We start from the raw sequence: 138720 nt of genomic DNA, 5'->3' as shown, positions 1-138720 counted from the left end.
TAAGTATCACTCAAACTTTGTTACTCGAAGTGGAACTGTAAAGTGATTGTTGAAATTTGAAATCTTGCCAAGGCCTTAAATGACATCAACAAGGATGAGCACTGGGACTGTCAAAGAAATTCTTACTAGCACAGTACTGAAGCTGATTACTTAGTGACACCTCAGTGACCTTGACGGTGTTAACATACCCACAGACATCAAATACTCTGTGTGGGACTCCCAGCAAGTGATACAGAATTTCCTTATTTTCAATGTAGTCATCTTTTGCTTTGATGACAGCTTTGCACACTCTTGTCATTCTCTCAACCTCATGATATAGTCAACTGGAATGGTTTTCCAACTGTCTCGTTAAAGGAAAACACTTGTTCCCAAAGGTGTTGAGTACTAGTTGGCTGCTTTTCTTTGACTCTCCGGTCCAAATCATCCCAAACCATCTCAGTTGGATTCAGATCGGGTGATTGTGGAGGCCAGATCATTTGATGTAGCTTTCCATCACTCTCCTTTTTGGACACATAGCTCTTACAAAACCTAGAGGTGTGTTTGGGGTCACTGTCCTGTTGGAGAAGTAATGATGGTCTCACTGAGTGCAAACCAGATGGGATGGCATGTTGCTGCAAATTCTTGTAGTAGCCAGGCTGGGTAAGGATTCCCTCCACTTCGACTAAGTCACTAACACTCAAAGTGATAAGTAAAATGATTTTACTCCATCATAAATCCACAATAACATATGAATTACCACCTAATGTGATATTATATCTTTATATCTACTTCACACCTTTGGTGAACAATACAAATTTTGAACTTATATTAGCTGTGAACGTCCTGCAGGCTTCGTTTAACTGAGCCCATACCACACGCTTTTGTAGGGGGAAAAAACATATAGCTATTGTTTTAACTATAACCAATACTAAGATGAAACCTTCTTTCTGCTTCTTCCTGCACCTCAACACACCTGTGTGAGTACAAATGTGCTTGACCTCTATTTCATACACCAATTGTTGTCTTTCCCATTCATTTGCAATGATAGGTCATTTTTCAACTTATATACATCCATGGTGTATACAAGCTGAAAAAATCTAAAACACACAAATATTTAGAAAAAAATTTCAAATTTAGTTTATCTGTTCAAATGCCATGTTTAAATAAAGAACCTCACATGGAACAAACAAACATGGAACCTCACGACAAACGGTGATTACGTCTTCTATGAGGACTGTGGCGAAGCTAAATGCAGCTACTTTGAACTATATAAAATGCAATACAAGTAATTCATTTTTAATATGTTTAGTTGACTAGATGATTTTATTTGTTCTGTCATCATGTCAGTGATGTCAGTATTAATGTAAAATGTTGACACTAAGTGTCAGTAGTCAGTAGCATCAAATGCACATAACTACAGTAATAACATACAGTCTACATAGATTTTATGAAGATTTAATAAAAAACACTGTAGTCATGGCAACGTAACTGTCTTTGATCTCAGTCAGTGTGTTGATGGGTTGCATTCTAAAACAGGAAGTGATGTCACATCAAGATCATACAACTCAGCATGGTGGCTTGACAGCACCACACAGAAAGGACCCAGCCCCTGCTGGCTCCTTTCTGTGGGTGCTGGGCAGCTCATTAAGATCATACAACTCAGCATGGTGGCTTGACAGCACCACATAGCACCACACAGCACCACATATCACCACACAGCACCACACAGCACCACACAGACAGGACCCAGCCCCTGTTGGGTCCTGTCTGTGGGTGCTGCTCTGGCCTGCCTGGGTCTGACCCTGTCTACAGGGGCAGACCCAGGCAGGTATCGGTGTTTTCATGTCCTCCCCATGTCTGTGTGGGTTTACTCCGGGTGCTCCGGTTTCCTCCCACATTCCAACCACATTTAGGTTAGTTCATTTGGCTACCCTAATTTGTTAATCAACAGTATAATGAAGTAATGGATCAATAAATAGTGTAAATAAACTGTAAATATCTTGTATTTTGTTCTCATTTGCTGTTTAACAACTCCTAAAATCAGGGAAAAAAACATTAAATAGTTATTGTTTTAACTATAATAAATACTAAAATGAAACCTTATGTACTATTTATTACAGAATATTAATTCAATTTTCTAAACTGTGGCACAGGATAATAACTTCTGTGTTTCCAGTCAAAACTGACCGGTATGATATGACAAAAGCCCAAATGTACACAGGGAAAAACCTAACTGTATTACAAAAGTGACATTTTCTTATGTGGCTCTGAAAAGACAGTGCCAGAGTATCATGAAGTCACGTGCTGCTCTTTAAACCATACTCTGATGGTTTGTTGGCCTATACTGGTTGAATGTCCGCTGTCCCCTAAAACCAACACTCGGCAACAGTGATATCAAGGCTTGGTTTGTAAATGAGTGGAAGGCGCTGATGGGTGCCAGCTTGTTGTGTTTCACTGTGAGCTGCTATTGTGTTATGGTGTGGGACTCACACCTTCATTTCACTTGGAAACTGACCTGTTCTCTCAGGTGGGGATGACAAAGAGGAAAATTTTACATTTTGAACCAAATTACACCACAACCTAGCGGGGCTTCTTCCTCTGGGTTGTACTCTGCATCGGCCTCAACCTCTTACACTTCCTCCTCTAAAGCCCTCCTCACTGTGAACCTGGCTTCCCTCCTCCTTGTCACTGTCATAGTCAAATATGAAGTATTAAAAAAAGCTTCACGTGCACTAGATGTCTTGAGCTAGATCTCACTCTGAGCAGGGCCTCAAAAGAAGTTTCATATACCAGAGATGCGAGAAACTTGTACGATCGAAACAGTGTTACAGCTTCGATTTTCAACAGGTGCGGTTCCTGTTGAGTAAGAATTATATTGGTAATAGGGTCCCATGGTGGCTGTCATGGAAGCCAAAAAGGCTCATAGGTTGTGTGTGTGTGTGTTTGTGTGTCTGCTCAAAGACACCTGTGTGTTGAGGTGCAGGAAAAGAGAGTACAAATGTGCTTGACCTCAATTTCATACACCAATTGTTGTCTTTCCCATTCATTTCCAATGATGGGTCATTTTTCAACTTATATACATCCATGGTGTATACAAGTTGAAAAAATCTAAAACACATAAATTTTTCTATGAGGACTGTGGCGAAGCTAAATGCAGCTACTTTGAACTATATAAAATGCAATACAAGTAATTCATTTTTAATATGTTTAGTTGACTAGATGATTTTATTTGTTCTGTCATCATGTCAGTGATGTCAGTATTAATGTAAAATGTTGACACTGTCAGTAGTCAGTAGCATCAAATGCACATAACTACAGTAATAACATACAGTCTACATAGATTTTATGAAGATTTAATAAAAAACACTGTAGTCATGGCAACGTAATTGTCTTTGATCTCAGTCAGTGTGTTGATGGGTTGCATTCTAAAACAGGAAGTGATGTCACATTCTGCATCAAAGTAAACTCTGATACTTTGGACGAGCAAGGGTTTTTCTTTCGATTCGTTTTAAGAGAACGGAAAATTAGTTTTGTCAAAGAACAGTTTGTTTTCTAGAGAACTGTGACAGAGACAAAATGGACCTCCGCCAGAAACAAGAACATACCGGTACTAAGTATGACACCATGAATGTGAACATTCAGGCCATCAACCAACAGCTGGACGGCCTGCATCTTCAAATTCAAGAGCTCAGTAAACTGCTTCAGAGCTCTGAAAGTTTGGAGAAAGAGCACAATGAAATGAAAGCAGCAGAGCGTGCTGCAGTAGAAAAAGGACGTCATCTCCAACAAGAACTTAAGGACCTGCAGGAAAAAGTCCAAAATGAAATGTCGCTGAAAGAAAGGATTGCTGCGGTGAAGGAGGAGAAAGAGGCAATTTGCCAGCAGAACAACGCCATGCAGAAGGAAATCCTGCAACTCACGGAGAGGTATGAATATGTCAAAGCTCTGGATGAATCCTACAACGCTGCAAAAGCAGAGAACGAAGCGATAAGCCAGCAGAATGACTTCCTGCAACAGCAGATTCAACAGATCTACAAAGTGGTCCAGAGTGATAAAGCTTTGCATAGAATGAACGGCGGAATGAAAGCCTCAAAAGACGCCCTGCGCCGAAAAAACATTGCCCTGCAGAAGGAGCTCAAAAGCCTCAACAAAGAGTACAACAGTGCAACGATCTCAGTTGAGCAGTGTAGAATAAAGATGTTCGGCATGAAGGATTTGAAGAGAGAGAACGACAGTTTGCAAGAAGAAATCAAGGATATCACCAGGGAGCTGCAGATTAGAAGAAATAACCAGGAGATTTTTAAAGAACTGGAAGTGGAGGAGAAAGCCATGCTGGCACAAAAGAAAGTCCTGGTTAAATCGCACAGTGAGTTGTTCAAAAAGCTTGTAAATGTGGAAGACATGCGCCAAAAGTATAACGACCTTAATCAGCAGACAGTAGCCTTGAAGATACAAAATGACAGCTTGACTCAAAAAATTCAGAGCATTCGCGAGCATCTCAATAATCGGAGTGCACTGAAGACAAATTCTAAGACACTGAAGGAAATGAAAAAGGATCTCATCAGCCATAACAATGTGCTGCGTAGAAGGCTTCAGGAGGTGGAGAAGGAGCTTTCAAAGGAGCAAGCTTTAGTGGTGAAGAACGATGGGTTAAAAGCAGAGATGGAAGACCTGAGCGCCCACTGTAGTGCTCTGCAAGAACAAGTTGACACTGTCTGTAGCAGACTCCAAGGTGAAAGAAGTCTGGTCGTGGCACATGATTCACTGAGAGAGGAGAAAAACGCCTTGAGCCGGCGGAACGACACTCTCCGTAAACAGCTCCAGAAAATTCACAAAGAGCAAGCTTTGGAGCAGAAGTGAACAGCGATGAGGACAAAGAAAGACGAACACAGCAGACAGCACAACATCCTCGAAGAACAAGTCCAAGAGCTGAGCTGCTGCTGAGGAGCTCTGGAGCTTTTTAGAGTGAACTGAAGCTCTACATCTGGCAGTTCATCAAGATCATACAACTCAGCATGGTGGCTTGACAGCACCACACAGAAAGGACCCAGCCCCTGCTGGCTCCTTTCTGTGGGTGCTGCCTTGGCCTGCCTGGGTCTGACCCAGGCAGGTACTGAACCTCTACATCTGGCAGCTCATTAAGATCGTTTAAGGGCAGCATGGTGGCTTGACAGCACCACATAGCACCACATAGCACCACACAGCACCACATAGCACCACACAGCACCACACAGCACCACATAGCACCACACAGCACCACACAGCACCACACAGCACCACACAGCACCACACAGCACCACACAGCACCACACAGACAGGACCCAGCCCCTGCTGGCTCCTTTCTGTGGGTGCTGCTCTGGCCTTCCTGGGTCTGACCCTGTCTACAGGGGCAGACCCAGGCAGGTATCGGTGTTTTCATGTCCTCCCCATGTCTGTGTGGGTTTACTCCGGGTGCTCCGGTTTCCTCCCACATTCCAACCACATTTAGGTTAGTTCATTTGGCTACCCTAATTTCTTAATCAACAGTATAATGAAGTAATGGATCAATAAATAGTGTAAATAAACTGTAAATATCTTGTATTTTGTTCTCATTTGCTGTTTAACAGCTCCTAAAATCGTAGCGTTGTTTCATCAGCTTGATACTATTTTGCAATGACACTGCAGAAGACTGCAAGCGGTGGACGACCAGATCATCAGAAAAGACAAATCAATATCCAGACCCAGAAAAACATAGGCTATTTAATGTAGTAATACTAAAGATATTTGTAAAATACTGCATATGCGAGAGGGGGTGAACTGGAAGAAGTTGTGCCCTGGGTGAAATAGATCTGTGGTGATTTCCTTCAAACCACACTGTAGAAGAGGCTCAGTGGCAGCAGGAAAGAGTTCATTCAGCAGCTCCTGTGCTTGGTTAAACTTCCTCAACTGTCATAGGGAGTACATCTTCCTCTGGGCTTTTTTCAACATGAAGGGTTGACCAGAGTCAGTGTGACCAGGCCACAGTATGATTGGAAGATCATGACACTGAGCAGTAGTCCTGAGATTTAGCTTTAACTCAAGTCATAAATACACTTTTTCACTTGTTCTTCCCCATATTTGAAGTCCAAGAGAAAAAAACATCACTCGCCAACTCTGCAAGGGTGGAAGAGCCTGATTACACCAGTTATAAAACTGATATGTCATTTTCTTCTTTTAGTACTGGGGAAGACTCCATTAAGCAGGAGGCAGTGTTTTTATCTTGTAAGGGGCAAACAGCTAACTCTGTTTGTCTTTAGGAAACACATTCGGAAATGTGAGATGTTGGATTTTGGTGCGATAACATTCTCTTTAGTCATTGTACAAGTCGGTTGGCAGGGGTCGCTACTGGCTTTAACAGATGTCCAGGTAAAATAATAACTTAGAGAGCTGATCATGAAGGTCACTGGTTAGATTTGGTCATTGATATTGAAAATCTGACTTTTATTATGGTAAATGTTTTTTGGAAACAATGATTCTAAGAAAACCTATTGCACCAAACAGTAATCAAAGGGGAACTGATAATTAATTAGCCCACTGATTTTATTCTAATTGGTGGGGACTTTAACGTCTGTCCTGATGAATGGATGGACAGATGGACCCCAATAGCTTCACAACATTATAACAATAACCCATTGATATTGTTTCAACCTATCGGAAATGCAAAACTGACTCATGGTTAGGATTAGATATTAGTACATGCTAAAGAAACAAAAAAAATTTCTAATGGATCTTTGAGTGATCACTGATTAATTGATTTAAAGTTGACTGAAACAGAAAAGGCTAATAAAACAAAACTACTACTGGAAATACAGTGTCTGCTACACAATGACAACCATTGTAATCAAGTGAAAATATGTGTTTTAACTATTAAAAAAAATACAAAATGAAAAATGGCACCCTAAATGACCAAAGGCAAACATGTAAAATCAATTTGGTAAAAGAGTTGTTGACATTTTGCCAAAAGGCAGACTGGAGCACAGAAGATAAAGAAAAGATCAATAATTTACAGTCTCAGAATTAGAATTATATCTTAATAAAGCTCATGGTGTTTAGTTTTTCCCCAGAAAGATGGGGAAAAAACACCTCTCACTTCAGCAAGCAGCAAGTTTCTTTTTACCTTATTCAAAGTCTAATTCATTTTATTTGAAAAATTGGAGAATTCCAATTCATTGATGAAAACGGTAAAAAGAAAAACAGTGATAAATTTGATGATTTAATTAAAAAATGAACAAGTCACAAAATCTTTTTTTAAGAATATCATTACAATATCAAAATACTGTATACAGTGGAAAGAAAAAGTATTTTAGTGAAGGTGATACAACTATGAAACCAACAAGCGTGCCAAGGAGATATTCTCTGGAATGGATTGTGTGAAATGATACTGCCACCTCATCGTTACTACACATCATACTTATTTTAAGTAAAGAGCTACTTACAGTATCATGATATGTTTGCATGTGTCAGGCCGGTGTTTTCAATTGCAAAAGAAGGATAATTATCAACCACTCACAGTACATTAAAGTTTACGTGGTGGCAATCTGACAAAACAACAGAAGTGAGTACCCTGCAGCCTGTTACCCCCTTTTTTAAGTGTGGTTTCTTTTTGTGTATTTTTGGAAGTATATACAGTATCCAATGCCCTGTGGTGTTGCAAATAAAGTATCATGTATTTCATTATGTAAAGTCAAGAACTTCAGGGCCAAACAGCTTTACGCCAAGAGCAGAATATCAAAAGAGCCAGTATTTCAGGAAACTGAGCACACGTGTGCACGTGGGCCACAATCAAAACGTGCACACATCTGGCATGAATATTAGCAGGCTGTGTTAGCAAGTTTAAAGTAAAATTCCGGTTACACACTTTTTTTGGAAGCAAAGGTCCAGAAGATTATACAGTAATGTCTAACTATTTACTGTGATATATATTATCAAGTAGCCTGCATGTAATCAATATTTGACTGTCAAATCAAATTAATTCAGTACAATTCAAAAACCTTTTGACTCATTTATTGTTATGTAACATCGAACTGAGCATGTGGCTCCAGATCCTGGTCGACTGGTCATACTGGGCCCTGAGACTAGCAACTTTCTGTGATCACACTTCAGATTTGAGTGGGTATGTGTGTTCAAAACCTTTGTGTTTTGTCTCATAATGCTGTTTGACATTGGTACTTTTCATAAGAGTCACAGTTTCTGATCGTATCAGACAAACTGGTTTAGTTCAGTGGGTAATATGAACAGAAAGGAGTCTATTCATTCTGGATTAAAAACTCGATTTTCACTTTCAACTTTCTCCTCTCTGTCGTCTGTATCTCTCCTCTCTGTCTGTATCTCTCCTCTCTGTCGTCTGTATCTCTCCTCTCTGTCGTCTATGTCTCTCTCCTCTCTGTCTGTATCTCTCCTCTCTGTCGTCTGTATCTCTCTCCTCTCTGTTGTCTGTATCTCTCCTCTCTGTCGTCTGTATCTCTCCTCTCTGTCGTCTGTATCTCTCCTCTCTGTCTGTATCTCTCCTCTCTGTATCTCCCCTCTCTGTCTGTATCTCCCCTCTCTGTCTGTATCTCTCCTCTCTGTCGTCTGTATCTCTCCTCTCTGTCGTCTGTATCTCTCTCCTCTCTGTCTGTATCTCTCCTCTCTGTCTGTATCTCTCCTCTCTGTCGTCTGTATCTCTCCTCTCTGTCGTCTGTGTCTCTCTCCTCTCTGTCTGTATCTCTCTCCTCTCTGTCGTCTGTCTCTCTCCTCTCTGTCGTCTGTATCTCTCCTCTCTGTCGTCTGTGTCTCTCTCCTCTCTGTCTGTATCTCTCTCCTCTCTGTCTGTATCTCCCCTCTCTGTCTGTATCTCCCCTCTCTGTCTGTATCTCTCCTCTCTGTCGTCTGTATCTCTCCTCTCTGTCGTCTGTGTCTCTCTCCTCTCTGTCTGTATCTCTCTCCTCTCTGTCGTCTGTCTCTCTCCTCTCTGTCTGTATCTCTCTCCTCTCTGTCATCTGTCTCTCTCCTCTCTGTCTGTATCTCTCCCTCTCTGTCGTCTGTCTCTCTCCTCTCTGTTGTCTGTATCTCTCCTCTCTGTTGTCTGTCTCTCTCCTCTCTGTCGTCTGTCTCTCTCCTCTCTGTTGTCTGTATCTCTCCTCTCTGTTGTCTGTCTCTCTCCTCTCTGTCGTCTGTCTCTCTCCTCTCTGTCGTCTGTCTCTCTCCTCTCTGTCTGTATCTCTCCCTCTCTGTCGTCTGTCTCTCTCCTCTCTGTCTGTATCTCTCCCTCTCTGTCGTCTGTGTCTCTCCTCTCTGTCTGTATCTCTCCCTCTCTGTCGTCTGTCTCTCTCCTCTCTGTTGTCTGTATCTCTCCTCTCTGTTGTCTGTCTCTCTCCTCTCTGTCGTCTGTCTCTCTCCTCTCTGTCGTCTGTATCTCTCCTCTCTGTCGTCTGTCTCTCTCCTCTCTGTCGTCTGTCTCTCTCCTCTCTGTTGTCTGTATCTCTCCTCTCTGTCGTCTGTATCTCTCCTCTCTGTCGTCTGTCTCTCTCCCTCTCTGTCGTCTGTATCTCTCCTCTCTGTCGTCTGTATCTCTCCTCTCTGTCGTCTGTATCTCTCCTCTCTGTCGTCTGTATCTCTCCTCTCTGTCGTCTGTATCTCTCCTCTCTGTCCCTCTCCTCTCTGTCGTCTGTATCTCTCCTCTCTGTCGTCTGTATCTCTCCTCTCTGTCGTCTGTATCTCTCCTCTCTGTCGTCTGTCTCTCTCCTCTCTTGTCGTCTGTATCTCTCCTCTCTGTCGTCTGTCTCCTCTCCTCTCTGTCGTCTGTATCTCTCCTCTCTTGTTGTCCTGTCTTCTCCTCTCTAGTCGTCTCTCCTCTGTCGTCTGTCTATTCTTCCTCTCTGTTGTCTGTCTCTCTATTCTGTCGTTGTCTCTCTCCTCTCTGTCGTCTGTCTCTCTCTCTCTGTCGTATGTCTCTTCCTCATCTGTCGTCGTCTGTCTCCTCTCTCTCGTCTGTATCTCTCCCTCTCTGTCGTCTGTGCTCTCTCCTCTCCTGTCTGTTATCTCTCCCTCTTCATGTCGTCTGTGTCTCTCCTCTCTGTCTGTATCTCTCCCTCTCTGTCGTCTGTCTCTCTCCTCTCTGTTCTGTATCTCTCCTCTCTGTTGGTCTCTCTCCTCTCTGTCGTCTGTCTCTCTCCTCTCTGTCGTCTGTATCTCTCCTCTCTGTCGTCTGTCTCTCTCCTCTCTGTCTGTCTCTCTCCTCTCTGTTGTCTGTATCTCTCCTCTCTGTCGTCTGTATCTCTCCTCTCTGTCGTCTGTCTCTCTCCCTCTCTGTCGTCTGTATCTCTCCTCTCTGTCGTCTGTATCTCTCCTCTCTGTCGTCTGTATCTCTCCTCTCTGTCATCTGTATCTCTCCTCTCTGTCGTCTGTATCTCTCCTCTCTGTCCCTCTCCTCTCTGTCGTCTGTATCTCTCCTCTCTGTCGTCTGTATCTCTCCTCTCTGTCGTCTGTATCTCTCCTCTCTGTCGTCTGTCTCTCTCTCTCTCTGTCGTCTGTATCTCTCCTCTCTGTCGTCTGTATCTCTCCTCTCTGTCGTCTGTATCTCTCCTCTCTGTCGTCTGTATCTCTCCTCTCTGTCGTCTGTACCTCTCCTCTCTGTCGTCTGTATCTCTCCTCTCTGTCGTCTGTATCTCTCTCCTCTCTGTCGTCTGTATCTCTCTCCTCTCTGTCGTCTGTATCTCTCCTCTCTGTCGTCTGTATCTCTCCTCTCTGTCGTCTGTATCTCTCCTCTCTGTCGTCTGTATCTCTCCTCTCTGTCGTCTGTCTCTCTCTCCTCTCTGTCATCTGTCTCTCTCTCCTCTCTGTCGTCTGTATCTCTCCTCTCTGTCGTCTGTATCTCTACTCTCTGTCGTCTGTGTCTCTCTCCTCTCTGTCGTCTGTATCTCTCCTCTCTGTCGTCTGTCTCTCTCTCCTCTCTGTCGTCTGTATCTCTCCTCTCTGTCGTCTGTATCTCTCCTCTCTGTCGTCTGTATCTCTCCTCTCTGTCGTCTGTATCTCTCTCCTCTCTGTCGTCTGTCTCTCTCTCCTCTCTGTCGTCTGTATCTCTACTCTCTGTCGTCTGTGTCTCTCTCCTCTCTGTCGTCTGTATCTCTCCTCTCTGTCGTCTGTCTCTCTCTCCTCTCTGTCGTCTGTATCTCTCCTCTCTGTCGTCTGTATCTCTCCTCTCTGTCGTCTGTATCTCTCCTCTCTGTCGTCTGTATCTCTACTCTCTGTCGTCTGTATCTCTCTCCTCTCTGTCGTCTGTATCTCTACTCTCTGTCGTCTGTATCTCTCTCCTCTCTGTCGTCTGTATCTCTCCTCTCTGTCGTCTGTATCTCTCTCCTCTCTGTCGTCTGTCTCTCTCTCCTCTCTGTCGTCTGTATCTCTCTCCTCTCTGTCATCTGTATCTCTCCTCTCTGTCGTCTGTCTCTCTCCTCTCTGTCGTCTGTCTCTCTCTCCTCTCTGTCGTCTGTCTCTCTCCTCTCTGTCGTCTGTATCTCTCCTCTCTGTCGTCTGTATCTCTCCTCTCTGTCGTCTGTCTCTCTCTCCTCTCTGTCGTCTGTATCTCTCTCCTCTCTGTCGCCTGTATCTCTCCTCTCTGTCGTCTGTCTCTCTCCTCTCTGTCGTCTGTCTCTCTCTCCTCTCTGTCGTCTGTATCTCTCCTCTCTGTCGTCTGTCTCTCTCTCCTCTCTGTCGTCTGTCTCTCTCTCTCCTCTCTGTCGTCTGTATCTCTCTTCTCTGTCGTCTGTATCTCTCCTCTCTGTCGTCTGTATCTCTCCTCTCTGTCGTCTGTCTCTCTCTCCTCTCTGTCGTCTGTATCTCTCCTCTCTGTCGTCTGTATCTCTCCTCTCTGTCGTCTGTATCTCTCCTCTCTGTCGTCTGTCTCTCTCTCCTCTCTGTCGTCTGTCTCTCTCTCCTCTCTGTCGTCTGTATCTCTCCTCTCTGTCGTCTGTATCTCTCTCCTCTCTGTCGTCTGTATCTCTCTCCTCTCTGTCGTCTGTATCTCTCCTCTCTGTCGTCTGTATCTCTCCTCTCTGTCGTCTGTATCTCTCTCCTCTCTGTCGTCTGTATCTCTCCTCTCTGTCTCTTTATTTATTAATTCTTTCCAACCTCGAACTTTCTCTCATCTACTGTTGAGTCGCTAATTTTCCCGCCTGTGATCCACAGAATCGATTGGCTAAGTGAAGTCACGTGGGACGGCTTAACTCGCATTCAATTGGCCAAAGCCTTCTCGCGTCCTGTAAATAACTACCGTAAAGATCATAATAGCCGTACCGTTTAAATTTAACGTGTCCCGCTAGATTTGGAATCGAAACTTTCGGTCTGGTCCGTAGCTCCGGGTCCGTATGGGACAGCTTCTGGGTCCGGATCCGGACCGCGGTCCGCCTGTTAGTGACCGCTACTCTAAAAGCTCCTTTTAACGCGACATGGCTCACATAGGCGTATTTTGCTAAATTTGTTCAAAGCCCCAATGTAAAAAGATTGAACTACCTGAACTGAATATGATCTACTTTAGCCCATAATTTATTTAATTTTGTTTATTTTGATCTTTTTATACTTTTTGTTTTTTTTTTTACTGTACATTTTATTTAGATTGTATTGTTTTATGTTTATGCCGTTCATTTTATTCATTTTAGTAGCCACATTAACACTTTGTGTTTGACATGGGGTGCAGTTCAACAATTTAACAGCAGGTGGAAGATACGTGTCGTGCCTGCTGCGAAATCAGAACGCGAAGAAGAAGCTTTTTATAAATAAACTTTATTGAACAAATGTCTACAACAAGGTCACGCGAAGAAGAATTTGGGCGGGGGCCCGTTGACGGTCGGTGACGTCATACGTTGTTTACGTCAGGCGGCTGTTGCTGTTCAACAACCCTTCATTTAGTGTGTTTGTTTTTATTAATAATACAGTTAGCAAAGGGCAAGTAATGAACGTATGTCGGAATTAAAGTTGAATAAAATTGTCTTACACAGTTAAGGTAAATAATTGCTTTATGCTAATATTTAACGTAATGTGCTAGTAGCAGCTACCTGGCAGTATGCTAACAGTGCTAACAGTGCTAACAGGCATAAAAGCTCTAACATGAGCAGATAATGTTGAAACGAAATGTAGCTGCGCGAAGAAAACGACACGTAAACACCTCTGTGTCTTTTTACAGTCTGTTTCGTCTGACAGTGGCGGCTGCACTTTGGCTTTGCTGCCATTGCTATCGAGCGGAAAATAATGTCACTATTTGAATGTGTGGATTGTTTCTAAAGCAGCAATTATCTCAACAACACAATCATTGTCCGTGAAACACGGAGACATAGAAATCAAAGCTGAGATCAGATTTTTTTATGTCACGTTGTGTATCATTGTCTTGTTTTTTTTTTTTACTTGACTTTCTGATAATTCTCCTGCTGTGCGTAACTTGAGTTACATATTGTAAGTCTATATTTACATTTCTAATGCATGAAATGCATTGGCCATAAGTATTGTTGCAGTGATCATGACCTGTGCTGTCCTGTCCTCCAAAGCCATAACAAACACTGCAGTTTCATCATGCTGTTACTAATTATCTGGTTGTTGTTTTTTTTTTTTTTTCAGCAAACAGAAATGCCATAGAAGAAAGAGAAGTTGCAGAGTCTCCTCCAACCCGGAGGAGAGATCGCCTCAGAGATGGCAACTGAGCTCCATGAAACCATATTCATGGCCAAGCAGGAGCGCCACAAAAATCTGTTTCTTAACTACAGAAACCTGAATATTTTTCCTGTAGAGCTGCTGAAAGATGAAGGCCTGCAGTTTCTGGAGAGACTGTACATGAAGAGGAACTCACTCACTACACTGGTATTTACACAGAACACAATAAGTGTTCTGTTAATTATTGTCTCAATTTAACACAAACAGAGTGTTAACAGAACATGATTTAAGACCTTTACTCATATGTTTGATGGTATGTTTCTAAAAATACAGTGTTAGACAATTTCACAAGTTTGTTTCCTGTATGATTCATTCATTCTGCTTTTTCTCTTTCTGTCAGCCTGACAATCTTGCTCAGAAGCTCCCAAATCTAATTGAACTGTAAGTATACAGCTAAACCATGTTTCGGCTCTAATGATCATGATTCTTCTTCTGGCTGACGCTATGTTCACTCTCTCTGGAAATTTGGAAAAAGTTCTGTTATTTACACTGTGTGATGCTAGATTATAGTGAGTGGCGAGTCTGTAAGTGTGCGCGAACAGACCCTTTTACAAACTATCCATCTTTAAGCTTTATTCTTCAAATAAATCAAGCAACCAGTAAGTAATCCATGTACAGCAAATTGACACTGACTGCCCAGCTGTTTTTAAACAATAAACCAATAAGATATGCAATCGTTATTCAGATTGTGACGTTTTCTTTCCTTTAAGGTATTTGCACTCAAACAACATAGTTATTATTCCTGAAGGTAAGGCCTCCGGTTTTTAGAAATCTCATGAATATAAGATGAATGTGGAATGAGCTAGGAGATAATAACGGCAACTGTTGTTTAAATCCTTAGCTATTGGAAACTTGGCCAGGCTACAGTCCTTGGACCTGAGCAATAATGCTCTCCAGCTTCTCTGCCCAGAGATTGGACGACTGAGGTCCCTACGCCATCTGAGACTGTCCAATAACCAGCTGAAATGCCTTCCATCAGGTAAAAGTCAGCAGCCGTTAGTCTTGTTAGTATTCATGGTCTTCTTCAAGTGCAACTTCAAGTTTATTTTGTCACTTTGTTTATTAAAGCATTTGAAATTATTTGGTCCTGACACCATACAGTGGTTTTGGAAAGTACCCAGTCTTGTTTTGCACGTTTTATGGTGCTGTATATTTAATGAACAATTGATAAAATTGCTATAATTTTCTTTTACATTAATTTACACTGATAGAACCCATAATGACAAAGTGAAAACATTATAATTTAGAAAACCGTTTCTAAAAGTTTGAGTGTTCCCAGGAGCACATTGAGATCAATGTGCTCCTGGGAACACTCGAATTCAATTGCAAAACTGAAAAGTCTGGAACCCACTGGCACTCCTAACTTAACTGGGCAAGAAGGCACTTGGTCACAGAGGTGAGGAAATTCTCTCTCCCTGGTCTGATGAGACATCACTGGAGTGGTATTTGGATAAGTTCCTGACTGTCTTTGAGTGTCCCTACCCCAGCGCAGAGAAAGACATGGAGAGACATGAAGATGGCAGTTCAGGGACTTCCCATCAAGTCTATTAGAGCTTGAGAGGATCTTCCTAAAAAATTGGGACAAACCCAGGATGACCACAAGCTGTGATCACAGCCAATTGGGGTTACACAGTTAGATTAATGGTTTGAAAACATTTGTAAAGAGAGATTCAAGCGTTTGAATTTCTAATGAGGATGTTTTTACTTGGTGTAGATTGATGGGCAAATAATGGGCTTAATGTAACAGAAAGGGAGATCCTTTGTTGTAGTTATATTTCTTGCCAGCAGAGGGCAGAGACAGAGTTCAACTGAAGGAAAAGCCTATGAAAACAGTATGTTTCTATCCAGGCACCTGGCATATTCTGTGACTATAACTAAAGCTGATGATTTTATTTAATTTGATATTATTTTTTAACCTTAACAAATTCACCTATTCGCAAATAATGAAAATCCTTTTTCTGCTGTTTTTTATGAGAAAATAGCTAAATGAAAGTATGAAACAATTGCTTGTCGACCCCCAAAGGCTCAACTGTCACTTCCTCTTCTATGGACACTTCTGCTGTGTCCATAATTGTCACAGTCCCAGACAGAGATTTGTGTGCTCCCCTAGAATTTTGAGGTGCTCAACAACATTAATAATAATAATAATAGTATTTTTTTCTGACATTTGTAGTTGATGTGTGTTTTTTTTTTTAATACTACAAATCTGATGCGGAATGACTCATGTTTAACTTGTGCCTTCAGAGATTGGTGATCTGCAGGAACTGGAGACTCTGGATGTGTCCATGAACCAGCTGATGTCTCTACCAGATCGGCTGCATCGATGTCTGTCCCTTCAGAATCTGACAGCGGACCACAACCTCCTTAGCCATGTTCCCCGGCAGCTCTGTTGGCTCCACCGTCTCAACCAGCTCTCCATGGCCTCTAACCGGCTGACCTTTCTGCCACTTGGTCAGTGTGTGTCCCCTTATCTCTGCGTTACCATAGTGATGTAGATATTGTGAGCAAGGCTGTGAGAGTACCTCTGTGTGTGTGTGTGTCTGTGTGTGTGTGTTTCAGATCTGGGCAGATCACGGGAGCTGCAGTTTGTGTTTGTGGACAACAATGTGGACCTAAAAGGCCTCCCCTCCTATTTGTACAACAAGGTCATCGGTTGCAGCGGGTAACACAGCTAATTCCAATTAGATCAGTTTAACAGAGTTTGATTTAGAATGAATACATGAAAATATTATCCTTAAAAACCAAAAACTGAAATCTCTCATTGATGCTTTAAGCCAGTGTCTCATATCAGTCTCATGTTACGTGCTCTTACGATCAGGATTTTCAGGGCTCAGTGCTGCTGCTGTTCTTCTGCCAAGTTCTTCTATTTCTGCAGGGATTCGGTAGCTCTGTTCAACTGACTGTTTAGTAAACACTACATTTATAAAAGGGGCTTAAATACTATAGAGATTTCAGTTTTTGAGTTTTAATAAATTAGCAAAACATCTAAAAACATGTTTTGTCTTTGTCTTTATGTTTACTTTACTTTACTTAAGTATATTTACTTTACTTACTTTACTTACTTTACTTTACTTTACTTTACTTTACTTTACTTTACTTTACTTAAGTAAAGTAAAGTTAAATTAAATATATAACACAGCTGCATCTGTGCTGTTTCTGTACAGATGTGGCATGTCGTCCCAAGTTCTTGAGGGTTATATGGTTGAGGGGCTGGGCGAGGCACTGAGTGAAGCTCTGGTCGGGCTTCCTGCTGAAGTCAGGATCATTGGCTCAGAGACAGATAACGTGGCTCCCCTGGAGGAGCTCGCCATGAGAACCTTGCACCGCATTCACCACCACTGCCCGTCAGGTGAGGATTAGCAGTAATGGGTACAGTATGTGCTGAATGGGTGGCTGACAAACTGTTATTACAACTACTTGTTGTGTTTTTAGACCTCAACTTGCTGCCTCCCATCACCCTCCCAAAGAGCCTGCTGGACCTGCTTCAGTTCCCCCTGGGACACTGTCACCGCTGCAGTCAAGCCATGTTCACCATCATCTACCCCAAACTCTTCCCCCTCCGCGAAACCGCGTTGGCAGGAGTACACCGCAGGTTAGAGCAAAAACATATTTTTTCATTAAAGTTAACTACAAATGTAATTTTATTTGTTTTAATAAATTTTCAACTCCAGCACCAATGCTCATCATGTTCCTCACATCTGTCCTCTTCAGGACAACTGTGAGCTTTGTGGCCTATTGTTGCTCCAGTCACTGCCTCCGGAGCTTTGACCTCCAGGGCTAACGGCATTTGCTTCTGACCCTGTGCACATTTGAAGCAGATGTTGTTCGTCAGGTTTCCAAAAGGTGACGGATAACGACTGCGCTTGACTGACCGCAAGAAGCATCCCAGAGGAGCTCGCTGTGTGTATGTTTGGTGGGTCAGATGATGGACACATGGCTCATGTACAGCAACATTACAACACACTTAGGGCAGACCAAAACCTACATGGTGGTATTTTATTCATCTCCTTGTGGTGGGCTTCAAATTAAGAACTAGAACGATTTGTGTCATAAAAACTAACAGTATTACATCTTAGCAACTGCAAACCGCCTACCCATAAGCAAACAGACACTTTTTACTGTTTAATACTTGTGAAATTAGTAACTTTTTCACACAGATGTTTTTCATTTTAGCCATCGATTGTGGAGTCATCTTCTACATATTAGCGTCTTTGTATCTCTCTGCTATGGCCTCATATCTGTTTCAATGGCAGCAGCAGCATAGACCCTTGTTTTTAAAATCTGGGAACCAGTCAGTAAAACAAGATGAGGATGTGCCTCATTTGTCTAATGCCTATGGTAGATACTGTTTTTATTTTCATTTTGACTGGTTTTGGAGCAAAGTTTCATTATATGAACATTTTGAAAGTAATGCCGCATGTTATTACAAACATTGAGAGTTTGTTAAAGTTACATGATCCACAAATGCCGGATTCTTGAATTTGTACAGGTTTAACATCTACAGACTCTCAGTCAGTACGAATACAAAGGTTTCCTTCATCAGAAACTTCACTTCAGAGGCACTGCGTCATTCTCTTCTGATGCTTGTGTGTTTATGCTCATTACTATGTTGTACAGCTGTAATTTATGATTCGTTTTGATTGAGTCGCATTTGGCAGTAAAGGTTGGTGGATGTTTAACTTAACCTACTGACTTTTTCTTAACAGGGTGAGAGTGAATGTGACAGCTTCACCACTCAGCTGCATAAAAGAACACATAACACTGTCACAGGCATACATCTCAGTGTCACCACTAAATACAACACACCGACCACAACAGCGTAACACTTTCAACTTACTTAATCTCACTGGTTTTACTGCAAACAGTGTATCTGTGCTTGGAGTAAACACAAGTAGCTTTTTAGCTGATGCTGCTGTACACTGTCACTGTTGTGACTCAAACAGTCAGTAGGTCAGGACGGTCAAGCTCGTTGGCTTCTCTGCATGTTGCCAACATCCTGGCAACAGGAATGTGCTCTGCCAAATAGACCCCGAGCCAAGTTTGCTAGGAGAGCTTAACTCCTGAGTCAGTCTTCCTCTGTCATATCAGCTCTGTGTAACCTTGAATGCCTTTACTGTCTCTTACAGGGTGAAAGATACAAGGCAGAGCAATGGCGCTATTAGTCAGAGTGATCTGATGAAGAACATCAGATCAACAGATGCAAAGTCAAATTTCTGGCATGGAGACACACACAGGTTTCCAGCGCATCAGGGGAATTCATATGAATTATGTATGTGTGTCATCCTCGTTGATTTGTGCTTGTGCTGAATGCCAACGAATGAATGCCAGTCTAAGTACGGTGTGAGGTGTTGTAACAGAGGCATGTGGAGAGTGGAGGAAGCAGAGCAGCTCCATTATCAGGATCGATGGAGTGTTCAGTCCTTTCTGGGTGGTGCTTCAGCTCCCCACCCTCCCTCTGGGACTATCAAACATCTGCTGACTGCATGTATGAAAAAACACATACATCTTATGTAGTTATATAAAAACACAGGCACGGGGCGTGTGCACACAAAACAAGATGGAAGTGCACATGAGCACACCGCAACCGAAATGGAAGTTGTCAACACGTGCGTTTCTAATAATGTATCATCTTATGGACGATCATGCCTGTTGATAAAGTAGTTGAACTAAATGCATAATGCTGTGCTACACTGGATGTTGAGGCTCTGGGTGGCATTTAGACACATCCTGCAACACCAGAAGTAATTTCCTGTGGTGAGTCAGGCAGGGTCGAGTGTGAAAATGGGTTTAGGAGAAGATTAAAAGACTACAGAGGGACCGACTTGAGTGTTGTTCAGCCTATTGTAGATAACGCGGACTGTGAAATGTCACGTCACAAATACATAAACTGAGTTTTGGTGTTTGGGTTTTATTTTGTCTGTCTCAGTGTCATAGCCTGAAGCTCTGTTATCTGAAAAATTCTGGTGTGAGGTACATTTATGCCACTTTGGTGTCTGATAATACATGCAGTGTGGTATTCACCAAGAAAACTGGAGAGCTCTACATTCACATCTCTGTCTTCGGTGAGCACAGTGTGTTACATGACGCTTAAAACAATGAAGATTTATTCAGAGAGGATCTATCCTTCATGAGTTCCTCTTGATCACAGTTTCTCACTTACTGTATATCTGCTGCAACAGAAAGCACAATGTTGATTTCAAATATGAAATCAACAAGAGACCAAAGGAGATACTCTATGGAATGGATTGTGTGAAATGATACTGCCACCTCATCTTTACTACAACATCATACTTATTTTAACTAAAGAGCTACTTACAGTATCATGATATGTTTGCATGTGTCAGGCCGGTGTTTTAAATTGCAAAACAAGGATAATTATCAACCACTCACAGTACATTAAAGTTTACATGGTGACAATCTGACAGAAGTGAGTACCCTGCAGCCTGTTACCCCCTTTTTTAAGTGTGGTTTATTTCTGTGTATTTTTGGAAGTATTCAGTATCCAATGCCCTGTGGTGTTAAAGTAAAGTGCAAATAAAGTATCATGTATTTCATTATTTAAAGTCAAGAACTTCAGGGCCAAACAGCTTTGCACAAAGAGGATAACGTCATTTTTATTTAATTTGTTTCAGTCCGTGAAGGATCTGTTTCATTTGCAATGTTGATGTGTGTGTGTGTGTGTGTGTGTGTGTGTGTGTGTGTGTGTGTGTCTGTGTGTCTGTGTCGGATTAATATTACATAGTATTCTAAAATCAAATTATTCTAAATACAAACAATAGGCTAATCTCCAATTTGACACAGCTCTGACTCCAACATGTGTGTCACAGGAGAACTGTACATCCACTAGTAATGTTAGAGGTAAAAAGACAAGAAAGCACACCTGCTACAAATAAATAAAAGTGTCTGTGTGTCGACTGCAACTCTTGATGCTGCTGCAGTGTCTACAGCTTCATCTAGTACAACACTACAACCACCCAGACCTACAACCTAGAGCTCTATGAGCCAGTTTGTACAAAAAGCTATGACCTCAGAAAGACACAACACAGTTGATGTGACAATGCAGCTAACATAACCAAAGCAATTCAAATCCTGAAATGGACCCACGACCCATGTCTTGCACACACAATCAACCTGTTTGTATCCTCTGAGCCAAGGTCCTATGTGCAGTTCTGGAGCTGCTTGAGCAGGTCACAGTGCAAATCAGTGCAGACAGGTAGTGTGTACAAATGTTATCACACTATTATTATCCAGTTATTGTAGCATTTTACTAGTTGTTGTTGCATTGATGGTATGAAAAGCAGATTAGACACGAAGAGAAATAATAATATATATACTGCTAAATGAAACGTAGCATACAACATTGCTCTCTTAGAAACCACCGAGCTCGACCCCGGGTTCATCCTTTAAGGACAGAACAGAGCAGTGGATGAAGCTCTTCAGAGAATAACTGCAGCAGCAGCAGGATGCATCCAGCCAGCTCCGCTGCCAAGGGGCCACGAGAGAGAAGAGGCAGCAGAGGATGAACAAGAGGAGCCACATGCATCTGCTGTTTGGAGGTTCTTTGAGGAACGAGCAACTGAGGACACTATGAAAAGGAATCTCTCAGCAGATACTGGACGTGAGATCTTGACTTTGAGGAGCCCCTTTTGCAGAAAAGTGCAGACCCATTGAGCTGGTGGGAGACCAAGGCTTCAGTCTATCCATGTCTTATACACATCATGGCTCGTAGACTGTGCATTGAATAGCAACATCAGGCCCATCAGAGAATCTCCTCCAAAACAGGGCAGATAATGACAGAGAGAAGAAACAGGATCAACCCCTCAAAACTGAGGCACTTGGTCTTTCTGAGTAGCAATCTTCACTAATGATGATCAACAACTGTTACCTGGATGCTGCTTTTTTTTCTCTTTTTGTTTCACACACTTTATATCTTGTTGTGTGATTGTCTAAAGCTTGTAAAAAGTTAAAACTTCATAAGTAATATACATAAAAATCAGAGAAAGGACCTTTTTGAGATTGGTCTTTGTTTTTATACTTTATCATTTGTTTTTTGTGGCACTCAGACCAATGTTGAGTAATAATAAAGCACCTAAATAATAAACATGTGATATATTGTATGTTTTTTACATTAGTCATTTCATTTTTCAGAGTGTTGTAGGTGATAAAGCCGAAAGAGCCGGAATGGCGACCGCTGGCTCTGAGCAGTTCACAGCTGCCTTACCTTCATCCGCTCCCTGACGTCAGAGGGCGCGGCCATTTTGTGAGCGCGTTCAAATGAACGGCAATAAAACAGGAAGTGAGTTTGCTTAACTATCAAAGTAAAAGCAGCCACAAGTTAAACTACAATGTTGTTTTTAGTCATTATAATGTACAGTATTAAAACAGACCTACCTTTATCATTAATATTACAGTTAATACTACATTACATCATTAACTACATTATTATCCACAGTTAATAAGTCACAAGCATTCCTGTGATGATGTATTGATCTATTATTCGTTCACAGACGGGCAAATTTCTATATATTCTCTAAAATGTACTGAATTGTAAAAATCAGTAGAGGTTTTTCCCCTATGCCACACTTCTTCTGTTTTGATTTTCATGGTTTCATGCTGTGGAGGCGCTGTTGTAACAGTAGTTTGTCTATTGCAGAGCCTGACATGACTTAAAGCTTACAGAGGACTAGCAGGTGCATTTCTACGCGACAAATGGGTTGTATTTTGTAAACCACGAACAGGAAGTGTGCAGCCTGTAAACCCGTCCGGCTTGACGCGTGTCTTGTAGGAGGGCGCTGTGTTTCCACCGGGGACAGTCCCGCTGATCGGAGCCATAGCGCGGACATTTCAGCGTCCATCCACACGCAGCGACGTAAACACGAGAGAGAGAGAGCGCTCAAGAAACTTTACCTGGTAGGTTTGACTCTTTTTATCCGTTTATCTTTTGTCAGTTTCAGCTCTCAGACGGACCCCACTGTTAAAACAGACGAGTAACATCACTTCAAGTTTGAATTATTAATCAAACGTGGTTTTTAAAGTTAGGCTGTTGCAGCTGGGGAGGTTTTTTTTTTTTTTTAGAGAGTTTCCATCCTTAGTAGAGGATCAAATAGAAATGGTAACCGGCTTGTGAGTGCTCTTCAGTCTTCTTTCCTGAACAAAGATGAACCCCAGTTTTAAAAAGCTGCTGCTGTTCAGCACCGCGGACAGCTCCGGGCTGCAAAGACACGGGGACTCATCTGTGGATCCGTTTGTTTTCTGGGAAACACAGTGTAATAAAGTGAAGGAAATAAAGCAGGAAAGGCCTCTTTTCTCTTTAGGTAGTGAGTTTGTGTGACAGGTCAGTCCGTGTGGCCACACAGCAGCAGAACAAGTGCACACAGCTTAGCAAACACACAGCCTCCAACCTACAGGAGTTGATCAAGCTAACTAATTCATTCAAATTCATTTAATGAAACTTACTTGTTAGATTTTTGTACCACTTATTTTTTACCCTCATTATATTGTTTATAGTATATTGAGCTCATTTGTTGTGTTTTATTACATGCATTTTTGATGTCAGTATATAAAATTGGAACAATTAGTGGAAACACATATGAACTTATGAACATGAATTAGCATTAATTAACAGATAATCTGCCACTGTTTGGTACTGGGTGTCTGGGATGGTTAGAAATGATTGTAATGAAACTGCTGTGTGTAGCTGAGGCCCCTTAACTGGTGGAGAGAGGAGAAATGTATTATTTTGGTAACAGCTGTATTATTCTGGAAATGATTTCAGCTCCTTTCTAGGATAAAGAGGGCTACACAAGCCTTTGGCCCTCCCGGCTTCCCGTCCTCCCTCTTTACCTGTTGTGATGTCAGCAAGGACAAAGAGCTCAGGCCGCGTCTTAAGCAGATCAACATGTGTTCATGTGTGTTGTCTTTGTTTGGCAGCCTGGTGTTGTTTGTGACCAGGAGTAAACAGAGATTTCCGTCGGGGCAGGAAACGATCACGAAGGATTGTCTGAGCAAACTGAAATATGTTCCCTTGATTTTTGTGTATTTTCCATTAGCTTAATAATTCGTCAGTTTGTAGTACGGATAACTAAACAGTTCTGTGTTGTTCTTTACATCTAAGATCCAGACGCCTGGAAAGTTAGTCTATAATCAACCAAACGTGACTGTGTTTGTTAGTTAGGTGGTGATTTTAGTTTGCAGGCTGATGTTAAAACAGACGTTTTGATTGTTTGGAGCGGAACTAGTCGATGAACCTGAACCCGGGGTGCACAAATAATTAGCTTCCTGTTGAGAAAAGGGTTCCTGCTGGTTCCACAGTCGTGATTCCCCCTTCCTCCTCCGTCCGCCCCTCTCAGCATCTATCATTCACCGTTCCATCACCCTGCCCACAAGAAGTGAGAAATTACCAGCAGCCTGTGCTTTTACATCTGTTGGAAACACCCAGACTAACACACTTTTTGTCCATTTTCATCTTGTTCTTTTTGTTTCACTCTCCTGGTTGAATTTCAGTGTAATCTGCATCACACACCACACACACACACACAAAATGCCAGATGGTAGAAATATCAGAGCACTGTGACATTCAGTCTTCTTTTTCAGTGCATATTTCTCACTCATTACATTTTAGCAATAAAGTGAGCACAGAGTTAGCATTTCTTCAGTTCTTGCCAACTGTTGACTCTTTTTTACCCAGCAGGGTTTTTAAAGTTTACAGCGATTTGTTTTGTACACGCACTCTTAGACTTGTTAATGTTTGGACGGCACGTCATTTTGTCAACACAGACCTGTTATAAATCATTTGTCTTTGTCTTTCTAGTGAGATGCAGATGTTCATAAGAGCCCTGCAGGATGTTTTGTGTCACCCACACAGTCATTTGTGCTGCTTACAGAGGTTTGGGCTGCAGTCATGCGACTTTACACTGGACTTGACAAAAACAGACTTTCAAGTTTAACACCACTGACTTGTGATTTCATTCCGTCTTTCCCGGGCTTGAAGATTAAACAGCTTTAATTAAAAAGCAGTAGCCATTCAGATTGCATAAGCACAAGAGGAAGTTACATTTGGCAGTACACAGTACACACAAAAAAGACTCCTGGAGTTTGAAACACAGAGTTTGGGATCCAGGTCTTGACTTTGGCCTCATAGACTGTGTTTAACAGGCACGTTGTGGATTTGTTGACCTCAATTGTGCTATGGAGAATTTTTAAATAGGGTTGCTTTGTTTTTTATTCCATCATTGAAGTGACACAGAAGACATGTATGCAAACAATGTACAGGTTTAAAACATTTCATATAGGGTTTTGCAAAAGTTTGATGAAGCAGGATGTGAATTTAGCACGCCTGTTGGATCACACACTTCATTTTGGTAGTTTGTGTTCTCTACGGGGCACTTTTAACACCGTTTGTACTGCGTCAGCTCAAAAACCAGCGAGCCTGAGTGAACATAGTAGTTTGGGAGAGAGACTTGTTACAAACAAATATTAACACTAAGAAATGATGTTACATTAAAATATACCAGAGAAATTCAAATAGTTTGTCCTATTGAATGTGGTATTGTATTCAGATTGTGCACAAGTATTCTTGTTCACCTATATCCTTTCCTCATGCACTGTTCTATATGAGCACTATATTTCACCACCATGTAAACGTGAGTGTGCATAAATGAACAACATGGGGCTGAGCAGCGCGTTGACAGGTGTCCATTTGAATATGTGCTTGAAGTGAGAGGAGGAAAAATAGAGGAAAGGAGTAGGTGGTAGAGAGAGAGAGAGAGAGAGAGAGAGAGAGAGAGAGGCTGTGAATGCCTAAGTGAAAGAGAGGAAAAGAATGCAAGAGGGAGAGTGGTCCATTTGTTATGTAAGTGTTGTGAGACGTCTATGTGTGTGTGTGTGTGTGTGTGTGTGTTTGTGTGTGTGTGTTTGTGTATTCTGTAGGCCTACGGATTAATCCAGTGGTTTTTATCCTCAGTGAATGGGACAGTGAGGCTTTGCAGTGATTATCCCTGCAGGCCAACAGATGATTGCTTTGAATCTCATGTACATCCCACACTACCATGTTCGCCTGCCTGCAGATCTGTCTGCCTGCACATTACCGTCTGCCTAATTTATTACAAACAGTTCATGTTGACACATCAGAAAATGTGAACGTCTGTAGGTGGCAGTTTAGAACGGCTTTACTGTAATTATCCTTTGGATCCAGGACAAAACTGCACCAGGAGCTGTTTTAATGGGAGTTTGACACGTATTTTCTTCCTTTCTGACTGACCCCTCCACCTCTGCACATGCCTCTTCCTGTCCGTACATTTTGCTGGTTAATCTGCCTCTCTCAACCCGCCTACCATAGCTTTCTGTCTGTCTGTCCTCCTTTGGATTATATAATGAGTAAATGTCAGATGTGCAATCTGCTCCATCATCCCTGCTCAGTTGGGACAAATATGGCTGAATGCTGGGAACCTGCCCCCTCCATTTGTTTTGGGTCTTGTAATCCTCTGTCGCAGAGAAGGTGTCAAAATCAGACCGGACATCTTAAATGGTACATTTTTACACTTGCTGCCAGGTTGTGACCTTCTACCTTTTTGCTCAGCACTGAGTGGCAGCTGCATGCGGTTCTCCTGTGGCGTAATAGGCTTTAGCCAGAAATTATTCTATAGGGTCACTGATTATGAACAATAGAGAAAAGATGTTACCAAGTTCTGTACAAATACAAATAATAATGACATCTAAGATGTCCATTGTGGTGGCATTTAATTGGAAAGAAGCACAAATCAGAGGCGCATGCTTTTATCCTCCAGATTTCCTCAGTGATTTTCCACAGCAGATTTCTCCCTGTGTGTCCCTCCTGTCTCTCCATAGGGAATGTTTTAATTCGGCGAGGCCATATTGTCACGGCAGGCGTTGCCGTGGGCAGAAAATCAGCTCTGTGTGCACTTTTGTACCTTGTTCCATTCACATTCAACCACTGTGGTCAACCTGCATAGAAATCATGCAGCTTAATTATGATGCTGCTCTCTGAACGTTTGACAGTCATCCTGTATTTTTTTAGTACTTTTATAAACAATTTCTATAAAGATCTAATTCGAGCTTTCAGCTTTGAGTTTTGTATAATAGTAGATGATGTGAATGAAATAATCATCTCAGACTCAGGTAGAATTCTTCAGGATATAGAGTTGAAATATAGAAAACTTCATATTATTATTATTATTATTATTATTATTATTATTATTATTATTATTATTATACATCATATTATTGGGCCTCATAAATCTTCAAAAGGTCGGTCTTGAATCTGTTCTTGAGAAAATTCAAAAATAATTCATGATGTGTTTTTACACCATAGATTTTCTTGTTTCTTTGTTTTTATATTAATAAATTAAGTTGAAAGCAGGTTTTGCATAGATAAATGTCCCGCTGGTGCCTGTAAAAAGGTACGAGAGAGCTGTGTGTTATGAAACGATAGAATCTATGCACAAATATATCAGTACTCAAATGTTCTTCTGTGTTATATTATTCTAGTATCATACAGTTATATTAGATAAAAATGTAATAACTAGTCTGAGAAAACTGTAACTGAGGCACTATTCAGATCAAACACAGGCTTTGTCCACTCGCCAGGTTTCAATTGAGTTCTGTTCAAGGAGTTATTTGTTTACTGTTATGTGTCTTGTCCTTTAATTTTACTGTTGTTTACGTGCGTGTAAGTGTGATTAGACTAGTAAAGCATGTTAGTGTACTCTTAAGTCTATGTGTGCGTGTGTGTGTATGTGTGGCCGTTGGCACGGCATATTATCAGTCAGTCGTGAAGTGGTGTGTGAACTGTCTGAAAACAAGCAGTTTATCCCTCAGGCTCCCATCATGCTCTCTGCTCTGGTCATGTCTTGGCGTATGTGTTTATTGTTTATAGGTCAGAGTGACGGTACAGCTTGTATGCACTGATGGTATTTGTGTGATTGTGACAGAAATGCACTGAACAACAATATATATTCTTAGTGAATTGAACATGTGAGTGACATTAGTGACATTTTTGTCAGTACACTAATAAAAAAATAGTATTTAATTGATTTATTATTAATTAATTTACACATACGTTAACAAACTAAATAATTAGCAGGGCTAGTGTAAAGGTCAGAGACAGTGCTCTAACCTCATTTGACCCACGTCATACCTGTGAAGACCTAATGTATAATGAATGAAGAAAGACACACACACACACACACAAACACACACACACACACACACACACACACACACACACACACACACACACACACACACACACACACACACACACACACACACACACACACAAATACAAAGCTTCACTGTGGTGTTGATGCATCTAATGTAATATGAAAGTTGTCTGTGATGCAGAGTGGATGATGCTGTATGTGATGTGGCAGTAGGTACTTTAGTCTTGTGAGTCTGTATGACAACTTTGATTCTATATATCAGTCTGCTTTTTCCTGACCAGGCAAGTTCAAATCATCTGACAAGGCATCAGTGAATGTAAGTGTGTGTGTGTTTACATGCATTTATGTGTCTCTTCATACTGAGAGCAGTGTTTTATAGAGAACCAGAATAGGATCTGCAGGATTCTTCCACTGTATGTTTGTTAAAGTATACTAACTGCAACATAACAAATATCTGATATTATCCCAATGTCAGACAGATGTTGATGCAGCGCTGATGGTGCGTCTTTGTTTCCCAGCTGCACTGGGAGCTCGGACTCTGGCACAAATGTCGGGTTATAAATTGATCAACACCAGAAGTGAGGACTGATTCACTGACCAAATGAAACCATAAAGGACCCCAGTCCCAAAAAGTGCTGTCCCGACTTTTCACTTAGATAAATTGATTGCTGAGTGTAATTTAAAAGCAAATCAGATTCATTGCAGCTTCAAACTGCTGTGGTAATATAATAGTAATATAGCAGTATGTATCTTTTAAATAATTTCAAATGGGTTTTAGGGCAAATTTCGTATATGATCAGCAAGGCAGACACCCCATGGTCCCAGTCGTGCTATTAGCCATGAAATTATAAAGTTTAATGAAAACAAATAATGTAATCTGGGACAGACTGTGGAGAGGATGTAAAACCCATAGAGAGGAGCGCAAGTGCTCCTGTGAACATGCACACAGTAAGTGCTCTGTGCTCATGTTCTCATACAGACCTTCAAACACACACACACACACACACACACACACGCACGCACGTATGCACACATACTGGATACTGTAATGATGTCAGATGTACTGTCCACACAAAGACACACTGCTGTTAATATTAATAATGCTGACCTGGCTCTGTCCAGTGAATAATGAAACATGGCTCTGCTTTGATGTGCTGAGATGTTGGATCATCTTGTGCACACACACCACAGACACAGACACACAGACACACACACACACACACACACACACACACACACACACACACACACACACACACACACACACAATGACCCAGATTTAACTGTGTGATGTTTTGAGCTCCTCAGTATAGAGAAGTAGTAGTAACCTTAAGAGAATGCAACACACACACATGCTCACACACACTGCGATACATATCACACCAGAGAATCAAAGCTTGATTAATATAAAACCATCCTTCTAAGTTATTAGCTGAAGCCTGGCTTACATACTTATCTTCAGGAGGACCTAAAGAGAAAAACAGCATTGTTAGAAGACAGGAGGTCAAGTCTGGTGCAAAGAGAGGAGAGAGGAAGGATGCTGAAGGTTAATCAAAGATGTTTCCACATTCAAAATCTTTACTATCACCCCTCTTTGTTGACACTACTGAAGTAAGAGATATGCAAGAACGAGAGCGAACAGTTCTCTCTGTCACTCTTTGTTTTCCATTACTGCTCCATCATGCATGTTCTTCCTGCAGGGCTGATTGGTCACCCCTCCAGGAACCCTACTCAGGATTCATTTTTGTGCCTTTCAGTTCTACACAATTGTACAAAGAAAATGAGCATTGCACAAACAGCAGTCCTAATATTCAGCCACACTGTGCCTGACATCTCATTTCCAAATGCACGAAAGAAAGAGGCAAAAGTGAATCAGCTATCCTAAATGTCCGGGATTTAGATTAGTGGCTCTGTAAACCCGTGAGAAACATACAACTGACAAGCTGACCTGGTTTCCCTGACTGTGAGATTTGTGCATCCAGAGTGTCCTGATGTCCTATTTCCTATTGTCTATCTCAAGTGAGCACGATGCTTGATTGATAGGAGTCTTTTTGGTTTAGAGTGGAGGCAGTTCATCCTCACAGCCTGTCAGTGGAGGATGCTAAATAAATGTTCTTTTGTATTTTTGCATCTGCATCTCTCCTGAATTTGTATTGTGCAGATTTATATGCAATTGTCTTTCAGCCAGTTGCATTATTTTACGTGCAGCGGCAAGAAAATGTATGTGAACCTTTTGGAATTTTGTGATTTTCTACGTTAATTTTGTCATAAACTGTGATCTGATCTTCATCTAAGTCAAGAGCATTAACAAATATGATGTTACAAAATAATTCAGATCTTTATTGCCACTGTACGTTTTGGTAATGTTAAGTGTGTCACCCATGCAGTAGCTGTTTGACTGCATGGGTGAGGAAGGCAGAGAGTGGTGTCTATGGCCACAAATTCTACACTGCATGAGAATCATTTGTTAGTGCTGCTGCTCTTTAGGTTGATTTTCTTTGGTCCAGGCGTGATTCTTATTATACCTTTTAGTTTCTACCCAGACATTTCTGCAAAGTGGAGCGTTTGAATGTTATTATGTTTAAATTAAAGAAATGTTTAATGCATTTTCATTCAAATGACAAATGTCTGAAGAATCACACTCATGCAACCATATGGTTCAGTCAGGCTGAATTTAGGCCGTCTTCTCAGGCCCCATCATCTCTGACACCCTCCACCTACTTTCCAGTGTCTTGATCATAACAGACCCACTGCCTTTTCATGTGTGGTTTAAGAGTGGATTTTTTCATTAGTATGCTTTGACAGGATTTCTTTTTTTTCTTGTTGCCTGAAATAGCTCGTCATTAGCTTCTTCCCACCAGTGAAGCTGTATAACTGTGTGTAAGTCATGTCAGCATATGACAGTGCTAATCCACTAAAGCTCTGCGCCTAAACTGGGCTGTGTGTTTTTCTGCTCTACTACGCTGTCTTCATATGTGCAGTGTCAAACCATCAGACTTGATTCAAATAATCTCCATCATGACAGGAGACGGTAGCTGACGTGTGTGCCTGTACTAGATGCCTTTTGACTGTAGGAAGGAAAAAAGATGTGATAATGGATGTGACAGACAAAGTAGGAGGCAGACAGAAACATCCATGGAAAGAATTCTGGCTTTATAACCAACCAAACAATGCAGGAGTCCACATATTAGCATCTTGTCTTTTCGCCGTTCAGAAGGCCTTACAAAGAAATAAAACAGCAAACATTTACATGATTGTTTTGTCACAGTAACGTGAAAATGCTTCTGTGTTTACCTGCGTCTGTTCACTGAGTTCACGTCCTGGCTTTCTACCTCCCTGTCATCCTGCTTCCACATTTCCCATCAACAGCATTTAGGATTAATGCCGTGAGTATTTTGATCAATTATTCATTGATGCTCTTTAAATGTCTCCACTTAAGCCTCTGCTGTGGTGTTTTTACTCTGCACCTTGAGGCATCCCAGTTATTGTAATGTTATTATCTGTTGACATTACAAGAGTTTCTGTGGGTGGGTTAAAGGTTTTCAGTGAGAATGACTTCTGTGAGCTAGATTATTTGACATAGAACAGTTTCCATGACACCAGTAGTAAAGTATTCGGCAGCAAGTTGCATCATTCCTGTGTCGTGTCAGTGAGCTACAGATGCATTTATTTATAGGTAAATGTAAATTGTACATAAAATAAATTGGTTCCTGGACATTTACTCTATACATGCATGGACAGTGAGGACACAGCAAGTAGATGAAGTGAAACAAAGTGGAGAGAGTGTGTGAGGGAGAGTAAATCCTCTTTCCCCGCTGACTTTAATCTCTCCACGGGCTGAGCCTGACAGTTCAGGCCTTACAGCAGCCGTTGGTCAAGACAAGTGACAGTCAGGATGGCCACACGTGGGGGATGGGGACGGCCAGACCTTGTCCTATGTCAGGTCCAGTGGTGTGTGTGTGTGTGTGTGTGTGTGTGTGTCTATGAAACATGTTCATAGACACAAAGAGGAGGGGGCTCCCAGAATGGGATGGATGGACAGAAGAGCCTGAGAGAGAACAGAGATGGATGCTCGGAGTTGTAGAGTGATGTCAAACAGTGGATTCAATTAGTTGTGATGCTGTTCATCCTCAGGCCAACAGTTTGTGCTGTTGTCTGTTAGTAGGTACATAAGAACCTTGATACAATCCTTTGTACTGGATTAGTTTTGTTGAGAATTACAACTTGAAAAATAAATGAGCAGACTCTGTTCATTGGTGTCTTTCATTTGTTCACAAGTTAATGGTGCTAATTGAGAAAATTGCAGAATTAGATCAAGACATCAGTGAACAGATTCAGAGTGAAGACGCCAATATGAAACATACTTCGTGAAAGTGATATGTGTTTGATATGTGTAAAGTTAAAACACTGCTCTGTGTCTTACTCTTATTCACCTTCACACCCATTATTTGTTGAATCAGTAACTCACTGAAAAATAAAAATCTCTTTAGTATGGATACTGAGTATTTTGATAAATAATATCTGCTAAAACACTAAACTCTTGTCTGAGTGTGGGAGGAAGCTTGTAACGCCACATGAATGTAATTTGTGTTGGTCAGTCAAGAGCTAAACTGCAGCTAAACAAATGTTAAATTGATGACCAGTGGGTCAAAGCTATGTTTTGCAAGAGGTTATCTTAAATGTTTGACTGGAACAGGGAAGTAGTGATAGAGATGAAGTGTCTGAAGCAGGAGCAGAGAGCTGAAGTGATTATACACAGTACTGACGGGTGAGATTAGATGTTTTAAGGTCAAAGGTGGCGATTATTCTCCAATCAGGGACAGGCAGTAGAAAAACACAATTATTGTAAGTAGCACACAAACAAGAAGTTAATGCATCCAGAATAGATCCAGTGTGTGTACTTAACTAAATATATGACTAATGTAAAATTAATTCAAATGTGTTAACGACGTATTGATTGAGAAAGAGATTATGAGTGAAAATGAGTAAAAACACAATGACATAAAGAGTGATCCCAGTCAATATATAAAGAAAGGAGAAGAGGAAGCTGTGCTGTGTGTGTGACTTCACAACAAGCAGCACCTCAGTGAAGAGATCAACAATCAATGACTGATCAATAGCACAGAAGCTGTTGCCTTAACAGCAGAAGAAGATATGGAGAATGTGAGTGGCAGGTCTGACCCTCGCTGGATTTACTTATATTCAGTTGTGTGCTTTACTGTACTTTAGTGAAAGACGACCGTGTTTTACGAGCCACGCATCACTAGAATATCAATACTGTTGCTACAGACAACACCACCACAGCAACTCTGTCAACAAGTGGGCATGAAGTGCGCACAGCCATGGATATGATGAGTATTGGTTTGTAGCCAGTGGTAAAAAGGTCAGACCTATTTCAGAGCTGAAAATCGAGCTGAGAGATAATGGATCAACACATTTCATCAAATTAGTTTAACCTGTGTGTGAACTGACACCATCAATCAGTTGTACTGTTCTGTTGGTGTATCTCGGAAGATGTTTACGGTTTTTAAAGTCAGTGTATCAGCATTTTTCCTTCTCAAGTTTTCTCTTTTATAGTCTGAAACCCTGTTTGCTCTGTACTTCACATGTAATGAAGCTGACCTGTGGCTCTGATTAGAAGCAGCTCTGGATTACAAATGTAAAACGTCAACACAAATATGTTAAAGTGCAACTAGGTACCAAGTGTTGAGGACAAAAACAAGCTCTTTGACATGACTGTGTTTTTCCCCCCTCCATCTCTTTTCCCAGCACATGTTTAATTATTAACCCTCTTCACGACTCCACTGGGATGGAGATAGACACAGACAGGAAGAAGGCGGAGCAGGATAGGGAGATAAATGATCAAACTTACAGCTGTGAATCTCACTGACCTTGTGTCTCTTCACCTCAGACATGTGGTGACGCTTAATGCTGGGGCAGAAAAAACAAACTTTTTACATCCCAGAAACTCATCATCAACTGTTTTTGTAATGTTTCTGACAAGGTTGGGGGTTTGTAGTGTCTAAATGATGATGGATGGCTCCTATACTTAACTACTAAACCCAAAATATACCATAGAAGCTGGAAGTAAGCATTTACTGTGTATGAGCCCATACGTCCACTCTCTGGCCACATAGCTACACTGCATACTGCAGAATATTCAATTACACAAAGCATTACTGATCCCAGAGCTGAAAGATACTGCGTGGTTAAATGTGTATCAACGATAAGCCACACTGGCACAAAAACTCTTCAGTATGATTATTGTTAATAGAAACAAAGATGAGCAAATGAGATGTGATTAGAGCAGATTTGATTATTTGCCTTATCAAAGGCTTAATTGTCCAGAGAAACAAGTGAGGGAATGAGGAAATGAAGGAAACAGAGAGGCTAAGCTGGTTTTCTTTGTTTCCTCAGTCCTCGTCACCTTCATCCCAAGTAGCAGAAGGAGCTGCACAAAGCTCCGTCAGCCTGCAGAGTAGCAGCCACATACATTTTTCATGGGCCATACCTCCTGCTCTACTGTGTGTGGCTGTATGAAATACTGTCTGTCAGCGCGTCACAGGAATAAAAATAGACCCCTGTCTCTGTCCTGACTTTTTTTTTTTACACTGTGTCTTTACAGTGATGAAGCTTCTTCCTCGTTCATCTTGATTTCTTCTGTGCTACTGTATGTACTGTACACTGACTGTGTTTGTTTAATCAAAGCTTGTCATCTGGAAATTTGTGAGGAAACCCATTTAACATTTTCCTGTGTTTCCGCATCCCCAAACGAGGACACTCAGACGAGACTACTTGCTCTCCTAGTCAAATGAATGTAGCAGCAGCTGACAAGCAAATTACCAACAAACTCTAAATATATTCGTGTTTCAGAGACACGACCAGGCTGCTACTGTTCAGCTGCCAGCATGCTGCTTCAGCACTGCTTCTCAAAAGAGCTCTTTTCACACACATTACACACTGCGCCTGATTGGTCAGCTCTGCACAGGTGAAAAGAAGAAAAAATCTCTTTAGCTGTTGTTTTCTCACTTTTCACAGTATTAATGTCTTTAATGAGAGAATCGTGCGCCCCTTTTACCTTTTTAAACTGTATGTTGCCCCCCCCCCCCCTCTGTGAAGGCAATCGTCACGTGAATAATCTATAAATATACTGATTTGAGTTAATGTGATGTATCTTTGGAGTTGCGGGGGGCAAAGTTGGCAGATTTAGATGCACGTCAGGACATTACAATGAAGAGTGGGCATAATGTGTCTCTAATGTTTATCATTTTGTTCACGTCTTCCATAAAGCTTTATTTTTTGGCATTGTTGGTTTACTCACTGACCCGCCTCTCTCTCCCTCTCTCTGTCTCCTTCTCTCAGTCTAGTTTGAAGTCAGCGATCTTCGGTCATCATGGCAGATGAAGCAGACATGCGCAATGAGCTGTCCGACCTGCAGACACGTGCAGACCAGATAGCCGATGAGGTACAGTAGAAGACACAATGAAAAGAAAGATAATATATGACACTATATTTATACACTGTGATATACAGCATTTCCCTCCGGGCTTGATTATGCCGATTAAATTAAACCAAAATATATATTGAAGATTAAATTGTAGAAAGTATATCATAAGTTAGAGTCTATGTCTACATGTTGAAGACTATTATTTGCTAAACCAGAAAGTACGTTGTAACCCAACTAGAGTTCATGAACATTTGCACATCTAATGTCATACGTGTAGTATGCAATTACAAACCGATGCAACTCATGCAAACTGATTTTTTTGTTCCACGACATGACAATTATAATTTGGCATTTTAAAATAACCTGTTCTCATAAAGACACAGATTTATCTCGGAGGCCTCGAGGCTACCAGACACAGCTGCTCTAATGTGACCCCCGCTTGTTTTAGCAAGTCTCTTTTATCAAGACTGTGCTTTTTTTGGATAAAGGGGGAACTTTGCCCTTTTTAATGAGCTGAGAGGAGCTCAGGAAGAGCAGATAATTCTGTGCAGCGGAATAATAGAGATGCTCAAATGGCCTTATTAAACATTCATGAGGAGATAATGCAAGGCCAAGAGGCTCCACGGATGTGATGGGAGGGAGGGAAGGGAAAAAGAAGGAATGCAGGGATGGATGGAGGAGTGGATTGATGGAGATGAGCGGATGAAATAGCATTTGGTTTAAGAAATGGATGTGAACCCTTAGAGAGTAGAAAGTAGAAATCAGACAGTTTGTGCTAAAATCAATGTATGCATCGTTAAATCTTCAGTATTTCTCCCTAAGTAACTGAGATACTGTATGTTTGTTAGATTTTTCACAGCTGCCGCACCATACATTTGTATTTGCTCTCTTGTGGACTCTCAGCTAATCACTTCTCTCTCTCTCTCTCTCTCTCTCTATCTTCTTGTAGTCTCTGGAGAGCACTCGGCGTATGCTGGCTCTGGTTGAGGAGGTGAGTGTAACAGCACAATGACACACATCACATTAATAGATACAACGGCGAGGGAATAAGCTCACACGATCACGCAGACACTGATTTGTCTCCATGTTTTCACTCATCATCTCTCTCATAGTAAAGATGTTTTTTTCAGATTGCGTAGCTCTCCCTTGGCAGTATATGACTGTAGAGTTGGAGAATCAAAAGAAACATGAGCTTTATTGTAAACCCAACTGAGAACGACCACATTGAAGATGTACTGTATACGGGGAGGTAAGAGACAGCAGACAGCTAAATGTGTAACTCTGTAAGAGACATCAGTACCCAGCTGACAGGTGCCTTACGCTTTCCAACCAGGCAAATCAGTCTGCCATTATCCAGGTCCCTTGAATTAGCTGGGAGCAGTGGAGAACAACAAGTGTAATGCCAAGAGAAACAAAAAACCTGTGGCATCAGTCCTCCACACTCACTGTGGGTGGAGCAGCCTGTTGCTGAAGGTGCTGCTCAGGGCGCCTTCTGTCTGCCCGCCATCACCAGCTGGAAACCATCCAGCTACAAGTGAGTCGGGACTGAGATCCTTCAGCTGCTCTCTGGTAACCTGTCTATTTATTGGGGAGAGGTCTTACATTGCCCATAATGACAGAAGGCAGATGAGGTTTACATGGTCTCAGTTTTTCCTCAGAGCTTCACTCTAGCTCTGCACCTCGAGGCTGTTTTCACATCTCCCACAGGATGTTTCCATCGTAACCTGTGAAATATCTACTTGTCATTTTCCTCTATGGATACTAATTATGGTGATGCAGGGTGCTATGGTTTGCGTCAAGCTGCGTTGCTCATATTGTCATTGTAAATTGCAGCCAGATGTTCAGCTATTCATTGCATTGAAGTGCTTGGTATTTGAAGAGTGTGAACCTTGACAATCTGTAGAAGCCTAATGATAGTGGTGCACGACCAGGTGTCTGTATGTGGTCATCAAGGACTCCTGTGTCTGTAGGTCTGTGAGGTTTTAGTTTTAGTTCAGCAACGATATTGTATCTTTATCGGCCACGTTATTACTTCTATGTTGTCTTCCAGAGCTGCTGAACTGTAGCTTGTTTTTACCTTCTGGTGGTATTTAAGGCAGGACACTGTATCTGTTTGCCAGGAAAAGTTTACATTAGGCTGGCTGTAAGTAAGATGTGTAATTGCCATGTGAGCCTCAAGTTCCTGTCACTCCCAGTGGCTTCAGAGACACGGCCTCGCAGTAACCCTGGACCCGCCAGCATGTCTTAATGAGACAAAGCCATGAGCGACAGAGTGAGACCTGAGGCTGACCTAAACGCACACCTGCTCAACAGACAAGCAATTTCACTGACAGTAGCTGAAGATTTGACCTTTAAAATAATGCCAAGAGAATGCCGCTCGTTCATTTCAAGTGCTAGTATCTGCTCTCCACATATCCTGTGGTTCGTTTCCACAATCCCAGGTTTCTTTATCTCTCTGTATGTTGCCAAGCAGTGACCTCACATGCAACCTGGCTACACAACATCTGCCCTTTTAACACTAGGCACATTTGGCAATTTTGTGAAGACTATACGGCGCCCCTTTCCTTCACATAGGAAACTGCGAGCACATGCTAATACTCGGAGTTAAAAGGGTTTATAGTGAAGCTTACACTAATTGAATAAGTGGAGAGCAGTCAGACCACACAGGTTCAGGGATCGATGCAGTGATTGCAGCTCCTTCAGACCTGGCCAGTCACTGAAACTCTGAGCTTCTTTGTGAAGTGTGAAGCTGAAGGATTGCCCTGGTTATTACTACTATTGCTTATTTATTTATTAATGGAGAGCTAACTTCTACAGTTTTAGATAAAACATACTTTACACCCGGTAATAAGAGGGCTCACCTTCCTAACCTATAAAAGTTATGGCAGTCCCACTTAGATCATTTTAAAAACACAGAGTATGATAGCATAAAAGACGTGACTAACCAAAGCCGCCAGCAAAGTCTAAGCTGTCAGTCAACAGGTAGCTTAACACGTGTGCTTCTCCTCCGCTTTGCCAGGCTATCTAATAAAAGCTAAAAAGACATAAAACTGGAGGACTAATTCCTGGAAGCATGAGTTTTCTTTAACCTTTAACCAGGAACCAAAAGATGGTAATGTAGCAAGAAATATCTACAAATCATCTGAGGTTGTTGATTCACATATAAAAAATAATATCTGTATAATCTTACGACTAATGATCTTCTCTCATGTACATCAGTAGAAACGCCACTATACAGAATCTAATGTGTCAATGGAGAGATGAGACGTGCTATAATGAATTCTGTTGGACACATTCGAAAAACGTCTGATACATTTTTCTGAAAGGGTTTTTAATATAAGACCGTTAGATATTGATGTTTTTATGAAAACTGTTATCTTCATACCAGATCTGCAAAGAACAGAAATGAGAAATGGCTTAGTAGGAGAATGAAATGTGAAAAAAGCGAGTGAGAAAAAAAGAGAGTGAAAAATAATCAGAGAGACAGAGAGGAGTGAATTACAACACACCAAATCCAAAGTGTCTGTGGAGCTGATATTAAAATGAGAATTTATTACACAAGATGCACACTGTAAAAAACTCATCATTACAATTTATTTATTTATTCATCCATGTAAGATTTTTAAAATATTATTTGATTCATTTTATTTTGTGTCTGTTGCTCGGACATATGTCTTATTCCACCTGTTCTCGTGCGTCCTGCAGATCACATTTTACAAATGTGTCTATTACAGACGCTGTCACGCAGTACAGTTACACAAGCAAAAACATAATGAAAACATGAAAACAAATTTAATAAGAATCTCTCCTGAAGCAAATACGGTACCATACCTAAACATCTGATCCTACAATCACCCCTGCTGCTAGATGCATTTTATCACACTAAGCCAGGCTCAATCTCTTCCTCTGTGTACAGTCTTAATGCTACAGCTGTTTACTGTAGGCTCAGCTACAGGCTGTAGCCAAATATTTACTGAACATACAGAACACTGATATTGTTCTCTAACTATCAGCAAGAAAACTTCTTTAGTCATTTTAGATCAATAAAATCTACTGGAGCTGTGTTTACATGGAAACCTTAAATCAATCAAGATGAATGTGATTCCAATATGAATGGCTCCAGCTGATTTGTGTTTATGCCATAAGATGTCACCTGACCGATGACTTGTAACATAGCAGCAGGTACAAATGTGGGTCATACTGGTGCCTTCATCTCCACGATGACTGAATAAGAATAGACTTCAGTGGATACTTCAGTGGAAAATCAATAGCTGTCTCAAGGACAGCAGATCTCTTCTGCTCTTTCTTTGTTTTTGTCTTTTTTTACTCAGTTATTTAATTGTATTTGACTCATATATTGCATGTAATTAACTTGTTACCTGCCTTTAGCTTTTCCTAAAGTTATTCATTCAGAGCAAACTGACTGACTGTCTTTTATCTTTTACCTAAGACAAAAAAGTGATATGGCAGATTTAAATTAATGGGAAAAAAGGTGATAATAAGTATTTTAGTTATTGGAGACTCTGCGTGACTCACTGTATCACAGCCAAGAGTGAAAAAGATCCGGTTGTGCGTACATGTGCGTCTGTGTTCAACTAGCCATGCAGAAACAAGTGATGTCACCACAGTGAGTCGGCCAGTTGGCGAGGTCAGATATCCTGTCCTGTAGTTTCAAAGACAATGACTCTGAACTCAGGTCAGTGATTTCCCATCATTCCCTGTGGATAAACAAGCAGTTTCCTCTCTTTAAATGTAAACTATTTTGCGTACAAACATGCATACTTATTTCTTTTTCTTCAAGAAAGCGCACGGTGCACTGTAAATTCCCACTGATACAGAACCATGGCCACAATATTAGTGGCCCATCCAGCTGGCCTCCAGCACTGGTATCTATCTATCACTGCTTCAGAGAGATCAGAACACACTTTAATACAAACTAGCTGATGCGTAGACTGAACGGCCTTTGGACTTTAATATCTGTCAGAGCAAGCCTCTGGCTCATGGAGCGCACAAAGCTGTTGTTTTGTTGTATGCACAGTGGTTAATGTAGTTATTGTGTGCTCACTGAAGTGTGTTATTATGTGATGAAAAATAACAGTGCATGTGTCCACACGGATGTTTTGTGTTCTGTGCGTATGTGTGTGTGTGTGTGTGTGTGTGTGTGTGTGTGTGTGTGTGTGCCAACTCTGAAAGCCAAAATCAGAATGCTACATTACTGGAGCTTCGTCAACAAATATCTGGTATCAGCCCAGTGAACAGAACAAATATAGCACATGCCATTTGGTGGACGAGTTTATCCCAAGAATCTTTGCAGGTTCAGGCATGAATATATTAGTGGCGTTTTATATTTGCTCTGAGGATTTTTCTTTTCATTCTGTTATTCCTGATTGTTGTCTTAATGTAGGTTCAATCGTTTTATAAAAAGCGGTGCATGTTTACTACCTAACTGTACTACCACATTCAGAGTCTTATTCATATCAACGTTCACCAGTCTTGTGTCAAATTTTGTAAGTGAAATCCTCCTGTTGGATACAGTTTAAAAGAGTTTGTCATTTTTTAAATATTCATAAGTGACTTTTTCCAGGAGTTAGGTGAGAAGACATTAATGTCGTCATTGCACACTGAATGTGCAGCAGGCAGTTATTTTAGCTCTGCGTGAAGACTGGTAATGAGGAAACATGTCTAAATGTAGTTAACGCCAGCTATCCTTCTAAAGCTCTCACATTAGTAACAATATCAAAGGATTCCTTTCATTCTGCTAAAAGTGTGACTTCAAACTGTAATTTGACCCACCTCTGATTTCCTGAGAGCTTCACTCTCTTCTGCTCTGTTGACCTTTACTGATCTGTCACATTTTTCTTTTCTTCTTCCCCTCTCCTTTCTTTTCCTCTCTCCCTCTGTCTGTTAGAGTAAAGATGCCGGCATCAGGACTCTGGTCATGTTGGATGAGCAGGGAGGTAAGTTGGCAGGGAGAGATCACTAAACACTATTTCTCTCACAGCTGCTTCTTCTCTGCCTATTCTCTCTCGCTTTTATTTTAAGTGGTGACCCAGCAGCAGTGCATCCGGTATAACACTGTAGAGACCCCTGTCAAATTTATCTTGACCTTTATGGTTTCATAATTACAAAAGCAGAAGATTAGTTTATTTCTTTGTGAGCTTTTGTCAAGTCTTTAGCCACTGCTGGAGCGGCTGTGGTTTACATGACTATACTGGATGTTAACGCTGAGCCAGCCTTCTGCTTTGCCTCCTTTTTCACATAAATGCATGCTGCAACAGTATACCTAAAGTACTTTTATTAAGTAAATGTACTTAATTATTACTCTATTAAGTAATAGGTAAAGGACATAAACAAATACATCAGTGTTGAAACTGTATTTTAACAGATGTGTTTATCATAGACAACCTCAAGACAGCATGTCTAAAGGTTTGTCCACTAACAAAGAGACAAACCAACGCTCAGGCTGTGAGAAGAGCAGGAGCTTTTTAACATCTGAGAAATGATGTCACGTGACGTCATTTAAATAAGAAAATAAATAAATAAATAAACCTGTGAATGTGGCCCTGGTTAACGGCCTTTACTTTCAGTTGAGGTGTCAGTGAATCATTTTTCCTGTTCAAAGAAAATCTAATAAATATATCATATCGTCATATACGTTACAGTAGCATAACATTAGGCTGTTCCAACAACCTTATCTCAAATCGGTAGCCTAGGTTAGCATAATTGTGTATCTCCTAATCTTTGTAAACTGTGTGAACCACTTCCTATGTTTACAGTCATAACTACATTTACAAAATGTTAAATTTAATATAGCTCGAAGAAAGTGTTGCTGCAGCGTGTTTACCTCCCTGTTAACACTTGATTGATTTTGATTGGACAGGGCTACAGATGTCTCCTAGCAACTGATTTAGACATGACTCACATCTTTACTATTAAAAGGATTTCTTTAAATTAAGGAATGAAAGGATTTGATTAGGGACCAGCCTCCTCGGCAGAATTACATCTGTGTTAGCAAATTACAGCTAATATAGAAAAAACACGCTGCTGAGCAGTGTGAACTGTGACTGCGTGACGCTGTATGAACAGATAAACTCAGCAGGAGACAAGCTAAGTTTTGAGTCTTGGTTATAGCGCTCGCTCTGGATGTTTGAAGACTTGAAGTGAAACACTATCATTTCACCATTTATGCCCACAGTGAAGTGGCTGCTGTTTTGTGTGTAGAGGAGACTTGGCCATCGTCCATGTGGAGGTTGTGTGCATGTGTTTTACTGAAGGCTTGCGTTGAGTTCGATGCGTGAAGGAGCAGCCTAATTGGCCTGTCAGAAGGAACAGATAGCCTGTTTCGCCCCTCTCTCTCTCTCTCTCGTTCTCCTCCCATCCCCCCCACTCGCCCTCCCCACCCTCCCCAGAGTAAGGGCTGCCACAGTGCACAGCTCACTGCTGTTAGCACAGGACAGCAATCAATTCACAGATTTAAATTACCTCTGCCTCTCAGCTAATGTCCTCTATACCTGATCCCCCATCTGTCTCTCTCGATTTCTGTCTTCCTCTTCTCCTTTCGTGTTGTCCTCCGTTTCCTACGTCTTCTCTTTTTTCCTGCCCGCCTCTGCTTTTCTCGTCTGACCTCCACTTTTCTTCTTTTTCTCTTCCTTCACCCGGGGATCACTTTGCTTACAGAATTCTTTAATTTCCTTGTACGGCCTTCCTGCCTACAGTGACTACTGAACTGCACAAGCATCTACTGTTCTGGCTCTGAAATATTGTAATAATGTTATTTAAATCAAGGATTCATCCTTATGTTGCCAAAGAGAGAGAACGCATAAGGAATCGTTTTCTGTGCCTGTGGTAATTAATACAGTCTCGTCGAGCTGTAAACTGGAGTGTAACTAATTCCTCTGTCCTACATGTATGCACACACATGGGTCATGTATTGGAGAGGATTCGCCATTTCTTGCAGTGTTGTGTTACCTAAACTGGAGGTCTCACTGCAGCAATCAAGTCCGTTTCTGCTTGTTTTAAGCATGCTGACCTGATTTCTGACGGTTTGTACTTCAGTGAGCACACGCGACCTGCACCTTTTTAGTTTTTAATAGTTTTAGTGTTTTAAAATGAAGAATGATTTGTTATTCCTGATTGTTGTCTTGAGGTCTTAATGTAGGTTCATGTTTGTTACCTAACTGTACTGTTCTACCAGATTCAGGGTTTCAGGTATTCATTTGAACTTTCACCAGTCGTAGGTCACATATTGTAAATGAAACTCTCCTGTTTGTAATTGCTACAGCTTAAAAGAGTTTGACATTTAGAAAATATGCATAATTGTTCTTTTTCCAGGAGTTAGGTGAGAAGATGCTAGTGTCATGATTGTACACTGAATGTACAGCAGTTAATACTTAATTTATCTCTGCGTGAAGACTGGAAATGAGGAAATGTAGCTAACCTCAGTGCTTCTAAAGCTCTCACATTACCTTGTAATGTCTCATTTGTCTAATCCATACAAAAGTACAGTATGTACAGGTACAAGAAGGAATTTTTAGATAAAACAAGAATTGAAATCTAACTAAACTGTCATCGGTGTCATTACATCTGTACTTTTCTTACTGTGTCAAGTCAAAATACTGTCGTTGGTTAAACCTGTGACTGACTGAATCAGAGAAAGCCGACTGGAGGCCACACAATAATCTTCAGATGGGGGATTACAGGTCTCACGTACCTTCCTCTACTCAATCCCTCACTTTACACGAGATGACTGCTGAAGGCCACTTAGTTGTTCTGTGCTCCATTGGAAAGCTTTATTGTTTTGTGATGTTGGTTATGTGGAGAAAGTGAAAGTTATTGAGAAAGAGACATAAAACACAACTATTTGAGTTGGAAGGAAAGGATTTATGGTTATTAGCTGTTCAGTGCATCTGAATGTAGTATATAAAGCACTGTGCTTTAAAAACAACATTATAGTTTAACATGTGGAGACGCAATGAAAGAATAAAACTAATACTGAAACAACAATGTAAAATAAGTAGAAATATATAAAAATGTTGTAAAGGGTTTTTCCCTACGGTTTAGACATCAGTAGCTTTTTTTTCTATAGAAAAGCTTGTGTTTAATGATCATCAGTGTCTTCTGAAATACAATGTGACTAATCAAGTTCCTACTGGAAGACGAAATGTCTCCACTGATGGAAAATACTGTGATCCTGTCCAATAACCATTAACCAGAGAGAAGATCTGACCTTGAATCAGAGCCTTTTTAGTAGCTCTGTGTCCTATTGACCAGCCGATTAAAGAAGCATGCACGACTTCATGTGCCCAAATGATGCTTTTTATCACATTCATTACATGATTTCGTCATTGATTATTCGTTTGCTTTAAGTGCTCCGTCTGACGCATTTTATAGCATTTGACACGTGTCCGTCTTCTGCCTCTTCTAAATCTTTCTTCTCCCTTCCACTTCTCTTGGAGTTGGCTTCTGATCCACTTCAACTTGTGTGTGTTGTCCCTCTAAAATCCGCACCATCAAGGCAGACTCAAATGTCTGCTCTGTCACATAATCCAGGTACTGCTACAGCCTCTCAGGTTAAATACTTACTCAGAAAAGCAGCGTGTTCCTCTTGATGGAAGAAGGAAACAAGGCCTGTTGGAACAGTATAAGATCCAAGGTAAAATAAAATAAAATAAAATCGTGTCTTTTTTATTGACTGCATAAGCAGAAATAGCAAGGTAAGATGCTTCTCGCCTGCTTTGCCTTCTGCAGCTAGCCAATACGTTTTGCCACTTGCACTTTAGTGTAGCGCGCCAACCCTCACACGCCAAAAAAAAAACAAACAAACAGTCCATTTTATTTCACTGCTCTCATGCCTTTGTCCTCACCAGAACAACTTGATCGTGTGGAAGAGGGCATGAACAAGGTGAACGCAGACCTGAAGGAGGCCGAGAAAGATTTAAAAGATTTAGGACAATGCTGTGGTCTGATATGCCCTTGTATTAAAAAGTAGGTACCGGCCAGGAGCCTCGTGCTCTTGCCTGTCCAGTGCTGGTGATAGTGATGGTGGTGGTGATGGTGGTGGTGGTGGTGATGTCTGATGTCTCTCTTGTCACAGTCAATGTCTTTTTTTGTCTTTTCTCCTTTGTTTCCCCTCTCTACCCACCCCACTTCTTCCCAACCGCAACTTCTTCCTCCTTTCTTCTCTTCTCATGTGCTTTCGTTCTTTTGCTGGGAAAAATGACAATGTGTTGGTAATCAGAGCAACTGGAGCGCATCGAGGAGGGGATGGACCAAATCAATAAGGACATGAAGGATGCAGAAAAGAATTTGAACAATCTAGGACAGTTCTGTGGTCTATGTTCATGTCCCTGTAACAAGTAGGTGCTGCCTGTGTCGCCTGACTGCATGTGTTTCAGTGCCTGCCTACCTGCCTCTCTATCCATCTGCCCGCTTCTGGTGTATAGAGCATGGTGAACTGTGGTGTGAGCGGTCAGGTCTATAGCCACAAGAACACCCTCTCTGAACAGGCACCAGCACTGCATGCGGCGTGGATGTGTTTGCTTAAGTTGAGACTGGGCGAGTGTAAGATTGCGTGCATGCATAAACAACACACACATGTGCAACAACGGGTCCAATGCCACTGTTATTGCTCTCCAGCCTTCGTGGCTGTTCATCAAAAGCCCTTCATTCCACATTGGATGAGAGATTCTTTTCCAGCAGGTAGCAGCATCAGCAGAGATCTGGGCCACAGCAGACCATCCTCCCCTTGAAACCCACTCGAGCACCATCCTAACACCCTGCAGCATGATGCATCATGCTGTGTACTGTACAAAGTTCAACCAAAGAACAAATCAACTAGTTGCCTTCTGTATTCAACTTTCCATTTTGTGTCCATTCAAAACATTGCTAATATTCTTACTTTTGCAGTTTATTCAAACAATTTGATCTCATTTTAGTCTTGATCAGTTTTTGACTTTATGAGATCAAAGGCATTCATTATGATTTATCTTACATGACAATTCATTTCAGGCTATTACATTATTACTCATTTTATTACTATTTCTTTAGTTAAGTGAAATTTAGTTGAGCTGGTAGGTGGATTTTGTTATTCCTTCAAATGTGGCACATGAACCTGAGATAACAGGTTGCAACTAACGGAGCCTCAGCTGGCCCTTCCCTCTCCTCCCTCAGGGCTGTCCTACATATTGAAATATCATGCATGAGTTAGGCAAACATCCTTCCCTGACTCACTCTGACAGTTTTAACATTAAAATGGTATTACCCTACAAAATTACCCTGTGCTTTGAAATATTTTCAATGAAATTGGATCTCTAATGCCAGTTTTGCCAAACTCCTGTGTGATGTGTTCCTCCACAGCCAAAACATGGCCACTGAGTCATGTCTGTGCACACTATACTCTGGGACCAGTACATGTACTGAATGCAGTCGCCTATCTCAGAGCTATAGAAAACACAAGTGGTTGACAAGTGAAGAAATAAATTGCTATATTGCTTTTTGTTTGGGGGGTTTGCAGGAACTGACTGATGCCTTATTATTATTACCAAATGCAGACGATGCAAGACACTATTTATAAATGTATGTATGGGTTTAAAATATGTTTTTGTTCATTGAGGAAAAATTTAAACTGTACCAAAACAGTTTGACTTTCACTTTGTATTATGAAAGTTTTATGGCAGTTCTGGACATTAAAAACAGTACAGCCATTGACACTTTACCAACAGACAACTCTTTTTTCTATGTCAGGGATAAACAGGATCTTGATGGTAACTTGTGTATCTAATGTGCTTCATTTGCACCACAGCAGCCACCTAACTTTGGGACTGAACCTTTTGTTGTCTTATGTGAAGGGTTTACTCAATTTGGTCCATTCTGGGTTCGCGTCCATATGGGATTATTTTGAGTCCAGATCTTGTCTGTTCTATAGCTCTTTGGTCCTCCCTGTCATAAAGCACCTGTTATGTAATCCTGTGGTTTTGTCATGGGCATCATCTGTTCTAGACTCTTTACATGGCAGCCCTGAGTCAAATAACATAAGAAACACTATTCTTTGTTGTTAAACTGTCTGGAGGGTGTAATTTACCACCTCAAGACAACACTGTGACATACAGTCATTGATAAAATAGCATAAACTACTCACTGTGTTGTCATCAGTGGTGACCTTCTGTAACTGTGAAGTACTCCAAACATAATTAAACAGACACAAAGAAATACATTTGCTTATTTGACTATTTGACAGTGTATAATCCTACTGATCTATCCATCCAGATGAAATGAAGGGCTGATCACAGTTCACATTATGCAAAATATAGTCATGCATGCAGAATGATCACCATTCACTTTTTTTTGTTTGTTTGTTTTGGATTGATTTTTCATAATGGATCTAACTGTTTGGCTTTCTTTCAATAGATACAGCATGTATCTGATCCTGTTCCTCTACATGTTTTCCCTTCCCCTGTCAAATGTGTACCATTTTTCTGCCTTGCATGTCGTCTCACTCTGCATGTTTCTATGTACGTGAGTGTTTGTGTCCTCTGTCTGGAGTCTGGTCACTGTGTTCTGTGTTTGTGCTTCTCTGGATGTGCTTGTGGGAGAAGTTTTTTTCTGATTCTTAAATACCTTCTAACACAAGCCGCATGTGAGCTTACCGTCCTCAGATTCAATTGATCTGCATGTTAGATCAATTATTCACTAACAGGCTGCAAATGCATGTATGCAACTTTATCATATGTGGCTATGATGTTGCTTTTAGCGAACTAATTGGCTTGAAAGTATATTATGCAATACATTTTAAACATGCTTTCATAGTAAACCACCAGAAAATGTGGACTTACACAGACATGCAAAAACACATTCACACTCCTTTGCGCACGTACACATACATACTGTATATACAGTGTATATGTGCACATACACATAGATACACAAACCAAAACTTTACCTACACACACAAGCATTCAGTATAACTGTTACACTTGCCCTGACTAAAATGTTTGTCTGGTAGGATTAAGGGTGGGGGCCAGGCCTGGGGTGGGAACCAGGATGGAGTGGTAAACAGCCAGCCGGGGGCTCGAGTTGTGGACGAGCGTGAACAGATGGCCATCAGCGGGGGCTTCATTCGCAGGTAAGCGTATGTGATGTGTGTGTGTAGGTGCTGGTTTGCATGTGCTCCTCTCTGCCTCTTGTTTGCGTGTATTTCGAACGTTTAAATTTATGTTTACATTTATAATGATGTAATATGATTTAACATTATCCTGGAATTGATTATTACTATGACTACTTTTTGGTATTATAGTATTTTTTTGGTATTGTAGTATTATATAGTATTTTGTTGAATTTAATGGATTTGTTAAGGAATTCATTTTATTAAAATAATGTTTGGCCAATAATTGGCCTCACTTCCTCCTCCTGTTTTCTCCAGGGTAACAAATGACGCTCGGGAGAATGAGATGGATGAGAACCTGGAGCAGGTGGGCAGCATCATTGGAAATTTGCGTCACATGGCCCTGGACATGGGCCAGGAGATCGACACCCAGAATCGCCAGATCGATAGGATCATGGAGAAGGTACTGTACAAACAGCATTGCTATAAGGAACTGTGAATTTTAATAGGAGTTTGAGGTCGCACTATTTGTAGAGAACGGCACTGCACTATAAGGTCAAAAATGTGCAGACATGTAGGTAAAGTACGTTAATGAAAGGTAATAAAAGTGGAAAAGAAGGTAGAATTATGCTGAAATTTAGTGTGGTTCACATGCACATAGCATTAGGCACAGCAGATGCAGCTGTGCTGAGCAGCTTATGCCTGGGTTTGACACACTAATGGAGGAAATCTGATGCATGTGCCAATAGAGAATCGCCATACGTGAAACCTTTAAAGATTCAAACTGTCCACTTTTCCAATTAGTTCATACATACAGCGAGTGCTTCTCTCTTTCAGGCTGATTCCAACAAGACCAGGATTGATGAGGCCAACCAGCGTGCCACAAAGATGTTGGGCAGTGGCTAAACTGCAAGAAAAAGTGCTTTGATCCCCTTTTAACCCCAGGCAACCTAAAAATAACAGATCCAACTAAACCCTGTCCAGCCCCCAACACCAACACCCGGAATCCGCCTCTTTTGCTCGACAGCAGGCGCTGCAAAGTCATGCTTTCTTGTGATACTTGTAGAAGTTTGCACACATGCACATATCACACTTTCCTCTGGCCCCCTTTCAGTCTTTCCAGTCCATCACTTCCCTCTATCCTCCCCTTATTGTCAGTGTTGTTCTGTGTTGTCGCTAATCTAATTTTGTTAAGAAATAATAGCTTGGTTACACAACATCCACTCATACTCTCTCCACACTGTACATAGTGCTTCTTCAATGGCTTCATTGAGTTGGATCACTTGTCCTCTTTTCTTCATCACCCTTTTTTTTAAGTCTGTGTGTATAATATATACTGTACGTACACCTTGTTCCAAGATATCCTCTTCCCATGTCAATTTACATCTGGTGTTGTTTATGTGAGACACACTGTGTATTCATGAGCTAGAATATTGTGATGCGTCATGATTAGGCCACAGTGATTTGCCGTGAATATAGTGAACATACAGCCCTCGCAGCTTGTAAACTAAGGCCACTGTTTAAATACAATGCTATTTTAATGTAGATGTGCAGCCACTCATGTCTTATTAAAAGCGGGATACTCAGTTAAGCCGTTGTTTGTAGTTGAGTCATTTGGATAAGAAAGGAGGTTATGTGCTCATGGCTGTTAGTGCGCCAGTATTTCACCAACTTTTCTGACGGAGCAGGATTGAAACAATTTGATGCCATTGATTGTAGTAGAAACATTTTCCTCAGGGAGCTAAATCCAACCATTGAATAACAAGCGCTGAAATTTTTAATAGTAATTCATAACAACTGATTCATGTGTGTATCAGATAGCTCAGTGTATGTGTCAAACAATCCATTTGTCTGTGGTCTGGATAGCATTATTGATGGGACTCTTCAGACATATTTTTTAGTATTATTAGTTGACTATATTAGCTAATATTGTGATAATGAAAGGAGCTGGAGTCCGAGCAACCAATCCGACTCTAAGGCAGAATTACAGAGGGGCCAACAACCTCTTCATGTACAAAGCCAGACTGCTTCACCCATGATTCAACCCTAGCAATACCATGTGACGCATTATGTGTGTTATGCATGTCCATCTGCTGCTAGAAGACACTGAATAATTCATTTCTCTAGGCAGAAATATTCTAACATGGCAACTGCATGCTACATCTGTATGCCACACATAGAGAAAAGGCCCATTTTTATCTGCAATAGTGCCACTCTTTTTGTTTCATGTCTCTATACCTTTCCAGACTGTGACCATTACTGTAATATAATACCTTGGAAGATGCCAATAAAACCATCATAACTGTAGGAACAAACTGTGTTTCCTTTCTGTTTGTGTGACACCGGAACACTGACACAGTTAATATAGTGAGTCAAATGTTTGCAGCCATGGTGTAATATAGTGTTAAATGCCAAAACGTCAGCAGGTTTATTTCTTTATATTGAACTGTAATGATTCTCCATCATTCAAACTGACCAGGTGAGTTGTTCTTTTGAACACTTGATTTTTACCCTTTATGTCATTACGCAATATCATTTGTGGTGATTCTTGCAGCAGATTTAGCCTCAAATCCCCCAGAATCAGCCCAAATAGCAACAACTATGTGAAGGCAAGCTCTGTGATGCATTTCCTTTATGATGTAACTACTACACTTGGGACCTCGAAAGCACTATGTGCGTGTATAATGACCAACAAATGAATATTATTGATAGAATGGAGCATTTTGCATCTACATGTCAATGTGCTGGTGAAGTGAAAGAAAGCTGAAGATGGGAAGGTAGGGCAAATGAGACATTGCTTTTTAAAAAGTACTTGCTGGGATTTGTGAAGAAGAATGCAGAATCTCTGTATTCAACACAGCTCATACATATACATAACAAAAAATAATAGAGGTTAGAGTTGCAGTAGCTTTATTCAACTTGTGCAAAGTTATACCACATTTGTCCAATTTGCTGTTCTGCAGACTGAACAAAGGTCAGAGAGCTTATCCTAACTACTGGTTAAGACGCTCTGAACCTGGAGCTAAATGGCCAAGTGTGTGTCGGGCATTGGAAGAAAATACTCAGCAGACAGGGAAAGAAAGAGACAGGGAGAGGCAGAGGAGGGAAGAAGTGCAGCAGCACATTAAACTAATGGACATCTACTGTGGTGCCCTGGGCTTAGGGCGGATTAGAGTTTACCACGTCACTAAGAACACACACACACACACACATACACAAACTTGAATCAACAACAGATACACACGACAGGTTAATCCTCCATACCTTGGTTACATCCATTACACGTATATCATGCTAATGCATATACATGAAATAAAATAAAAGGGATAGATAATATCATCCATCTTAGTAACATTCAAAAGACCTCTACATACTGTATATTTGTATTACTTGTGTTTGGTTAAATACAAAATAACATACATACATAACACAGCAATGTCATGCTTTGGAATTGCATCTGTCATTTCATCTGCTCCTCACCTGCTCTTCTCATAAGAATATATTTACTGCTAAGTCAGGAAATGAAACGAGCTCATGTTGCTGCTCGCTGAGGGTCGAAGAGTATGTTTTTAAACCAAGTGCCCCTTCTGCTGGTAGATCATTACTACTGCATGTTCTGGTTTTAGTTGGGTAAAAGTGTTAAAGGGTGTACTCATCTACTACACAGTACTGTACAGTCTGTAAAAACAGTTGTTTATTAACTTGTGTGGCTCTGGAGGAGCTTTCTGAAGTCTGTAAAAATTCAATTCATTTTGACTTGCATCCTGCAACTCACAAATGAAGGGCGCAGAGTTTATAAGAAATGGTTGTTTGTCATGAAGAGGCAGAGGCACAGTGCAAAGGCATTGGATTGTGCAGTTGGAAGCAATATTCTTTAATGATCTTTATAAGTTTAGATTGCTTTTTTAATGAGTGACTTTATTGACAACATGGGTCACACAAATAGTGACATAATCACACTCACATAACAATACCGTATTTATTATAAAAGGGTGCAAAGAATACATTAGTCAGGTGTGTATGATAGTATAATAACATATTATTATAAGGGACATTTTTAAACATCTATTTAAATAGGCTAATTGCAGGGGTTTCCTACCGTGTAACATATTCAGTGTGGTTTTCAGTTTCAGTCTCTGTCTTCTGTAAACACTGACAGCCCTCAGTGACGTGCACACGCTCGTCTCAGTCACAGGGTAATGGCTGACACGCGGACACGTCACACTTCGGTGCCCGTCGAAGCATCATTCGGCTATCTCCGTCAGTCACGTGACTCCCGTCGTGGTTTTCCGTGTCCGGCCACTCTGCCTCGGTCGTACAGGACGGTTAGCCTCTCTGCGGCACCATGTTCCGAGCTCTGGTCCGACTGTCAGCCACAGGGACCCGGAGTCTAGCCCGGTCACGACCCTGCTACTCAGGTAGGACTGTCCGCTTCACACCCGCCGTGAAACTGAACATGCCGCGTTAATAGAAATGACAAACGTTACAGACAGCTAGCCCGGCGAGCCGCCTCGCTTAGCTACTGCAGTTGGAGCTAGCTTAATGTGGGGTGACATTGAATAGTTTTTATGAGAAACGTAACCTTTCGTTATGAGCTTGAAACCTTTTCTGTACCTCGACACTTTGTAGGGCATTTTTAAACGAAGAGGCGCGAAATCCATTTTGGAGTAAAAGTCACGACCTTGTGATGACCCTCAGTTAGTTGAAGAGAGTCACTCTCCGCACTTGATACGCAGCTGATGTCTACACGTCGTGAGATATATGATGAACACGTACGGACACTGTGCACAGTAGGAAGTTACTGTTTAGTTTGTGACCTGTTTTCATGCATCCTTTCTCAAACTGTCCTGACCTGCTTTGGTTAGGCCTCGTGTGTTAGCAGACAGTGTGTGGGTATGTGTTCAGGCTGCGGTTACACCTGTTTGGGTGTAATGTGAACAAAGATGATTTGTTTGTGTCGTGTGTTGAAGAGATGTGATGCACTTGTAGTTTATTTTGTAGTAACATTTGAAGTTTTGTAAGGAAAATCATTGTGTGCATATGTATAATATGTGCATATGGATATTGTAGTGTTAGGACTTGATGCATAAGTATTGTATTTCCATATTTTGTTTGGTTTCAGTATGGAGTCTGAAGTTGTTGAATTGGGTGTACTGCAGAAATCATATCACTCACTGTATTTAAAGAAACTGAGACCAACCTTGTACTAAAGAACGTTTGCAGATCTGGGACATATACTGTACAACATACTTCTAAATGGATATCAAATTTGTTTGCATTTATGTTGTAGTGCAGTTATTTCCCTTTAATTTCTTTTTGAGCTGAAAGCTGTCATAACAAGATAAAGCAACGCACTCCTAAGATTAATAAAGTTATTTGAATCTTGACTTGACAGTTTCACCCCAATCAGCCTGATGAAGGAAATACAGTTAAGCGTGCTGTTGTTCAACCTGATTTTTTTATGTAGTTTATTGAAGTACTAGCTCTGTGTCCACAGAGACACGCGCGCTTGGTCGGTATTTAATACAGGCGTTGTCCCATTGTGTGGTTTATCATGGAATGAGGAATTATTCAGTGTGCACTTCAGTTTCAAAATGTCAGTGTAGTAATATCTGAATAAGGTCTTATTAAACTTTCTAACATTTAAACGTAGATTTAAATGTAGTTACTTGGGAGAAAGCTTTGAATTAGTTCTACTAATTTACATCATATTTGTATTCTTTAATATTGCTTGAGATATTTACTATCTAAATTACAGTTTGGGCAGGTTTAGAATGCTGTACTTTCCAATCACATTTGAACATATGTATATCTATATATATATATATATATATATATATATATATATATATATATATATATATATCATAATAATATAGTATAATACATATTTCATAAAGAAATCTTTATTTCTCCATGTATTTCAGCTCCGTTGGCCTCCAGATGTTATTCCCATGGCAAGGTGGAGACAGATGAGGAGTTTGATGCCCGTTGGGTCACTTACTTCAGCAAACCTGACTTAGATGCCTGGGAGCTGAGGAAAGGTGACTGTGTTCACAGTTATTGCTCATCATGTCACTTCATCATTTCAATAGTTTGGTCATTGTTTTGGTTCCATTTAGGGTTAATTTAAAAAACATGATGAGTACATTCAGGGTCAGCTGTGTCTTTCACAGTAATACTGCTTCAGTGAAGTAATGGGGCTTTTCCGATGACTTTGGTCTAAAGGAATGAACACCCTGATTGGGTACGACCTGGTACCTGAGCCAAAGATCTTGGATTCGGCACTTAGAGCTTGTCGTAGACTGGATGACCTGGCCAGCGCCATTCGCATCCTTGAGGCTGTCAAGGTGAGCGCCAACTCCTGCATAGGTTCACTTAGCATTAAACATTGATTTAAGAGGTGCAACTATTGACATGTCAAGAACCAATTCCTGAAGAAGAGTGACAAAAAATAAGTGAAAGTAAATAACGTGACATCCTCAGAGGCAAACAAATCACTTGATCATCAACCATTGTTAAAGTCTAGTCTTTACCATAAGTATTGCATATGGGAAAAAAAAGCTTCTCATTTGATGGTGATATTTTTCTGTTTTGCAGGAAAAGGCAGGCCCCCACAAAGACATCTATCCGTACGTGATTCAGGAGCTAAAGCCCACTTTGTCAGAACTTGGCATCTCAACACCAGAAGAGCTGGGCCTTGACAAGTTATAGACAATCAAGGTGAGACTGTGATATATCATAGTACTACATGTGATGATGATGTTTGGCTTTGGAAAAAGAATCACTCTGGTGCCTCTATGAATGCACAGTAGATCCTGACTTACTTGCTTGCATTTGAAAAGATCTTTTGTTCGTCTGTCCTCAGGTTTTTCTTCATGTAAAACAAGATGAGCTCTCCTGCTTCTCTCCTGTCAGAATTGTCTATATTGTTGATTAAATCCATGCTGTCCTGGTGTGTACAAAATGATGGACTTAATAAAAAAATTAATAATTGAAGAATTTGTGTATGTTTTTTTGTTGTTGTTGTTGTTGTTCCCAGGTAACTCCTTCAACATTTTACACTGACACTGAACTACACTTTACTTTCATCTGCCACCATTATACAAGTTAATTAATAGGTGCCCACGTCATGTAATCTTTCTGCTTGTCACTTTCATATATTTTATACACCACTGTTCCTCCTTCATAGCACAGCCTGTATTTTGTCATAAAATTTGTCATAAAACTCATTATTTTACTAGTTTTTATTCTGCTGCATCTAGAGAATACACCATGGAGCATATGTGCTCCTAACAATGGAAAAGTTTTTTCACAAAGAACTAACTAGTATTGAGCATCCAATATCAAAGTCATCAGTAAATTGATCTTCCACTATCTCTAACTGGGGGTGGCAGGAATTACCCTGATGTTATATTTCTCAACAAGAATATCTTTATCATGAATAATTTCTTTTTTTATAGAGCTTTATCTAGAAAAGCATGCACTTGTGAACAAATATAAGAAAGTAAAATAAATATTTGTGTAGGATTTCTTTTAAATAAGGCACCACATTCACAGGGGAAATTTAATTATCTTTTTAGAAACCACTTATAAAAGTTTTTTTTTTTTAAACTGCAATGTAATGCATTTTTATTGTAATGCATTTGAGTCTTTTGACTGATATGTTTAATTATGAGATAAGATTGCCTGGAGATAAGATTGCAAAGGAGTACTTAGTTTGCAGCATGCAGACAGAGGTGCTGTCGGACTTTGAAAGATGTTTTTGAAAACATGTACATGTTTATTGACACACGGTTTTACTTTGAAAAGTTTGCCCGGAAGTGAACCTGTCATTCACTGATAGCATAGCTGGCTAACAAAAGTGCCTACCTGCTGCCGAAGAAAGCAACCTAATCCCTTGCCGGTGGGGCAGCTGTCATCATGGCTATGATGTGGTTTAATTTGTGACAACTACCGTCAAGATGATGAACGACATCATAGAGGAGCCAGAGAAGGACACGCTGCTGGAAACGCAGCCAGAGCCACAAGTTTTGTCGGTAATGTCAGGCAAAGCTAGTGCGGCTAACGCTAACGCTAGTTTGTAAATAGAAACTGGGAGGCTAGTTAGCCTAGCCTGTGATTTTATCAGGTGTATAATGACACATGCTTAAGAAATTCATTTTTATAAGGTACATTTTCCTGCTATCACTTAGTTTGTCTGTGAATGGTATGGTGTGACACCATTAAGACGCTTTCAAACTCGTAACATTGATAACGCGATCTCTTCCAGTAAACCAAAGGACTGCTGGGAACCTTTGGAGAAGTTTTCGATTTCAAAAATAACATGTGACTGGTGAAATGTCAGGGCTTATCTAAAGAGACAGGCTTAAGCAAGTTTTGAAATAAGGGGTGTGATTAAACCACTTTGTTTTATGAAGATTATGATATTAACAATCTGAAGCTGATTTAAAGAGCTTTAGAACAGCCCTAAAAACTTCAGTGTTGACGTTTATAATGTAAAAATTAGGCCAGTTTAGTTGTCATATTGTTGACTTGTCCTTTACCTGGCTTTCTTGTGAATATGAGATGCAGATGTCTCTTTTATTTCTAATCGTAGGGGCCCAGTAGTGGCACAAGACCTAAGACAGCAGATGGAGGCATCAGGCCAGTGGAGAAAAGAGGACCTTACATCATGTCCAGAGTTCCAGCCATCCACCTCAAACTACGTAAGCGTTTTCTCCTTTCATCAAATGTGTTGACATAAACAGGTTGATATCATTGTAGGTCAGGACTCCTCTCATAATGGTCTTTTTTTATAAGTAAAGCTGCACAATACAAAATGGGCTCAGGGTTCAGTTTTGTGGATGCAAATTAATCAGTCGGTATAAATGATTATTTTATTTACTTATCACATTAAGCACAAGGATGTCTTGTTGTTATCATTTGTAGAGAAACACAGGGAGATGGCGAGGAAAGCTCTAAAGAAGAAGGCACTCTCACCGGGACCTCCGGTGATGCATCAGCCCAGACAAGGAGCCAAGAGGTAAGGAGAGGAGACATGATGAGGAAAGAGGAAGCTGCTTTTTGTGATGTCAGCATAAAGCAGGAGAGGCGAGTTTTTTTTATTTGTGGTTCTAGTGTCTTTACAGTTTCTGGTTCTCCTTTTAGGACGGTGAAGTATAACAAGGGCTATGCTGCCTTGAGTCAGCACGCTGAGGACACTTTAGTTGCACTGGACTCAGACAGGTCAGTTTACACCACGTGTACATACTGCAGTACCACTTTTAAATGCTTGTTGTGAGTACTACATATCGTTTCTTTCATGGTTTCTCTTGGTGTTATTTTAATAAGCGTATAAATCCAAACAATCTATCCTCAATTCCTCACAAGTTCTTGAAATTTCTCTTTAACTTTTAACTATTTGCAATGCACTGCAATCTGTACCTAGTTTTACATGTGTAAAAATAGCTATACAATAAGTTTATCTTGGTGCCTTGGCAGATTGCTCTAGTGTCACTGAACACATTTTTCTGCAAACGCACTAAAATTATTTACAAAGAATGATAGAATTTGTCCTGCTTTCATTTACAGCGATGAAGAGATCGATTTTGAGCATTATTCCTCTGGATACTCTTCAGCTGAGGTAATGTGCTAAAGCTTTAAGCAGTAAACATTAAGTCAAGATCCTTGGAAATATAATTAACAATACAGTTTTTTATATTGTCTGCTAGATTGTTCCAATCACTTTTGAGAGGATTTTGCATTGTACTGTGTGTTATTGTGTTATTTGTGTTATTATCCACCTGGGCTTTATTTTTTTATATTTGTCCTCTCAGGTCAGCACACACAGTAGTTAGCGAAACTTTGAAATCCTTGTATTTTGCATCCACAAGGTTTGCGTTTAACATTAGTGAACAGCTAGAACAGTAAATAAATAAGCAAGTTAAATATTTTTTTTCTCAAAGTGATTAATAAATGCAGTCCAGATTAAAGGAGTTATCAGAACAACGCACAGAGTATTAAAAGGTCACTAGTGACACATGAACCTCAGTCTGAGATCTGTCAGGTTTAGCCATATACTGTGCGTTGTGCGTTAGTAAGATTTCTCTCTTGGCTATCCAGGTCCATCCTGATTTAAGCAGGCAGCTGCTTCAGGATGGCTACCGTCTGGATGAGGTCCCTGATGATGAGGACCTGGACCTTATTCCGCCCAAAGCCATGGGTTCTTCTGTGTGCTGCTGCTCTGAGGGACCTTCCTGCTCCATGCAGTGATACAGGTGCTTTGACTCAAACCTCACAAAGGCTTGGCACCAGTTCCAGAGGCCTGTTTTCTAACCCAGCTGCACTGCTGTGCTGCCTACGGACTTTCTGAAGCCAAACTCCAGTTGGTGCAAGGCTGCGTGCACCAAGACTGCTCAATCCGCATGGAAACACACATAGACGTAAGAACAAGCCTTATCCACTGTGACCGCAAAGCTTGACCTATTTTTGTACTTTTTCTTTTTATAGAACTACATGAAATGCTAACTACACCACTGCTTCAAATAGAGTGAGGGAGTAACTCATCATTTGAAATATTCTTAACCTAGCGGAGAGCTGGTCACTGTCATCTAAGCACGACATGTAACAATACACCATCCATGGTGAATTTTAATATTTTACTACATGAAGGCACCTCAATTGACAATTCACATTCCAATTTACATTTATACATTTTGTTTATTTTGTTTATTTGTTTGTTTGTTTGTTTTTGTTTTTTGTCTCAGGATACTGAGATTTATGACATTGTAAAAGTTGTCACTGTGCAAGAAGGACTCCCTTATCCTCTGGTTACACGAGATACACACACAGAGAAAAGCAGAATGAGAAATTTTCACTTACTTATAGTTGTACCTACACTTAAATGTTACATTACTATGACCCAAAATGTTAGCAGAAGAGTTACTGATGCGCTTTGATAGAACCAGCAGCATTGATTAGATTGCATTTGACATTTGTCGTGAAAGCAAAAATACATTATGAATTTGCATACAAGTAATCTTGCCATCTTAAGGCATCTATTTGTGTGGTTAGATATGTATATTTTTCTCTTAACTTTTCTATTTTTTAATTTATATTCTTTGGAAAGTAAATTGGGATGGATATAAAGAATACAAAAACATATTTATATGACTTTTTTGCCACTTGATACAGTATGTAGCAAAAGTGTCACCTTAAACACATCTGAATGTGAGTGGACAGCAGACTGGAGTTATTTTATTTATTTGTTACATATTTACTGTGGACACTAAATATATTTGTTACAGGTTAAAAAAACAGTAAACCAAATTGGCATGAGAACTGAGGTATTTGGTGCCCTCTGTTATTTGTTTCTTTTTGTTATAATCCACCTGTTTTTAGTTTTCTACACAGTGGACACTACACTACATAGCAATCTTTAAAAGGGATTTAATTCAGGTTGTATTTTATTGTTTTTTGTGCATTAACAAAAAGTTCATTATCAGAGCAAGTGACAATGATCACTTTCTCAGGATATTTTGTGTTGTGTTCAACTAGAAAGTAGTTTCTCTTTTACATACATGTGTACAATAAAAGAAGAAGTTTGAAAAATACACAACTGCATACACTGCATAGAGGTGTTACGTCAGGATTATGTGGTGTGATACTTACCTGCAGGCCACACTGTTATTTCTTATGCTATTGGCCATATAAATAGATTGTATAGGAGACCACCATAAAAGAGTTCAAGACTGCTTAAGGACATTTTGTGCAAGGAAAAGCTTTATGGTCAGCTCACAAATTTCTAAAGTGTTTTCTTGTTAAAAACTTTGAAATGAAAACTCCATGTACACTGTCTCCTCTGTGTCTCCCAGCACTCCATGGTTGTACTGAGGGTGATTTAGGAATAAAAGCTGGTTTCTACTATTACACTAAGTGTGGGTTGCTTGATACATAAGTGTGAGCTATATGGTTTAAATGTAACAGCTGAGTGTATTGACCCTGGCATTGGCTCTGCGTGGCGTTTTTATGTACATAAATATTGCACTTAACACCAGTGGTCGGTAGCAAGTACACTTGACTCACCTGTACTATGCAACTATTGGGACAATCTGCTTGTTATACAATGTTGTGACATTATAGTGTTAAGGAGTTCTAAATAAAACAACTTACATTATTATTTCTTGATAGTAAATTCTGACTTTTTTATTTGATTTAAATTTTGATTTGATTTTATTGGTTTAAATTATGAAACTCAGTTATCTATACTATGCTATCTTCTACTATATTCTTGTTATGATACATTTTACCAATCATTTTTCCTGTAATGTCTGTGCACAGATGTAAGATGTGAATGACACTTTACCATGGGACCTGAGTGAGTTTCATAGTCGTGGTCAGTTAATACGCTACAACAGCCATTGTGAACAGGTTGGTTGCTACCACAGGGGGGCAGCGTGGATCTGTGTTGCATTCATCATTGTGCACCTTCCCATGAGGTTTGTGTAATAGTTTGTTTAGGCATTAGGACAATTAAGTGTCATGTAGTATGAACATGCTGCATGGCATTTTCATGCGAGGTGCCATTCAGAGAAACATGTTCAGCAAACGTGTAACTCTGCAGTAGGTAGGCTGCTGTTTGCAGGGACTGGCGCACACATCTGCACCTTTACCTGTTGTTTTCTTGATGTCATCCTCACGTTGTCTGCATGTGGCCTACATACTGTCCTCCACCGGAAACGAATTCCTTGTATGTGTCCTCACACTTGAACAATAAAGTTGATTCAAAGCAGAGTGAGACCAGCCTCCATTGGTAAAAAGGCCACTTTAAAAACGATTTAATTCGGCTTCAGAAATACAAGTATTAAAGCTATTACACGTTCCAATGTATATGTATAGATCGATGTAATGCACTAATAAATGTATTTGCTACTATATTTAAAAAATGACAATTAGAAAGATTTTTTTTTAGGAAGTAAATATGATTGTAGACGCAACAACACACGGATTCCACACATTAACTTGTTGTATCTTTCCAAAGGCCGCACTGCACCAATAATAATAATAATAATAATAATAATAAATAATGAATAAATTACTGGTTGAAACACTTAACGAGAGTGTCGTGAAATTGGGAAGTCCGTGGGACTTGTTGCTGTCGCTGGGCGGGCCCTGTGCAGTCGTGCGCCACGCAGGGGGTGTCAATTGAAGGGGAGGAAAAAAGGCGAGTGAAGGGAGTTACCTCAGCGCTGTGCCAGATATGAGACCGGGCCATTTTCCAGTCGGTCCCCTTTAGTGTTAAACAAGAAAATCACCTAAATCACCGGGGACGGAACGCAGGAGGCCGCGGCCACGTTTTGGAGAGGTCGCGCACTAGAGCCGGTCGCAGTCTGAGCTGCCTGCACGCCGCTTCTCCCGTCGTGCGCGGGCGCGCGTCTGTGTTTACAAGTGTTTGAACGAGTGCCAGGAACGAGGGAAGGAGCAGGACGCGGCCGAGCACGGAGGGATGGTGGACAACCCAGGAGGGAGTAAGGCACAAATGGTGAGTCGACCTGCTGCTGCTGCTGCTGCTGCTGCTCAGAGAGCCGAACCAGACGCCGTGTGACCGCATGTTAATTGCGGGGTAGGAGTGAGGCGGGTTGAACGTTGCGTTTTCCAAAAAGGAGAAGAAGCTTTTTCTCTCTCTCTCTCTCTCTCTCTTCAGAGCTAATTTGACCTAGTGGTTGGCTACTCCTGCCTTGGACTCAGTTCCGTTTCTGGAAACGGGCTTTACATTTCTAGGAGAGTCCTCATCCTGAAACTAACTTTCAGCTAGTGTTTTCCTAGACGCCACAAGGAAAAGGTGTGAGTTTAGTGTCAGGTTCAGCGTTTACTGGTTTCACTCGGACTGGAGGTGAGTTTACCATTTGGCTAGCACTCAAGTTTCTGTAGCTTAGGTTTGCGCTAATCTTCAGGTTTAGTAAAACCCGTTTTAATGAAGACAGATGAACTTTTACAGACGTTTTTCGCACTTCGCGCCTTTTTCATTTATTTCTGCTCTGAATAACCAGAATATTTTAGTCTGTGAGGCTTTTCCTATTTTGATGTCTTATTTTATTTTACATTTCTTATTGCGCAGTTTGTAATCTGGTTACATTAGTTACAGACTGTGAATGTTCCTGCTTCATTGTTTTTTGCCTTTCCTGAACCACCAGGAATCATTCAGGTTTTCTCTGTTTTTATTAGCAAGAATAATTTGATTTATTGCTGCAGATTTCCTGTCTTTTCAGTCAGTGGCAGCCAGCTCCAATCTCTCCTGGTTCAAACATTGACTGAAGTGAATGAGTTACAGCTCGTTTTTACTACATAAACCTCTGTACGCTGTAGTTAGATTATTGAAATTTGTGTGTGAGCTTATATTTAAATCTGGCTCCTTTGTTTCAGTTTTTCTTAGTTTTTTGTGGGGTGGCGATGTGGGTGCATGTGTCCTATACAAGCCTCCTTTCATCCCATATAATGAGATAAAGGGGTAATTAAGCATATTGTAGGTCATTCATTACTCTTCTTCCTACCACAGCCCAGCATGTCTCAGGAGCCTGGTGTGGCCTTTCCTCAGAGCACATCTACAGGGGGGATGAAGCTGGAGGCAGTGATGGAGCAGCTCCAGCGCCAGCAGCAGGCCCGACTGGAAATGGAGCGCAAGGAGAGGAAGCTGCGAGAGGCCCACATTCTCTATGCTCAGCAGGTTGCTGCCCAGCAAGCCATCCTGGCAGCTGCCCGAGCTTCTGGGGCCAGCTTCATGGGAAAAGGCCTGGCTGGAGGGATGCCTAGTAGTGGGTTGCCTCCCCGGGTTTCCAATCAGAGCAGTGTGGACTCTGAACGAGAGGATGACAATGACAGGGGCCGGGATTCTGGGGATGAGGATGATGACAATGAGATGATGGAGGGAGATGAAGGTAGTGATGATGATGACGAGGGAAGTGCCAGTGGTCTGGAGTACCTCCGCAAGCAGACCTTGGCTTTGCAGCAGAGTGCCTCCCGCATCCAGGCCCGACCATTTGGCAGTTACTCTGCTTCCGCTCCCCAGAGGGCTGCGTCGCCACCTATCAGAGTGAAGCAGGAATCTGATGAGGGCCTGTCTCCAGTGGGGCCTCACTCTGCTACCTCTCCAAATGGACAGGCTGAGTGGGGCTATGATGATCACTTCAGACAGGTTAGTGACATGCCTTGGCTTCTTTCTTTACTCATTTTCCTCACTTAAATTATCACATCAGCTTCTGTTTTGGTATTTTACCAGTTGTGTCTTCAAAACACTCATCTTTCATGTGTATAAAACCAGGATTATAACATCTCTGACGTTTTTTGGACATGATCTTTAAAGAAGGCCCCTTTGGTGATTCCAATTGGATCAATTCAGTGAGATTAAAACACTGTTGTTAATTGTGACCGAGAAGTCTTTCAACGTGCACTACTCTCTATTTCAGTGTTTAGATTTCTCAGTACAGATTCCGGCTCCTTAATCTTGACTGTAGGACAAACATGTCAAGCAGTATCTGTGTGAGACACTTAAAATCTATGTGGAGAGATGACCGCCAATCAGCTTTTGTGGCTAGAATTGTCCTACGTGACTTCTGGCAGAGAGCCAAACTAAGGCGCAGTGTGTTCACTCTCACTAGCTTTTCTTCTCTGCACTCGCATACTGTGTGTGTGTGCGTGTGCCTCTTTCTCCTTCTGTGTCCCTCTTGGCACTTTGCTTAGGCTCTGGTTTGGCTCTGATCCAGGTAGCAGAGTCAGGCCGGGCAGGGCTGCTGCTGTGAGACTGTGGGTGGTTGGCCGGGTCACCACAAAGACTTTGGATGGGTGGGAAGGTTGAATGTAGTACACAGTAGCAACTCGTCACTCCCCACCCCACCCCAAGAGTTTCGGCTGTGTGCCAAGTACACTTTCCACTGAAGGTAAATATTGCCTCAGCACAGTGTTACAGAACGCTGGAATGCCAACTGGGAACCAAGCCGAGCTACATGTGGGTTAGCATCATAGCTTAAGACAGAGCAGGTTAAAGACAGCTCAGCAGCCTGTGAGTGATATAAAAAAAGCTTTTGTTGCACAAGAGCGGGCAGTGTCAGAGGACATATCTGCGCTTTATCAGTAAGATAAGGATGCCGAGCTATGATGTGTCTGGATATAATTACTGCTAATATGGTGCTTCTCTAGACCACATTTCCAAACTTGGCTTTGGAGATTGGATGTTTTGTAATGTGAAGTGGTGGATTAAGGAGCAGCAGTAATTTTATTATTACGGTATATTTACTAAAAATTGGTGACTGGAGACTGATTCATAAATAATAAATAAATAAAATAAATAATTACCAAATTAGTTGAATTTGTAATAAAGCAACACAAAATAAATTTTTTATTCAAAGTTGTGGAGCTTTCACTCCTGTCTGGCTAACATCCAAAATAGTCTACCTTAAACACAGAAGACAATGCTACACATCTTCTAGAATTATTTAGAGAATACATAATAGATCAGAAATACTTTTATTATGTATGTGTAAGTGTCAAAACAAAGTCTGAGCACATTTGCCTTCATCACAAGGGCTGTAGTTTTCAATAGTAAATAACCTTTAACATGATTGAATAAACCTGAAACAGGTTCCCCCAGTCCCTCCACAGTGGACTCCAGTTTTTCTGGTTTTATATAAGATTATGCATATCTTATCTATGATGGCAGTGAGTGTTGTTCACGGAGTAGTACAGCTAGTTAGTTCAGCTACATTAGACACACTTGTCCTGCAGATCCACCGCTGAGTAAAACTTAGTATACCTTTAAATTTCAGAAATCACTTCAAGAAACATTTTAGTCTTGTTATGTTCAAAGCAGGTGGGCATTTCTTGTGCTGTTCCCTTTGGTTTTGATGTTCAAGATGCATTTTATTGGACCACTGATTGTCCCAAACGTTTGCACTGCAGCTATATCGATAATCTTGGCTGTCTGACACATTGGCTGTTGACATGCTAGTGCAGGTCACGCCTCACATTATACTAGATAGTTGTCAGCCAACAACTGTATGCTGCAGTGTGCATCTTGACAACAGTCACAGTGACACTTAGTTCTTTCTTGAATGTCAAGGAGGTGCTTGTTTTATTTTTGTGTGCTTCCTACATAAGGTCAGGAAACACATGTAACTCCATCTCGTTAAACAGTGATGACCAAATAGCACAATTGAGTACCAAAGCAATACAGTATATATTATTAATGGTAATAAATCAATTAACATCATTGACATCATAAATTGTGCAGAATTCAGTTTCACTGTGTTGTTTGGACTGATTATTCTTTCCACATGCATGTGTATAGTAATATTATTAATATAGAGTAGTGTGGTCTTGTGTGAACGCCGTCAGAACAGTAGTTCTGTGTAGCTGACCAGTGCCCTATCATGGTCTGCTGTCTTTTATTAGAAGAGATGGGCTGAACCAGAGGCTTGGGGGAGGCATTATAGGACAAGAATTGGTCTGGCCTTTTTTTGTTTCCTCTCTTTTATCTTTCCTGTCATTATGTCAGCTCTGCAGTATTTAATGACGGCTCATCTCTTCAGGCAGTTTCAGGTTGCACTACTATAGGGGGAGGGGGACAGTAGAGGCAAAGGAACATTTTTGTTTTTCTTTTTTTTTTTGATGTCATTGTCTTTGAGAGGCCAGAGACGAGCCTGGCAGATGCCGCGAATACCAACCCATTTAATAATGGGGGAAGCACATTTATTGCATTCTAAATTCTATTGCATTGATGGTGGGGAGGTACAATGACTAACTAAAGAGACAAATGTACTGAATAGCTACATGAAATGTAAATGTTACTCATTGTAGGCGGAAGCTTTTATCCACAGCAGAGTGTGTGTGTTTGTGTGTGTATACACATGCTATGACTACTCTGGCAGGGATACTGCCACGCTGTTGAGTCCATATTAAAGAATTTGCATATAGATTTTATCCACAGCGGCTCACAGAGACCCAAATATGATAATAATGTCCATTAGCTTGTTCACCAACATGTTTAACAAACGCTGATTCATAGCTCCTAGACATTGGATGGAACATGTATAATATGTTATAGATATAACTATGAACAGCTAATGTTAAGCAAGTTTGTATCCCAGTATTTTGTGCCATCCAGCAGTATTCAATTGAGTTTTATTCATTTAGCGCCAAATCAAAACATAAGTCATCTCAAGACGCCTGAGACAGTGTAAGGGGCTAAAACCTTACAAAATAAAACTGTATACAGAATTGTATATCAAAACAATGGCAACAACCTCACTTGAGCAGCACTAAGAGACACTGGAGAGGAAAAACTTCCTTTAACGTAAGAAACCTCCAGCAGAACCTGGCTTGGGGTGGGTGGCCATCTGCCTTGCTTGGTTGGGGTGAGTGGAAAGAGGGAAGAAAAAACAACAGGCAACAAAGGAACAACAACAAAAAGCAGCAAAAACACTGGGCAGGTTGGTAGTGCCAGGAACTGGACATATATAGTTCTAGGAACATCTAGGAACCACAAGCATACCTGCACTCCGAGGCCGAGGATACCTGCAGAAAAGTACAAGGAGAGGTAGACAGAGAGGAGAAAATATAACTACGAGAGAGAGAAAACACAAAGTTAATGACATCCGATGGTGGCATTTGAATGGATGGAAGAGAGGAGAGGAGATGAGAAGAGCTCATTGTATCAGTGGAGGAACCCTGGCAGTTTAAGCTATAGCAGCATAACTATTAGATGTTTCAGAGTCACCTGAGCATCTCTAAATATAAACTTTATAAAGAGGAAGGTTTTGAGCCAAGTCTTAAATGTAGAGAGGGCGTCTGCCTCCCAAACCTGAACGGGAGCTGGTTCCACAGGAGAGGAGTTTAATAGCTAAAGGCTCTGCCTCCCATTCTATATCTAGAATCTCTGAGCCGCAAGTAGACCTGCACGCTGAGAACAGAGAGTTCTACTGAGAAAATAAATGGACTCTTCTGAAACAGATTAACATCTTTTCCACAGCCACAGGATATGTCTTCTGACATGGAGGTTTAGGAAATTAGATGCTACTCACTGCATTAGTTAGGGTTAAATAGCTTGTTGGCAGCTGAAAAATAATCATCCATGTAGTAATTATCTAGTGGGAGGCTCTTACCTATTTCCTTCCAGGTAATGACGTTTTTTTTTGAATGGGTGTACATAGAATGAAACAGTAACTCTTGATTGACTTGACTGACAACCACTCGATCAGGTTGATCTTACCCTGTATATGAGTGGTAAATGTCTATACATGTCAGACGGGGGTGGACATACATGACCAACCAGTGTTTTTCATGTCAGTGATATATGTGTAGTGACCTCAGCCCTGTCCTAAACAGCAGAGTACATCATTGTCAAACATGGAGATGGACAAAGCTGTCGTGTGGTGGGAGAGCTCGGGTGGGCAACTGACCTGCCTCAGTATTCTGGCCTACACCCCAGTGGGACTGGGGGTCTATAACCTCTATAATTTTTATCCCCACCCCCCACTCTGTCCTCTCCTGCTCATATAAACAGACAGTGGACCTATTCACGTCATACAGTAAGTTTAAATCATGCTGCAGGTCATTGAATGCGTACCAGTGTACTGGTGTTTGCATTGTTCAGTTAGCTCTTTGTTTTGTAGTTTGCTACAGGTGGTGTGTGAATATTGTGGCTCTTGTTTAAAAGGTGTATGTTCACCTTTTAACATGGCACAAATGGAAGCAATGAGCAGAGCAGGTCCACATTTGGACTGCTGCTGGGTAGGGATGGTGCCAAAGCTAGAGGAAGTAGAAATTGTGTATTTCTCTCATCACATTCACAGGGCTGAATAGTAATGTGTTTGGGGGGCATATTTTAAATGTTTGTAACTGAGGTGTACACACAAGAAAGTCAGTGCAATAAAACTGGTCCTTGGTGAGGGTTACATTTAGCATAAGAAAATAGTTGGCCAACCAAACCACAGTGGTCCAAATCTGGTTTTAAAACGTAAATCGCCATCTGTTACTGCCGCTCCCTGTCATCACTTGCCACCATTAAGCAGGCTGAAGCCTGTGCGTTTAGCCATCGCTGTTGCATAATTTAGCTGTCATCCCAGAAACACATCAGCCAGGAAGTGAGGAGCTGTACAGCTGCAGTGCAGAGATCAATAAGGTTTGTGTTTGAGCTTTTATAGACAGGAATGTTTTGCTTTGTTTATAGTTAATTTATGATAAATTAACAGGATATTAAATGTAGTAGATGGGCTCACATTTTAAGTTTGACAGTGGAATGAGAAACAAATTTCCTCTGTTACATCAGCCTTTCATTGTTAGGTAGGCCACTGAATGTGTGAGAAGTGTACGACAGTATCACCATAGCTCTCATTTGTCTTGTGGCGGGAACCAGAGGGGTTCACTGTGTAGTGCACATCCTGTGTACCCCAAAATGACCTGGTTTCTGCTTTCTGGCGTTACGTTGGTGTCTCACGTGCCGTAAGTGTCAGTGGGGTTTAAATAGTGTACTTACTCTTATTCTTCTAACTGGACGTCCTGTTATGCTGATGTAATTAGGATGGAATTACAATGTGACCCCTACTTGTATAAGTCTGTCTGCAAATTTAGGTCATTCAGATGGGAAAAAACAAAGAAGACAGAGGTCCAAAACATGTTTCAGTGCTTGTCTAGAAAAAGAGGTGTGACTGTAATATGTGAGACATGTATTGGCACTGAAAAGAGTACATCCATATAACAGTACATACATAGTTTCACATGTTACATGAACATCAGTCCAGAAATGCTATATTAAAGGATAATTGGGGTATTTGTGCAAGAAAAGTCAATATGTCAATGTGAGTTTTTTAATTTTCTATTTCAGGCTGTTTTTATGCAGTCATTCATCAGTTCCTACTTATGTATGGATTTTTGAGCCTTTTAAAGAAGAATTATAATTTAACAGAAATGGACCCATGTGACCATAAATATGGTCAAGGAATATATAATTTATGCAAACTCACCTCAATTGTTTAATGTGCATTTTTATCTTTCCAATTAATTTCTTGTTGTGGATGTCTTGAATTCCAGGTTCTTTGTCATCTGGGTGAATTTAATAACTGCTAAATAATGTTACTAATGATATTTAAAATGAATGTGCACCTAATAAATAAACCCGTTCCTTAATTTACCCCCTTAGCTAAAACACTGATCTTACTTCAGATTAGTCTGGCTACAGGAGTCAAATTTTCACTTTATCTTATCTGGGGGTAAAATAGTCCTCAAAATTTTGACCTAGAATTTTTTTCCCTATTCCTGTTTTCTTGCCATATATATTTGTACTGGCAAAGTAAAAGTTGGTATGTATGTTCGGACATAACATACATATAACAGCAAGTTAGTTTACTTTGGCATGTGTTCCTGTTGACTTCTAAACACTCAAATACTCTTTTCATAAGGTGCGTTTTGGTAGTCCACAACTTTTAACAGACTAAGGTGAGATGTAATGTTTATACCTTTATTTAATGTATATGTTGTTTTGCTGCGGGATGTTTTGCTTTATGTTTGTTGTTCAGTGATGTGTCAACCTTGATTTGCCTCTACTTAAGAGAAGACCTTGGCTGGTTGAGTTGGATACAGACGAGTGGCCTTTTAGCTCTGGACTGCCTTTTGAAATGGCACTTTTTCTGATTGTTGCTAACCTGTGCTTAATGGAATGCTGATGGAAACAAATAAAGGCCTACAACTGTACAATTAGTGATATATAATTGGATTTACCTTTTCTAGTACATTGGCAACATGGAAACATTTTAACTTAATTTAAATTCGTTTAAATTGTCTGTTGTATTTACAAAAAGCTAATTCAAAGTGAAATATTGCAGCTTTCGTCTTCTTCAGATAGTCGAGCCCATAATGTGATAACATTAACACACTGTGATACATTCATTTGAAAACTTGCACGTTTTTGCTACTTTTGGCCTCCCATCCCCACTAAGCTGATATTTTTAGCAGCCTCCCAATATAAATCTTTGCTGTGGCTCTGGTGATTTGAACTTGCTCAACTAGGATTTTAACAGTTGTCTGTACTTTTTGTCATACTACGTGATTATATTGGGGTAGATTTTTTTACATGTGTAAAACAACCCTAAAATACTACTGTGTATACAAAATATTTACATCCAAATAGAAGTTTCATATTTATCTGAATTACTGTTTTAAGGTGTCCTTGTCATTTTGTGTTGACTTGCTCTTAACAGTTAAGTGTGTAAGATTGCCTCTGACCCAAAATAGAGGTATTGAATTTAGTAGGAAGATGAAGGGGGAAGGGAGAGGCAGGGGAGATGCTGTGGAAGAGGGGTTAGTGGTCTGGCTCAACACACTGCGCTGCCCCACCCAGAGGAAACATTCCAGACGGAATTAAAGAGTTAACTCTTCAAACAGTGAACATTCCCACCGGGGGCTCTCAACAAGAGACGGGGGCTGTATGGGTGGGTGCATGTCCATGTTGTAGTGGGGACCCTGATTGGTGATCTTTCAATTCATTTCACTCAGTATTGCAGGGGTTGTAAAAGAAAAAAGCCAAAGGGCCTAAAAGGGAGGAGCTGAATGGGAGGGCCCACTGGTGCAGGCAGAGACACTTTTTTTTATTTGTCTGCGTCCCAAAGGGCACATCTGCTGTCAAAAGGGGGCTTCTCGTGGTGGATCCACTCCCCTCACACCATGGCCTGGTCAAACGCAGCACTAACTGGCAATGTCTGGTCTGTCATGATGATTTGGCCATTCGCACAGAAGACCAGGAGATTTAGATTGTGTTATTTTTTTCACTAGTGGATCCTGTTTGTCAAGTGGTTAACATTTTTCAGCCTACAGTGTGAATGTGGGTGAAATATAAACCACACAATCATCCTAGGTGGACCAAAGTTCATTCAAATATAGCTCTGTGGGTCCCATGGTTAAAATAAGTGTGTGCTAACTTTAATTTAAAACTAAACTTGAAATAAGTTTTTTTTTTTTTTAGTATGCCTGTTGAAATTGTATTTGCTTATCCTATATAACGTAGACATCAAATTAAAAGTAACCATGTCATAATGTTGGGAATTCACAAACTTTAGATAGAATTCCAATATAGATCATAGCTAGACTTTCTCCATCCCTCTTGCCTGTGCCTTATTCAATGAGATTGTAGTTGAAATGCCAATTTCTTCTCTGATTTTATCAGAATATGCTCCTGTCATTTATGCCCCTAAACAAAAGTTTAACTTACTCTTGTTCAGAGTGCTTGTTCAGTACTGTGCTGTACTCTTCCCCAGTTTTACTTTGCTAAGTGTATCTGTTAAGAGTACAAGTTCTTTTTGACTTTTGTATGAGAGGTGTCTGCCTCAGGCTGTATTCACACAGAAATTTGCCTTGCATTAAAACAACACAAAGGGCTCCATAGGTGGGGCGAGTTGTTTCATGTACTGGCGAGACAATGAAATGCAATCTGGGAACTCCAGGTGAAGTAATGCATTTATGTGTTTAAAAGCTTATTAGAGGCCAAAACATAGCACAGTGATTTAAAATTCTCACAGACAGGATTTTACTACTTGAAAAGTTATTATGGTAGCAATTGTTTCATCTTTAATTGTAAAGATTTTGATGTTGTGTTGCAGAATAAACTGAACTAGATTATGCAACCTTTGTCATATAATCCTGTGTCATTCTGGTGACACAGCATTATTTGGCACACACACACACACATACACACACCTCCTCCTTTTGGTTCTTGCATGCCTTCCATTCAAATGTATGAGGAAGGACTGTGTTTTTTAATGCAGTGAAAGTCTGTCTGAACACGAACTTACAGCTGAAGTAATCGCTCCAGCGAACATCATGCAAATGCCTTTTTTTTCTCCTCAATTTAATTGAATTGAAAGGCAAAGGTTCTCACATTTAGATGCAAATTGTGTTTGTCCATTAGAGTTGTCACACTTTTTTCCCCCCCAAATTGACCCTGGAGGGTTGGCTTCCTTGCTTCTAATGGAAACTGAGCTACTGATGCTTGCTGTAATTTGATCAGTTGGTAGTGAAACCACAAGACCCCCTCCCCACACTATTGCTGGCTCCATTCGTCCTTTACAACCACTCCCAGTCAGCATATCTCAACACCTGCTCTTTAATGAAGGCAAACAGAGAAAGGGGAATAGCCAAATGAAACAAAGACGTCCACCAACGCCTTTGGCAGCTGCAGAAAAATAGAGCCAAGGTCATATGACACTGTTGAGCAAAGTTAACTTTAGTTTCATTAAAGATGCCAGTACCATGTATGTTCTACTGTGAAATAACTTGTTGGTCTATCTTTGCACTTGTCTTTCTCATATATTTCTCTTCAGCATGTTCGTTACATGGGAGAGAGTTTGATGATTCATTTAAAATGTAAAAGTACTATTTATATCTATGTATACCTGCATGACGTCACATCAAGCTATACAAATATGTATATTTGTCAAGGACGTGTACTCATCATCTCACAATATTTGTTACACAAATATTTTACAATATAATCATTGTAATTCTGTGTTTAGTCTGTGTTTGTATAGTCTTGTTGCTCTTATCACCATTAAATTGAGCTAGGTCTTGTTTAATTTCCTTTTTAATTTCCTTGTGTCAACAAGATACCTGCATTTTGATACTGAAACAAAATGATACTCTTCTTGACTTCGAGGAGTGGGAACAAAACTTTTTTTTTATTTAGAAAAAGATGGTAAATATCTCACATGTAAAATTATTACTATTACAATTTAAAATGTTTTAGGACATTTTACTAAAACACACACATTAAGTTTTACTGTCTTAATTAGGTGCAATTTGGGTTGGGTTGGCTTTTTTATTGCTGATACTGAACAATTAAAATTGTTCAGTATCTGCCAAATCTGAAAGGTTGCCAGACAGCATGTTGTTCACAAATTGTTTGCAGTTAAGTTTTTGGCTGTGTTCCTATCAGGAACCTAAAGTAAAGTAATGTTTATGAGGATGTCTATCTTTGTGGCAGCCACCACTGTCTGCAACTTCTGCTACAACCTTTTGCAACTGGCAGTTGCACAGAAAAGATATGGTCTTTTTGGGTTGTGGCCTCCTGCTCCTTGTTCAAAGGGCCAGGAAAGGAGGAGGTGTGGAACGTGTCTATTGTTATTGGCTTTCTTGGCTGCCTTCTGCCACTGCTTTGGCTGCTCTCCAGGCTGGTGTCAGAGGCCTGTAGGTGTAACTGGGCCACTGTGTCAAGGCCTTTGGGTAAACACAGCAGCTGGCTGGGACCTGGCACAAAGCCATGCACAGGAGAAAGAGGTGCACAAGGCTTTTCTTTCACTATAGTCATCCTGCTTTTCAGTCAGTACACTCATTGCACAGACTGCCAAAATCCCATGTAGTTTACAGTAGCATGTGGCTAGGTTATTTGTCTGCCAAGTCTTTAAACACAAGCTGAGCCTAATCATGTGCTTGTAAGAGGGAGCTACCAGCAGTGGAGGAAGGATGGGGGGGAGAAAAAGCTCCTGGCTGCTGCCCAGGAAATGTCACATTATACTAAAAGCTATGTGTTCACAGCTCAGCTTGCAGCATTTACATTCTACTGTGTATTCAGAGCTGCGCACGCTTGCTTCATAAATCACACTCATCGTAAGAACCAAAAGCAAGTAGTGTCTGTCAAAGCCAATTGCTAGTAATCTTAAATGTTGTGGTAGTGCACACACACACATTCATATAGCAAAGAAACAAAAAGGAATAAATTCCCACTAGCTGAACAAAGTCCTGTTTGTAATGGTGATTCATTTACACAAGTTATTGGACAACATAGGTATGCCATAAAGCAATGAGATATTATGAATGCTGTTGTTTTTTCCTTAAAATTTATTCTTCTAGGAAAAAGAACGTTCTTCAAAAAGTTCAGGTGCTGGTTCTGTTTGATCATACTTAAAATAAAAAAATAAAAAAAATAATAAATGGGTGCTGATTTCTAGGGTCTTAATATTAATCATTTATCAGTTTTTGTCCTATGCCTTGTTAGAAGTAAAACATTTAACAGTTTGAAATACAAAAATTGGATGATTGGATCCTATATTAATGTTCACGTCATGAGCATCAAATTTGACTCATTCATTAGATTCACAACCAGTATTGTATTTAAAGGCTTGTATTTAATCACAGAATTATTTCAAATGACCAAAAAGCTTAAAACTTGTAGCTGATCTGTTTAATGGACACTCACTTTGAAGAGTACTATGGACCATGTCAGCTGCAGTCGATAATTTCAAAAGCCACATAAGTAAATGATTAAAAGGTGGCACAGAAAATTAAATTGTTTACAGCAGTGACAACAGTGAATATAGGTTGTAAAAAGTATATGCTGTAGCTTGAGGACCTTTTCAGGAACATTTTTTGGTTTTCTATCCTGTGCTGTGATGGAGCCTGGAGTGTAAAGTTTTTCACAGATATTCATTCTCACTGCAATATCTGGGTGTTGATGTTAAACAGGTGCTTAATATGATTCTTTTTTTTTTTTTTTTGTCTGGAATTTGTGAAATGTATATATTTGATCACAAGGCTCTTTTCTTACAGACATCAGCATATTACTGTAGGACCTGGTTCAGTAATGTTTGTGGCAGATTTGGGATACCCCAACCCCCAGCGGAGCCGGCCTTGATTAGCCAGCCATCTGGTCAAACAAAGATATCTTAGGTTTTCCTGCCCAGAATAAATGTGATTAGAAAACCTGAGGAAGCTCCATGCTTTCAGCACAGGGAGGATGGTGGGTCAGATAATGATGTTTTGAAAAGTGGTAGCAACAATTACTAAATGATTGATAACGCAGAGCTGGAACAAGATCTAATTCACCTGAGGCAATGTCCTCTCATTCTCATTTATTTCTCATTCTAGAACCACTCATATTGTAAATCCTATATTAGTAAATTGCTTAAATGAGTGAGTCTCCATATACATTTCTTAAGGGAAACTTAATTACCAATTCAGAGATCATTATTTGATCATCTCTGGAATGCTTATTTCAAATCTTATTAGAGCTAAATAAGAATATAAATTAGCAACAATTAATGTAAACTATATACTGTCCATTTATCTGCTTACCTGTAAATTTGTCACTCAAACAGTGTGTGTGAATTTCTTGCTTTTGCTCTTCTCAGTATGTGCTTTTGCTGCTATGTTATTACTTTCAGTACTAGTACAGTCTGTTCCATTATCTGTATCACCTTCTCTGCAGGTGCAACAACCCAGAGAATCAGTTTTATCTAATCTAATCATGCATACTGTAGTATACAGTACATAGTCGATTAGACTGTAGCAGTAGTATGAAGCAAGCATTTAATTGAGTTTTGTATTTTGAGCCTAACAACAATTTAAATATCTAGTTTGACTAAGCGTCATGATTTGCCTAGCAAATGTAATTTAGTCTTAAACCAGTTTATGCAGAAAGGCAGCTTTGGAGTATTTAACATCATTTGTGTTCGTAAGCTAAGATATGTAGAGGCTGTCTATGGTGACATGACAAACAATTTTTAGAGTTGGAGAAACAAAGAAAAGGTGAGTTTTTGTTGTTGCCTATGTCTATATTTGTAAGATACTGCTTTTTCCTGCAAGTTGTAAGTGGCCTGCTTGGTGAAGCTGACACAGCTGAATGACAATTAATGACAGTGAAATAGAGTACTAGAGACATGCAATGTGAACCTGGTTTGGGAATATTGAATGCCTATACTTTGTGCAGTTGTAACCATGAACAGAACTGATTAGCTAATTACATGCCATCAGCTTCCATAATTTGTCATCCACCTTCTAGGTAACTATAGTACACAATTACTTTTCTGGTTGCATACAAGGACAGTGTTGAGTTACAAAACAGTGCTGTCATTTTAAAACGTCAAAAAGTGTGAATAAAAAAAAAAAGGCTCAAAGGTACTATTGCATAGCATGGCTAGCATTTTAAACCTGTGAACTTGCAGCTAAATTATTTTGTTTACATATTATTGCACAACTTGCACAGCAATGACAGCAAGTAAAGTATGCATACATAAAGGCGCTACTACGGTGGAGTTCAAGGACACTGAAACTTTGAGTCTTTATTGTCTTTTAAGCATCCAGTAAAGATGTAGTGGTTTGTTGGCCCCTAGAGATGAGCTCCAGATGCGTGACGGGCTGCACCATCCCAGCTCTGTTCCCTGGGGGGTACTGGCCTGTCAGAGGTGGAATGCCCCTGCACACTTAATGCTAGCTGCGAGGAAACAGATACTTCTGGCTCTGAACAGAGAAAACGCTTCTTATCGATTAGACTCTATAGAGAGCTGTGAATTGCGCTTATAGTTTTAACATTTGATACTGCAGATTCAGAGAGATGGTCATAACATTCACTCCTCTGATGAATGAATCCCTGAGAATAGTAGGGCTGGCTTCAATGCCTCCTCATACCACTCTGCCATACGCTAACAAAGAAATCTTTTACTATCAGGTCACTATGTCAGACATAGTGACCTTTGTCATTTTGTGTGTAATTAGATGTGATGTGTCCTAATAGCAGTAAATGTTTTATGTTGATTGTGAATGTATCAAATTCCTAGCACTGTCAGCACAATGAGGATAATAATATATATAAAGGACTATCAGGTCTGTGTGATGTCTCCCGCTGCCATTAGCAAGGGGGTGAAGGGGATGCTTGCTCTTTAAAAGATGTGAGATATGCAAAGTATTTTTAGCCAAAGCTTTTAACCCATAAGAAACAGCTTGTAGCTAGTTTGACCTGAATGAAGCAGGCTAGCTCCTTGATTTAAGAAGCCCCAAAATGTGGTTTTAATTCTTGAAGCCTTGATGCAAATATAAATTTGTGTTGGCCTAAAATAAATTTTGTGCATATTGGAGACAACATAATATCAGTCAGTGTACACTTCACAGAGCTAAACCAATGGCTTCAAAGGGTTAACTTAAGGAGTACTGTATGGGGTGGCACAGATGTGATTCACTAAAATGTTTGCTCTGCCTGTGAAAGGGTCTTTGAACCAATGAGTGTGAACTTCTGGCCACACCAGCCTATAAACGTTGCATTTGTGTGAGGCAGCGAAAAGGGGCCAACTAGTGTAATGGGGGATGGGGCCTCTGCCTGTGGAATGTGGTATCTTGGTGAAAGAACTGGAATTGAACAAATGCAGTCAGTTTATTTGGCAAACCAGACTTGCTTGTCACCAACAGATATGTTTGCCTATGAACTAAATATGCAGATCCACCCCTTTCTTTGAGACATGAGTCTTTCTTGTTTGTTACAATGTGGTCTCTCTCTCTGAGTGTAAAATGGGACAAGGTATAGAAATCTGTCTGCCTGCCATTTTATTCTGTCTTCCTATAGTGACCCCGCTTGTTTTTTCGTCTACTTCTTTTTTTCAGCTTTGTAATTGGAGTGATTAATGGAGGGAGAGGTAGTCTCCCCTGGAGGCCTGTTTTTCAGTGCCATGTTTAGAGGTGAAGCACCATCGAGGCTGGGACAGGTAGCAACATGTTCAGCCCCTGGGCGTTTAGCCCCTCGTCCACGCCGCTTTGTCTGTTCCCCCAAAAGCTAGAAATCTTTTCATGTTACAAACATGACCGGACATTCAGAGGCAGCCATGCCCCTGGGTCCTGTTCTCTGCTGCCGGCTTGTTCTTATTTGATATGTGACCTTTTTTATGCCCTGTAATAATTCTTAATGAGAGTAGAGTATAAGGAGAGGATCTGTTTGTAAGTATGAACTTTTCCATGTGTTCCTGAGTGGCAGTGAGATTTACTCTCTTGACGCACATGGAATCTCAATTAGCCTGAGCCTTTGTTGGCGGCAGAGTGTGGCCAGCTCACCATGAGATTCTTTACTGTAGTTGGCAGATAAAAGTGCCTAATGCACCCTCCCCTCACCCATCACCCCCTCCCCATCGCAAATAAATGATTCTTGGAGTCCCGCAGAGGCACCAAGACCCAATTATTTGATTTGGATTAGAGATTGCTGCTCCCCCACATTGGTCGTTATTTTAAGCATGCTGAGAGGAAGTAGATTCTCTTTCTTTAAGAAAGCAACTCTGCAGATGGGTTAAAGCTGGTATCATAGTTCCTGTTCTCTTAACAAATATATGACCAAACCTCCAAATTTTTTATTACATCTATCATAGCTCGCCTTTTTAAATTTCTGTTACATTTATAGGATGACAGGAACTTGACCCCTGTGTGGTTTAAATGGCACTTGTAGTGAAAATTTACAAAATAAGCAGTAGTTTAACTACTAAGTAAGTTTGTAGCTTCCTCTCTGACTACTTGCCATTTATCACTGTTCTTGGCTGTGATCCAGATTTCTGCTGGAGGCCTTGATTGTGATTAAATTACTGCTGCTGTGTCTGGTTAAAAGATTTTCCTTGCTGAACTGTTTTGACAGGCAGCAATTTGGCCAAAAAAGATTAGTCGGGGAATGAGATGTTAAGAGTACCTATGGGATGTCTCCTGTTATTGTGAGGTCCTGTTACTGGTGTACAGGAATGTTGGATTTTACTGAAGTCACCCTCCCTTCTGTGTCTCTTCTGGCAGAGATTGCACTAAGACTAAGACTTGTGACATTTCCTCTACCCTTTATTGACTGCTTGGGTTTGCTTGTATGTGCATGTATGTTATTTACTCTGAAGATAGGTGTGCCAGTTTACACTGTTTTTAATAAATAAGTGCAATGTCAATAGGGTTTCCCATGGAAACCTTTACTGTGCTAGTCAAATTTGGGGTTTCTTATTGGTGAAGTGGCTAGGTTACCCTGGACGCTGCTAGTCTTCCCTCATCTCAGTTACCTGGCATTTCGGTAGATCACTGAGGATGATAGTATTAATGAGTATTAATGTGTACTGTGAGATTGTGTCCAAAGGGGGCTGGGGACTACCCTGTGTTTGCACATTCAGGCCTATTGATTTGGGCCCCCTGTTCAATGACTGTGGCCCAGGGGAACTGGTCTACATTGTGGAGCTGTGTAGAGTAGGACATGTAGAGCAATGACATTAGCTCACAGTAGGAAGTCAGGGTGGTGGGGTATGACTCAGGGCTACTGGAGCTCCAATTTGGCAGAGACACATGCCTCTCATGCCTTCAAATCAATTAATTGGCATGATTACACTAGCGGGCTGCAAAACAAGAACTGATAACTGTTTTTACCTCACGTCTACTTCATGTTCATGTTTTAGATTAGCTAAATCACATGATGCTTTTATTAACAAGCTCCTACATCTAAGAAGAGTTCCACTATCAAATTGGAAAAGTGCTGTCAACATCCTGAGCAATCAATGCCATTCACCCCCCACTCCCTAAGCAACAGCCATTAACCCTTCTAGTCCCTGGCCTTCCTGCCTGCCCTCACTAAAATGGTGGCTCGGCTATAGTCATCTTACTATAATGGCTGCATAGAATTTCCCCTAAGCTATCCATCAACATTTAAGTAGGCGTGTATTGCAAGGTTTGTCCAATACAGGGTTATGCAAAGAATGTGAACTCGTTTTAGACAGAAGGTTCTCAACCATAACATGTGGCAGTAATGTTGCAATAATACACAATGCAAGTGTGTGGATTTCACAACAGGGTAAAATTGCGTTTTAGTCTAAAGAACAGAGAAAGGTAGTTTCTACGTATTAAAAAAAAAAAAAAACTTTAAATAGATGCTGGAGGTGATTTAGCGAAGAACTGCACAAATTATATCAGCATTAGCATTTTAGTGCTAACTATTTTAGAGATTCTACTGAATAATACCAAATGTATATCAGGTAGGTGATGACAACCAAGGCAACCCACATGAAACTTAGAGGACCTTTAGATTCACAAAAAAACTAGCACCAATCGGTTTAAAGCTTGATCAACCATGACGCATAACCAGCTGATCATTCTGAGATATCTGATACTGTGCCGATCACATTTATAAGAGTGATGGTTCAAGTCCGTAAAGTGGTGAAAATTTCCAGTCCTTGTTAATGGAGCTTTTCGGCCACTTGACTTTTCTCTTTTCTGGGTTCTGGTGTAGGATATAGCATGGCAAAGAAGTGAGCTATGTTCACTTGCTTTAATACCTGTAAGGCCAAAATAAGGTGTGGAAGAACAACCATGAAAACATGAGGTGCCTTTTTGTACTCTTCTGTTTATACCTGTTGCACCTGTTTACATGGGGAAAAGTAAAATACTGCACTTCATTTTTAGTTGGAGGTCACATGAATAACGAGAGACACACATAAATCATTTTATTTTGTACAATTACAGCTGTCATGAGGCAAGCCATACCATGCTGTCATGAATGTAGGTGGATTATGGTAATATTTTTTTTCAAAAGCTCTTTTCTGGGTGGAGCACTTCATGTGATGAGGGGGCTGAGGTAGCTGATCATAAGGAGTAGTCCCAAAACATCAGTATCCACTCCGACTTGACAAAAAGCAACTTAGTGTTAACATTCCTCAGCTGACCAAGGTCCCAATTCAAGAGCAGACATGTCTATTTGTGGTTAACAGCTTAAAAGGTCCAATTTTTGTGCTTTTTTGTATAGAGGCAGCAGAACTTGATGTGTTATGACTTGTGACAGTAGAATTATTTACACTCCTAAATCCAGTCGTATAGAATTATTCACAGTATTCCTCATGGCGCTTTTACCAGACCAGACAAGTTTAATGTCAGCTGTATCAATATTCAGTCACCCAGATGACACTGTCAGCCAGATAACAACTACAGCTGTAACACTGTTACAACTGTTGTTAAATTGATATTCGCTTCTAAAATCTATCCCTGTTTTATACTTTATGCTCAGATACCAGTTAGTAGCACAGTAGTTTAGTTTGATATTCACTGTCTTTTTTACCTCTCATCATACCAGCCACTCAGCCTCAGCTTGCCTTCTGCACTTTAGTGCAATTGAAGGGGAGAAAATGACAGTCCTTGTTCACAACAAGAGAGCACTCCACTGTTTAGTCAATGAGATGGTACAGTAGTCTGTTGAAGCAATCACAAGTGTGTGTGTGGTTTTGTTTAAAATTATGTTGTATGCAGGAACATACTTTTATGTACTTTTAAGTATTGAGAGTTAAAAAAACAATAATAAATAATGAATAATGTTTTTTTTTTACGGGTCCTTGTTTGGTTGCTGTTGGTCCCTGGTTCATTGAAAAGGGAGCATTGTGGGGCCAATACAGTTCTTTCCTGCAAGAACAAGCATGAAATTGCAGATGTTATACATGTCTGCAGTCTGAATTTATATAATGGTTAAATGTTAACAGAAGTGGTCAAATTGTGTGCAAAGGTCTATAAGGCCTCCAAATGTGCCATACTGTATATTTGCCGTCACATGATGGCCCTGTTGTAATCTCTATGACTAGTATAACTGTTGATAATGTTAGCTAACAGAGAAATGTATTTTTGATAAGAAGCAAGCTTGTAGATTAATATTCAACTGAAGATATATCTGCTGGGAAGCCAATGAGAGAGACTAATTGCATTTTAATAATATGTTACGTTTGAGCAATCTTCCAGTATGTCTTTAAACAAACAGAACAACTCACTTCACATATTAGTTTTCCATTTTGGAAACCTTTCATGCGTGCTTGAGGTTAAATAGTTCATGTCTACCTAATTTCTCTTATATAAAAACTGTCCATTTGACGATATTGTATTTTGAATATTTAGATGTTTGTTGTAGACCCTTATAGTTGTTGACCCTTTTAACTTAACTTTGCCCTGAAACATACGGTTTGTAGCCGGTTTGCAAGTTGATGGTTGATGAGTATTTGTTTAGGGAGCATGAATGTTGACAAGCGTTACACATACACAGAGGGAGAGGGTGAAATGACTTTTTCTCAGGGGCCTTGACAACCTTTGCCCTACCAGCTCTTGTTTCAGGCCCTGTAATTGCCACTGACCAATGGGCTCCTGGTTGAAACTGGACCCTGGTCTGCAGCTATTAACGTTCCCCTCCAAAACGGATCTTGTTTTGATTCCTGATGCTTTTATAGGTTTTGTCTTTAGGAGACATTCCTGTTTGGCACATACCGTGCACCCCTTTCTGCCCCTATTTTCCTTCCTTCCCTTCTTGTGGGGCCATTATACCCCCCCAACACCCCACCCCCCATTACCTGCACTCGCAAACATAGCCTTTGCACACATGTGTGTGTGTGTGTGTGTGTGTGCAGTAGGTCCACTGACCAGCCTACCCCCCCCCCCCCCCCCCCCCCCCCACGGCCCCTTCTGACAGCCAGCTACACTCCATGAACTTGGCCACCCGTCGCAGCTGCGTTAAGATTGAAGGATGGGGGGCCCTTGTATCCAGCTGGGTCGGAAGACAGGAGTGGGGGCAGGGCAGGCCCAGATGCAGATGGCTTAGGTCAAATGGAGATGTTTGAGGATGAAGGGGGAGGGGACACAGAAGCTCAGGGGCACAATAACTCCAGAGGTTACTACTCCAACCTCTAGAAAAATGTATTCTTATCGTTTGAGCATGTTAGTTTTAGTGTCTTTGTGTCGCAGGGTGTTGTGGTTTAGCCAGTTTTTCTGGTTCAACTTAAACTCGCTGACCTATAGTTAGTGTTACCTGACAGTATCTTTGTAGATAAAAATCTAATTAACATGTTTTAGAAAAAAATTAGGTCAAAATCTATAATCTGTAATTTGAATTTGTAGAACCAGGGTCTGTGCCAGCTAACCCTAGTTCTCATACTCTTAAAATAATAATAATCTCATTCCCTTCTCTTTATTCCCATATTTCTTACTGTTACTATAAAAAAAAAAGTAAAATAAAAGAAATTATCATGTCTCAGTAAGTAGTAATAATAAGTAAATAATTGACAATGGAATTACTGTTAAAAGATATGAGAGCACTACAGACTGAATCATCTGTGTATGTTTGTAACCACTTTCTATTTGTTTACTGACCTTATCTGTCTCTTCTCTCCTTTGTCGTAGAATGGTAGTGCAGGCTGGGCAGAGGATGCAGACAGTAGCAGAGGAAGAGGAGAAGCCTCCAGAGACTTTGCTAAGGTGAGACATCAGTCATGAAATGGCCAAGAAGTAAACCTTACAGAGTTCTGGTTCGTGGTTCAGTAACTCAAAAACCTTTTCAGAAAACTAATAATGACAAAGAATAACGGATAAATAGCCTTAAGTTCACTTGATAACTTTCACCATTCACACATAAGAGTCTTTTTTTTTTTTATTTTAAGTTGAATGTAAAATAAGTCAGATCATAATTTTATGTTGGAAAGTCCAAAGGTGGAAAAGGTGTGGAACAAAAGGAGGAACTGAACTAGTAATTGTGAAATTAATCAAGCTGATGAGCCATTAGGCTCTACTTCCACTGACAGTTTAACTTTCTAGTGATAATAAACTTCAGTTTTCTCTTTCAGTTGTATGAGCTGGATAATGACCCCAAAAGGAAGGAGTTTTTGGATGACCTCTTCACCTTCATGCAGAAAAGAGGTAAGAGTGCTCTCCAATAATTCAAATCATATCATATGAACCATCAGCTGCTTATTTTTTCTACCTTGACTTGTGCACTCCATAGCATAGGGTTTCTTTGACTTATGTCAAGTTGTATAAACGGTTTCATGAAGTACATGTTAGAGTTCATTTGAAATAGTTTGTTAGTGGATTCCTGATTAAAATGACTGGGATTTGCTCTGTTGCTTCAGACATTTGATCTTGTTGACAGTTTACTATATATTATAATTTGAAATTTATCTACAAGCTCATGCTTCTTTTTAACTTTCACAGCATAAGGTGTATTTTAGGTGTTGTAGAAAAACATTTACATTTTGAATTGCAGTGTGAACCTATAAGAGTTGCCACAGATGTGACACTGGTTCGAGTTAAGTTCTCACCCTCTGTCCACACGACTTCCACTTCTCAAGAGCCATTTCCTGTCTCAGAGTGAGGAGGGGTTGCTTTTTTTACAAGGCATCTGGAATTTCACTGTAGATTGATTGGTGTTAGGCATACAGAACAAATGGTTTGCCCATGCAATTGTTAGGATCCTGTTAAAATGAACAAGGATAAAAGTACAATTATTACTGTTATTTACCTAGCGGCTGTGGTCTTCCGAACCTATCTGCTTGTTCCATGTCATGTGTGCAATGTCACTGATTAACTCAAAAAACATGCTTAAACTCTCACTCACTAGGAAATCCCTTACTAATTCTCCTCCCTAGAGTAAAGGCCTTAAGGGGTCATCAGGTAAGGTCTGCCTCTGTTAATCCTATGGTTCTGTGCTATCAGAGCCAAGAGGATCTGGAAGTGACCAAACTTATTTTGTTGGCCATCAGCCAGGGAGGCTCAGCTGACTGAGCGCTGCTTTGACACTGAGCCCACCCCCACCAGTGTGGCTAATGTACTTAGGCTTTTATCAGACAAATCTGTTGCCAAACAAGTTGCGTTGCTTGAGCGAAACCTCCCAAGGTGAATCATCAAGTTATTATAGTGGTGCATACTTTACACTATGTTTTGGCAGACTGGGTGATGATGGACTGTGAGCATGTATAGGGTTCTTATTTGATGGTATTTTGTCACAGGCTATAGTGGGTGATGCAGTATTCATGAAAATGTGATTCATAGTCTTGGCATAGTCTCTAGTTTTGTCAGTCTGTGAAAGATGATTATTGTTTGTGTAGATAGATCTGCGTGCATCATTGTGCACGCGTGTGCTTTTACTCCCCTGAGCTCCCCTGAACGGACGTCTTGTTTAGAGGGTGATGAATTAATGAGTCAGAGAGAGGGAGGGACAGGATCTGTCATGGCCCTGTTAGCATCTCTGTCCAGTGGCAGGCGCTGGGAGTGATTGGCTGACCCTTTACTCACGCTGGTCAGATGGAGAAATCCATCAAGCTGACTAAAATGCCACTGGACAGCAGATCACTGGCTCATTGTAGAGTGCCACATAATATTATTTTCACTTTTTTAAGATGAGAGAAGATAGGTTAACTTTGAAGTGAATATAAGCCCAACTTTTTATTGTTCTATTGCTATTTGATCAAAACAAAAGTCAAATAAAATATTATCACAATAAATAAGTAAAATTAGATTGGCACTAGTAAAACTGTCTCACCTTAAAACTAACATGACTAACAATGATTAACTTGAACAATTAGAATTTGAAAAGAACACTGTTGTCATTAGATACATTATGCTTTACCTGTTTGACTGAATTATATTTGCTGAATGAATTACAGTGCAACTGGAATCAGCTTGCATGGATAAAGTTTCTCTATCGTCATCAGTACAAGTGAGCAGTGGCGAGGAAGTGCAAGGGTCAGTGCCTGACAACAGTTGTAACAAATATTACTGTGTCCCTGGAGTGCTCATCTATAATAGACAAGTGTAAGAAAAAGGAACAAAAAACAATGAGAAATGGATGTAGAAGGTTTGTATTCGGGTGTTCTCATTTGAGAAATTGCACAGGAAAAAAAATTTCATTCTCAGTACTAGACCAGGAGACTTGAAAAACAGCCGCCATGCCTGTTCAGGATCTGATGGGGTTGTTGCTACTGACAGTAGAGACCTGATGCAACCATTGAACAGAGGGATACTGTATAATTTCAGCTACTCTAGAGTACGTCCCCTCCATTAAGACAAGAAGCACTTGGCTGACCTTTGCTGTCTCTCAATCTGGATTCTTAATCAAAGAGAACAAATTGCTTGATTATATTTCCTTTTAGCTTTTAGCGCCAAAAGTTTGTGAGATGAAGAGCAAGCCTTCCTAAGTCCTATGGTACCCTCTAATTATTGTGCATTTACTCCTCCCTCCATTTCACCACTTAGCTACAAAATCAAGATTGTTGCTCTGTTTCTGATGAAAGAGCATTTAGGACACCCTTTTAATTTAATGCCAGACTAAAAGCTGGTGACGGAAAAATGCTGCCTTTGTCATTTGGCAAAGCTTACAGGCAGAAGGCGTAAAAATATTACCTGATGTTGTGAAGTAGCTTGTGAGGTTGCGTGAGATCCAGTGTAGTCTCGGGATGGAGCAAGACAAATGGTGCAATGCTTTTCCTATTGTGGGGCCTCCAGGCCTTGAGAGGAAAGCTACAGCGGAAGGAAAACTTACGAGGGATTCCCATTTCCTGCCCCTTTGCTTAAAAACAGACGTGTGTGTGTCTGTGTGTGTGTCTGTGTGTGTGTCTGTGTGTGTGTCTGTGTGTGTGTCTGTGTGTGTGTCTGTGTGTGTCTGTGTGTGTGTGTGTGTGTGTGTTAATGGTTGAGGAATCTTAGCAGCTGTGCTGAATCCTATCTGTGTAAAGGGGCCCATTGATGCCTGTGCATCACAGAAATGTCAGAAGAAACAAACAAACTCTCCCTACCTCCACCTCCTTAGCTTTTTACTTGCTACTCCTCTGTCATATACGATCATTGTAAGGTCGCAGACACATTTGTTACGTTCATTATTTTTACCATTGGCCTCTGTACAATTTTATGCTTGTAATTTTAAAGTAGTTCAACCTTGTTCAACTGGAGCTGTGAATACAAAGTAAATGCAGAGTGTTTGTGGTGGATATTTGCCTTCATGACTTGAGTCGTTATTACTGCTCATCATATCCATTAGCCCACAGGATTTGCTGAATAACCCCCACTGGGAAACCAGAGAAAAGCTTTGATGCTGGCTCAATGCCATTAACCACCTCAAAGGTTTCGATTAAGCAGATAGGTGATTGTTTTGGCTTGACACCCAGCCACTTTTTCATTTGAGATGAAGGGGTTTGGGGCAGGAGGTGAGCTTGTGAAGAGGTAATCGAGGGGGGAGCAGTAAGTGAAGCTGTGGGACCCACTGGTGTTGGATAAAGGAAAAAAAAGAGGAAGAAAATAAAAGAGCGAGGCAGCCAACTGCCTGTCAGCGCTGTCCACTTGAGATGATTAATGGCCAAAGGCTGTGATGGACAGAGTGAGAAGGAGAGAGAGGCTCCTGTTCAGTGAAATTACCAGTGGAGATGGGAGGTAGTAGTGGGGGGTAAAGACAAGTGTTTTAGCTCCTTTTGCTCCAGCCAGAAAACCTCACACGTTGTGGTCAGGAAAGGCTAGATCCAACCCAGTGTGACACTCTTAATGGTAAGTGTAGGTTCATCTTAAGAGGAACCACATGGTGTGCTATCACTGCTTAAAGTTATTTTAGGGGGAAATCCCTGAGTAGTAGGTTTAGGTCTGCTAATAGTAATACAGAGATAAACTGGCCTTGTCCGTGCCATTAGGTTTAAGTGGTTTTAATGAGGCTGGAGAGATGAAGCAATAGGAGGGAAGGTCTTCGGCTGAGTTGCAAAGTGAAAACTGTCAGTTGCTGTGCTTAGTTTATTCCCCTGAGGCTCTAATCAAAATGGACCAAATCAGTAATTATGTTTCATTCTGGCCCTTCTTTTTCCCATGTTTCCTGCCTGCCTGCCTTTCTGCCTGTTAAATAAAGGCATAAATGACCTAAAAATCCTACTACAGGCATGATGAGAAGGGCAAGATATCTATAAAAACCCTTGAAATCCTGACTCGCATAAAAAAACACATTAAGATTATGGATCTGACAGTCTTTCACATTTGAAGAAAATAGAGAATTTTATGTCCAGGTTAAACTGATCTTTTTTGCAGCATTTGTGCTGTGGGAAAAGTGGCCTCCCAGCAGGACATGAGAGGAAGTTCCCTAACTGTAACCCTGAGACCAAGATCTCTGTCCACACCAATTACACCATGAATGGGCTCTAGGGGATCCATGTATGCATTATATTACTCCCCCGGTCAACCTCACACCAGCCCTTGTAACAGGCGGTCCCTCTGTACAAACACCACACCACAATAGGAACATTCTCAGGCTCTTTGATATGGCCCCATTTTCCTATAGTTAACACCCCACAACTTCTGGAAAGTGGCAGCACCTGGTTGGTTTAACAGCAGACACACTGGGTATTAATAATAATAATAATACAAATAAAACATACTTTATTGATCCCCTTGGGTAAATAGTTGTTTGGACAGCTGCAGTAGATGGCGGCGCTACTGTGGGGTGTTGGTGTCTAGTCTAAGGACACCTCGACATGTTAATGGGGTTTATAGACCGCTGCTTTACATACTGAGCTACATGTCGTATTAGTATATTTGTCCATTTTATATAGTGATTGTTGGTGGGTGAACTACTTTGCTTTGCTATTACACACTAAATATAATGTCTTTTATACTTTTGGTATGAGCTGGAATTTGCATACCTATGTAAAATCTATAAATTGACTCAATACTTTCAACTGGTTTCTATAACCTGACTCGTTATAGATGCGACTCTTCTATAGAGATAGATAATGTTTTGCATAGAATTAATAAATAAAATGTTGCTAGGAAATAACGTTTTGTCCTCCCGTCTTTCTATTGCCACCCCCTTCCCCCTCCTCCTCCTCCTCCCCAATTGCCCCCACCCTATTCTCCTCCCTCCTCTGTTTATTGTGCTACAGTTACAACCACTGAAACTTGATAACGCCGTGGGGGATAAGGGTGGAGGGTTGTGCTGTGGCTTTCTTGGTGAGGCCAGGGAGAGGAGGAGCTGGATTAGGGGGCCTCCTGTCCTACATGGAATGATTAATGATCTCCAAATAAGTGGGGGCCAACCTTTTTGATAGGGCAGTGCTGACGGACAGCAGACAAGGGAGTGACCGTCGCGTGTCTGATGTGTGAAAAAGGAGAAAAGAGAGGATGAAGGCTGAAAAGGGCAGACGTGGAAACCACAGTAGGAGACAAGGGCAGACGGAGTACCAGGGTGACTGAAAGGAGGTTAAGGGAGACGTTTGCAAGCTTGTATAGAAAAAAGGCAGTGCTCTTTCATTTCCTCTTGAAAGCACGTTGTCATGGGGCTGAAGTTGACCGAGCTGACCAACCAGACAAAGATAATCAGCCCAACATACAAGAAAACTGTAATTGTAGGAAAGGGCCCCTTTTCTCATGATAGGGTGGGACCCTAAGTGATACACAGATTTTAACCACTACTTTCTAATCATTGCCTTAAGTCTGACTCTAGCTATTCATATTGGACACATTCTATCTTGCATTTGTGATCAAAGAGGTTGAGTTTACCATGTTGACATTTGAAGGCAGAGATGATCTTTTCCTTTGGTAAACTCCACCCGTCGGCTTGCAAATTACAGCCCAGCCTTTGGGGAGTGAGCACAAAAGGAGCTTCCAAACCAAAGGAAATCGTTGTTTTCCTAATATGTTTTCTAGGTAGATATGTTCAGTGACCTCTGATCAAAATGTTGGGACTTTGTAATTTTTTTTTTTGGATTTGTTAAGTGTTTCCTACCAAACAAAAACTCTTTTTGTCTCGTCCCTGCTCCATCTTCATCCCCACCCCCTATCCAAACTGCTTGCCTGTTATTGTCTCTGTCATTTAGCTGTTCCACAGTTCTCGATTGCCACTCTACTGTCCATCCTTAATTACGGCCATACTGTACTGGGATTTGAGTCTCTAAGCTGCAGGGCTGGGAGACTCTTAATCACTGTGCTCATAAGCAACTGAGCGGGGATGAAGACAAGTGCAGGCCTTGAGTAGATTCATGTTTTTAAGAGAAGTAATCTATCAGGGCAAAAATAACACGGCTGCTCATTTCATCCATGCATCTGCAAATTCTGTGCAAAACGAATTAGGCAATCAGATGTTCATCCAATTACTGGGAATAAATCATGGCATTAGATGAAATTGACACCGAGAGAATCTATCTACTTCACCTGCCTCAGTGGAGATTGTGTTCACAATAATAAAAAACAAATGTCTCTAGAAGTAGTTGTATGGGATTGACTTAGTTTTAGTTAGAAGTACTGAATGAACAAGAAATAGGAAGCAAATTTTAAGATTCTTACAAGTTAAGTAACATTTAGCAACATTAAGACCCATAAGCAAATTTGTTATCAAAAATGTTATCCCTTCATAACCGGCTTTTGTTTATTTCATTATATTGGGGCAAGCTTTGTGAAGCAGGTCCCACATGAAGTTCCTGTGATCAACAAATTGCCTTAAGTTTTGCTATCTCTGCATATCTGTGTGTCTTGTTTCTCCATCTGTGTCCTGTGTGTGCTCTTAAAGTAATGTTTCCTGGCCTCCACACCCCTCTGATGGATGGTATGAAATATATTACAGCCCCCAGAGGAGCCCTACACCGGTACAATAGCCCCAAGCTCGCTTCCGCTCGGCACCAGTGTTGCATAAGCCACACACTGAGTGCAAAGGTGCACAAACAACAAGATGCATGATTTGAGGGAAGAAGGGAAGTGAAATACATGGACACTAATGCCTCTAATACATGGACACTAACGCCTGGAATTGATAAGATAACGGCAGCTGTTAGTTAAGAATTAATAACATATGAATGGGCAAATATGAATAATCTTCTGCAACTAGGCTTAAAATCTAACTTTTCATGATGCTTTTGCTGATGTGTATCTAAATATTTAAGCCTCCCTGTGACTTAAATATAGAAACCAGCAGTTCTCTTTTTCACTACCATGTATTTTAAGTGACTTGTGCTGTTGATCTCATTTGAAGTCCCTTTGCATCAGGGGCATCAGTTAATCCCTGAAAGGGAAATATATGACCGACTGTCATGGATTCCAAAAGCCAAAAGTAATTAGCATTGATTGGAGTTAAAGATTTCAAGATGAGTGCACAACCACCCACAGTCTCCTCCTCAGTTTCAACATATCCCTCTTTTATAGCAGCTGATGTCTCTCATATTGATCAGTGGTGCTCGGCCCCAAATGGTGCTCATTGGGTGATGGCTTTATCTGTCAATCTGGGTACCTATTGATTTTGTTATAAAGCTCGCTAGAGGGGAGGCAGCCCCCTCAAAACTGCACCTGCCAGTGAAGACGTCACTGTCACCTACTTACCCTTTAAACCTGCGATATCCAGTCTGACCAGTGAACTGTCATCAAGGTTGGCTACAGTTGATCAGCTTGATCATTTCTGATTTTGAGTTTTCTCCCTCTACCTTCTCAGCCTCATGCCCTCTTATTATAGAGTTTTCATCTGCTCGTGTGGAAAAAGTTAAGCCTAACCTCTGAAGCTTGATCACGGGAATATACATTTGATGCTAAAGCCCCTCCCCCCATTATGTGCTCAACATACCATTGTCATGTTGCTTTGACACAAACATTCTTGACATTCCTGCAAAGATCAGAGATGACTGTTTACAAGGCCAAGATATCAAGTTTCTTTTCTCTCACTTGATCTTCCAGTGAGATGTAAATATAGAGCAGATGTCATCTTCTATATTTGGCCATACTGTGAAACTGTTAAACCCAGTCAGAACATATTTAAAATAAATGTTTACAATAACCCTAAAACTGCTTAGATCATCTGAAGTGTGTGTACCCACTAAATCGTCTTAATAGCAATATTTATGTTCATGATACATGTTGAAATGTGATTTACTTCATACCTTTTTTTTGTGTTCCTCACATATGTTCTTGAATAGTTCAACTTGTGAAGAAAACAGATCTCACTGACCTTTTTCACTTAAGTGTTGCATATGTTAACAATAGTTTTTACCTCCACCTTTTACAACAACTGCACTTTGTAAATCCAGCTGCTGTTGATCCTTATCCTAAAGGTTGTTCATAAATTTTATTTAGCCAAAATATATTTTCAGTCTAATGACAATTACAACTCAGACCTGTAGTACCTGTACATGTACCTCAGATGGAGGATTGAAGTAATGATAGATGGATTTATACCTCTATATACTGTAATTTAACATATGTGCGGCATTTATGCTTTTGTGTTGAATAATTTGTTTGAGTAGTTATTTCATGCAGATATTTTAATTAATTTTGCACTCTGTTTAGCAAAAGTTCTCATAAAATTGTTTATGTACAGAAACTGTTTGTGAGAACCCTGAAGGAATTTGTACTCGGCAGACTAAGTGCAGAAAACTCAGCCATCCTATACTTAAAAAAAACGAACAAAAAAATGTATGATACCAAGCGTCACCAGAATTGTGCAGTAAGGGAGGAGAAATGTTCACACACTGAATGTATGTTTCCTGTGTGCAGAATTCTGGCCTCTCTGTAACAGCCTCAGATGATGCAAATTCATCTGGACCATTTACCTGATCAACTGAATGTTAACACAAAACAGACTTGATGGTTGGTTACCTTCGAATGTGACGAGTTACTAAACCAGATCTGTGACAAGGAAAGACTGCCTGAAGCACTACTGGACTGGCGCATGATCACAAGCACACAGTGTAGACACCTAAACCGGAAGTCACAATTCTTGATTTTTATCAAATGCAAAACACAGCTGAGAGAAGTATGTTTTACTTGTATAAGGGACATTGGCAGCATATATGTCAGGGCCCCAGCATTTTACTGCTTGTATTGCTTCTGTTGTTTTAATTTCTTTACAGGGCTTGTTATGGAGGAGTATTTGTAAATTATATTTGTATATAGATTAGATAGATTTTATTAATATAGACAGCCTGGCATAACATCCAAAACCAATATATTCAGTGTCGGGCATACACCTCTCAGATGTCACCTGTCTTCTGTCTCTCTCTCTTTCTGAGATCAGCTTCAGAAATTGAATGGCCAGTCGCCAGTCGTGACATCAACCATCTTTCCGTCCATTCATCCATCTCTGTCCGCTCCGTATCAGTCCGTGGTGATTGGGGTCTAGTCAGTTGATCTGCTGAGTCTCTGGGGATCAAGGGGACTTGGGTTACAGTTGGAGAGGCCATCTCACTTTTCGTACCATCAAGCCTTTTCAATCCCCCTCCCCCTCTATTTCTCCAGGTGACCCATCTTCATGACCCACGGAAAAGGAGTCATGTTTCTCACACTCTCTTTATGTTCTGTTCCTCACATTCAGTTCAGAGATGCTTTACTGGTGTAAATGTCAAAATATGAAGATTAGGCGAGATAGTGAACAATGCTTTAAGGGTCATTATAGGTGTGGAGATTTACTGCAAAAAAATGCACTCAACAAACTTTAAAACACCCTTTAATATTACGGCTACTTCCTTAAGAATCTATTTTTACAGTTTCCCTGGTAAAATATAGCTACAAGTGATTTAATACAAGTAGTCTAACCGTGAGAAAAGCCTGTAATGTGTTAAAGCCTGTCTGACATTGTATATTTGTTTCATCACCTAGCACATGAAGGATACAAATTATTTTTCATTTTGTTTTTCCTACATTTGTAGTAAATTGAGGTAGACAGGAGCTAATTGATGATGTTGTCTTTCCTGTCTTGTCTCTCTTTCCGTGTTTCACATATTTTTGGCCTTTCTCTTCCTTTGTCAGTTCACATTATTTGCACATTATTGACATGACAGGAATCCTTTGCAGCCAATGTTATAGAGCATATTGACTGACGTATACACTTTATTAGATGACTGTCCCTCCCTCTCTGTCTCTCTGTATGTACCAGCTGTGGCTATAGCTTCATGCTTGGAATAGTGATGTATCTATAGTGTAACATTACATTTAACTTCCCTCACGAGGAGGGTACATATCTTAACACTTGATATGAATTGGTCCGTCATGCGAGCGGTGGCTGTGTCTAGACTAAAGATAGCAAATTCCATACACTCAAAGGTTTTTACCTTTTATGTCCCTGACCATGCATTAAAAATAAAGCAAACATGGCCCAGTGTATGGCAGGGTCCTGACAACATGCTACCCCGATGTACGAACATATAAACTAAACAGCCAGGGTCTGCCCGACATAAAGTAAACTCCCAGCATGTGGAGCCCAGGCACTCGTCTTCCCTGTCAGTGTCTCTCTTTACAATGAAGAGTTTAGGCTGTTCAGTGTTGATATTGTCTTTAAAAAAATAAGCTAAATATTTCAAACTATGGGTGCAAGGTGAAATTACTTCTGGATATAAAGTAAACTTTTAGTTTTTACATATACATATACACAAAACAAGTGTGAAGGGCAGAGAGAGGAACGCAGCCTTGTTTTGATTTGAGCTAGTGTGTAGATGTGGTTGTTGGGGAAAGAAGGAGGAGAAAGAATAAGGTGTGAGTTGGGGTGTGGGTGCTCTGATAGGACACAGAGACCGGAGGCTGTTTTTGTTAGCTAACACCTTCAGTAATCCAGTCGTTCTCCAGCTGGCCAGCTACTACACCTCCCTTTTTTTCCTTCCTTCCTTCCTAGAGGCAGCTAAAAGCGTCTCTTTTATGCCTTCTTTGTTGTCTTTTAAAATCCTGTTTGTTTGTTTTTCAATTTTAAGATTTCTCTCATTTCTTTACCACTCTGCGCCCTTCTACCGTCTTTCTATCTTATGCTCTTTTTTTGCATTCATGTCACTAATATGAGTCCAAAACAGCAGAACGATCTAGCGGACAAATCTTTAAATTGATCAGCATATTTAAAGCAACCTAAGAACACAAGATAATGCACCGTTTCTTTTTCTCTCCCTCTCCCTTTTCCTCTTTTCTTACTGTAGACGGTAGTGAAACATCACACTAGCAAATGCTCATTGAGTAAAAAATTCATTTCCTGTGTGTTGTCCACTAGAAGGCTGTCGATCTGTCACTTAATTTAAAAAAAAAAAAAAAAAAAAGACCATCACACTCCAAGTAAAGTCATTGATATTTAATTTACCACTACTGACGTCAGGGACACCTAATTGATTTATTATAGTGGCCCTTTATTGTGAACAGCTGTTTCCTGCTAAAAATAGGTCAGGGGTCAGATAAAATAACCTTGTTCCCTTTTTTGTCCTTACATTGAGATTGAAAGCTGGGATTGTAATGTGAAGGAGGAAAATGTAAATGTTTGAAACAGATGTACGCCTGCCTCAGTCTGTCATGGTCACATTTGGTTTTTCTCAGTACACAAGTCTAGTTTTGATGATTTTTACAAATCATTCATGGTCAAATTAACATCTCCAGCCTCTGAAATGAATGAATAAGAGGCTTTTTACTTTATCAAATATTTTGCTTCCAGTTAGCTTGATTCAATATCATTTGGAACAATTTATGTTCCCGTAGTGTGAATGCCGTCGATTATAACCCTTCTGGGAAATCATCACTGACATGAAATTTATCAAATCTAAATATATTGATTATCTGCAGAAGATAAAGCTTCATCACCTAAAACCGTGCTCTCTCTAGAAGTACTATCCCCAAAAGGCCTGTATTCATCACGCTCAGGGCAAATGTGTCTTTCGGTTTATTTGGACTGTCCTTTTCAGTTGTCCTTGTTGCCCTTTTTCCACCTCTGTCTGACTCTCTATCTGTACCCCTTATCATTTGAAGGCTAGCCGTGTGGCTTACTTGTGTTCACAGTGGAAGTCGGAGGAAGGGCTTAGGGAGTGGTTCAGGGGGGCCTCAGCCACGGCACTTCCCACCAGAGTGACCTCTGACCCCTGTTGCCATTAATCACTAGGCTCCTGATGGTCGTGTCTCTGGGGGAAAATCAGTCCGGGGCAAAGGATGATGGGAGGTGAAGCCTGCAGCCAATTACAGATTGGCTCAGAGCAGCCGAGTAGACAAATCGAGGCTTCACAGAGAGGTGAAATACTCAGTAGTTACCTATTTCAGGCCCACATGGCCTAATGCCACAGAGGGGTCTTGTATCACTGATGATTGGTTATCTGTGGTCCTCACAAAAGAAAAGTAAGCAACAAGGTTAAAATGGGAACAATTATAACGGCAGCAATTGTGCATAAAATGGCTCTGTGAAGCAGAGGACATGTACTGCTGTGATCAAAAGAAATGTTTGGAGAGGTCTAATTAAGCCTGTTAGAGCTAAATGTCTCCAGGGTTGGAAACGGAGCAGATGTTCGACACCAAAGGCAGGCGGCACAGCGATTCTCTCAAATTAAGGAACCCTGGGTAACAGCCCAAGTGTTGCTAATGTGATTTTGGTTATGGTATTATCAAAGGTGCTTTCACATGTGGTTGGGCCATGTTGAAATTTGAAACCTTGCTGATGTCACGTGGTAATTTGTGAAATTAATGCTCTTTTAGATTTGACCACCTCTGGTCTGTGTCAGCTAGATATAGAGAGATATTTATTTCCCCTCAAACATGCATACAGAGTACAGACTTGGCTCTGTTGTCTAAAATTTGTAATTGTTTCTGTTTCCTGTGTGTGAAAAAAGCGCATCATAAACACATTGATTCTGACTTTGATTTGACAGCAGGTGCTGATAAAGACCTGAATAAAAGCGTAGGCATGAATTAAAGCCAAACTAACTGCTGGCCTGTCACTATGGGGCCAATGCTGTTCTGTCTCATTTGTTGTTCTCTCATTGTTCACGCCTGGGCCAGTATGAAAACATGGCTTCCTGCTGACCTGCACTTTAATTCACACATCAACAACCCCTGGCTGATCTCTGACCCCTTTAGTTGTACTAATTGTTTGATGCATTATTGATGTCGAGCACATTAAATAACTAACGAGAAGCTAGCAACACAGTATTTCTGGTGCTCCAATTTGATGTATTCTAAAAGTAAAACCTGATGTGTTTGAGTTATGGCATGACATTTACGTAACAGAGACAACTAAACTAAATAGTTGTTTCTCTCCTCTCACTCTTTACACTGCTAATCCAAATTACTTGTAAAACAAGCTGGCATCTTGTTTTGCTAATTGTTAATTGGCTCTGGAGTTAAGATGGCTGTTTTCCTGGAACGGCATTTTCTGCAGCTTTAACATGCTGAGCAATATTAACCGCATACTAAACAGTATGTTGTTGTGCTGTAGTTTACGTTCATTCATTCCGATGTTTACAGGGTTGTAATGTTACGCCATGCTTTTTTTTTTTTTTTTTTACATTATATAGTACTTGTATATTATTTATTGCAATCCGATCTGTTCTTATCTCTAAATATGTGAATACACAAAGGACATTATTAACAGGTTGCCTAATAAAGTGGTTCTACTCTAAATATTGTATTAAAAATAATTTTTTTTTGTATTTGAATCTACATGTATCATCCCTAACTACAAGTTCCTGTCTAAACCCCACAAAACTTAATTTACATTCCACTGTTACGATATTAACATGCAGAATGAGGAAACTGGTGTGAAACAAGGGTTGTTTCACCGTCACTGGCTTTCCCAACCCCCACATGGACAATGATTGCTCCATAGTGACCTGTAAACAGGTTATAGGCCTTTACTCTCTCCCACCTTACCCAAACACAGATCTCATGTTTGCCTTCTTGAAATTGCTGTTTTTAAATGGACTCGAAGAGTGATTTTCAATGGATACAACATTAAAGATAGCGATATTGCAATCTATATTAAGTGATGTGGTAAACAGTTGTGAGTCCTGCCACACGTGATCTCCACACTTGTGTAGGTCCTTGTGTTCACCTAGGCCCCTTGCAAATGGCTTAAAGACATGTTGCTAACTTAAGAAATTCAGTCTGGGTTAATCTTCATGGCCTGATCACACTGCTATTTTACACAGTCATTAATGAGTCCAATTCAAGGTTAAGTGCCACCTGTGAAGGGGCTAAGGGATTGACTAGCATTAACCAGGAGGGCAAATCTGTGCAACTCTCCTGTGCTGGGCCCAGCAGCACTAACATCAGAGGGGTGTGGATTTACTCCATGCAATCCTCTAAATTAGCCTCATTATACTGGACTATACAGAAACCCTCTACCCACCACTGCTCATGGATCAGCAGGTCGTGACAATCCCCAGTCCCCTCCTCCCGCTCAATGCTCACACTATGGCACATTACACATTTTGATTGTCTTGTATACAGCGAGCCACCTCCTCCTCCTTCCTCCTCATTGCTGCAAGCTTCACTGCAGTTGAATCTTTTGACAAGATTAATGTATCTGTATCAAAAGAGTGGAGCCACTTTGCTTTGTGTTGTTTGCAAATCCCCTTTTCCAGGTCAAGCCAGCCTGCTTTAACTAGGCTAATATGTTTTCAAGGCAAATTTAACAGGCATGCAGGCTGCATGCCTGCCACCTTTGTCATATAGCATCTTGACAGCACTGAAACTACTATCTGTGGATCACAAAAGGATTTGGTGTGTTTAAGCAACGTTTAGTAGATGGATTAATTCAATTCCACTGGCTTTGTCATTTTCACTGTGTTAGGTGCCAAATGCATTCACATGTGATAAACAAATATGCTTAAAAGTAAAGCCATCTAAGATTAAAACATTTGTTGTGCATCACTGAAACTGTTTCGATTCAGATGTGTGATTTTAACTGTATTGATTATGTTATGGTTTTCTGTCCTCCACAGGAACCCCAGTCAATCGTATTCCCATCATGGCCAAGCAAGTCCTGGATCTATACATGTTGTACAAGTTGGTGACAGAGAAAGGAGGCCTAGTGGAAGTTATCAACAAGAAAATCTGGAGAGAAATCACAAAGGGACTCAACCTGCCTACCTCTATCACCAGTGCAGCTTTCACTCTACGTACACAGTAAGTCTTTGTGTCTGTGTCACAAAACAACCATCTACGTCATTGAACGTTGATACCTAGATATCCAGTGTGTCTAAGTAAATCTTATGTGCACCATAATTTTACTTACAGGAACTAAACAAGGAATCTGTGTGTGACTTCTCAGGTTGAAAAAAGCACCACCTTAATGCCTATGAGCAGGGGTCTTCAAGGCCCATTGTCCTACTTGTTTTCCAACTTTTCCGCTCTACCCACTGCTGATTTCCGATGTGTTCAGTCAGTAGCTGGAAGATGCCACCACACTTCCCTACTCAGCAGTGGGTGGAGCAGGATAGTTGGAAAACAAGCAGGTCAGTAGGCCTTGAGGACCAGGTTTGGTAAGCCCTGCCAATGAGTGTGTGTGATGTTAGTTTGTGTGTGTGTTGGTACAAGCACAGATGTCAATATTAACCAGTGCCTGTGTGTTTATTTACTTGAGAGTTTGTTTCCTCTCCCAGGCCACCTTCTCTTTTCACATTCAGTCCTTTCATACATTACATCACACAGACCCTATTGATTCCTATAGATTCCCATAGATTTATTGACATAATTTGGGTTAGAGTTCACAATGACTAAGGTGGGGTTTGAATGACAGCTTGTATGTCTAACCTTGACTAAAACTCTCTAAATCTCACAATGGAAACTCTTAAGTACATATAACTCCTCTATCATGTCCACCAGTACCGTGCCCTAATGAATCTTTATGTATTTTTAATGTTGGTGGGCTGATGTGTAGCGTTGTTCCACTAGCATTATATAATGGACGCTACTGCTCTTAGCGTTTTATTGATCCTCGATGCTGCTCTGCCACAATTATGCGGTCAGCATACATAATATTGTATCTTTACTTTATAGTGTGTTCTTATGGGATGGAAAACAATCCGAAGCCATGATTTGCGTACTTGCAGAGCCACTCATCCACTTATACTTAGCATAAACACGTTTTGCACAATTTGCAAATAAGTAATCTCATGTAATTCTGTGCAGTGCATCTGATTAAGAAGGTTACTGTCAGCTGTCTGAAGTAAACTGATTCCGTAGATGCTTATGCGATCAAAAAACCTGGTCTCAGGGCATGTGAAGCTTCAAGTGTGGTTTTTACCATGCTTTTTACTTTCTTCTTTATGAGAGTCACTACGACAGCATTGCCATAGATAAAATGACACTGGCCAAACGCTTTACACAGATGTCACTTTATATCTAAACATGTGTTTACATATTGCTTTAATTTAAACAAGCAAATGTAAACCTTAAATGTAAACCTCCTAAAAACCTTTTCTGGAAATGTTTATTGCAGTTACTGTTAATGTAATGATCTGCAGTGTTTCTTTAATTATCTGTGTGTTTTTCCTTTAAGGTACATGAAATACCTGTACCCATACGAGTGTGAGAGGAAGGGCCTAAGCTCCCCAGGTGAGCTTCAGGCTGCTATTGACAGTAACCGACGCGAGGGTCGTCGTCCGAGCTACAGCAGCAGCCTCTTCCGATTCTCTCCCTCTCCCAGCACAGCTCCCCACATCCTCTCACCTCCCAAGATGCACCTTTCAGCTCTGGGGGCTGGGACCTCAGGTGCTCTTAATGGCTTGCAGGCCTCACCTGGGCCCTCTCTGAAGAAAGGTAGGCAATTTAAATGTCTGCAGATCTAGTGTGATGCACAGAGACTTCTTAAAGTTCAATTAGTCTGTAAAAAAATATGCCATTTGTGGGGTTTACTCTCTACAACATTCCTACCTTCAAGCAAAAAGGTATTGTTCAGATGACGATTTGTGTAACTGTAAAGGAGCACTTGATGGTTAAGAGTTATATTAAACCGGCAAAGGTTTACTTCAGACTGTGGAACCTCCCTGTTGGGATTCCTACTGGAGCTGCAGTTATAGAAGACACTTTGAGGTATCTATAGAGAGATACTGCCCTCTGCTGCTATGACGAAAATACTAAATGTATTCCTAGTTGTGGACAACGTGGTATAGCACTTATAGCATTACTAAACTACATTAAGGTTAAAATGATTAGATGAGACTTTTTCAATAGTACAAAACATTTGATAATGGTACACCAAAAAGTGTGTGTGTGTGTGCTCTGACCTTTGTGTATTACATTCTCACCTGCCTGCCCTCCCCTATACATACTGTGTGTGTGTGTGTGTGTGTGTGTGTGTGTGTGTGTGTGTGTGTGTGTGTGTGTGTGTGTGTGTGTCTAGTGCATCCAGGTGTTAAATAGACCATGTGTGAGCCAGTTTTGCCTCAGGCTGCTGAGAGCCCTCACCTTTATTACGGATTAATAACATGGCTCCCACGCTGCTGGGACACATTATGAACTTTGAAGCCCTCCGTCTGCATCAGTAGCACAGTGCTGATAACTGTCATTACACTGCTGTCAAGTCTCTTTGACGTGACTGGAATGTGGCTCTGCCATGGACACCAGCTATATCAACTGTTTGACTTGTGTAATGCCCGACATTTCACCTGTCATTAGCTTTATGTGGTCATGTAGGATAGAACCTAATTTGACTGCCTGAAGGACTTTCACAGGGCTCCATCTGCCAAACAAATAGTGGTTTAATTTTAGTAGAAATAAGACAAAATGGAGAATCTTTAAAGCATAATATAATAGGGTTCCTCCTACTCTGGTGACCTGTGTTGTCCATTACATCTAAAACACTGAATTATGTTTTTTTTTTTAAGTGTTGAAACAATTTATTTTTTCTTAAATTATTACATCACATGCAACTTTTATGGTGTTAATCACCTAGCTTGACAGTTAAATAAAATGGTAAATAATATAATAATAAAATTCTCATATCCAGATTTTTTTCTTCTTCTTCATCTCTATTCCAGATGACCTCACCCCACCCATCATGGCAGCAAGACCCTCTATGGCGCTGGCCCTGGGTCAGCAGCAGGTTGCTGGTTTGGCAAGGGCCGCCACGCTGGAACAGCTGAGGGAAAAACTGGAAACTGGTGGAGAGGGACCTGAGAGAAAGATGGCTCGTTTGGCAGAAGAGCAGCAACGCCTGATGCAACAGGCTTTCCAGCACAACCTGCTGGCCATGGCTTCCCAAATGCCCATGAACCTGCGCCTGGGAGCCCCCACCATCACCACAAGAGGTCAGTGCTCCCAAGTTTGTAAAGATGCTGCTAAAAGAACAGTTACAAAGTATTTAGTGTTTTTCCATTGAGTGAGAGGTGAAGTATAGGGCACATTGTACTTTTGTTCTACAAGTCCTACATGTGTTTAGCATGTAGTGTTTAACCGTCACAGTTACTTTAGACATAAGTCCTATAAGAGACATAAGTCCTATAAATTCCACATAAATGGTGTCGGCGACATGTGTGATCTACGTAAAGCCCCACTGACTGCAACAAACTACAAATGAATGCAGTTTATTTGCATAAATCAAATAGTAGTTTCTTTATTTACACTCGTCTGTCATTAGTGTTGGCCACTGGGCATAATATCTCCTAACCCACTGTTTCTTAATATTCAAATTTTTCATTGTTGGGATTTTTAGATAAAATGGATTGAAATGATCATTTGTGTTTCTTCAGATGAGAAGCAACAGGACATGTCTCTGAGCATCTCAACCAATGGAAATGCCAGCATCACTGTCTCAGTGGAGGTTAATGGCACAATCTACTCAGGTGTGTATGGGCCAGGAGTTATATATCACTCATTAAATAGTAACACTGTGGTAACACATGTCCATTCACCTGTTCGATACCACTATGCTCATAATTATTTAATGATGAATCCTTTTTCTTACAGGAACCCTGTTTGCCCAGAAGTCTGCTGCTTCAGCTGTTGCTGCTTCAGCTTCCCCTGCTGGAACCAGTTCAAGCTATGGCTTCTCCGCACCCCAGGCTCAGACCCTCAGCCCCACATCCTCCTCCTCCTCCTCCTCTTCCAAGGGTCCCAGCTCAGCTGAGCTGGCCCCCAACGGTTCACCTTAACTCAGGCTGCCCTTCGTACCTGCTCTCCTGGCCTCTCTTCCACCGGGGGGCCCAGCATGAATGAATATGCCGTACAAAGAGAATCCAATAAGATTAAGAAACTGTTGCACAACAAATACCTCATCAACCCTGTCAACCTCTTGGCTGTCCAATCATGAACACAGAGCCCGAGAATATTATATGACAACATGTGCCCAAACGCACGGCTATGCATTTTCTTGAAAATACACACACACATAAACACACACACACACACACACACACACACACACACACTACAAATGCAATCACAAATACATAGACACATATACACTTGTTAATCGAAGTGTACATGCTAAACACAATCAGCCCAAAATCCACTGACAGGTGTTGTCACAACTGAACTTGAAAAGTTTTATCTTAGGATATTTCGTTTGTTTGTTGCCATTTTGTTGTGTTTTTGATTTTGTGTTTTTAGGATAATTTTGTTTTCTTTTTACATACCTCAAATCAAGTAACCTGCAGTGGTGTCTTTACCTCAGGAGCTGTAGTATATTTAACCTGAATCAACTTTATTTTTATATTCTTTTTGGCCTATTTGCAATCAGGGGAAGTTGGGTATTTCTCACCAGTGAAACCTTGCGTACAGAGCACCAGCCTGTCAGTGAAGCTCAGGTTTTTTTTTTTCCTTTTCAATCATGCTGTAGCCTCTTGCTGAACTAAAACTGGTGAATGAACAGATGCTGTAGATCAGCACATTAAATACCTCATTTCATAACTCCGCCCTTAGTTCAGATCAGAGGAAGTTCATTACAAAAGGTGGAAAGTAAAATCCTGAAAATGAATATTTGGCAGAAGTTGTCTTTAAACAGTTGGCGCACAACACAAACAGTACCTCTTATCTACTAACAGGAGACCGTGAGCTCATCTGTCCACCTTGCTCCTGTGTGTTGCACAGTGGGAATATGGAGGAGTTGTCCGCCCGTTTCTTGTCTCTTATTTTGTTTGTGTGTCCTTGCTCCAGCTGCAGCCACAGAGCTGAATGTTAATCTGACGGCGTCCTTGTCAGCCCGTATCTCTCTCAGACCTCATATCAGCCTCTCTGCTCTGGAGGGCGTCCTTCTCAGGAAGCAGTGTAACAACTGCAAAGAGTCACTGTTAGTTTTTGAAAGAAAAAAAGAAAAAGGATTCATACCTGAAGAATGCACAAGCCTACGTGACTGTTTCAAGAATACCTCATCAGTCTCTCTCACAAGGAGAGCCACACTACATACCTCACGCGGCTGCAAAGCCATCAAGACTTGACGCCCCAAGCTGTGAACTTAGATCGACATAACGCTGACACACTGCGTGGTTTTGGGGACAAACAGAACTGGGATGGGCTTGCTGTCTCTTCCTGTATTTACCTGTAGGACTTGTTTTGTGCTTGCTTCTGTTATCTTTCCTCTTTTTTTTTCTTTGTCTTGCTTCATCAACGTCTTGTCTGAGAATAATATATCCACATTTTTATCAGGGAAGAGGAAAAGAAACGTTCCTTGCTGACACGTGTAGTTTTGGGGGATTGTTAACAGGTTTCAGGGTCCAGGGAATATTAAAGAAAAAATACCATGTTAAACTGAATTCTGACTGTGAACCCCTGATGCGCAGTTAACATTTTCTTTCACCACAGTGGCAAAATGAAATGCATGTGTACAATCATGTGACCAAGGATATAACACACTAATACTCTGGTTCACATTGGCCTCTGGTTATTGCACAGCTAGATACCAAAGACTGCCCCAGTCTCTCCTGTTGTACAATCCTGCTCTCACCTACATGGTGTGGGGTTTTTTGTTTTTTTTTTTCCTTCACTGCAAAAATGTTGCATCTTAATTTGGTTTCCACCTAAATTAAGTAAATATAGGAGGACGGAGGTCCATTATTGGAGAGTTCGAATGGAAATAAGAGCATTTGAAACTAGATTGAAACACGTACATTTTTGGGGACTATAAACAGATTATTATTCGTTGTTTTGCGTAGCTGTAGCCCAGAGGCTGTTGTTACCTTGGGCTGTCTCCCTAATTTGGTCACTTAAACTTTAATGTTCTCTCAGTCCTGCAGTCCTCCTCAGCCAATATGGACTGAGACCTGTGAGTCTAATAACTAAAGGACCCACTTCTAGATAATCCCAAAACAACTCGATTAAATCTTCAGTTGTATTTTTCTCCCTTTAAATTTTTAGCATTTTTAGCATCATAAACGATAAAAATGAGTTTTCTAGCTTTGCCTGTGTTGATTGTCAGGCTCTTAACTATTCAGAAATCTGGTTAAGCCATGTGTGATCTGGGGTGAGCAGCCATATCACTTTTGTGAAACTGTATTATAGTCGTCACTTGTTTGGTTTTGCAGACGTTTTGCAGTGAAGATCACAGGATGGTGCTGTCAGTCCTTTTGGTGGACCCATCAGAACCCTTTATGACACACAACTGTATTTTATGAAGGTGAGAATTGTAGATGCTGCCTTAAAGTAGTTGCTGGTGAGATCCTGGCTGTGTAGGTTTCCCTACTCAGCTGGATGGGAAAATGTCTTTCCTCTTCAGGCTTAATCCTTTGGAGAGTAATCACTTTTTTTTTTATTTTTAGAAACGATTCATTAAGATGTTAGACACCAGTTGTCAACGGAACGTTTTTCTATTTATTTGTGTTGATTTTTATTTCCCTGGTGGGCCTTGTTTTAGTAACAGTTAAGCTTAATAATTATAGGCTGTGTTACTAAAACCTTCTCATGTCTGTTTCATCTACTCAGTCTAAGCAAGTAGCCTCATTGCCGTGTGTGTGTGTGTGTGTGTGTGTGTGTGTGTGTGTGTGTGTGTGTGTGTCACCAAGTGGAGTATCATTGTAATAATGTTAAGGAAACTGCAGGTGGCGCCACTGGAAAGTGTTGAGGTTTGATTGACTTCTCTGATTTCCTTAGCGTCAAACCCTAACCCTCTCGTCACGCCACACCTCCAGCCTGTCACATGAAAGGCTGTGTGGACAAGCATATATCATGTGTTGTGTCTGTGTCTGTGTGTGTGCGTGTGCGTGTGCGTGTGTCCTCACAACAATCACCCGGAAACTCATCATACCAAAATACCTCAGGGCAGTGAGCTGCAATAGTGTTGCATTTAGGGGCAAGTACTGACGGAAGCTGCGGTCACTTCGTAGGCCGCTACTTTGACTTGGGTGTTGTGTTGTTGCATTTTTGTTGTCAGTAGCTGCAGACAAATTCCGTCACTCAGGAAGCTTTGAAGTTGGAAGTCTGTCAAATCATTTGTCTATAATTTTGAAAATAATTCAGTTGGAAAATGTTTCAAAACTAACATGATCTGTGTAAAAACAGGCGCATATGCAAGTGGTTATCGAATACCTCATTTATCAGTTTTATGTTGTTGTTTCTGGCTTGTACAATGCTCCGTATATTAATTCAATGGGGTTTGTGCATATTTTTGTACTGTTGTTGTTGTTATTATTATTATGGACATGATAATAATGATATTACTAATATTATAGGTTTTTCTTTGATTAAAACAAACTAAAAATAGGACAAAACACGTGAATGGTTGTTAAAACTGGTTTGTGCTGATTGTATTTAAGAGGAGCACTTTTCCAAAGTGGTTTTCACACATTCAGTTTTGTTCATTAGTAATATAAAGATATGGTTCTCAGGGCTTTAAACTTGTATGTCACGATAAAGTTTTACTTTATATCTTATTTCTTTGTGTGTGTGTGTGTGTTTTATGTCTTATACCATCAGAAATGGAGCTTGCTAATGTGCGATCAGCTCACACCTGATTTGGTGCAAGGTTACGAACTTGTTGAAACAACCCAAAGTGTTCCCACTTCCTTTAAAACATAGTTTCCCAGTAAGGTTGGCGTATCTCTAAATAACAGGTTCAGCAAGTTCCCTTGTCACCTCGTCACCATCCATTAAAGAAAATGGTTATTCCACATGTACATCATCCCTTTTGTGAGTCATTCAAAGTATCACTGTTTAATATTTCTCAAATGAGGCTGATGTGACAACTACCCACCCAGTCCACAAATCAACATGTCCCTAATACGTCACTTACAGGAAATGTCACAAAAGTTGTGAAAAAAAAACAAACTTTAACACTAAATATTTTTTTTAAGATCTCGGTCAAAATAACTTACACAGAAGTAGTGCACTTTCTGTGAAAGTAAAGCCTGAAGTGAAGTATACGTAGCATGATGTTGTTGTTTTCAGTACAGCAATAGTAAAGTCCAGGATGAAAACACTTTTCTATTTATTAAGAAAAAGTGAAATGCACATAGATAACACAAAATTAATTAAAAAAAATTCTAATTAAAATCTTTCCAAAATATGTACAGAGCGCATTTAAAAACATTACCCCAAAGATCAATGTTACCACATATAAATACACATCCAAAAATAAAGTGCTGAAAGTCTGGATCAGAGGTGAATGAAATCAGCCAAGTTCATCATTTTGGTTTTTATGATATACAGACTTCATTGTAAAACCTTGAACATTTTGCAATGCGGCGTGCTGTTAGCTGGTTGTCAAAGTTCACATTTCTAATAATAAGCATGACTAATATTCTGGAGTGTCTCTACTTTGCACTTGCATTTTAACAGTTTCTCAAAATGCTATTTTGTGCTTGTGAAACAGGAAATGTATTAGTCTGCTTTAAACAAAGCAAGCGTGAGGTAGTATAGAAGTGATAATCGCACCAAGTGCAGTACATCTTGTACACAGTTAAGGGAACAGACCCCATCGGTACCTTATTACACGAGAATGTGCATGCATTAAATTATTACTATGTTCAATTTCCAAACAATATCTGGCAACCTTTCAAAACTCCCGCTCATATGTACATGTGTTCTTCTTGGCTGATTCGTATGACCATCCCATACATTCATTCACTTTCCGTTACTTTGTATTTTCTCAAATTACGTACGTGCTGCATTTTTCTGGTGTCGTACAAAACAGGGTGGTTGCTGCTTTTTGTAAATAATCATATTTGGTGTTGTAACTGTCAACTAGACCAGCTAATTCGACTTGTGCACAGAGATTGGAATTATTTTAAGATTAATGTATAATTTAAAAGATCACATTATTGGGTTTTGTTTTACAGAAAGGTATCTCCATTTGTATAGAATAAAAAAGTATTATTATATTATAATTAGGAGTCCTGGTCACAGATTGTTATAATATTAGGGCAGTAATTCAGTATTTTCAAGTATGATCATTTCGTTTGTATCACACAACAGGACTAGCAGTTCAAACTGTTAAGCAGAACGGTCAGCAGACAAATCCAGATCAGTGGGCTGGATAATGGACACGCTGCACAGTAAATCATGTCTAGTTTGTACTGTGCCACCACTTTGGTGTAGCCCAACTCCTCTGACACGCATTTGTAAGTTCCCTGCTGCTCATAGTCCATGCTGTTGATCAGAATTAGGCAGTGCTGTTCCTTCGACTTGCAGGATGTGGAGTTGCCGTGGTGATGCCAGGTGTACTGAGCATGATGGGAAGAGATTGGGCACTGGAGGAAATACTTGGACCCTGCAGGGACCATGATACGTTCACCCTCGTTTCCATTGCTGTTAGTAGAATATTTAGACGCTGAGGAATAAAAAAAAAAAAAAGACAGATGCTAAACACAGCAGCACAGATCGTGTCAGAGGCTTATGTGGTGTGGTGACGATGCAACCACACTGCATGCAGAAGAACACACTTCTTCTGCATGTTGCTCATGTCATGCGACACATGGTAAGAGAGTGGCGACATTTCAAATCAGCACTCATTCCGCAACACATTTTCCACTGCTTTTATGACAAAAAGACAAAGATAAATTCATTATTGTGATTTAGACATAGGCTGGAGAAACTTTTTTGTTTTTACAGTGTCCCAAATTCGAATATAGTGTTTGGTAGGCAGCCTTGCTCAGGCCTTATGATGTCATATATCAAGTCCACGAACACGTATTACTTTGTGAGAAAGGAAGCAAGATTGCCCTCAGTTTCAAAGAGGAAGCATTGCTGCTATTGTTTCCAGACGTTTCAGACAGTTTTTTTTTATACTGTGGCGTATGTGTAGAAGATGGAAGATAATTGAGGTCTTATTGAAATTGGCATGTTATGCAGGTGCAGACTGATATCCTGTGATGAGGAAATATGTTTTGGTCCTTTTTGCATGCATCCATCTTGCATAAGCTACAGTTCATGTGAAGATGCCTTTTTTTTTTGTTTGAATTAAATTAGAACATAGTAACATAACATGTAATAAACTATGGAAAACCTTCTATCCTGTTATAAAGCATACCGAATTTCTTGAAAAAAATTTCCTCATACCTATTCCGTCTTTCCGGCAGATGTCATCAATCCTTCCAGTTATATCCGGCATTGTGTCACTGTTTAAAGACAGGGTATCTCAGTTACACATGTTTTCTGGCTACATTAAAGAATACTGTGAGCTGTGTTAATCTAAGTATAACTTAAGAAATTACAAATAACATGACACCATTCATACTGTTACTTAGAACAAGAACACATTTCTCCTGTCCGGTCTACAGGTATCATTTCCGTGTGCACCGGTGCAAACATGATTTACCACTATCGCTATCATTTCCTCCCTTGTTATAATAATGACTCATGTGTAGCCAACTGTTTTGTATAGAAGACTGTGCTAATTCTTCAACCTCACCACAAAGTGTGTAGGCAGATGTTTGCAGAGCTCTACAAAGTGAGACTTTGGGGTTTTTTTGTTTCCTTGCTTGAGTGGGAGTTAGTACTGCCAAATGTTACATGCACACACCACCAACACCACAGAGTTATAAACCATATTCGGAGTAAATCTACATCATGTCTATTTTAAGAAAAAAAAAAAGCCGCCTGCACCGTTCCCCTTTATAGATTTCATTGGAGGAGTTCTTTATCTGGAAACACAGAGCCAGTACATGAGAATAAATGACCATATCATTTAGGAACACTAGACAAGTATTACTGGTCATATTAAAAACGCTCTTATTAAAATCAGGAGGGTTAGACAGGAAAATACACTGTGAGCTCTTAACCTATATCTCCCAGTAGATAAAAGTTGTACTGCGAAAATCATCTTCATCACATATTATCCGCATTTCTGAAATAACCATATTATTCTAACAATGAGATACTTTGTGGTAATAAACATTTGTCAAACAATAGCAGTTCTGTGTTCCTGGTCTTTTCCACTAACAACAAACAGAAAGCCTTGCGTAAGGGGAAACCAGGTCGGTCAAGTGACCACTTGTTCGCAGCCGAAACTCATGACACGTTACATCACATCCAATCAACTGAGATCACACATGATATTGCCACACAACCACCTACATGTTCATTAGTTGTATTTTATTATTGTGCTGTTACATGTATTGTGATCTGTAGAGATATGTAGATTACGGAATCAGGTGTGTGTCATTTATCAGAAGAGTTGCTCCATACTGGAAGTGAACTCACACAGCAGGTGTGGTTTGCAGTGAATCAGCTGTTTGATATATGTCACAATAAGTTCAATGACACAACATTGATACCAATAAGTGACTTCCTATGAAACTCTCGGCCCACACTACATGGCAAGATCTGACCCCTAGTAGCTCTGTGACTGAAGAAGAACAAAGTTAGATGCTAACATGTATGAAAACAATGTACGAGGTGCAGTGAGGCTGCTCTTACTGTGTTTCAGGGACGCAAGTGTTGCCGTTCCAGCCACAGTAAGGATCTCTGGCCATGAAACATTCACATTTGCCTCCATACTTGGGACAGTTGGCCACATCCAGTTGAACCAGCTCCCTTTCAGAGCTCACGTACAGCTTCCTCTGCAAAACACAATTCATATGTTTTCTAACTGACCAGTATTGAGGAAATAAGTTTGAATTTTGATTTTACACAATGATGGATGTTTCCATTCACCCACTATGACCATGATTGGCGTATGAATAATCCCTCTTTCACCTACACTTGTGGTTGTGTAGGCAGCACTATGTTACTCACAGAGGTGGGGTGAAGGGTCATGCTGAAGATGTGATCCTCCTTGTTAGTCGAGGGGAAGAGTTGGTACTCAGCGATGACTAATGTCTCCTTTTTACTATGCATCACCTTATGAATCCCCCCACTGCCTGTGTAAAGCACAAGCAGGAAGAAGGCGGTTGAGTATGACTAGTTTAAACAAATCAAATCACCTTGAATCATCATACTCTCACTCCGTACCTTATATGACTCACCCTGTAAAGTCTAAACAGTTTGGTTTAAAAAATGATTCAGAGAACAGGCCCGCAATAGTACAACTTCCTAAGAGAGTGTAGAAGTGTAAAAAGGCAAAGTACCAATGATTTGAACAAGACAAAAACCTGTTTGAAAAGCAAGAGGGGTCATTTTGTGTGAGAGGTTGGAGCTTTCAAGATAGTGATTATGGATCATTTCGGTTTTAAAGAGTCTAGCAGCTGCAAGGGAGGTGTCATGTAAAACACAACTTTCACATCCTATTTTATATTTTTAACACGGAAGGAGCATTTAAAATGAAAGCAGAAATAAAACTAAGGTTCTTTTTTCTTTTCACTAATACTGTACATTCATACTGTATCTCTTTGCTGTTTTGACTGGGGCCCAGCAGAGCTTGTTACATGAACCACAGCTGAGGTAAACAATCTTACAAGGACAGCTGCTGCGTGGTTTGCCTCTGCATCATAGCAGTGCAAAGCAATGATGCAGCATGCTGTGCAGTGTGCAGAGAAAACCACTGCACTTTTACCATGGATAGACCCTCTTCAAAAAATTCCCCTCTCACAAAAAAATCTGACTGAAAACCTTCAGAGTGCATGGTCGAGTCCAAGAAAGTCAGCCCATTTCTCATTCAGTATTTCAACAGGGAGCATTTTAATTTCCCTTCCTTGATTAATTAATGTCTTACTCACTTAGAGACAGAAACAGAACTGTGTGGTCTCTGTTCGTTTGGTTCTGGGAACTGTCGATGTAGATGTGGGTGTAATTGTGGTGATTAAAGAGAAGCGGACCAGAGTTGTCCGCAGGTCGGACCCAATCCACCATCTCCGGAGTCTTCTCGATTATTCTCAGTGTTTCTGGAACAATCTTCCTGCTGTCTTCAACACACTAAAGGGAGCAGAAGCATGTTTTTAGAGCTGGTTGCGCATTAAGCCCCGATCCCCCTAGTTACCACTGTTACGCTGCTCGAGCTTCAGCTCCCCTGCTGCACACCGTGAACTTTGCAATAGTAACTGTAGCAGATTGATTTGAGACAGAGGTCGACATAAGCAGGCTTCTCACTTCTACTTAAAACTGTCAAGTACCTACAAGGAATTTATCTCTTGTCTGGTGAGTTGATGATGAAGTAGTAATAATTTAACTGGAGAATTTGTGCAAATGGTCGCTTTAAAAAACGCTGACAATGCAGTATTTACTTATATTTAAGAGTGTGCCCTAAAGATGTCAGGACTCATTCAGTGACTAAACCAGTTGTTACTTTATTCTTTTTACTTTTTTTAGGTTCATCGACATGACTGACACATACCGTCCTCAGCCTTTTCTTTTGCTCATGAGTGCTGCAATCTTTAAATAAGGAAGTTTCAAATATTTTGTTGATGTCCCCCATGGTGTAGACACACACAGCACTCGTACCCCTGCAGAGAGACAGAGAAGTCAGCAGGTCTGCACAGAGGTGTCTGCTGTGACGGAAGAAGTGTTGTGAAGTCAGTTAAGAATTTAGCAACGCTGGTTTAAAACAGTGAAAATAGAAAGCTGAGACAGCTTAGTTTATAAAAAGGTCAAACATGGCCCTAAAAGAGAGAGTAAGCAAAAACAGCGCGTGTGTGTGTGGTCAAGCAAACAAGAAAAGAAAGAACACACTGGTCCTACCATTCATTTCTGAAGAGTGCGTACACCCTGGTGTCTTCCCACTGTTCTGCCTGCACTGTGGCCACATCTACCAATTCAGAGAAATACTGCCTTCTCTCAGGGTCTCCGCAGAAGAGCCTGGCATTCATCTGCGATGTCCAGCTAAACTGCAGGTTGTTCTTGGGACCACCAAGATCTGCCTAGAAGCAAAGCACAGCCAAAGTTTCAAACAACCCTTCATAATAAAGTGAAAATACATAGCAGCTGTAAAAATCATTTCCTGTTAATGTAATTTGACCGTACCATACAAATGCGAGTCACAAAAGGGAGCCACATTTCACTGTCCAGCCTTGTGTCTTTGTTTTTCTCCTTATAGAAAGCATAAACTTTGTCCTGCAAGGGGTTGCTTCTCTCTCTGATGGGCATCAAACTCACATAGTGCTGCTCTAAAGCCAGAAAACCAAAGAAAGTATACATTAATAAACATTTAAGGCACCATTATTTAGCTAGAGAGACTTCCAGAAAACCAGTCTAACTCCTTGCAAATACCTTTATCGTGGTTTGGTGGTCTGACTCTGTTTTCCCCAAACTTGTGGATACCTACATACTCTTGAGATCCAGAGTATGCAACGTAGAGGTCTGCACTCTGTGCTGATTCTAGACACACAGAACAGAATAATGTAAATAACACTTCCTGTAAGGCCATCCTTGCTCTGCGCGTGTGTCCTGGACAATCAGGACGTGCGACTGCAGCTTCATTATATGCAATGTTAGCAAAGTAGTAGAAGGAATAGTCAGGAAATGTTGAGCTGAATGAGTGAAGGAGCACAGGACGCTTTTCTTGATGGAAGAAAGACAAAGTAAGGCTTGAGGATTAAAAACTGAAAACTGGGAATTCAGAAAGCAAAGACTCATTAGCGCAGGATAAAAAGCATCTTGCATGTGCTAAAACTCACCCACAAGGGCAGACGGCTCACGTTCCTTTATGATAAATCCCTTTATGCTGTCGTGTATGGACTCTATTTTTTTAGAGGGATTACACGTGGATGTCTGGTCTGATAAATTCTACAAAAAAACAGAGTTTGGCTTAAAATACCCCTGTGATTCTCTATCACCGGTTCTACAAAGGTGGCTCAATAATTCATGATACTCAGTTCAAAAATGTTAATTTATTTTCTTATTGACTGCAAACCCACAGTATTACAGTCACGCAGATGTGGTGAAAAATAGAGCGGAAGGAGCGCTTAGTTTTATTTACATTTCCTGAAAAAACATGACTTTGTTGTTTTAGATACAGAGAAAACGCAGTGGCTCGTCATCATGACCAGAAAGGGGCACCGCCACCATTCTCAGTAACACATAAACCATCTGCGGTGTCTTACCATGTCACAGCACAACGTCTCCTCGCCATTAGTTCCACACAGAAACACCTGGTTCTCCGCCTCCATCTTATGGATCATAGCGATGTTATAGCTACAGTCCTAAATGACAAGAGGAAGCGTGTTGGGTGTGTCAGAGGAAGTCAACAATCAGTCATGATCAGATATCGCTTATAAAAATAATTATGTAACATTTTTTACTCTCACGTTGTCTGTGCATCCGACCCACGACACATTCTTCTCCACTGGAGTCTGAGTAGAGAAATGATGCTCAACTATTACTTTGCTTCACATAAGAAACAATTATTCAGTGATGTAATTCAATGACTCATTTTGGTGCAGTAACACAGGTATCTTCTTACCTTTGTTTGAAAGTTGAAAAAATTCAGACTCGTTGGTCCAGCAGCCATGACAGTGTCCGGCTGTTCGCCCATGAAAATCCCTACAGGTGCACGGGCTGTAGGTAAACGTAACCTTTCGACTGAAGTGTCTACAATAAAAGAAGTGATATGTAAAGAAGATATGTAAATCACATTTTAATGCCATGTCCACTTTGCAATAAAATTAAACACAAAGGTTGCATTTCATGAGCAAGTCAATGATTAAACCTGCACATGAAATAAAACATTTGGACATAGAGAAGTCTTTGTGGTCTGTAGTCTGTCTAATGTAGTGCAGAAAAAGAACAGACTTAGTCTCTAGTCTTAGGAAAAAACACTGTGCCAATCTGTGGCCCAGCACCAACACCAGCACACAACAGACCATGATGTGTTACAAAGTCCCTCCACTTGAAACAGGACATCGCATCCAAAGTTAGCTACCCTATTCATAGCCCATAGCCATCTGTGCAAAACATTGTATGTTTACAGTTCATTTTGACTGGAAACAGCAAGTAGCAGGGCACACAAAACAAGCCACTGGTATTCACACTGAACTTGACTTTCAATCTTTTGTTGCTTTTCTTTGACATGTGTCTTTTAATCAGTCAAACCACATTCATTTGAATCCATGGTAGTGAAGTTATTAAAGATCAAGATGAAAGATGTTCCATCACTGACTGAACTGAGAGGTTGATTCTTTTGTCAGAATAGATTTAATTTACAGTATTGCTCCTCATCAGTCCTGAACTGCATGACTGCAATGACGTCTACATAATAACGAGCTCAGACTGGGAGTAATAGCCTCCCAGTATCGATAAATGAGTGGGTATGAGTTTGCAAGTATATGTGAACTTAGTTTCTTTATTAATTCATTCCTGCACCCTCCAGTGAGGTGTTTTATTATAATGAGTAACACCACAGTTCACTGTAGTTCTTTCACAGTCTAGTGATTTCTTGCCCTTTCTGTTTCCCTCTGATAGCTCATACCGAGCAGTTAGGCTGCCTGTAGTTCCTCTGTCACTTAGTTATTGCCTGATTTCATACTTCCCTAACACTCAGACGGCAGATTGTGTTTTCAGTTTAAACAATTGTACAGTATGTATACCCGGTGCTCAATTCCATTTTGTTTGGGAAGAAAGAAGAAAGCAGAGTTGGTTTCTACATTCAAATGCTGAATGTTTTTGAGCTCTGTACAAATTCCTCCCAAAATAAAGGAGCCACACACTGCACTGCCTCCACTATGCAAAGCATGAAAGCACTTTGAGAAGAACGTGCAATCAGATAACTTGTGGTACAATATAAGTTCCATCCTACTGAGGTCTGTTTATCAGCAAAACTGAAACATGAATGTGAGAAATTGTACATGAGTTTAACCACAGGTTTCTCGTTTAGACAAGATAATGTGGGTTCTTTTTATAACATTACTCAGAATAAATGGGGTCACTCACATGTGTCCTTGTTTTATATATATTTATATATTGTTTATACATAGTTTTTTTATATATTCCAGTAAAACAGCAGCTGTTTCAATTAATTCATCGTGATCTACTCGATTTGATGTCAGAAAATGTTTTCTTATGAAAAGGATACAGGATAACATGTTAACATATAGTAACATATTTATAGAGACTTGAGTGCCAGTAAATAATCCATCACTGATGTTCAATGATGTTTCATATTCTAATTGCAGCATAGGGCATTTAGCTACGACACTAGCGACTCTAGTGTTTGTGCCCATGGAGTCAGTGTACATCAAATAATTCTTCTACTACATCATCATGTCAAACGATTCATATGACTGTATGATTTTGAATTATTTTTTTCCTCATACAGACTGTGATGTACCTCAGTTGCTTGCATTTGGGTTTCAAATTTTAGCTTGATTACTTACACTGTTTGCAGATCCTTGTCTTCTCACAGACGTTTTTACAGCCATTCTAACACACAATAGCATAAAGTTCTCCTAATAACCAACGAGCCTTTTAAATCGGCAAATGATAAACTTGCATTAGCAAACACCACTGGAACACAAGAATGATATTTGCTGATGATGGGACTCATCAGCAAACGATGCAGATTTTCCATTAAAAACTAGTCGCTTCCATTTCTTATTATTATTGTTAACGACATGAACAGTGTCTACACGGTACTGCTGAAGTTAGAGAAATGCTTTTCTTTCAAAAGCAAGGACATTTCTAAGTGACCCTAGTCTTTTAAACTGAACTGTGCCTTTTCAGGATTACAACATTACAACAAGTCCAATGCTCTGACAGGAAAAAGTGGTGAAAGAATGAGGGGCAATAAGGGAGGCGTTTTGAAATGAGACCTTCTGCATCATTTAGTAATATCTGATACTATTCTAAATAGATTCTAGAGCTCTATCATACTATACAGAAACCTGCCAGAAACATCACAAGTACTGAAAGAGAATGTGCCTGGGAAAGAGGAAAAGTGGATGAAACAGCTACAGGAGAAAACAGGGTGCAGCAAAAATGACGAGTGGACTCAACTGCTCAGCTGTTTGAGTCAAATTCCATTTTGTGTCGCAGACATGTGTGGGACAGCTGAATGCGTCTCTGTCTTCAATGAGACCATTCTCCTCAGCAAATGTTCCATGAAAACAATGTACCTGATTCAACCCGCAGTCTTCTTGGGGTCACTCTCATCTCCATATCTGACTTTATTAGTTTTCCAAATGTCCTGAACATCTTCACTTGTGTTCCCCGTCTTCCGTGTTATTTTCTGTTCATGTTTTTTTTGTTGTTGTTGTTGTTTTTGAGGCAATGTATGAAAAATGTTAATTGTTTGTTAGTTGGTAGGAGTACGGTTGGTCCCTCATTGTCATCTGGCCTAACCGAACCGCTCTAACGTCTAGCAAATTTTAAGTAGAATGTTTTTTGAGATTGTGTGAAAAGGGAAATTTTCACGTTGAAAGTGTCATAGATGTTTTGGACCAAATCTGAGGTACTAGAGTGTCATGGGTAGGATGTGGCAGGTTGGCAGAAAACCTCAGGAACCTCGAGGGAGATATGAGGTGTCGCATAGTCAGACCAAAACTTTTTTGGTCTTTTTCCATGGTTGTTGGCAGCAGATACAATGTGTATGCAAATTCTCAATCAAGAATTTTGTGGAAATGGCAAGTGTGTATTTATTTAACCTAAATGTCTAAGACTTGTATTTTCAAGTTATTTTAAATTAAACATTTAGAGTTTTTATTGACGGAACTCATAAACATTAGTTGTTCTGACTTGAAGTCAGAACTCATTATTTTACTTAACATTATGAACTAAATGAATGAACTTCTCAGCCTTCACTTAATAACTTAGATTAAATTATTAAAATCAAAGCTAATTAGCATATTAGTAGACTTCCCACCATGCATTTGTGAAGTTAATGCTCTTAAAATTCTTTTCTGTTCTTAGGTCTTTAAAGAACTAAGAAATCATCATGGTGGAAACTTGCTATGTGTCTTTAATACACACATATATTAGATCACAGTTGCTGATTTTCACATAAGTATAAACTAAGCGGTTGAGGTCTGGGCTCTGACTTGTCCACTTCAAAAGGAGGATTATGTGTGGGGAATTCATCTTCCCCACAATTGCTGCAAGCTGGCCAGGCCCTGATGTGGCAAAGCAGACCCAAATCATGATATTTCCTCCACCGTACTTTACGGTGCATTGCATTTCATTCATCTGCTTTTTATGTCAGATGTAGTGCTGTGTGTTCTTTCCAAAATATTTCAATGTTAGTTTCGTCCGTCCAACAAAACATTTTACCAATACTGCTGTGGAGTGTCACAAACTTCAGGCATTTAGCAATGTTCTTTTTAGTAAGCCACAACTTCCGTCTTAATGTCACAAAAAAGACAACCTGCTTGTTCAATGTTTTACCTACTGTAGATTCATGAACACAGAGTTCACTCTGGGTTGTTTCTTTACCTCATTGATGAGTGTTTGTTGTGCTCTTGGGGTCATTTTAACTGGCCGCCCATCTCTTGGTAGAGTAGCCACAGTCCCAAAGTGTCTCCATTAGTAGATTGATTTTCTAACTGTAGACTGGTGAATTTCTAAAGTCTTTAAAATCACTTTGTAACCCTTTCCAGCTTTTTATAAATAATCAATTCTTGATTGTAGATCCTCTGAAAGATCTTCACATAAGCACATTCTTCTTGTGCAGAGCTAACTAAAAAAGTTAGAGTGGTTTTTGTCAGTCGATGTAGCTCTAGTCCAAACCTACAAACCAATTTTCTTAACAAGACTCCAGGTACGTTAGCACCTAACTCCAGTTAGTTTATTTGAGGTCATTTTTCCAAATGTTCACAGTTCTTCCAATTTTTATGGTTGTTCAGAATTTTTTTTATTGCTTTATTGTGTTGAGCACATCAAATTTGTTAATACTCTTGACTTAGATGAAGATCAGATCACATTTTATGTCAAATGAATGCAGATGACATTCCAAAGGGTTCACAAACTTTTTCTTGCCACTTAATGTTAGATGTCTTACCATGTTTGTTCTACTCAATTTGAAATGTTTTTTCTTCAAAGTAACTGGGAGTATTTCAGTTAGTTAGTTTACACAGGATAAAATACTTATTCAAGATAACAGTTGTGTTAGAACAACAAATTGTGTTAATGTTAACAACAAATGTTAAGAAAACCCTTTACTTGAGTTTTTCAGTTGAACTAAGATAAATTTTACAGTGTGGCTCCCACAGAATGTCCTGCCAGATACAGACAGCTGCAAGATACAGATAAGTAAAAACATCTTGGCAAAAACATAGGGTCATGTAACTGGGTGAAATTCAGACAAGCCTGAGTGAGGCAGAAAACAGATACAGTAAAAAATGTTTTCCACCACACAAGGACACAAACACAAACATCACATGAGCCTTTAAACGTACTGAGGAAACAACATTTAACATGTGAGCTCTACATCCACTCGTGCGTAAAATGTCTCTGTGCCCAGTGTCCAGGTGAAGAACATGCAAACTCCGCATTTATCATGTTCCTCTGTATAAGACACAGCTGGACACATTCATCATTTGTAACGTGGGTAAACAATAGATTGTCACGTTAACATGAGAAGCCAAGCTGTTTTTTAAACTGACATAAAAAAGGGGGAAGTATTTCTTACCGTTCTCCTTGAATATCATCCTCGGTAAATGCGTTGAGTTCGCCTCAATAACACCGCTGAGACACGACAATAGTAAGACTACTTTGAAAGGGAAGACTGCCATTCTGTGTAGGAAAGGTTGAACCAGTCCAGCTGCGCACTTTACGCAGACTGAACTTTTTGCCTCTCTCCCGGTTCATGTATCCAGCCGTGCTGCGTCTGCGCAGTTTGGTAAAGCGTGGGGTGACGCTAATAAGATGATGTTAGATGTTGTCATACATACGTCATACGTAGTAATGCTTATTCTTTCTGTTAAATATTAGCTCCATCCTTTTGGTTATGTATTTAGATGAAAGAGCCATTTATCCACATTATTATCTGAGAAAATGTTCTGGATGTCAGCTGAAACTGAACTTTTTCTCATTACCAGAGAGCTTCTATTACCAGGGGCCTCACCTGATCTATGTCTGATTAACTGTACAAACCACGGAGCATTTCACAGAAACGTTTCCTCCTTTACTTACTTTAAAGTAGTTAGATTTCTCTTAGCCTGAGTTTTCAGTGTGGTTATCGAATCTATCACAGAATAAACGTGGATGATGACTGTGCTTCATGAGAATTTTGACCCATTTCAGGACAAACATTTGAGTCATGTGGAGGTCAAACCAGAAAGACACCGTCTCATGTGTAGCTTTATAACAACAAACAAAAGATACTGGAAGCTGAGAACAAAATAGATATGGTTTTATTTGACCTCACAGGATGTGAGTATTTGTTGCTTAAATGAGTGCATTTGTCCACCTACACTCTATGATAAGATCATTTAAAAATATATATTACAGAAGAAACGTTCTCTGGAATTAACTTTAATTAACAGTTCTTCCCAAAACACTTCACTCTGTTGTTTTTCTCCTTGACGTAGATACTTCACTTGCCTCACTTTGGATATAATATTCTCACACTTTTTCCTCCCGCTGTATAAACAGTATTATATTAATAAGTGATAGTTTTATGTTTTTGTATTCATCCACTCCAGCTTCTTAACACTGGTTGAAAGCCTGATGCTGCTGTAAAATCAAACCTTAAGGAGAGCTCTTCTTTGAAAGCTCAAGAAGTTAAAGCAGTTTTTCCTAAACGTTTAAAGTTAATGAAGAGAACAGATGTGTGTGTGTGTCTGTGTGTGTGTGTGTGTGTGTGCGTGTGTTTCCTCGAGCTGACTGGCCTCTGTCCAGATGCACTGTAAATGCTGCAGCAGCTTATTTGCTGCAGTTTCAGAGCAGGTGGTTGAGCTGTTTGGACCACTGCGCTCAATTCAAGGGAGACAGAATGGATAGCACCATGAAGATATTAGATATTAATCAAGTGTTAGCGTTACTTGTATTGTAAGGAATTCATAAACCAACAGACTCTGATCACAGGACGATGCTCAACACATGTGAGTGGGATTCTTTTATTTAGCTGCTGTTTTTATTCTAATACAGCACAAAGCAGTTTCTCAGTGTATCAGCTGACAGACAATGGGCTTTGGGCAAAATGACTTCACTTCTCATCAAATTACTGCAAAACTATCTGTGGTGTCTGAAGGAGGCACCCTGTACAAATCATGCATGTCTAACATTGCATCAGAATCCGGGCTGCTTTTGCACGCACTGTGCAAAGTGTAGATCCCTCCCTCAAGCTAAAACAGGGTCAGCATATTCAAGAAGAGGAAAACAAAGATTCAAAGGCTAAAATAAAAGAAGAAACTAAAATAGCATGAGAAGAAACATTTGCATATGAGATGAAAATTCATCATTTCAGACCCAAATGTTGAGTGAGTGAAAGTTCAGTAACATGTGACTGACAGGTGCTCATTGGTACCCAGGAAAAAGCTCTAAATGACTCTTTTTGTCTTGGGTTTTACGTGTGAACTCTGCATTTGTTGGTCAAGAAAAGGATAAATCATTACTCTCCACCACGGAGGTTTAAGTGTGGGAGTAAAAAGGACCTGCATGATCCGAACCACACAAGCTCATGTGTGAATCACAGGGTCGTCGGGCTGTGTGATGGGAACTTCTCAAGCACCCTCGCTTATCTTTGTTGATGCAATAATTCATGATGACTATGACTTCAGACATTTTGGCCGCAACAGTGCAACCACCATCCCCATCACTTTAGTGATTCCAGAGAATCACAAGCTTGATGCAGTTATTATTAACAAGGGACTTTTTAGGTTTAATTGAATTTAATTTACTTTAAAATTGAATTAAAAGATTTAATTTAATCTTCAAAGCAAATGTCTTCAGTGTACAGAAAAAAACAAATGAGCACTTGAATCACTCTTATACTGTAGGACTGTGTGAAGCTCAACAGTTTTGTGTTGAATTACAGAGAGTGCTTTGTTTTCGTAAATAGTCCAAATAGCAGAAAAGCCATCTCCATTCACACGGGAAGGCTGTGGGATGTAACCCAAGCTGTGTGATTATCGGAACTGAAGGTCAGCATATTGATATAATAGTGCCCATTTGTGGTTCTTCTCTCTCAGAGACAGTGTGAACATTTGGGAAACTCCACCCATACAGTAGAAAATACACAGAGTTTCACCTACTAGTCATCCAGTTTCTTCCTTAGGGGCTCACAAGGCCCTGGGGCCAACCAATGACAAGGAGAAACTGGAAGTACACGCAGAGTCCCTCGACGGGGCCAAACCCAGAACTTACTGTAAAATGTTTGGTTGTCTCACTTTCCTCATTCATACAATCATAAGTGGTCTAACAGATTTGCATAGCACACGTCTTTCTCATGTGTTAAGCTTCACTTAACAATATCTTTACAGGCCTCTCTTTCTCTTTATCTGAGTGTACACATCATTTTCTGTTCATTTACAAAGGAACTCTGTTTAAAAGTGTTATTTAAGATGCTGCACTCGTGGATTTCTTTATTTAGTCTTTTCTTAGTGTGTGTGTGCGTGTGTGTGTGTGTGTAGTTAGTCATAGTCAAAAGACACATGGGGTAAGTGACTATTAACCTATGAATCTACACTAATGAACCAGCAGGGGTCAGTAACTTCCCACTGACCAATACACCTGATGACCATATAGGTTTATAGAGATGTAACACTAAAGGTTTTACAGGAAATAACAAGTTTAATACAGACCTCTAAACTTTATGTTTCATCTCTGAGGCCTTCTGTAGATCTGTGGGAGGACTGCAGAACAATGACAGTTTGTCACATTACACTTTTTTCCCCACTGTCAAACTTCCTCTGATTAAAGTTCAGGTATGCTGTCATGTTAGTATTAACATAACTTTAGGAAAAACATGTAGCATCTAGCTGAAGAACAGAACATTCTTTAAGGTCTACACATGAAACCTGTTACAATGAGCGAAGGTAGTTAACAGTATTTTCAGACAATACACAGCTTAAAATATTGCTCTACTTGACCATTTTAACTCGTAACCACAGGTTAGCTGTAAATTAGTCGAGCTGAGCTTAAGAAATGCTGTGGGATAATTAATAGAGCACGCTCAGGGTGGCACCAAAACTTAAAATACAATAACGTGTGAGCAGAAACACCACAACATTGTTTTTTATAAGGCACTTTGTCATTATCTTGACTTTGTTAAAGTGTCAAGTGTACGCTCCAACAAACGTACAAATCTGATACGTGTGGTTTCCAGAGCACAGAGGTTCTTGTTTTTATTTCCTTAAAAAAGAGAAGTTGACCCAGATCGGACTAGACGCAGAGAAAGGGGACCTGAAAGCACCATCAGGTTTCCAGTGCTGCAGTTGGTCTTTCTGTTTACTAGAGATTAGACTACACATGTCTGCCCCCTAGTGGCCGTAAGTGTTTTTTTTCTGCAGGTAATCTCACAGTTTGTGTATTGAAGCACAGGACCATCACATTTACCACCAATCAGAGCCAAACATGCTGCTACACAACAGCAAGAAGCATCTCAATCAGGTTACATTGTGTTTTCAGACTGTGCTAAGCTGTAAGATGCCAAAAAGATGTTCTCTTATTAAATATTCAATGAAAAGACAAAGAGAACAAAAAGAGCCAGAACATCTTCACAAATATAAATAAAAACACAGATAAATCTTTGTACATGGAGAAGAGTGATTCACGATCCGTTCGGTTAGTTTGTTGGAGGAAACTGTAATAAAACAACTTGACCTTTGAAGGACATTTGACCTTTAAACATGTTGACTTATCAAGTGATTGTTAACTTTGTTAATATGCGTCCATAAAACGATTTTTTAAAACACATTATAGAGTAAACCGTGGATTGTTTGACACACTGTTGTTGTGCAGCTTGTCTCTTTCTGTTTGACACAACACTTACTTTGCACTTAACAATGAAGAGATCACTTAGGGACTGTATGATAATGATTTGAGTGTTAGTGGTGTTTGGTGTAGAATTCCTTCTAATGCTCAGTATACAGAGCTCTTCCAGAGTAATTATAAGTATCTCATGATGAGGTTTGTTCAGTAGTTTCAACAGGCGAATAATAGGAATTTGTGACTGATGAAAAAACGGTATAAACTTAGCTTTTTTCGTCGCCTCCAACCTCATCACTTCTGTGCACTCCCTTACCAATACCTTGTCTAAATCTACAGTTTATATGTTTGTTTGTTGGGATGTTGAAGTTGGACATACAACACACTGACATACAACACACTGACATACAACACACTGACATACAACACACTGACATACAGTCCCTGACTCTTGCTGCTTTGCTGCAGGATGAACTTCTTCCTCAAACTGTTTAGTTGTGTCACAGTTAACCCCTTTAAGACATGAGCTGTTCACTGTGGTAAACGTGAGCGAGCAGTGGATCCTTTCTGCACAATCACTGCGACTGAAATAAAGGCTCAGTCCACCGCAGAAGCTATTGGCTGAGAGGCGTCAGGTCCCTGCGCACTTGGAGACGGAGCGCACTCATAAGCAGCGCTCACACTGATTCACACATCGACACGGGCATCAGACAGTGTGGGAGCATGTCGCAGTACACTCTGGGAGGTAGGACGCTTTGAATCTTCTTTAAATCGTGTCTTTCTTACTTTTACTCATTTTGGTAAATCTGCATTGTCTGTAGTCGCGGGGTTTGTTTTAATCTGCAGCTTCCTGAACATTCACTGTTTTCAAACAGAGAGAAAAAGATGCCAAGTGTGCAGAAATAATAATAATAATAATAATAATAATAATAATAATAATAATAATAATAATAATAATAATAATAATAATATAGAAAATCAGCAAATGTCCTGTGTTAAACTGAACTCAGCTGTGCATAATAAGGATGAGAGGTGTGTAGCAGTTTAAAGTAAGGGATCTCACAGACCTGAGGACTGTGGAGGCTGCAGCTGGCTGGGAAGGGATCCCTTGTTTCTGTTTGTTTGTTTTAGATAACTTTGCAAGAATAAAGATTAAGTTTCACAGACTAATAAAAAAGGTCAGTGTAGCCCAGAGGTTGGGATAAGTTTGAAAACTTTCCTGTTTTGGTGTTAGTCGGACTGGATGCGTGGTGAAAGCAGCACAGACAGACACACATGCTTTACTCTGCATTAAATGCTGATCTTACTCAGCTCAGATTTCCCCATTACCTCATTTGATCTTTGATTGTGTGTCCACTGCTCGTTCAGTGCAGTCAGATTTTAGAGTGATTCCATCCTCCCTTTATTTTCCAACATCACTGCAGCACTGAGCCACTCAGGACTTTCATCTCTTAATGGAGGCTGTCTGAGGAGCTGCCTGCTGCTGGACAGGCTCCGTGATGGGGCTGACATGGATCTGCACCAACAGTTAACACTCACTTGCTTTGATAGAGATCTAATCTTTATAAGGATCCTCCTCGGGCGCTATCTGACACCTGAATAAATATTTTCCTAACAAATACATGATTCACTTAAAGCTGTATTTTTTTATTTCAGGCTTTGAGAAAAACAAAATCATTCCCTGGTAATAACGAAGGTTTTTTATGTCTCAAAACCAGTTCGATTTGTCAGTGATAAGGTTTCTTCTCATTACTGTCTGTTTACCTTTCGTTGGTCACAGGCTGAAGCTTTCCAACCTTATTTTCACCACCATCCTCCAGTGTGTCTGATGCATGAGTCATCCCCACACGCCCTCACTATCTAAACGCTGAATGAGCATCGGGGCTCAGCTTTAACGGCTTAAACGTCACTAACACTGTCGGCTACGTCATGATTTTATGCAGGTGATAGAAAGAAAGAAATTTAGTCTGAAATCTTAGTCAAAATGTTTTTTAAGGTATTGAATACAGTATTTAAACCTTAATTTAAATTCTATCTGAATAAACAGCATGAAGGACTTTTAGTTAGACGCTGTTAATGTGAAGGAAACTACCTCTAAAAGTGTAAACAGATAATAAACAGATCATATTTAAGTGATTAAACTCACTGTTGCAGATATGTAGCTATCTGAATATTTGGATGATGACTACAAACAGACTCACACACACTCACAGTTTGCAGACTTATACAACTGGATCACAACTATCTGCGACACTGTCATTTGTAAAATGAAGACTACAGCGAGACATTTCCTCTTTAACCTCATCAGCGATCCAGAGCACAGACACAGAAAGACGCTGTTTAAATGCCCTCATATCTTTATTATTGAATTTGACTTCATTTTTTCTCAAATAAATATTTCATTTGCTAATTGAATTGAATTGATTTGTGGTCTAACTCTAACTCATCTGTTTTTCCCCTCCTCTGCTTCAATCTCGCAATTGATTACTCACAGATTGGCTTCATTTCATTTTCCCTGCCCCTAATTAATCCCACTTACATGACATTAAACCCTGAATGCCTTGTGACCTCTCTGTCTAGTCCACCTACAGATCCTGCTGGCCGTGGGCCTGGCTGTGTTCTGCTACTGTCTGGTTCTTGGTTGCATCTTTTGCTGTCGCAGAAGGAAGAGGTCTTCATCGGAGGACAAGGAGGCAGTTTTCTCGTGTCCTCCTTCTGCTGAGAAGGTGACCGTGACATTGACTCCACCTCTGTGCACGCAGCCCGTCAAGCAGCAGTACGAGGAGCTGGATGGAGACGTGCTGGAGTTCCCCTCCTCTAAAAGCAGCTCATCTCCCTCTGAGGATGAGCTCACAGCTCTGCCTTTTGACGCCAGCCCGGCCACCTCAGCTGAGCTGGTGCAGTCTCCTCGGTCTGCTTTCCCAATGCGGCGCCTCAGCACTCCAACAGTTCCCTGCCCACCCAGTAAATCTCCAACTCATGGCAGAGCCTCTTTGCCCTCCCTCACTAAGCTGAGCCTGGTGTCAAAGTCACGTCGGGCAATGGGTCGGCGCAGCACCGTGAGCGGGGAAAGTTTTCTCTTCAGCGAGAGCAGTCGTCTGACCGCTGCTGCTGCCAAAGCTCCCACCCAGCAGGTGGATCCCTGCCTGTCACAGTATGGCTCTAACTCTGCCTCCATCCCCTCAAAGCCTGCTCCTCTGCTGCACTTCTCCCTGCTCTTCTCCTCTGTCTATGGCACCCTGGTGGTCAACATCCTGGGGCTGTCTGGGGCCAGTCGGAAGCGCAGTGGGGTGTTTGTCCGGGCCAGCCTCCCTCCACTCTGCCCCTCTCCTCAGCAGATCTCTTCTCGGCGCCGCAGCCTCAGCCCAGACCTCCACAGTCAAAGCTTTGTCCTGCAGGTGGGCTCTCTGGAAGAGCTGAACGCCTGCACTTTGAGACTGGCTGTCTACAGCAGGGACTTCTCAGGGCTTAGAGAAGCTGCACTCGGGGTGGTGGAGCTGCCCTGCAAGCAGATGGAGTGGGAGCCTGACACCACAACCACCTACATCAGGCAGCTCAGTCCAACTAAAAGCAAGCTGAAAAAGGTATATTTCATTTATTGTGTTGCTGTAGGCCTTACACAGACAAGTAGTGAAAACACTAGATTACAAATGCCCTGTCTCAAAGGGCTGTCTCTTAGCAAGTCGACCAATGACCACAGTAAAAGTGCCTACAAAGTTTAGTAATAGTGAAGATACTGTAATGCCCACAAACAACAAGCTACAGGAACGTCAGGAGGAACTCAGTGTCATTATAGAAAGTGGTTGACAGTCAAGCAAAATGACAAAACAAAACAAAACAAAACAAAACAAAACAAGAACAAGAACAAAACAAGAACAAAACAAGAACAAACTTGCCAATTTACATGTTTACTTGCAAGTTAAAGCTTACCTGCCAAGAGTTTGATGAAATGACTGATACGCGCTCTGATATCTTTATGACAGCTAGTTTTCTAGCTGTCTATCTCTACAACAGGTGTCTTTACCTTCATATTTAACAGATTCCTAACAGCAATCTTTAACATCAGAAGACTAATTCAAATAAAGTCATGTGCTGTGTTCTGATTGTTTGGCAGCTTATGGTGCTTTAACACACACTACAGACCTGGTAGGATTGGGTCAGGTGGCTGTGACCACCCAGATATCTCATGTGTTTGTCGGGGTCTTTCTAAGGGTGGGTGGTTGGACTTGACTAACTCTGCCTTACTCCATGTACAGTCTGCATTTTCATTGATTTAATGGTAAGGAAAACCACGCATGCAGGCCCATAAATAGTAGGCTACATATTATTTTTTATCCATGAAGGAATGTAGCTTCTAATCAGCTCACCCATTAGCCAGTTTTCCACTGTTGTTAGTCATGGTGACATTGTTGTTAGTGACTGCAGAGCAAACAAGCAGAGTGCAGCAAATTGGCAGCACGCCCACGCCTTGCCCTCTGCAGCTCTGTTGAAACACTGCCAGAGGGCATTAATAGCAGGCTTTCGAAGGGAGTGGGCTCCTCTGGGCCCTACTCAGTCAATCACTCCGATCAACTCTTTGGCTCAAAGAGATCCAGTGTTTGCTCGGTACATAGGTCAGTGTCATTTCGTCCTGTTATACAGACACACAGTCAGGTCAGCTGCTTCTCTCACTCTCACTCTCACACACCCAGCGTCACCTTCTTGTTCTTCAAAAGCAGTGACTTCCAGGTGTCAGTGTGTGTAATCGCTGTTGTTGGATGTGGAGATAGCTGTGAAAGAGCAAAGCTGCTCAGCAATCCAGAAAGAGTGGATGAGTCTAGTGAGGCTGTGCAGTTAATGCAGGATTTATACTATACCAGTTTTTTAATCAGTGTAATGGGACTAGCACTGATGATTTTTTATTTGCATTACATTACTTGTTTTGACGTCAGGCATGACATGGCAGCAATTAGGCACAAGAAGAGCCTGACCACGGCAGGGCTGCTATTGATCATCAGCTTTCATTTTTATTAGCTTTTTTCCTCTTTTCATTCCTGAAAAGTGGCCCACTGTACCATTATCAGGCAATTAGAGCAAGTTAAGAACAGACGAAGTCTACAGTCCATGTAAAAGTTATTTCCAGTAAATCTAAAATATTAACAAACATTTTCATCTATTGCTACAACAGCCATTGCAGAGATCCCACTAGACTGTACCTGCTAAATGCGTTTATGCATTTTTGTTTTTGGTCCCTGAGCTATAATTGAGATAATTTCCCCAGTCACTCTATCCTGATAAATGTTCCTGCATCGCTTCTGTACTTCAGCTCGACACAATTTTGTTCATGGCTTTAGCATTAAATTGGCTTATTTCAGCCTGTGGGCTGAAAGTACTGTATATGCCTGCAGCTTATTAAAAATAAAACCTCTTCTCCAACTCTAACATGGTGTAGGAAGCCAGCAGTACCTTCATATAGCTTTCTTTTCTAGTCTCCAGCTGTTAACATACAGTAACTCAAACAAATACATTTACATTTACATTTACACACACAAGTGTCTTGCTCCTGGGCACTTTAATAACATCTGGCATGTGGAATTGAACCACTGACCTTGTGGTTCGTGAAGAACCGTTTTACAAACTGAGCACAGCTGCCTCAGCATCAGGGTCTTACGTTTGTTGGATGGTTGATTTTATCCACTGCTTCTAGAAATAACATTTATATGTGGATTATTCAATTAGATTTCTGGATAACATGCTGAGGAAATGTGATTAATCACATTAAGTTGCATAATTGTTGATAGAGATGGATAGAGAGTGGAACCAAACTGAACCAAAACTCTATTTTATTCCTAACAAATGGTTCTGTATGTGATTCCTAAGTTGGGAGTTTGATTGCTGGTCTTAAAGCTGTTCTCTATCCATCCACCCCACACAGTGCGATGCAATTTGTAGGACACAGGGTTGGACGAGCACTGTCCCTCATATGGGCTCATCACTGGAGACAACCCGGACATGTCAATGATGTTTAAGTGCCTCGGTCATTAATAATAATAATATGTTGCTAGAAGAATGTTAAAAATACAAACAGATTTGACAGGAAGCTGTCTCCTCACTGAGATAGATATGGACAAAAAAACTCCTGAACTTCCTAATCTATCGCTAACCGGTGACGTGGGTTTTCTTATGTAATTACACAGAGTGCTGCTCGGCTTGCTACTTGTGTACTGAGCTACCAGTATCAATGTAAAGTTGTTGATCAATGATCAATGATCAGTCAAAAATTCTGCATAAAAAAGGTTTAATGAAGTAAGAGACATCTCTCTTCTGAAGCTTTCATCAGTGGATGATTCATACAATCAGTCTACTGTGGTCCGTTATGTGCCCCTTAATGTATGTAGGATGAATTGTTACCATTTATAATAGAATCAAAAATAACTTCAGTCATTTGCAAATAGGAGCCCAAAAAGAGCCCAAAGCATAAAGTGGTAAAGAAATAGTGAATAGACAGTGGCAAAGTTTTCAGCACTCTATGGTTAGTAATGTAAAAATGAGTTTTTCAAATAGACATCAGTAATATGTACAAATATATCTTTTTAAATATCACCATCTGTGTTGTAGATCAGGGACTGTTTCTACTCTAAAGAGGCCAAGTTGAGATCAGAATTTAAGGACGCTTCCTCTGAACAGTGACCAGTGGCAGCAGTAAACTCGGCGTGTGTGTACAGAGTAAAAAAGCCAGTTTAAGTGTGAGTGACAGCTTCTGAGGCAAAGTACTAGTGACAGAGGCAGTGAACCAAAACTCACTTGTTGGGTGAAATTGCATTCACACTCTGCTGACCAGCCTCAGTAAGCCGCTGGCGGGCTAACAGTCAGCCCGCTGACAGCAGCCCGTGATTCACAGGACCCTAAACAACACAATCTAACAAGATCTGACACGAAATCGGTTGGAAATTTGCATCAAACTTACACATTAGCTATTACTTTTGTTCAAAGTGCTTCACTGCATGAACATCTGTATTACTTTAGGATCAGTAGTCACATCTGCAGCAAAACCCTCAATGCTGACAGCAACATATAATGATTTGCAATATAACAGATTAATTTTAAGTGATTGAAAATTTGATACTGATTCGGCCCAGCTGAGCTCCCCAGGCAGGAATTAAAACGGATTATTTGTTTGAAATATCCTTCAGATGAAGAAAAACGGAGTCAGATGGTTTCTGTTCTGTTCCTGTTCCTCAACTTTGACAGCGTCTGATTCATAGAGAATCCCGTTAATGGAGAAGCAAAACAGATTTTGGCAGTATCAGTGTCTTGGTCGACTCACTCACTGACAGCATTATAGAAACATATTAATGAGGCTGTGAGCTCGATTCTGGAGTATCCTTATCTTTCTTCTTACTGTCTGTGAGGAAAACATCCACTGAGTGAAAGAGTCTCTGACATCTATTCTTTACCTCCTCACCTTTAGAGTGTGAGCTCTCAGGAGACGCTGGCTCACAGGAAGAGCTCGGTGTGTGCCCCCCGGGCTTTGGGACAACTATTCATCCTGCTGCAGTACCAGACGCTGGCCCAGCGAATCAAGGTGATGGTCCGCAAGGCTGAGAATCTGGTCAAGCTCACACGGATCCCAGGAGCTCCAGGTGAAGGCCGGCAAGTCCTTACACCTAAACAATAAAAGCAAATGCTTGTCATTGTCTCGTGTAGGTGCCTCATGTGAAAGCTTGTTGATGTGGTGCACATAATAATGCAGCTAAAAGTACTTGGATGACATTAGTAAATGAAAGTGGTCGTGGCTGATGCATTTCGTGATGTTTGGAAAGAGCCAAACTAACTTTTTAGCGCCATTTCTCAGTTTCAAGTCATTATTATTTGATACTGAACAGACAGAATGGAGAGTGGTGTCACTGTTTTCATCTCTCACTAAACCCAATAAGTATATTTCCCAATGTGACTACCAGTTCCTTTAACCAAGAATCAAGCCTTGCTCAAAACAGTAAACAGTATGCTGTAGATTACTATTATACTAAAACCTCTAATGCACACGAACACAGTGGCGACATGGAAAGCGCTCATGCTGCCTCTGTCTGTATTCTTCTTTATGGGCCCAGCCATAGTCAGACAGATTGGTTTCCTGATTGGCTTGAAGTATAATCAGATTAGGAACCGATCATCCCGGTGTCATTTCCCCTTCTGTTTGTATCATATCTCACTGCATCTGATTTAAAGCTCTGCTTTGATAATGCTAGTTAGGAATCTGGAGCTTCTGCAGGAGGTAAACAGCTGTGATCTTTTGCTTTCCCATATCTAAACTGAGAGTTTGATGCTGTTGGTGTTTGGTAATGTGCTCAGATGTTTATTGAGATCTACGGTACAGTTTGTTCGTTGCACGTTTGTGCTTCTTGCTTGACTGTAATACATTGCCCTTTAATTTCAGGCAATCCCATTACTGCATGATAGAATGGATTTACAATTTCCAGTAATTAAACAGATGTGGATCAGCGATAGTGATAGATGTTCTGAGAGGATTATGACATGTTTACAGATCATTTCATGTGAGGCTGACAACACTGTTCGAGTGCACATTGATGTGTTTTCACCAGCCAAAAATACCAATGATTTTCATCTTGTTGACTCATAAACATCAATAATTGAACTGAAATGATGAATATGGATATGTTTTTACCAGACCACTATGTTGTCATCAACCTGCGCCAGGATGGGAAAAGTAATTGGTACCAAGGAGACCAAAGGAGCCAGTGGTTCAAACCCTGTCTGGAATGCCCCATTCCTGTTTGATCTGCCCCCCGGTGACATCAGTCAGCTGCCACTCGTCCTCGAGTTCATCGTCATGCAGGTAGGAAGTTCAGCATCCCTCACATACAGAGCATATTGATGAAATGTACTGTATGTCTGTGCTTCAGGCTGGAGCTCCAGCTGCATATCTTCATGTTTCCATAACCTTTAAACACAGTTATCTGTACCTCCACACAGGGCCGTCTCTACACTAAGAGCACTATTCTGGGCCGTGTATTGATCGGCAGCAATGCTTCAGAAGCTGGACAGGGACACTGGAAGGAAATGTGTAGTCGGGGGCAAATTGAAACAGCGCGCTGGCACTCAATCCAATCTGATATGTCGTTGGAATGACTGACACGCTGCCTACTGGGTGTCCTCCAGCTGATGTTTATGATGGGATAACACGTGATTGGGGTGGATATGCATACCCTGCTTCCAAAAAGTATTTATTTTAGTCTTTTTCATTGTTGGGTGTGATTTTTTTGTCTTAGTTTTCTCTGTCCTTTATCAGCACATGATGTTCGCACATTAAATAACCACTCTTTACATATCTGGACGGTCCATATGCATCTGCAGCGCTGAAGCACTGGCTGCTGTGTGGAGCAGAGTGTGACGAAGGTTAAGCTGCTCCTTAAAACTAACAGTGTTCTGCATTTCTGCATTTGCCTTTGTGATTATTTCCACTGTGACGTCTTACAGCTGTACTCTGTAAAACCGTAGCATTCTGTATGTACAGTATGCAATGTGTACTGATGTTGTGGTACTGCTTGTATTGTGCCCAGATGCTACAAATTCATATTTTAAATTTCTTTTTAAACTGAAAAGTTATGGAGCATACAGTACATGTTGCCACTCTGCCTGTGGTCTGCTGTGGTGAATTACTGCCCTGTGCCAATGTTTGTCCACAAACTGTAAACACGTCTCCTTACTAATCTCTAACATCCACTCATATCGAGTGGCCTCATTTTATGTGGCATGCGTGCCTGATTAGTCTTTTATGTTGTGCAGTTTTGTCCTCTTGCAAAAAGATCACTGCCATTTACTGTGATGGCGTGGGAGAGGTTTGGATTCACAGACGCTGCACTTTAATTGTAAACATGGGCTAGTATTATTTTACTGTACTGTATTTTACTTTACTTTGACAATTAATTTGCACAATGGAAAAACTGTTAATCAATCGGAAATATTATGTTTTGCCCATGAGACTAATGTCAGTATTAGAATAACATTTCAGGCATTATGTTGCCGTTTGTCTGGTCATACAATTGAAACCTACAAGAGTTTAAAGGTCAACACAACAACAAGTGTCCACATTAACACTTTGAGAAATATCTTTATACAATAACATACAATAACTTCAAAATAAATAAAAAAATCACACCTGTTTTAATATTTTTCATCAGTCTTCACATACAGACAATAATAATTTTACAGTTTTTAATACTCACACTTCTCTTTCTTTCTTTGTAGAAAGGAAATGTGTTGTGTTTGTTTGTGTGGTGTATTGACTATGTTGCCTGCGTATGCGTTGTTTCAACTGTATATGGACGATGAACAGAAGCAGAAATTAAAATAAATTTCTATATCATATGAATGCCAACACATGGACTTTTACTGAGTACAGTATAGGTAACGCTTCACAGAGTGAAATAAAGTCAGGAAACTAACGTGAAATCTGCCCAGGGACAGTAAAAATATGTTGGATTTGAAAATCAGTTGTTCAGTATATTGACTTTTTTCATGGAAGACATTTTGACGTGTCACAGCAGGAAAAGGTGCAGGTGTACTGCAAAGAAGCACTTGAATGGAAGCTGAATTCCATTTAGCAGTCAGGGTACAGCTACAGACTGGTGACCTGTCCAAGATGTACCTCACCTCCCGCCCAGGGGCAGCTGGGATTGGCTCCACCACCCCCAACGATCGTTAACATGAAAAGGTGTTAGGATAATGGGTGGATGGATGGTACAACTACTGTGCGTGCTGACTGTCACTTGGACACTTCAGGTTGTTAGTAACGTCCATGCTTCACCCCACATGATTTTATGGGGATATGGGGACATTCAGCACTCAATGAATTAAAAGTCTATTTAAAGTCAATAAAACTCAGTTGGATGAAATTTGCAAACTAAAAGCCTGAACTCTCAGAGACAGTGACTAAATGAAACATGTCACCTGTGGATACTGTTTACTCAATTCAAAGCAGGGGCAAGGATGTTTGGCGTTAAGCATCAACGAAATAAAAAAAACAGTTTCCTATTAGTATTCAGAACGTATGTCCAAACCTTTCTACTGGCCCTCCCTGGTGGATTTGTCACCCTGCCTACATTTAAAGATGAGATGTTGTGGCAAATGCGCTCTGTATGACTAAGTCTTTTAGTCTGTGCTGTTTACACTGGGGGACGTCCCTCCATCCAGAGTTATAAATATTTACAGCATGTGCAATCTGAAGGTGATGTAATCTAACTCCTAGGGTGATCTTATGTCATATCAGATCACCAAACAAATGTGACTACTGCCCCACATACACACACTGTATTAGTACACAGTATCCATCTCAGTATGTTCCTCCTAACTTCCACCTAAGTCCTAACCATAATTCATCCAGGAGGTAAATAAAGTCAATCTAAAATATAACACAAACCATCTGTGGCTTCAACACACCCACTTAATTGAATATGAGCTAATCTTTTCCCAGAATGCTTCTGTGGTGCGATGTGGATAAATCCTGTGAACATGAAAGCACAAAGTGCTGCACATCCTATTACAGTGTAAAGGACACAAGACACAAAATGCTGGCATGAGTGTGTGAAGCTTTTCATACAGGAATCCCTCTCTTTCTTCCTTCCCCTCTGATCTGCTCACTCTGCGCTCGCAACAGGTAAGTATGTTAGATTCAGCTGATCTATCCCCAGTGTAGTGTCTGTAAAGGCCCAATCACAACCATCATTTAGTCAGATACATTTAACAAGGTTTCCAAAAACGTTAAAGTTTGAATGTGAAGGAAGAAACAGAAGCAGACGATTATTATATAAGTTGTAATTAATGAATCTATTAAAAGAAAAGAACAGACTGCAGGTTTACAGGTAGGTGTAATTAATATAAAACATTAAACGTCCAGTACCTGGACAATAACCACACTAGACATTATGTAAAGAGTAAATCTGTGCAGTACAACAAGCAGCAGTCCCTGAACGACCCTTCACTCGCCTGACTGTGTTTTGGCAGTATTGATCCACACGTGCCAGCTGGTCTGGTCACCTCTTTCACAGCCCTCTGGGCAGAAGTCAGTAATGATTCCCCACAGAAACAGTGAAACAAACCTGCTGATTTATTCAGCGGTGTGACGCCACACTGGCCTCACTGATATGTTGTGCAGTTCATCTGCACAGAAGTCGTCGTGAGGCATCGACTGTGAACGCCAGTTATTTAGCAACTAATGATCTCCGGCCTCACAAAGTTTTAACATCTTCCACGCTGCACTGCAGGATGCTCCTGTGACTCGCTCTGATGCTGCTTCGGTTGCATTCACTAGACCCACAGTCTGACATTTACTGCCTGTCAAGATACACCTGCTTTCATCTGAGGAGACAGCGGGGCCTTTTTGTTCTGGGCAGAGGGGACCTGTCCTCTTTCTCTGTGATACTACTCTAAATTGGATGCTCATTCGTGCCGCCTACACATTCAAACAAACTGTCATGACAAAAAGATTCAAAACTTTTTTAACCATCTAGACTAAGAAACAACTTCCCACACATTGTGTCATCACTTCGCTACAGTGAACACATTTCACATCACTGCCATAGAGGCTTAATGGTAAAATGATGACCAATGTTTAAACCAGCTACCGTTCAACCAAAGTTTAGCAAAGATGCCCTATTCAACGAGTGCAGATAAGAGGAAGTGGTTATGTGTGTTTGTTGATCACAATGGTCTCTAGAAAAGAAGAATTTCTAAATGATAAAATCAGGCTGGAATATTTCCAGTGATTACAGAGCCAGCTATATAATTAACTTATTATTTACTTATTAAACCAAGTGAATGAGGAAACTAACATGTTCTGTGGTATTATAGTTTTTTTTTTTTACTTATTACTGACCATATGAAAATATTTGTTTATTATTGCTCTTCAACTTTAATTTACAAAGAATACAAATCCTATATTTGAAGGATTCATATTTCTACAAGTCTCATTGCATTACCAGTGTCAACAACGTTGTTCTTAGTACATCTGAAAATAACATTTAAATTGCCTTTTTGTACATATAAATGTGTATTTACATGTACATCAAGAACACTGAGAAATGCTATGCGTCAGACAAATATGTTTTACTGTCAAACTGAAAGTTGAAAAGTAGGTATTACATTTAGTTTTTATTAATATGCCTCAAATAATGTTAAACTTCTTTTCATGTTTAAATGTTTACAGTGATTTGAGTGGTTTATCTTTTGATTAGAGTTAATTTAATAGACTGAGCCCTATGAAACCATCATCTACAATAAATGCTTAAATGTCGCCCTCTAGTGGATCTTTGAGGTGAAGCATCAGCTGGTTGACGCACTGACTGAAAACCTGTGAAACTCACATTTTGCTGTTGAAAATATTTGTAACAGCCACGGGGGTGTTTGTGTGTGTGGCATTGAAGGCATGTAATGAACACCGCACCGACTCATCAGACAGAGGAAAACTGGTCTCTGGTTTCTTCACACATGCTCCCACACTCAGTAACTAAATAACCAGCATCAAAGGCCCTCGCTCCGAGTCTCCAGGTGAAAGCTGCTGTCACCACCGCCATAACACATTTTTACCACACTGCAGTTCCACTAGGTCCAAACAAACACACCAATCTTCTCCGCGGGCACAAGCTTTTGCAACATCACGTGCTGAATGTTGCAAAAGCTTGTGCCTGTGTGAATGAGTGTGATTGTTGCATGTGAGACGAGGACGCGTGTTTGTGTGTGTTTGCGTGTGTGTTTGTGACTCCACTGTCGGCCCCTCACATCTGGAGCCCACTACAGACCTGGTAGAGGATCAGAGAACCACAGCTGAGACCAGATCTGCCTCTTTTTCTTTATTAGAACTTTGTGTGACCGTGATTAATGAACATGCCGTCACGGTTAGACCAGCTTTCACGCCCCCCAGTGCCAGCTCAGAACTTTAACCCCTGCATCTCAGGTTGCTCTAGGCCCTAAACTCACAGCAAGGTCAGAGGTCTTGAGTCTACTGGCACCGGATCAAATGCCAGGTGGAATGAAGTAGACAGGGGCTGCAGGTTGCAGGGGGGGTTAAAGTGGATGGAGATAGGTCTTTAGCTGTCCAGTTAACCACACGACGTGGACAAAATCTAAATCTATCATTTTTAAAATGTGTTTAGCCATTAATAACTAAGTCTGACGTTAAAAAAAAGAGTTTTAGATTGTAGACACAGTCACGTTGAAGTCATATCCAGCTAAATGTGATGGAAGAGTTGCACTCCAGGTTTGCAGTTTTATAATCATTTTCACTTATTACTATTTTCCATGAAATGCTGCATACATTAGTATCAAATAAAAATCCCAAAGCTTTATACGATTCACCTGCCACTAGAAGCCAAAGCTGTCGAGTGAAGATGATGAAAATAGCCTGAGAGACAGCAGGATATTCATACATGCATCTGTAGCACAACAAACGGCCCCTGCTGTGCGGCCGGTGGAACACCACGGTGCGTGACTGCAGCTGCACAGAGAGCCGGAGAGAGCTACAATGAAGATGTGTTAAACACCACGAGGCCTGAATATTCCAGAGCAGCTGGACTCAGTGTGCTTCTCTCTTCTCCGTGTAAACAATGGGCTAAGCACCGTTAAGCAAAAACACATGACTCCTGCCTTGATTCACTGTATCCACTGTTTGCTAACCTTCTGCATGAAATGCTTTTTTTTTTCAAACTCCACAAAATGTTGGGAAGTGAGATGATGCTGTGAAAGGGAGCGTTTTTTTTTTTTTTTCACATAAATACAAAACAACAGAAAAACTTAACTGATTCAAGCTAGAATTCATATCATCTGACATATTGTGAGTGAAGCAAATCACTAAAGCTGCACGGCCTTTCTCACATCTTTATTTTATGTTTTTATTGGGGCGTTCTGACATTTTGATTTACTTACTCTCATATGTATTTGTAGCTTGCATGCGACTTTGGAAAAAAAGCACATTG

At 40.5% G+C, this 138720-nt stretch overlaps 7 protein-coding genes across 10 annotated transcripts; 6 read left to right on the top strand and 1 right to left on the bottom strand.

Moving 5' to 3' along the window:
- Window positions 1-12827: 12827 nt before the first annotated feature.
- lrrc28 (leucine rich repeat containing 28) lies at window positions 12828-18358 on the top strand. The gene is made up of 10 exons (XM_026379023.1): window positions 12828-12973; window positions 13582-13821; window positions 14015-14055; window positions 14385-14422; window positions 14516-14653; window positions 15919-16125; window positions 16234-16336; window positions 16839-17023; window positions 17107-17266; window positions 17386-18358. The coding sequence occupies exons 2-10, from the start codon at window positions 13654-13656 to the stop codon at window positions 17453-17455; spliced, it is 1110 nt and encodes a 369-aa protein (XP_026234808.1). The 5' UTR covers window positions 12828-12973; window positions 13582-13653; the 3' UTR covers window positions 17456-18358.
- A 4102-nt stretch (window positions 18359-22460) lies between these two features.
- Window positions 22461-49341, top strand: LOC113174860 (synaptosomal-associated protein 25-B). Of its 3 annotated transcripts, none has more exons than XM_026379034.1 (8): window positions 22461-22584; window positions 35217-35319; window positions 36251-36292; window positions 41210-41258; window positions 45539-45656; window positions 48302-48421; window positions 48719-48863; window positions 49238-49341. In XM_026379034.1, the coding sequence occupies exons 2-8, from the start codon at window positions 35248-35250 to the stop codon at window positions 49304-49306; spliced, it is 615 nt and encodes a 204-aa protein (XP_026234819.1). In that variant the 5' UTR covers window positions 22461-22584; window positions 35217-35247; the 3' UTR covers window positions 49307-49341. The 3 variants fall into 3 exon arrangements, with proteins under 3 accessions (XP_026234819.1, XP_026234821.1, XP_026234820.1); XM_026379036.1 differs by lacking the exon at window positions 45539-45656 and adding an exon at window positions 45168-45285; XM_026379035.1 differs by having other exon boundaries at window positions 22498-22584; window positions 35222-35319.
- Window positions 49342-52661: 3320 nt separating this feature from the next.
- Window positions 52662-55402, top strand: LOC113173925 (cytochrome c oxidase subunit 5A, mitochondrial-like). The gene is made up of 5 exons (XM_026377510.1): window positions 52662-52818; window positions 54328-54444; window positions 54629-54750; window positions 55001-55123; window positions 55269-55402. Exons 1-4 carry the CDS (start codon window positions 52746-52748, stop codon window positions 55112-55114), a joined length of 426 nt encoding a protein of 141 aa, XP_026233295.1. The 5' UTR covers window positions 52662-52745; the 3' UTR covers window positions 55115-55123; window positions 55269-55402.
- Window positions 55403-56239: 837 nt separating this feature from the next.
- On the top strand, window positions 56240-60575 carry fam219b (family with sequence similarity 219 member B). Its single transcript, XM_026379152.1, has 6 exons — window positions 56240-56439; window positions 57000-57108; window positions 57332-57425; window positions 57551-57628; window positions 57974-58025; window positions 58505-60575. Exons 1-6 carry the CDS (start codon window positions 56365-56367, stop codon window positions 58652-58654), a joined length of 558 nt encoding a protein of 185 aa, XP_026234937.1. The 5' UTR covers window positions 56240-56364; the 3' UTR covers window positions 58655-60575.
- Window positions 60576-61623: 1048 nt separating this feature from the next.
- On the top strand, window positions 61624-107272 carry LOC113174100 (AT-rich interactive domain-containing protein 3B). 2 transcript variants are annotated; one of them, XM_026377791.2, is made up of 9 exons: window positions 61624-61922; window positions 62937-63572; window positions 83327-83401; window positions 83767-83839; window positions 98596-98779; window positions 100155-100414; window positions 101635-101904; window positions 102346-102438; window positions 102563-107272. In XM_026377791.2, exons 1-9 carry the CDS (start codon window positions 61887-61889, stop codon window positions 102745-102747), a joined length of 1812 nt encoding a protein of 603 aa, XP_026233576.1. In that variant the 5' UTR covers window positions 61624-61886; the 3' UTR covers window positions 102748-107272. The 2 variants fall into 2 exon arrangements, with proteins under 2 accessions (XP_026233576.1, XP_026233575.1); XM_026377790.2 differs by having other exon boundaries at window positions 102346-107272.
- Window positions 107273-107420: 148 nt separating this feature from the next.
- LOC113174101 (semaphorin-7A-like) lies at window positions 107421-119680 on the bottom strand. Its single transcript, XM_026377792.2, has 14 exons — window positions 119511-119680; window positions 114357-114484; window positions 114202-114246; window positions 113998-114096; window positions 113572-113680; window positions 113165-113272; window positions 112919-113061; window positions 112637-112815; window positions 112293-112401; window positions 111679-111874; window positions 110759-110883; window positions 110441-110583; window positions 109082-109140; window positions 107421-108353 (listed from the first exon to the last, which is right to left on the bottom strand). Exons 1-14 carry the CDS (start codon window positions 119611-119613, stop codon window positions 108001-108003), a joined length of 1899 nt encoding a protein of 632 aa, XP_026233577.1. The 5' UTR covers window positions 119614-119680; the 3' UTR covers window positions 107421-108000.
- A 4523-nt stretch (window positions 119681-124203) lies between these two features.
- On the top strand, window positions 124204-134121 carry LOC113174952 (synaptotagmin-5-like). The gene is given in 6 exon segments (XM_026379172.1): window positions 124204-124496; window positions 126332-127335; window positions 131202-131373; window positions 132420-132451; window positions 132453-132587; window positions 132725-134121. Coding segments are annotated over 6 exon segments (1521 nt in total). The 5' UTR covers window positions 124204-124474; the 3' UTR covers window positions 132881-134121.
- The last annotated feature ends 4599 nt before the right edge of the window (window positions 134122-138720 follow it).

This window comes from Anabas testudineus, chromosome 3 (genome assembly GCF_900324465.2).
Source record: "Anabas testudineus chromosome 3, fAnaTes1.2, whole genome shotgun sequence".
Taxonomy (NCBI): domain Eukaryota; kingdom Metazoa; phylum Chordata; class Actinopteri; order Anabantiformes; family Anabantidae; genus Anabas; species Anabas testudineus.
The sequence above is the reverse complement of the archived record's forward strand: the minus strand, read 5'-3'. Positions and strand labels throughout refer to the sequence as shown.

Excerpts from the sequence above, each read along its gene's own strand:
- lrrc28 (XM_026379023.1), top strand. The coding sequence starts at position 13,654 with ATGGCAACTGAGCTCCATGAAACCATATTCATGGCCAAGCAGGAGCGC. Across the intron at positions 14,654-15,918 it reads GCTGAAATGCCTTCCATCAG|AGATTGGTGATCTGCAGGAA; the intron begins GTAAAAGTCAGC and ends TTGTGCCTTCAG. Across the intron at positions 16,337-16,838 it reads AAGGTCATCGGTTGCAGCGG|ATGTGGCATGTCGTCCCAAG; the intron begins GTAACACAGCTA and ends GTTTCTGTACAG.
- LOC113174860 (XM_026379034.1), top strand. The coding sequence starts at position 35,248 with ATGGCAGATGAAGCAGACATGCGCAATGAGCTGTCCGACCTGCAGACA. Across the intron at positions 41,259-45,538 it reads CATGTTGGATGAGCAGGGAG|AGCAACTGGAGCGCATCGAG; the intron begins GTAAGTTGGCAG and ends GTTGGTAATCAG. Across the intron at positions 45,657-48,301 it reads TGTTCATGTCCCTGTAACAA|GATTAAGGGTGGGGGCCAGG; the intron begins GTAGGTGCTGCC and ends TTTGTCTGGTAG.
- LOC113173925 (XM_026377510.1), top strand. The coding sequence starts at position 52,746 with ATGTTCCGAGCTCTGGTCCGACTGTCAGCCACAGGGACCCGGAGTCTA. Across the intron at positions 52,819-54,327 it reads GTCACGACCCTGCTACTCAG|CTCCGTTGGCCTCCAGATGT; the intron begins GTAGGACTGTCC and ends CATGTATTTCAG. Across the intron at positions 54,445-54,628 it reads TGCCTGGGAGCTGAGGAAAG|GAATGAACACCCTGATTGGG; the intron begins GTGACTGTGTTC and ends TTTGGTCTAAAG.
- fam219b (XM_026379152.1), top strand. The coding sequence starts at position 56,365 with ATGATGAACGACATCATAGAGGAGCCAGAGAAGGACACGCTGCTGGAA. Across the intron at positions 57,426-57,550 it reads CCCAGACAAGGAGCCAAGAG|GACGGTGAAGTATAACAAGG; the intron begins GTAAGGAGAGGA and ends TTCTCCTTTTAG. Across the intron at positions 57,629-57,973 it reads GTTGCACTGGACTCAGACAG|CGATGAAGAGATCGATTTTG; the intron begins GTCAGTTTACAC and ends TTTCATTTACAG.
- LOC113174100 (XM_026377790.2), top strand. The coding sequence starts at position 61,887 with ATGGTGGACAACCCAGGAGGGAGTAAGGCACAAATG. Across the intron at positions 83,840-98,595 it reads CACCTTCATGCAGAAAAGAG|GAACCCCAGTCAATCGTATT; the intron begins GTAAGAGTGCTC and ends TGTCCTCCACAG. Across the intron at positions 98,780-100,154 it reads GCTTTCACTCTACGTACACA|GTACATGAAATACCTGTACC; the intron begins GTAAGTCTTTGT and ends TTTTCCTTTAAG.
- LOC113174101 (XM_026377792.2), bottom strand. The coding sequence starts at position 119,613 with ATGGCAGTCTTCCCTTTCAAAGTAGTCTTACTATTGTCGTGTCTCAGC. Across the intron at positions 113,681-113,997 it reads AGACGTTGTGCTGTGACATG|AATTTATCAGACCAGACATC; the intron begins GTAAGACACCGC and ends GTTTTTTTGTAG. Across the intron at positions 113,273-113,571 it reads TGAGCCGTCTGCCCTTGTGG|AATCAGCACAGAGTGCAGAC; the intron begins GTGAGTTTTAGC and ends CTGTGTGTCTAG.